Below are 134,747 nucleotides of genomic sequence, written 5' to 3' on the forward strand. Positions count from 1 at the left end.
TGATGAATCAAGCTTCACCATCTGGCAGTCTGACGGACAAATCTGGGTTTGGTGGAGGCCAATGGTCTGGGGCTGTTTTTCATGGTTTGGGCTAGGCCCCTTCGTTCCAGTGAAGGGAAATCCTAGCGCTACAGCATACAATGACATTCTAGACTATTCTGTGCTTCCAACTTTGTGGCAACAGTTTGGGGAAGGTCCTTTCCTGTTTCAGCATGACATTGCCACTGAGCACAAAGCGAGGTCCATACAGAAATAGTTTTTTCGAGATCGGTGTGGAAGAACATGACTGGCTTGCACAGAGCCCTGACGTCAATCCCATTGAACACCTTTGGGATGAATTGGAACGCCGACTGTGAGCCAGGCCTAATCGCCCAACATCAGTGCTCGACCTCACTAATGCTCTTCTGGCTGAATGGAAGCAAGTCCCCGCAGCAATGTTCCAAAATCTAGTGATTGAAGAATGGAGGCTGTTCAGCAGCAAAAGGGGGGACCAACTCCATATTAATGCCAATGATTTTGGAATGAGATGTTCAACGAGCAGATGTCCAAATACTTTTGGTCATTTTAGTATATGTGGTTATACCATATGAAATACATTTGTTTTACAGTACTTACAACGTATGGAACAATTGTAATTTAACCTATAAAGGGTTATGTATTTAAAACTGTAACTTCTACAGTGGGATACATAAAGTACCAAATGGATGCAGTCACAATAATTGAACCTATAAAGGGTTATGTATTTAAAACGGTTACTTCTACAGTGGGATACATAAAGTACCAAATGTTTGCAGTCACAGTCAACTGTATTGAATCCCTTAATTTGCCAAATTGGTATACCTTTTGGAATGAAGAATTTAGAATTATTATAAACCAATCTGTAAAGTCAAGTTTAGCAAGACATTAGTTTATATATTGTAACTGTAAATTAGTCCACTAGCAGTTCTGTAAGGAAAACCTGTAAATGTTAATGAAAATGTGATACTTAATAAATTAACACATTTGATTTGAAGTTCTACACGTTGCTGATGATTTAAATTGATAGCTTATGTACCAGGCCACTTCTCCTCTGCAACATAAGGGTGTGACACTGTAACGACGAAATGGCTTTGTTATGACAGTATGCCTAAATATGTCCAAAGCATTTGAGAAAGCTCCTCAAACAGACCAATGTTCCGGGTTTTGATTCGTTCAATGTCTGGTTACCATCATTAGTCTGAATAGGTAAGGTACAGTACATCAACAATGCATTTCTCTGAATCCATCACTCCACACCACTGAAGTCTCAGCCAACATCATGGCAGCATTAGGACTCCTCTGGCTTGTGATCGGTGAGTATTTTCTACTGTTCAAGTAATACAAACATTTTCAGAGAAATATTGATGTTCATTTCCTGAACAAAATATTTTCCCTAAGTCTATACATTTTTCCATGCAGCCACAGCATCCATCCTTGTCAAATATGAGGGCGCAAAATCTGAAGACAAAAGTAAAGTATTTATGTATCTTTTTTTGTAGTGATTATTGATGAGTGTTTCATCAATATTTAATTACATCAATGTATAAAATGCAGTATATACCTTTTAAACACAAATTACCTTCTTAATAATGAACACACATTTAGGGGAAATCCTAACTTCCACTTAAGTTCAACCCTTTTTGGCATTTGTTTTTATGCAGAGATCTACCCAGCAAAGATATTTGGACCATCTAATGTGACTGAAGGGGTAAATGTCAATTTTAAATGTAGCACTACTGGCATCAGAGTACCTGAGGACAAGTTAAATTTGTACCTTTGCAAGAATGGAGTTGGGATAAGAATTGCGGAGCTGGAGAAAGGTGAAGATGATGCTATTTTCACCATGAAGGATGTTACAAGAGAAGACTCAGGCAACTACAGCTGTGTGTACACCAGAGATAGACCTGTACACAGTCGCTTGAAGTCAACAGGGGAGAATTTAATAGTCTTTCATGTCGATGGAGAATGGAAAGGTAAGATTCTGTCAATATTTGTGTATAATGTATGTTTGTAATGATAAGATTGCTATCCATACTGATTATTTGTCAATTTGTTGCGGTGCAGTTTGAATATTTGTCATTCAGACACATTTTTAGCCAATATATTGCTTTGTAAAGAAAGGCTACATACTCTGACTCAGCAACAAGTTAAACACCAGCGTGTACTGTACACCAGAGTCTATTATATCAATGTTCTATACCTTTAAAACACAAATGACCTTCTTAATAATAAACACACTTACATTTAGGGGAAATCCTAACTTCCACTTAAGTTCACCCCTTATTTGCATTTGTTTTTATGCAGAGATCTACCCAGCAAAGATATTTGGACCATCTAATGTGACTGAAGGGGTAAATGTTCATTTTAAATGTAGCACTACTGGCATCAGAGGACCTGAGGACAAGTTAAATTTGTACCTTTGCAAGAATGGAGTTGGGATAAGAATTGCAGAGCTGGAGAAAGGTGAAAATGACGCTATTTTCACCATGAAGGATGTTACAAGAGAAGACTCAGGCAACTACAGCTGTGTGTACACCAGAGATAGACCTGTACACAGTCACTTGAAGTCAACAGGGGAGAATTTAATAGTCTTTCATGTCGATGGAGAATGGAAAGGTAAGATTCTGTCAATATTTGTGTATAATGTATGTTTGTAATGATAAGATTGCTATCCATACTGTATATTTGTCAATTTGTTGCAGTGCAGTTTGAATATTTGTCATTCAGACACATTTTCAGCCAATATATTGCTTTGTAAAGAAAGGCTACATACTCTGACTCAGCAACAAGTTAAACACCAGCGTGTACTGTACACCAGACTCTATTATATCAATGTTCTTCACAGAGGGACTAAAGAATGTGGGAGGACAAGGCGGAGCAGGACTGGCAGCAGCCTAGGTCCTCCTGTTTCTGACTCTGTCTTTACTGTTTTTCTGTGGAGGTGCTGGTGGATCCAAGGCTGCTGCCTTGGCCGGAAGGTTAAAATACCAGCCCTAAAAACCCGGCAAACTGCCAGGTCCTTTGATAATATTTATACTGTGCGAATCCTCATCCCTGTGTTTTGAGGGATATTACAGAGTTTAACAGGTGCTGTACCCAGTTTGGGTAAGAATATGGGAAAACATGTATGCTTAAAACAAAGTGCTATGCACATAGCCTACAGATTAATCATCTGTTTTGTCACATATAAACTTTCCTAGTGCCATACTTCTCTTTTAAAAGATGAAGTGGACGATATTGTGCCAATGAATTAATAAATGGCCAAATACACCAGTTAATTAAATATCTGCATAGGTTACAGTTCATGGTTCTTATTGATATGTATTATTATTTAGACTTTCTCTGAACTGAAAGACATTAGGCCAATATCAGGCTTTCCATAGACATTTAAAATATCTTCATGACTACAAGAGTCTCCAGGCTGCCATTATAACTGCGAATTTTGAATGAGCAAAAAATAATAATTACGTGGGCTGTTTGGTGAATTTAATCCCATCCAAATCTTCTATTGGAAAACAGAAACGCTGGGGTAATAATAGCCAACGTTCTATAGTAATACTAATCCCGTGCGAATAGGGCTACAGGCGGAGGCAGTGGATTGATACAGCCCGTGCAATAAAACAGTTATCTCTATCTCAAATTGACGGATGTTGCTGAGGATTTTGTTATTATGTTACTTAGATTGACGCACCAGTGTTTCAATAGACTCTAGGGCGGGCCTGGGCGACTCCAGTCCTCGGGGGCCTGATTGGTGTCACACAATAATCAACTAATCATGATCTTCAGTTAAAACTGCAGTTCGTTTAAATTAGGTGTGTTTGCTTGGGATGGAGGAAAAGTGTGAAACCGAACAGGCCCCTGAGGACTGGAATTGCCCAGGCCTGCTGCTCTAGGGGTTCCCTGGGAGTTATAGGAGGACGGGCTCATTGTAGTGGCTGGAATGGAATGCATGGAACGGTATCAAACACATCTAACATATGGAAACCACGTTTGACTCTGTTCCATCGACTCCATTCCACCCATTACAACGAGCCTCTCCTCCAATAGCTCCTCCTACCAGCCTCCTCTGGTAACATTGACTATTCCTCTGGCCGATTATATACTTTATACTTCCATCGAAGTAAGATTTGTCCTTATTGATGTTATAGGGGACGTTTTAGGGTGTGTTAGATGGTGGAGGGTTTATTCCATGTCATTGACCACATGGATACACTTAGAATAAGTTCTGTCTAATTGATAATGCATCCATCTACATTTGGTCTCTATTTCAGAGGCTGCACATGATGTGATACTGGTCAATGTAATCCGACTGATAAGTTCAGCTGTTGTAGTCATACTTCTGCTGACTGTAGTGGCTGTTAGTTCATGCTGTTCAAAAAGAGGTAATTATGATGATGTCTCTTTTCTGAATGACATACAGTAGTGATCTACTGACAGATAATAACTTTTGGTAACCCTTCCTATGAATACTCTCTTCATAATGCATTACAAGCACACGTACACTGAGTATAGAAAACATTAACACCTTAACCTGACATAGACTGACCAGGTGAATCCTGGTCAGGTGAAACACTCGTTTTTCTGTACTCTTAAAACATGGCACAATTGTAACAAGGGATTATGCTTTTATATGTTAGTGGGGTATAAATGATCAATAGGCTTTTATTTGTCTTTTGGAAAAAAGTTATTAACATGTTAAGATATTGTAGACAAAACAGCCAAGCGGCGAGTGCCCAAGGAACATACATGATTTAAGTATAATACTTCTATTATCGTCTCCATACTGTGGCACAACAAGAGATATTGAAACGTGTACTTTCTTTCATTTTCACAGGCACTGAAGCTAAAAAGGACCACTACAGTATGCACTGTAATCTGCCAACCTGGTCCAATGGTACAATATGACGGTGACCCCAAGGGACAAGTTAGCTCTACAGGGCCAGCCTTTTGTTGAGAAAATGTGGGAAATGAATGAGCAACCTACAATCAATAACCAATGTTACTTTTCTCAACGGTTATTTATAGTACTGTTTTTAGCTTTAGCTGCTATAAGTTTGTTGTAACATTACTTGATGCTATGGGGTAGTAACGTTCACTATGAAGGAATTAATTCTGAATATTTTGACACTTTGTTTATTGGTATAATGCATTTTAAGAATTAAGTGTATAATGCCTTGTTTGTATATTGAAGGAAAACTATATTGACCCAAAAGCTATCTTATGGTATTTGTTTTATTAGTCCATTGTTGATATAGTACCAAAATGTTTTGCATGTCATCAATCAAGTTTTCAACATATGTAACTTTCAAAATACAGAAATCTGACCCGCATGATGCATTTTGCATCATATAATGCCAAACACAGCATCACATGACACAAAATGCGTCATAAGCGTCAGATTTCTGTATTTTTAAAGTTACATATCTTGAAAACTTGATTGATGACATGCAAAACCTTGTGGGACTATATCAACAATGGACTAATAAAACAAATACCAAAATATAGTTTTTGGGTGAAGTTTTTCTTTAATAGCCATTTATTTCACACAGTTTTTGTCTATGCAAAGATACATGCGCAATTCTTCTCTTATTTGTCTTTTGTAATTTACAGTATAGCTACATGTGAAACTGTATCAGTTAGCCAAATGGTGCAGTGAATATAACAGAACCTCTTAATTTCTCTAATGACACGCCTACTCTTGAAACTGAATTTATAAGGGATTGAACGCTTTGTTCCAAAAGTAAGGCTGAATCCATCCTCAGTATATGAGGAACGTTCTTAGCTATAGTCCGTTTTTTTATTCGTACAATGTGAGGTTATTGTTATGAGCCTACATTTTGTGAGGCACATCAACATTGTATTTCTCTAAACCAAACCTCTAAACAAAGTCTCAGCCAATACATCATGGCAGCATTAGGACTCATATGGCTTGTGATCTGTGAGTATATTCTACTTTTCTAGTGACAGAAATAATCAAGGGCAACATTTATTTAAATGTTCTATGTTTCTAGTATCTTACAACGGTCATCTGCATTATAGAGAAACAGGACTTAATCAAGTATTCTTGTTCCAAGTAGTCACAGCATCCAAACCTGCCAAATCTGAATACACAGGAGAGAGAATAAAGTAGACGGCGTGCGTCAAACGTTTGATTTATGACCCTATGTCTGGATGACGTGTGCATGCCCAAATATGGGCATCTGGTCAGGACATCCTGGTGGGAAGGTGTCACGTGGTTATGCCCATATAAGGGCATCCTGTTCCTGTTGTCAGGTGTTAGAGTGTGTTAATTTATGTCTATATTGCATCTATTCCTTTGAAGTTGTCATGATGATTGATGTGTAGGGACCTCGTTGAACTGGGGGGGGGGTGTTTGAACATTTCAAAGAGGATGGCCCCACACACCTATTTTATTGCCCTTAGGGCTGTTGTCTATGAAGCAGAAATGTCTGGGGGGGATTGTATTGGTGGCAGACGCATTATAAATAAGACCCAGAACAACACATGTGGCCCCAGAACACTAAACAAGATTTAAAAAATAAACATGGATTTTGTGATCAGTGGCAAAGCAGTGATGACCGTAACAACGGAAGCAGGACCGCGGCTGAAACATAGAGAAAGGGCCAAGTATAAAGCAACAATATACCTCATAAACGTTCACAATCCTGGTAATAAGCTATGCTTTGCAATAGGCCTAGCACATTTACTCAACCCTGGGTGTACGGATCTAGTGGCGTTACAAAAGGCTCGAGATCTCCAAATTGCCGTTGGTCTAGGTATTGACGGGAGGATGGATGGGGCCATGTATCGCGAGATCTTGACCAACAACCTCCTTCCCTCAGTAAGAGCATTGAAGATGGGTCGTGGCTGGGTCTTCCAGCATGACAACGACCCGAAACACACAGCCAGGGCAACTAAGGAGTGGCTCCGTAAGAAGCATCTCAAGGTCCTGGAGTGGCCTAGCCAGTCTCCAGACCTGAACCCAATAGAAAATCTTTGGAGGGAGCCGAAAGTCCGTATTGCCCAGCGACAGCCCCGAAACCTGAAGGATCTGGAGATGGTCTGTATGGAGGAGTGGGCCAAAATCCCTGCTGCAGTGTGTGCAAACCTGGTCAAGAACTACAGGAAACGTATGATCTCTGTAATTGCAAACTAAGGTTTCTGTACCAAATATTCAGTTCTGCTTTTCTGATGTATCAAATACTTATGTCATGCAATAAAATGCAAATTAATTACTTAAAAATCATACAATGTGATTTTCTGGATTTTTGTTTTAGATTCCTTCTCTCACAGTTGAAGTGTACCTATGATAAAAATTACAGACCTCTACATGCTTTGTAAGTAGGAAAACCTGCAAAATTGTCAGTGTATCAAATACTTGTTCTCCCCACTGTATACAGGATGCGGTGGTATTCTCTGACATAGTCAAATTTTAAAACTTTCTGAACATCAAGATTGTGGTTTTGTACCACAGTAGAGCTAATGCAGCTCTCTTGAAATTCCAAAACAACCCACAACCTCATCCTCAGATTGTCACGAATCCTGCCGAAGATGGTGCCTCTTCCTGTTCGGGCGGCGCTCGGCGGTCGTCGTCGCCGGCCTACTAGCTGCCACCGATCCCCTTTTCTGTTTCATTTAGTGTTGTCTGATTAGTTGCACCTGTTTCTTGTTTAGGTTATGGTTTTCGGCTATTTAAACCCGGTAGGCCCGCCGGCTTTTGTGTGGCTTGTTTTTCTGTTATTTGGTGTGTGTGATTTCTGTGGATGTTATTTTTTCCCGAACCGTTTCCTCCTGTTGTTTTGGACTGGGTCTTTTAGCGCCCGTGTGTGTGGCGTTGACCGACACTGTTGCTTTGGGAATAAACTATCCACGTATCTACTACCCTGCTCTCTGTGCCTGACTCCTCCACCCACTACGTCTAGAAGTACATGACACAGATTCTGTACTTTTATGTGCAAAACGACCATTATTATGCTATTACCAACATCACAGCGTTTTTAGGCGCACCATATGTGTGTCCAGCCTGTCATAGAGGCTACACCCGAAAGGGGGGGCACTCGTGCCGTTAAAACTGTTCAGTATGTCTGGATGAAAATTGTCCGATGCAACCCATAAACCTGACAACCTGTGCGGATTGTCACCACACATGTCGTTTGACTTACTGTTACGAAAAACACAAAATTGAAACATGGCACCCCAAGGCCTGTAAATCTGTAAGCAGTTGTGACATTAACAAGAAATGTCCAAAATGCCAGTGCAATTACAACCTTAAAATAGACAGCCCTAAACCTCATGTGTGTGGAATCATACATTGCCCAATCTGTAAAGGGCCTTTGAAAAGCAGAGACGCTGAAGTGGTTCAAGAAGTGCCACACGAGTGTTATATTCAGCCCTTGGCTGAAGATGAACATTCAGAGAAATATGTGTTTTATGATTTTGAGACTAATCAGCAATCAGGGGTTCATTTGCCTATTTTTGTATCTACCATGACTTTCAAGGGTGATAAGTGGTCGGCAAAGGGGCCCAATTGTGCACTCCTCTTTCTAAAACACTTTAGAAAACCCCAGTACAGAAACTTCACGTTTATAGCGCACAATTCTAGAGCCTATGACTCCTACCTTCTTTTGAACCCCTTGATACAGCAGGGCGTTGCACCCAGTGTCATAGCTCAAGGTAGTAAAATCTTGTGTTTTGTAGACCCCGCCTTCAACCAGAGATACATTGACAGTTTAAGCTTCTTACCCATGAGATGGCTCAAATGCCAGAGGCCTTGGGTTTTGAAAACTCTGTGAAAGGCTGGTTACCCCATTTCTTCACATCTGAGGAGAATCTACATTATATTGGAGCTTATCCCAGCCCCGAAATGTACAGGTGTGATCAGATGTCTCCCAAAGAGCGAGAGAGATTCATGACATGGTACGAGACAGTATGTCACAGCACTTTTGATTTCCACAAAAAGATGGAGTCATACTGTGACAACGATGTAGTTATACTTCGTGAAGGATGCCTCAGATTCAGAGAAGAGGTAATCAAAGATGCAGGCATTGACCCCTGGAGCTGTACAACTATTGCATCGGCATGCATGAAAACCTATCGTACACGTCTACCTACAGCATCTATAGCTATCCCCTCGCCTGACAACTACCAACGCCAATTCAAGTCATACTCTAGTCGGTCCATTCAATGGTTGGAGTACTTGGCCCAGGATAAAGACATTTTTATTCAACATGCTTTGAATAGGGGTGAGAAGGCGTTTGGGCCTTATCATGTAGATGGATAAACACAGATTGACGGTGTTGAGACCGTGTTTGAGTACAACGGTTGTTTCTTCCACGGTTGTAAATCTTGCTTTGTGCCCCAGGCCATGTGTGTCCTAACCCAAAAGACTTTTGGGGAAATGTACCAAGAGTTTCAAGACAAATTGGAATCTTTACAGGCTACTTACGGGTTGAAAGTGAATGTGATGTGGGAGCATGAGTGGACCGCACTCAAAAAGTCTGATCCTCATGTTCGAGCCTTCCTTTCCAGCTTTGACACACCAGAACCCTTGGAACCACAGGCCTTGTATGGAGGCCGTACCAATGCTTTGACATTGCGGTATGTAGCGCAACCCGACGAGACAATAGGATATGTAGATTTTACATCCCTTTATTCTCATGTAATGAGTTCCTCATGCTATCCTATGGGGCATCCTGAAATTATTCACCGCGACTTTGACTTACCCCAAAATTATTTTGGTCTGATCAAAGCAACTGTCTACCCTCCTAGGGGTTTGTTTATACCAGTGTTTCCTTCCAAGGAACCTCAAGAAAAACTTTTCTTTCCCCTTTGTCGCACCTCCAGTGAAAACAACCAGGAAAAGCCTTGTGATCACTCAGATCAAGAAAGAGCCCTGACAGCTGTATGGGTCACAGTTGAATTCTCGAAGGCTCTAGAGATGGGGTATCGTGTGGTCAAAATCTTTGAAGTGTGGAACTTTTCCAGGAAATCAGACACTCTTTTTAAAGAGTACATCAAGACCTTCTTGAGATGCAAGCAAATGGCTTCAGGCTATCCTGCATCGGTCAGAGATCAAGAGAGCAAAGACAAGTACATTCAAGACTATCACGACAGAGAAGGCATACTTCTTGACCCTGACAGAATAGAGGTCAACAAAACCAAAAGAAATGTGTCGAAATTGTACTTAACCTTTCTAGGACACACGTTCCGCTAGCGGAACCCCTGACAACGTTCAGCTGAAAAGGCAGCGCGGGAAATTCATTTTTTTCTTTTTTAATATGTAACTTTCACACATTAACAAGTCCAATACAGCAAATGAAAGATAAACATCTTGTTAATCTACCCATCGTGTACGATTTAAAAAATGTTTTACAGTGAAAACACAACATATGATTATGTTAGATCACCACCAAGTCCAAAAATCACACAGCCATTTTCCCAGCCAAAGATAGGAGTCACAAAAAGCAGAAATAGAGATAAAATTAATCACTAACCTTTGATGATCTTCATCAGATGACACTCATAGGACATCATGTTACACAATACATGTATGTTTTGTTCGATAATGTGCATATTTATATAAAAAAATCTCTGTTTACATTGGCGCCATGTTCAGAAATGCCTCCAAAATATCCGGAGAAATTGCAGAGAGCCACATCAAATAACAGAAATACTCATCATAAACTTTGATGAAAGATACATGTTTTACATAGAATTAAAGATACACTTGTTCTTAATGCAACCGCTGTGTCAGATTTCAAAAAAACTTTACGGAAAAAGCACACCATGCAATAATCTGAGACGGCGCTCAGATATAAACAACATTTCTCTGCCATGTTGGAGTCAACACAAATACGAAATGACATCATAAATATTCCCTTACCTTTGATGATCTTCATCAGAATGCACTCCCAGGAATCCTAGTTCCACAATAAATTGTTGTTTTGTTCGATAATGTCCATTATTTATGTTCAAGTAGCTACTTTTGTTGGCACGTTTAGTACACATATCTAAACGCTCGCGCAGATCCAGGCGAACGTCGGACGAAAACTTCAAAAAGTTATATTACAGGTCGAATAAACTTGTCAAACTAAATAGAGAATCAATCTTTAGGATGTTGTTATCATAAATATTCAATAACGTTCCAACTGGAGAATTCCTTTGTGTCTATAGAAATAATGGAACGCAAGTCGATATCATGAGGAATGCGCATGACCAGGACCTGGCACTCTGCCAGACCACTGACTCAAACAGCTCCCATCCGGCCCCACATCACAGTAGAAGCTTCATTCAACGTTCTACAGACTGTTGACATCTAGTGGAAGACGTAGGAAGTGCAAACAGATCCATATCCCACTGGGATTTCAATAGGCGATGAGTTGAAAATCAACCAGCCTCAGAATTCTCACTTCCTGTTTGGATTTTTTCTCAGGTTTTTGCCTGCCATATGAGTTTTGTTATACTCACAGACATCATTAAACAGTTTTAGAAACTTCAGAGTGTTGTATATCCAATAGTAATAATAATATGCATATATTAGCATCTGGGACAGAGTAGGAGGCAGTTCACTCTGTGCACGCTATTCATCCAAAGTGAAAATGCTGCCCCCTATCCCTAAAATGTTAAACTCTCTTTGGGGGAAGCTTTCGCAGAGATGCAATATGCTAACAACGTCAATCATTAAAGACCCCAACGAATTTTTGGAATTTGCTTTTTCGGAACAATACGAAATATCACATTTTTCATTCTTGAGTCAAGACATTGCCCTGGTGCAATGGAGACATAACAAGAAGTGGGTTCTACCCCCGGGTAATGTAAATGTGTTTCTTGCAGCATTTACCACGGCCTATGGCCGACTTGAACTGTACACCCTCATGGAGCAGCTTCAGAGGCGGGTTCTTTACCATGACACAGACTCTGTGGTCTATGTAAGCAAACAGGGTGATTGGAACCCCCCACTTAGCAACTATCTGGGTGGTTTAACGAGTGAACTCGAAGATGGTGACCATATCACAGAATGGTCCTCCTGTGGTCCCAAAAGCTATGCTTTTAGGACTAAAGACAATCACGTGGTGTTGAAAGCCAAAGGCGTGACTCAAAACTATGAAAATGCCCCGCGTGTAAACTTGGAATCAATCACCCCTTTGGTCGAGGGGTTCATAAACGACCGGAATAGTGACTTGGAGATTTTGAGCTCCTACAAAAAAAATGTTGAGATAAAAAGGGCTTCCATCTAAGGAATGCCCCACTTACTAAAAGATTCAGGCTAGTCTATGACAAGAGACTGCTTTTACCTGACGGGACCACATTGCCCTTTGGCTACTGACTTATGTTACAAGCCCCAAGCTTAAGATATAATGGCTGCTGTAGAAGGTTTTGACCCCCGGTTGCAACTACCATTTTCGGCCTCAATCGCAGGCCCCTCCAATAGCGGTAAAACTTGTTTTGTAAAAGGTATTTTAGAGAATGTGTTATCTCAGAAGCCTGACAATATTGTGTGGTGTTATTCGTGTTATCAATCTTGGTATGATGAACTGTTGAAGAAAATAAAAATCAAGTTTGTTGAAGGAATACCTGAATCCCTGTCTGATGATGAACTTTACCTCCTCATAAAAACAATCTGCTGGTTTTGGACGATATGCTATTTGCAGGTAGCGAACATCCTGAAATTGCACGAGCTTTTAGCCAATATTCTCATCATAGAAACCTGTCCGTGCTTTACTTGGTGCAGAATGTGTTTCACCAAGGTAAAAATAGCCGTACCATTAGTTTGAATGCCAATTACATGGTTTTGTTCAAAAACCCTAGAGACAAACTACAAATTAACACTCTAGCTCAGCAGATGTACCCGGGAAGGAAATCCTACTGCATGGAGAGCTATGAGGAAGCTACCAAAGCTCCATTTTCTTATTTAATCGTGGATTTAAAAGCAAATACTCAAGAACACCTGAGGCTCCGAACCGGCCTGTTCCAGTGGGAGTGGCCGGCTGCTTACATTCCTAAAAAGTAACCGCTATGTCTCTGTGTTTAAAAAGAAACCTGCCCCTCTTGAGAAGCCTAGTTGGGGCTACCGCTAAAGAACGGAAGGCCATCTTGGGTCACTGTTATTCAGATCTCATATTATCCCTATGTGAGATTGCTTTGAATCTTCTCAAAGGACGCATTCCACTCACCCTGACCCAATTAAAAAAATTAAAGAGACAAAAGACCGCGATCAAACTCTTTGCCAAAGAGTACGCTCCTTCCTTTAACTTGTTTTATATTTCTAAAATTAACTAAATGTTGACATGCCTTTTGTTTGAGCAGTCTTCAAAAGAAAAGACATAGCATACAACAGTCTGGGGGTTTTCTTCTGCCTTTGCTAACTATAGCTGTGCCCTTCATCACCAGCCTTATTGCTGCTCGACGTGGGGGTTGAACATAGAGGGTGATGGCAAATAAAATGTACTTGGTGCCTCAATAAGAGTTGGATAGACTTAAAAAACAAATGCAGGTGTCCTGAAAATATCAGACATCAGCAGAAAATGATTTGGATATGGCCATGAAGGATATTTTGAACCGAAAAGGATTGAACTCCTACGATAAGGTCCAAAAATATACAAACCTCTTGCAAAGGTATTTGGCCTTGGTAAAACAAGGTGAGAGAGAGACCAACCATTTAACGCTTTCCCTACCGGACCCTTTAAAAGATGACGCACCTAGTGAGAGCCAAGCCCCTGTAATGCCTGTACCTGCGATCTTACCAGCTGAAGATCAAATGCCTGTTGAAGATAAAGTTATGCATGACATGTTGACACATGTTCCGGCACGTAACAGAAAAAATGTTAGATACATTATGAACAAGATAAAAGACTCAAAGGGGACCGCTACTTGGAACGACAAAGGAAAGTTTATCCTTCAGGGTGTTGTTGTCAAGGGTTCACATATGCTTGACTTGCTTAAAAGTACCACGGCAGGCCACAAGGTTGCTGCTGACAGAAGACCTCTTGGGTGGCGTTAGTTTCTTAAGGCCCTGGCAATCCTCGACATTCCCCTCTCGGGTGTACCCAACTATAAGCTTCGTCAACAGATTCAAGCTTTAAAAAAAAAACTTCAACGAGCTACAGCACCCCTAAAGATGTCCCAACAACCCCTCCCCCCTATGAAAGGGATGATGGTAACTCATTTACCCCTCCGGACCTTTTCCTAATCCCGATCTCTCAGGGTGGTTAGACTTTTGAATGACTTTTGAATGACTATGATTCAATTCAATACATTTTATTTGAAATATTAAGCAATTTAACATTTGTGGCATTCTTGAAACATTTGACGTGAGCATACGCCTTGATTACACGGTCTTAAAGGACACATATTTGAACACTTTTGATATTTTCTAACAAAACAAGCTACAACGTTATCATTACTTCTTAAATCATCATTATAAAGAGACATAACATCTTCAAAAGAAACTCCCCAGGCTCTTTGGCATAGGTAGAATACCGCATGTAGTGGAAAGGTTATCTTGCACTTGTTTGATGCTGTAGTATATCTTTGATCCGTTTTGGGTCAAAAACTCTTTAATAGATTTGGGGAAATGTGAAAAACCGGGGGGAAAGCCGTAGGAATCAAAAGAAGTTGAGATTTTTCTTCCTCCTTCGTCTTCTAATGTCACAGCTAGCCAATGTTCACCCGGCATGTGTTTAGGATGGGTATTGACAATAAACATGGCAGGCCGCTCCGGCCATTTCTCAATAGGTAATTCATCATAAGCCCACACTCCACAAAATTGTTTTCCAATCAATCGGCTCATGAGCCCTTCCAGCTCTTGGGTATTCATGTCTTTGCTCAACGATCCTTAATATAATCCACTAAGACGTGTCTTCGGGCATTCACTTCCAAGATTGAATCAGAGCATGCATAAACAACTAACTGCTAACTGTACAGGCTAAAGGTGTGCGGAAACACATTTCCAGCCTGAGGTTACCTTGGGACACCACAGACAGATTTCCTGAGGTGTCATCATCAGGTGATAAATTGAAAGCATACAATGTGTAACCCTCTGCAAAGTCATTTCTGTCAATAGGTAAAGAGAGATCTTTTAGATGCCTCCCGGTAGCCAGGAATAGATTGTAAAATTCTCGCACAGATATGTTGTTATTAAATTGCGGTTGGAAAGGCTTAGCAGGGACCTGACGTCCGTCCTGACAGAGAGCTACATACTCTGCATTGAAGTGTTGAAAATTAAATGAGTTTTTATGTAAACTGCCTGTATTAGAGGCGTGATCAACCATGTAGAGGGGTAAAGGGCCTAGAAAAAGGTTTTCTTGGCTGCAGATTCTACTGCCCACAGGTATGCTAAAGGTTTTCATGGTAATTCTTTGGAAAGGGTAAAGGGCATTTCCTTTCATCAAAGCCTGTGAGTGACCCAAACGAACTGCCGGAGATACAGACACTTTTTTAATAAAAAGCGTTGCCCCCAACACTTTTAAACTAAAGTCACCGTCTTGGGCAGACATCAGACAAAACTCATCCTTGGCCCTGGTTAATTTTAGTCTTAAATCAACCCAATTTAAGAGTAAACGTTCTTGAAAGAAAATGTCAGTGTATAGGCCCTAGCAGATGAAACTCTCGATATTCGGCACAGTAGCGTGCAAGTGCCTCCAGTCCTTTGTTTGCACTGGTGGAAGGGTCTATCGATTCCATAGAGACTCCTGCAGTATCCTTGCTAAACAGCCCGGCGCTGAATTGTGTCTTGAGAGTGTCTTCGGAGTAGTTGAGTAAACACTCCATGATGGCCCTATAAGGGTATGTGGCACTGCTTTGACTGATTAGGCGTTCACCAAAAGTCACATCCACTTGGGAGAAGATGGTGGCCAAGGGGTAATTAATGAGACTCACTTTGGCATCGTTTGCAATATTAGTACCATCTCTTTTGGTCACTTTTAGACGCAAATGCAACAAGGTGTTGTTGAGGTCCAGACAGTTGTCACCGTGGCCTGGTCTGTAAAATTCTATAGGACCGTTGTCTGTAATGGCAGAGGGTGGGGCTATCTCCATATAACTGGACTTATCTATTGAATGTTGGGTTAAGGGGGCCGTGAAAAGATCGAGCTCTGTCTTTAAAGCTTCAGAGGACATGTGGTGTTAAGAGCCATGTTGCTTGTTCTTTTAGAAAATACTTCAGAGTATTCTTTTTGTCGTCTTTGGTCCAGACCTCCTCACTTTACCACGTCTTTGACTTACTGAGTTTCTTTTAACGGTTAACCTCCGCTTTTTAGGGGCAGGCCTGCGTCTTATACCCGGAGGTCTCTTTTTTGGTCTTCGAGACAATATCATAAGCCCTGAGCCTTCTTGATGCTCGGCATCTGGTGACGCCCTTCTGGTCATAGCATTGGCTACAACCTCACTTACTGTATTTTTAGCCACCGATTGTAAATATGGTTTGGCTATGCTGAGGCCTCTCTTCATAAACGGTTAAACCATCCTAAAGAGGTTACGAAATATACTGCCTATCCCCGAACCGTACATGGTCGGGGATCCATAATAGCCGGGTAACCCATTACCCACTTGATCAACATAGTATGAGACATAGCGGTTAGGGTCGAGATGTTGGTTGTCTTCCATAACCATTTTAATTTATTTGTATTATGTTTATAAAAAAATTAAATATATAATACTAATAATATATTATATATGTAGAGAGGTTTTGGTGGGTCTAAAGTGGAGTTTTACAATCGTTTTACCATAAGTAAATTCAATGTTTTTGTTCTGATCCATTTTAAGCTCAACCAGAATGTTTTCAATATATTTCTTGCTTACAGGAACGTAGTGTGGCTTGTTGTAGTTAACAGTGACTATATCGCCATCCTTTCCCTCTATTTGAACTGTTCTCAGGAGGGGCACACAACTGTCTCCTACCCTTTGATAGGATATGATGTCGGTATACACAAATATGTTGTAAAACCCTGCATGTATATCTGCAGGGAATGGGAATAATTTATCTTTCACATACGTCCATTTATTGGGACCCATCCCCAACATGTAGGCTAAATTACCGCTGGTCTTTATTCCCCCATCAGCATCCCCTGAGAGTTGTACACGTTTATGTATAGGGTTGTAGATCAAGATTATTTCCATATTGTTCAGGGTTAGGAGTTCATTAACCTCTCTGGGATATGTGGGACGGTAGCGTCCCACCTGGCCAACATCCAGTGAAAATGCAGAGCGCCAAATTCAAATAAATTACTATAAAAATTAAACTTTCATGAAATCACACATTCAATATACCAAAATAAAGCTACACTTGTTGTGAATCCAGCCAACGTGTCAGATCTCAAAAATGCTTTACGGTGAAAGCAAACAATGCTATTATCTGAGGATAGCACCCCAGCTAACAATCACAGACCATCGTATTTCAACACTCCCGGCGCGACACAAAACGCAGAAATAAAGATATAATTCATGCCTTACCTTTGACGAGCTTCTTCTGTTGGCACTCCAATGTGTCCCATAAACATCACAAATTGTCCTTTTGTTCGATTAATTCCGTCGATATATATCCAAAATGTCAATTTATTTGGTGCGTTTGATCCAGAAAAACACTGGTTCCAAGTTGCACAACGTGACTACAAAATATCTCAAAAGTTACCTGTAAGCTTTGTCCAAACATTTCAAACTACTTTTGTAATACAACTTTAGGTATTTTTTAACGTAAATAATCGATAAAATTGAAGACGGGATGATCTGTGTTCAATACCGGAGGAAAACAATGTGTAGCATGCTTTCTGGTCACGCGCCTCTAACAAACAGTACACTTCACTGGAGCCTCATTCTGAACATGGCTACTTCTTCATTTCTCAAAGGAAAAACCTCAACCAATTTCTAAAGACTGTTGACATCCAGTGGAAGCGATAGGAACTCCAGGAAGGTCCCTTAGAAATCTGGAATCCCATTTGGAAAATCCCTATTGGAGAATCCCTATTGGAAAGAGAGTGACCTCAAAAGAAAATATTCTGAATGCTTTGTCCTCTGGGTTTTGCCTGCCAAATAAGTTATGCTATAGTCACAAACATGATTCAAACAGTTTTAGAAACTTCAGAGTGTTTTCTATCCAATACTAATAATAATATACATATATTAGCGTCTGGGACTGAGTAGGAGGCAGTTTACTCTGGGCACGCTTTTCATCCAAACGTGAAAATGCTGCCCCCTATCCTAGAGAAGTTAAAGTCTGAGACGATCCTGTCGACGGTTCTATAGAACCCTTTTTTAAGCTTAATAAGTTTCGGAGGTTCCGATATCCTTTTGCAATAAAAATCACGGTCCTTATCCTTGATATTATACCAACTACGGGGGTATGTAATCTCGCTGAGACCTACTTCCCAGGCCTCTGATAACTCTATAGGCTTTGGAAAATTGGTAATTATATCATTCGAACTTTGGTTATTACGATATATATGTGCAGATGCGTTACTGGGGAGGGTCAGGTAGAAGCCGCTGGGTTCCATGATGCACTCCTGTGTACACGCGAATTATGTTGTATTTATCATGCATGAGAGTTTAAGTTAACCCCCGATGCCTCCACCACATCGTGCTCTAATACCCAACTGTTGAACTTTTGGGGACAGTTTTTCCAGCGGACCAGCACCCATTTTTTACCCTTTTCTCTCTTTTGATCTAGAATCTCCTCCACATGAAAGACTTTGTCTTTACCCAACTGTACCTTCTGTAGTTCCTTCTCATAAAAAGATCCCTCTATAAGCTCCTCGTCATAATCTTTTAACTTGTAGACAGGGGGTATGCGCGGTAGACATTCGGTAACGGTGAACACCTCATCGCTGTAACCTTGCTCATATTTTTGGTCGAAAACACCCCTCAACTTGGATATACGTACCAAGTCCCCCACTATGAATTTAAAATCTATGTTTTTCTTACAGCGAAGGGGGAACAAACCATACAGATTTTTAAAGACTTGAAAAGAGTTTTCAGAAGAGACCTCGGAGGGCTTCATCCGTATACTCTTATGGTAGCTGTTGTTGTACCCCTTTACTAAATCTTGAACTATATCGATATATCTATGCGTGTTGTGAGCTGCAAAATATCTCCACATCCGCTCCTTCAAAGTTCTGTTAAAGCGTTCAACAACTGAAGCTTTCAAATCCGAGCATGTAGCAAAATGTACTATATTATGCTTCTTCATGAGAAGAACTTTACTTTCTGAAAAGTATTATTTAAAAAAATAATTCCGCCATCAGTCTGCACTTTCTTGGGGGCTCCTCCTTCCTTCAAGATAGTCAAAGGCCCGGGTCACCTCTGCCCCGCTCTTATTTTTTAAGACCCTTACAAATGCTATTTTAGAGAAAATATCTATAACCGTTAGCATGTAGCAATTTCCATCATTTTTATCTGCAAGGACCTGCATGTCACATAGATCCGCCTGAAACTGGGACAAGGGATGAGTAGAAAAAACTATATTTCTTGGAAATTGTTTTCGTACAGGGTTATGTAGAGTATAAGCATCCTGCTCTGCTAACCACTCATTCACTTGAGCAGCGCTTAACCGGCTACCTGTTTCTTGGGCTATAGCTCTCTGTAAACGCTCCTTACCCCCATAAGACCCAGGGTTAGAGGGGGTATAATAAATATTTTTCAACATCTGCTCCGCCATCCTTCTTGCCTCTCTGAGGTACAATAACGTTAATGAGCCCCTTTCAAATAACGACAACATTTCATTTTCATTATGAATTTGTATTTTTTGCAAACATCAAGTATTATGTATACAGACAATTCAGGATTCGTAGCAGGATACTTGTCCCCGTTTTCTCAACGATCCAAGCATGCAACACCTTGTGTATTTGGTTTAGATTTACAGGCTTGTGTCGCTGAATTTTTAAAACACACACATCCGTTATATAAGTATATAAACAACAAACATGATACATGTTACAATTAAACGGTGTTTCAAAACAAATAAGGTACAATCTTAGACAAGGTTGTTGCTAGTTCTTCAGAATCATCCACAAGACGGGATACCAGTTGTGTCCATTGTAGACTCTCGCCCGTATGTCGTACATGATTCATGATTTGCTCCATTTTTAGCACACGCTCTGCATTAGCCCAGGTATTGTGTGTTGTGTAGAACAATACATTGTTCACTTTATTTTCAATAATTTGTTGCATAACATTTGGAAGTTCTCTCAAAAGAAAAAATGTATTTATTCTCTCTAACATCGTATGCATATAGTTACCCATTGCTTTACATCTAAATAAAAATATGTATTGTTACTCGGTCTCTTGCGGTTTATTGAGCCAGAAAGTCATCACATCAGCCACCACAGCTTCCTTGTATTTGTTGTCCTCCACCAGGGTGTGTCGGATTTCTTTGAGTTTCTCGTGGATGTAGATCGCCTCATTCAGTTCATGTAGGAAAGCCTCGGTTACCCCGTAAACTCTGGGAATAGACGGCACAATACTCATAGACTCCAGGGCTCTGACCAGCGAAGGTATAAACCGGCTGGACCACAGTCTTTTCACCAGCTCCTCAAAATGGTTGAAGAAGTAGTATCTTGGGGGCTCGTATAGGCACGGATGACGTCGTTGGCTGGGGTGATTGATCTCACAACCGATGCCTTTTTCTCTTATATACTCTCCAATCACCACGTCTAAAAGTGTGGCTACAGAGGCCTTGATGGTGTCCACAAAAATAGTACTGACCACCCCATCAAACACATCCTCAGGCTGTGTACATGTAGGGTGTCGTGGGTCTTGCCTGGGGGGAGTAGAATGGTGGGCTGCGATGCATAGAGTCCTTAGGGTCTGGCACCCATGGCGTATCGGCGTCCTGGTATGTTGTATGAATATCCATGGTATATGATGAAATGAAGTACCGGAGTCTTTATGGGCACTCCTTTTATTGTTGAGCCAGTCCTTTGGTATCGGGGCGTGGTTAACGCAGCCGCATACTTCGTTTTCTTCGGGGGCTGACCCTTCTGAGGATGACCCTTCTTGGGGTTCCTTTGAATCATAATCCTCGTATATATATTCGTATATATTATGCACTTCCTTAGCCGAACAATGCTCTGCCGCTGTTGGCTCTGTACAAAAAGAGCGTCCAACAACTCTAACATTTTCAATTCCATTAGATCCTAACTTTTAAAAGGAATAAGCATGCGCAACCTAAAATCCCCAGTCAGGCCACCATCACAAATGTTTTGGTTGCGGGTTTCCTCGTTGCTGAGTTAGAACTTCACGCATCCACATGGAAGTCCATTAATTCTTTGTATTTTCACCCTGTGAAATACTCTTCCTGAGGAGTCAGGGGTACTTCCCCAACGGGTCTCGTAGCCCGTGAACATACTATACCCCTTTGTGATAACTCTCAGTTCGGGACACACAACCTTGCGAAAAACCGGCCAGTCTTCAAGCCCGTAGTCCACTCCTAAAGTCTGGTCTGTATTTTCTTCTCCTTCGGCTACGGTATAGTTTCACTCTACAGGCCTGGTAATCAAACTGATAGCCCCATTGCTGTCCATTAGACATCATCACTTGATCTTTCAGTGCAGTTGCAGGCGGTATTTGGGTTCTATACACACTTAGAAACCTCTTTTTTGGCGCATCGTATATTGTTGCTTTATACTTGGCCCTTTCTCTATGTTTCAGCCGCGGTCCTGCTTCCGTTGTTACGGTCATCACTGCTTTGCCACTGATCACAAAATACATGTTTACTTTTAAAATCTTGTTTAGTGTTCTGGGGCCGCATGTGTTGTTCTGGGTCTTATTTATAATGCGTCTGCCACCAACACAATCCCCCCGGACATTCCTGCTTCATAGACAACAGCCCAAAGGGCAATAAAATAGGGTGTGTGGGGCCATCCTCTTTGAAACGTTCAAACCCCCCCCCCCCCCCCAGTTCAACGAGGTCCCTACAAATCAATCATCATGACAACTTCAAAGGAATAGGTGCAATATAGACATAAATTAACACACACTCTAACACCTGACAACAGGATGGGCATTAAATGGGCATTACCACCTGACACCTTCCCGCCAGGATGTCCTGACCGGATGTCCATATTTGGGCATGCACACGTCATCCGGACATAGGGTCATAAAACAAACGTTTGACGCACGCCGTCTACTTTATTCTGTCTCACAGGTAAAGGATTTCTGTTTAAACATATAATATAAACAATATATACAATACTCAGAAAACAGAAATTACATTCTATTCAAACAATCAGCCGTTTATCATCCACTTATTGATGGAAGTTATTCACTTATTGAACGGGGAAAGGGTGATACCTAGTCAGTTGTAAAACTGAATGCCTTCAACTGAAATGTGTCTTCTGCATTTAACCTAACATACGCAGATACCTACACTGCAAGGCTGTTTGTACCAACATTCAAAGTGAGAAAAGGGGGTAATATAGATTTTAAATGTAGCACTGTTGGCCTGGAACAACACTGGGACAAGGTTCACCTTTGCAAGAATGGAGTTGTGGTAAGAATGACTCTTTTGGAGAAAGGTGAAAATTACACAATTTTCACCATGAAGGATGTTACAAGAGAAGACAGGCAACTATAGCTGTGTGTACACCAGAGACAAACTTCTCGTAGTCATCCACGTCTACGGGGAAGAAGCTAAGTGTAACGCTCTGGGTGTCGGGGGGTGTGAAGTCAGACGCAGGAACAACAGAGCTTCAATACGGTGCTTTTTTTTAATGCACAACCGGCAAACAAATGTCCATACGGACTTACTGGGTGTCATAAACAAACGTCCAAACACGGAAGACAAAAACCCAGTCCACAATACATACACCCACTCCCGAATCCAAAATTACAAATGAACAATCCCGCACAAGGAAGCGTACGGGCTGGCTGACTAATAAAGCCACACTAATTAACAATCACCTAAACACAGGTGTAACAAATAAACACATAAGGAGGGGGAGGAAAAAGAGTCAGTGGCAGCTAGTAGGCCGGTGACGACGACCGCCGAGCGCCACCCGAACGGGAAGGAGAGCCTGCCTCGGTTGAAGTCGTGACACTAAGCTTTTGTTAATGTTTGTAATGATCAGAAAGAACGGTGAATGGATTGCTGTGCACATTCAATATTTGTTGTGTGGTTGAATATTTTTTCTTCAGAAGCTAAATTACAGTATAAACTCTTAAAACACAAATTACATTCTTAATAATAAATAATCTTACACTTAGGGGGAAATTTTAGCTTCCACAAGTCGAATTTTCTGCTTTTTTAAATGTAAGTTAGGGTTCGCCCCTTATGAGTGTTTTGTTTTATGCAGAGATCTACTCCACAAAGCTCTATGGACCATCTAATGTGACTGAAGGGAGAATGTAGATTTGAAATGTAGCACTACTGGCATCCCTAGAAGCTAAACAAGGTTGGAGTTGAACATGTGCAAATGGGCAATGTAATCTGATTAGGATTGCAAAACTACCAGTAATTTACCAAGGTCACAGAAATCTTCAGTAATTTGGGTAATTAACAGAAAATCGTTGGCAATCTCAAATCAAATCAAAGTTTATTTGTCACGTGCGCCGAATACAACAGGTGTTTCACCTTACAGTGAAATGCTTAGTTACAGGCTCTAACCAATAGTGCAAAAAGGGTATTAGGTGAACAATAGGTAAGTAAAGAAATAAAACAGTAAAAGACAGGCTATATACAGTAGCGAGGCTATAAAAGTAGCAAGGCTACATAGACACCGGTTAGTCAGGCTGATTGAGGTAGCATGTACATGTAGGTCTACTGGTAAAATTAATTTAAAAAAAAAAGGTATTCATATATAGTATTATTTTTTTTATATACGTGTCCATATTGTCCATGAGTTTCTCGTAGATAGACCATATGGTTCAAGAGACAATAGCCTAATTAATGAAAAAAGCATTAATCTACAATGGCATTATTTTCAATGAACTCTGCAAAGCTTCCAACTATTCACAACAGTCAACAGTTTGATGCCAAAACATTGACAACAAATACATATTGACATAATCAAATAAACACATAAATATAAAAGGATATTTAATGCTGAAACCCTCATATTAAACACCAATGGTATTCACCAAGTTGATGGTTTATATTCAGGATATGTAACGGGTGTCGTCGGAAGGAAGAGACCAAGGCGCAGCGTTCTTTGCGTTCCACATAATTTAATAATGAAGTGAAACTTTGAAAGGACAAAACAATAAAGAATACAACGACCGAACAGCTTCGATGTGCAAACTACCTGCACACAAACAAGAACAAAATCCCACACAGAAGGAGGGAAAAGGGCTGCCTAAGTAAGACAACGATAGACAGCTGCCTCTGATTGGGAACCACACTCGGCCAGAAACACAAAACATAGAAATAAAGAAATAAAGAACATAGAATGCCCACCCCAAATCACACCCTGACCAAACCAAATAGAGACATAAAAAGGCTCTCTAAGGTCAGGGCGTGACAGGATAAGGTTTTACAGCTTTGTCATCTTATTAAATTACTTCACATATTTATATGTGATAAGGCCACACAGAGGTCCAGAGATTATTACAGGCACCTGTGATCATCTGAAATACAGAAAAGGGCCACTAGATGTCTTGTTATAGATTACATAAAATCCTTGAAAGATAATACAATTCTGGTAGTTTACTGGTAAAATTGTAACGTTTCCAGTAGTATACCCTCCCTTTGCAACCCTAAATCTGATTGATATGTTCAGTTGTTGTGGTCATGCTTCTACTGACTGTAGTGGCTGATGTCCATAAAAAGTAGGCTAGTCATGATGTCTCTTTCTGGAAGACAATCAGAACTAATGCACTGACAGATAAATCATTTTTCTTAAGAAATATGTGCTTATACCATATAAAATACATGTGTTTTACAGTACTTGCAACATATGGAACAATTGTAATTGAACTTACTTCTACAGTGGGATACATAAAGTACCAAATGGTTGCAGTCACAGTCAGTTGAACCTCTGGTAGGATGGGTGACAGATAGAATGTTCAATAAACTATACAAACTGAGAATTGAATCATATCAACTGTATTGAACTTATAATTATAACTAGTCAAGGACCATATCACCTCCACCCTACCTGACACCCTAGACCCACTCCAATTTGCTTACCGACCCAATAGGTCCACAGACGACGCAATCGCAACCACACTGCACACTGCCCTAACCCATCTGGACAAGAGGAATACCTATGTGAGAATGCTGTTCATCGACTACAGCTCAGCATTTAACACCATAGTACCCTCCAAACTCGTCATCAAGCTCGAGACCCTGGGTCTCGACCCCGCCCTGTGCAACTGGGTCCTGGACTTCCTGACGGGCCGCCCCCAGGTGGTGAGGGTAGGTAACAACATCTCCACCCCGCTGATCCTCAACACCGGGGCCCCACAAGGGTGCGTTCTGAGCCCTCTCCTGTACTCCCTGTTCACCCACGACTGCGTGGCCATGCACGCCTCCAACTCAATCATCAAGTTTGCGGACGACACTACAGTAGTAGGCTTGATTACCAACAACGACGAGACGGCCTACAGGGAGGAGGTGAGGGCCCTCGGAGTGTGGTGTCAGGAAAATAACCTCACACTCAACGTCAACAAAACAAAGGAGATGATTGTGGACTTCAGGAAACAGCAGAGGGAGCACCCCCCTATCCACATCGACGGGACAGTAGTGGAGAAGGTGGAAAGTTTTAAGTTCCTCGGTGTACACATCACGGACAAACTGAATTGGTCCACCCACACAGACAGCGTTGTGAAGAAGGCGCAGCAGCGCCTCTTCAACCTCAGGAGGCTGAAGAAATTCGGCTTGTCACCAAAAGCACTCACAAACTTCTACAGATGCACAATCGAGAGCATCCTGTCGGGCTGTATCACCGCCTGGTACGGCAACTGCTCCGCCCACAACCGTAAGGCTCTCCAGAGGGTAGTGAGGGCTGCACAACGCATCACCGGGGGCAAACTACCTGCCCTCCAGGACACCTACACCACCCGATGTCACAGGAAGGCCATAAAGATCATCAAGGACAACAACCACCCAAGCCACTGCCTGTTCACCCCGCTATCATCCAGAAGGCGAGGTCAGTACAGGTGCATCAAAGCAGGGACCGAGAGACTGAAAAACAGCTTCTATCTCAAGGCCATCAGACTGTTAAACAGCCACCACTAACATTTAGTGGCCGCTGCCAACATACTGACTCAACTCCAGCCACTTTAAAAATGGGAATTGATGGAAATTATGTAAAAATGTACCACTAGCCACTTTAAACAATGCCACTTAATATAATGTTTACATACCCTACATTACTCATCTCATATGTATATGTATATACTGTACTCTATATCATCTACTGCATCTTGCCATCCTTATGTAATACATGTATCACTAGCCACTTTAAACTATGCCACTTTATGTTTACATACCCTACATTACTCATCTCATATGTATATACTGTACTCTATACCATCTACTGCATCTTGCCTATGCCGTTCTGTACCATCACTCATTCATATATCTTTATGTACACATTCTTTATTCCTTTACACTTGTGTGTATAAGGTAGTAGTTGTGGAATTGTTAGGTTAGAGTACTTGTTGGTTATTACTGCATTGTCGGAACTAGAAGCACAAGCATTTCGCTACACTCGCATTAACATCTGCTAACCATGTGTATGTGACAAATAAAATTGGATTTGATTTGATTTGATTTGCCAAATACGTACTGTTTGGAATGTGAAGTTTGGATTTTTGATAAACCATTCTGTAAACAGTCAAAGTTTAGCAAGATACTTGTTTATATATTGTAACTGTAAATTAGTCCACTAGAAGTTCTGTAAGGAAAACCTGTAAATGTTAATGAAAATGTGATACTTAATAAATTAACACATTTGATATAAAGTTCTACACGTTGCTGATGATTTCAATTGATAGCTTATGTACCAGGCCACTTCTCCTCTGCAACATAAGGGTGTGACACTGTAACGACGAAATGGCTTTGTTATGACAGTATGCCTAAATATGTCCAAAGTATTTGAGAAAGCTCATCAAACAGACCAATGTTCCGGGTTTTGATTCGTTCAATGTGTGGTTACCATCATTAGTCTGAATAGGTAAGGTACAGTACGTCAACAATGCATTTCTCTGAATCCATCACTCCACACCACTGAAGTCTCAGCCAACATCATGGCAGCATTAGGACTCCTCTGGCTTGTGATCGGTGAGTATTTTCTACTGTTCAAGTAATACAAACATTTTCTGAGAAATATTGATGTTCATTTCCTGAACATAATATTTCCCCTAAGTGTATACATTTTTCCATGCAGCCACAGCATCCATCCTTGTCAAATATGAGGGCGCAAAATCTGAAGACAAAAGTAAAGTATTTATGTATCTTTTTTTGTAGTGATTATTGATGAGTGTTTCATCAATATTTAATTACATCAATGTATAAAGAGCAGTATATACCTTTTAAACACAAATGACCTTCTTAATAATGAACACACATTTAGGGGAAATCCTAACTTCCACTTAAGTTCACCCCTTATTGGCATTTGTTTTTATGCAGAGATCTACCCAGCAAAGATATTTGGACCATCTAATGTGACTGAAGGGGTAAATGTCCATTTTAAATGTAGCACTACTGGCATCAGAGTACCTGAGGACAAGTTTAATTTGTACCTCTGCAAGAATGGAGTTGGGTTGAAAATGAAGGTTCTGGAGAAAGGGGAAGATGACACCATTTTCACCATGAAGGATGTTACAAGAGAAGACTCAGGCAACTACAGCTGTGTGTACACCAGAGATAAACCTGTACACAGTCACTTGAAGTCAACAGGGGAGAATTTAATAGTCTTTCATGTTCATAGAGAATGGAAAGGTAAGATTCTGTCAATATTTGTGTATAATGTATGTTTGTAATGATACGATTGCTATCCATACTGATTATTTGTCAATTTGTTGCGTTGCAGTTTGAATATTTGTCATTCAGACACATTTTCAGCCAATATATTGCTTTGTAAAGAAAGGCTACATACTCTGACTAGACAACAAGTTAAACACCAGCGTGTACTGTACACCAAAGTCTATTATATCAATGTTCTTCACAGAGGGACTAAAGAATGTGGGAGGACAAGTGGGAGCAGGACTTGCAGTAGCCTTGGTCCTCCTGTTTCTGACGCTGTCTTTACTGTGGAGGTACTGGGGGATCCTGAAACAAAGTAAGTGAAGTTGACTGTTTCTGTTTGGTTTAGGACAGTAATCAATTCTTAACACCGAAAATTTTCACTGCCGTTTGCGGAGATCGTGTTCACAAAATGCTGCAGATGACGGCTCAATCGGAAATTCCCTTTAAATGTCAAACAAGCAATGTGGAATTTTGAATTTTTATAAACTAATCTGTAAACAGTCAAGTTTAGCAAGATATTTGTTTATATATTGTAACTGTAGATTAGTCCACAAGCAGTTCGTATTCATGAAACGCTGCAAATGACAGGTCAATCGGAAATCCCTTTTAAATGTCAATCAAGCTATTGTTAGGGGTGTGTACGGAGGCGAAGTCAGGTGCAGGAGATCAGAGTGTAGTAAACAGGCGCACTTCAAAAACATGGAGGGGAACAGAGGACTAAATACATGCAGTGTGATTATGGAATGAAAACCAGGTGTGTATGGAACAAGACAAAACAAATGGACATATGAGAAATGGAGCGGCGATGGCTAGAAAGCCGGTGACGTCGATCGCCGAACGCCGCCCGAACAAGGAGAGGAACCGACTTTGGCGGAAGTCGTGACAGCTATAACACAAATCTAACGTGGATATGATTGAATCCCGGCCTTACAATCACCATGTCTAGCTATGTGACATGGTGGGGAAAGGGAACAAATGCTTGATGTTAAACGAAGTGTCTATGTATTGTAACACAATGGCTTAAGTCATTCCTTACTGTTGCTTTCTGTTACAGTGATAAGCATTGACCATCAACCAAGGTATAGCAAACCTACCAAATGAAAACAAAATACTACTTGATTTATCAATGTCCACATTGTTGAGACAGGAAATACAAATATTTTGACTCTTCCCTTAGTGAGAATCAAGATACGGATCAAACATACAGTCTAATCGCAGCTGTGCCAGGTACAGTATATCAGTTCATATTTTTACATTGCATATTTTGCATCACATATTTTTCATTTTCTCAAGTTATTTAAGAACTAAGTTATACTGTATGTTTTCTGTCTTTGATTTTCATATGCTGGATGTTCTAGTCGCAGCTGGTGTAATGTAAGTTTCTCTTCGTTTGCAATCCTGCTCTTACATTTCCTTCAGTATCAGGGACATGGATGAGGCTTATTGTTGATATTTCTCTAACTACATATTTACATTTATGAGTTTGAAGTTCATTTTCTGTTTCTGTAGCTCTCCAACTGATCCTACAGGAGATGAGGCACTGTACAGTGTAATAACTAGAGGTGGGTACTAAAGAAGAAACAAGTAGAATAGAATATGTACATGTACTGTCTGATGGGTTACAAAGGTAGGTTCACATCATACCTATTTTTATCTGTTGTCTGTTATACTGACGTAGAGGCAGCCCTGAACATCACACGTAACCACATACTACACAGGTTGATGAATGTTTAGCCACATACACACAGAGACCAACAGGCCTGCAGACAGAGGAAGGCAACGTGAGCAAAGACTCATAACACAACTCAAGTCCCTCACAACTCAAACCACAGTGCACTGAGGTACCTATATTTATATAAAGATACATTTAACTGTAGCGATTTGGTTTCCACACAGACACTTAATTCTCAGAACACTCAGTTAACTTTCTCTACATACAGTATCCAGCATGTTTGACTAAATCTAGCAACCTCTCCCCTCAGTGAAAAGACCAGAACAGCAGGGTGAAACTGCCATCTCTGCCAAAGTGACCAAAACAAAGAAGGAGAAAGAAAAACAGGACCCTGTGTACAGTCTGCTGAACAGAGAGGACACCGTGATACTGTAGTAGTGCTATACTGTAGTGCTATATAGTAGTGCTATATAGTAGTGCTATATAGTAAGGCTATACAGTAGGACTATACAGTAGTGCTATATAGTAGTGCTATATAGTAGGGCTATATAGTAGGGCTATACAGTAGTGCTATATAGTAGGGCTATACTGTAGTGCTATATAGTAGGGCTATACTGTAGTGCTATATAGTAGGGCCATACAGTAGTGCTATATAGTAGGGCTATACTGTAGTGCTATATAGTAGGGCTATACAGTAGTGCTATATAGTAGTGCCTTACAGTAGTGCTATACAGTAATGCTGTACAGTAGTGCTATACTGTAGTGCTATACAGTAGTATATGACATGTGAATAGAGTCTGGGGATATTAATACTGTAAACCTAGGTGCCTGCCAAGATGTGTTTTTTAAATACTCATTTGGTTTTGAACTTCATTTGATGCAGTCTGCAGTCTGGGTGCTATCTTTGAGCCTAGCAAAGATGTAGATGACATTATTCAACCTTTTATTCAATAAAAACAAACCAAGCTTGAATAAAAGCAATATTAGTTCAAACAAAGTGTTAAGCCAATTTTTTCCACAGGTTTGTTATGCCAACATGAAAATATGAACTAAGACACACAAATGAATAATAAGACAAGACCGAGACATACATAGAGAAAGAGATGTGGACAAAGGAGAATATGTGGCAGGCTAATGTGGTTACAGTGTTTCTATAGAAAGCCCAGTCTAATGGGAGAGGGAGACAGAGCTTAGTAATAGACAAGCCGCCATCATCATGTCTCCCAGCAGAGGGGGACAGGGGAGGAGGAGGAGAGAGGAGGGAAAGAATGGGAGGCTGGCTGCACCATACAGTATTACCACTTCTCCACACACACCATGACCCATAGGGTAGGCAGAAGAGATTTTTTCCTTCCAGCATTTTCCATTTGCTGTCACTCTCACAAGGCGTCGTCATCATAGACCCGTGTCTCACACCAGATGGCGTCACTCCTACACAACGCTCGTCCCTCAACCCATCAGTGCAGACGGCTGTCCCGCTATCTGACGTGAGACAATGCATCATAGACATGATGGAGTTATGTAGTATCAGGGGTATGGATGCTGTTTATTAGAGAAGCTCTCAACACACACATACAGATACACACATGCTCCTCCACCCCTATTAACCCTGCCATTAAACCTGAAGCAACAGTCTGAAGATACCTTAGTTAGACGTACGGCTGAGGCAGACTCGCTGCTAGCCACTGTCTGTGGGGAGAGAACGAGAGAGAACAACATCAATGTGCTGGATCTACGTAGGTAGAGCTGCTAGGGCAGGGCTTGCAGTGTAGACACTTGGCTGTGGATAGGCTACAGGCTGCAGGCAGTGTGCTGCTGGGGAAGATACCTGGTAGTAATTAGTGATCAGACTCTTCTGGGAGAGTGAGGGGGGCTGGCATTCTGGAGGAGGTAGAGGAGGAGAGAAGAGGAGAGAGGGGGCTGGTTTTCTGGAGGAGGTTGAGGAGGAGGAAAAGGAGGAGAGAGAGGAGAGAGAGCGTGCTACCGTTCATTTAGAAGCAGCAGCAAGAGACTGAAGCATCGTCTGTCTGAGCTGAGGCAGGGCTGCATGGAATGGAGGAATACTAGAGAGCAGCGCTGCTTGTCTGTCTGTCGACACACTCTGTCTGGACTCTCACGCTACATTCAGGATAGATTGTGTGTTGAGTGGATGATAGGAATAGAGGATGCAGGTCTGATATGCACAGTTTGTCTGTTTGTGATCATATGTGTATAGGTTTGTGTGTGTTCACTACATCCAAGCAGGTGAGTGTAATGTGTTCGCATGTACACTGTTGTGCATGTGTGTATTTGTGAAATGTGTAAGATGAAATGTATGTGTTTGCAAATGTGCAAATGAGTTTCTATGTGTATGCATTGCGCCCCTGTATTCATGTTTGTGTGTACATGTAAGGTATCTAAACGGATGCATACATATCCCATAACTTCCTCTGTTTGTGCACTGTGACGTGATTCTCTTGCTGTGTTTTCCTAGACTCTAGTTGTGTTGTAGTCATGGCTGCCTGAGGGACTGCTCCCTAGCTGTGTGGATCTGGAGCCCCCTCTGATATCATGCTGAGAGCTGGGCCAGCGGCCACCACTCTAATCCTGCTGCTGTCATACTGCTGCTGCCACCTGTGTCACTCTCTGGGTAAGTTCTCCCTACAGTACCACTGCGGAGGACAGGGAAGACACTCTCAGAGTGATGGGCCATCAGAGATGTTATCAGACAGAGATACCCACTCTGCACAACTAGGATCATCTACTGGGTACAGGATGATAAGGAGATGAGCGGCAGGGCAGATGGAAAGTCTGAGGATAGGAGATAGTGAAGAGGCAACGCCAGCTGAAACTAATACTAAATTAAAAGAGGAACTGATGAGGGATGCTCATTAACAGATGGGCTGAGTAATGTCAATATGACCACTCAATATATCCAGACCTAATGTCCCTTTTAAGTAGATTTCTAATCAAAGTGTATGGTCTCGGAGACTTTGCCAACGTTTGTTATTAAAGTGAGTGATTTGGTTTCCTGCTCTTAGTTAATTCAGTATATACGATACGCAGCCCTGTCTGGTTTAGTGCAGTCATTTCCTGTGGTTGGTGACCTTCTGTTCAGCTGGGAGAGGTGATGAGCTGAATAAGGCAAGAAATATCTCTATTAACAACTTGGGGAAAGAACCTCAGAGTTCTAATAACTCTGTCCAGTCAATATCAGAAATATAAGCTGGCCAGCCCAGATAGCTCCACACGACTGCCTCCTCCATGCCAACCTGTGCAGAAACAGGATTGATTCTCGCACTGACTGACGCTGACTGTAATTTGTTTTGGATAAGAGCGTGAGCGTCTGCTAAATAACTAAAATGGAAAAATGTAATGGAGCTCCTCTTATGAAATTCTGTCCTTCGTTAGTGGACTGGGTTAAATAACATGGGCTGTGTGGACTGCAGAAGAGGGTTAGGATATGTGTAAGGTCACAGATTTTAATCTGTAATCTCTTGGGGTGTTTTTGTAAACCCCACATTTTTGAGATGACTGATAAAATATTCACATCTTTCATCAGTACAGTACACAGCCAGGGATCCTCTGGAGAGATAGACTGGCCTAATGCCTCACTGGCCACACAATCAGGTTACACTAATTGTAGATACACTACCGTTCAAAAGTTTGGGGTCACTTAGAAATGTCCTTGTTTTTGAAATAAAAGCATTTATTTTGTCCATTAATTAAAATAACATAAAATTGATCAGAAGTACAGTGTAGACATTGTTAATGTTGTAAATGACTATTTTAATGGAATATCTACATAGGCGTTGTCACGTTCCTGACCTGTTTTCTGTTGTTTTTGTATGTGTTAGTCGGTCAGGGCGTGAGTGTGGGTGGGCATTCTATGTTATGTGTTTCTATGTTGGTTAATGGGTGACCTGATATGGTTCTCAATTAGAGGCAGGTGGTTTTCATCTCCTCTGATTGAGAACCATATTAAGGTAGGTGGTTTCACATTGTTTGTTGTGGGTGGTTGTCTCCTGTGTCTGTGTCGTTATTGCACCATACGGGACTGTATCGTTCGTTCGTTCATTTATTTGTAGTCTGTTCTTGTTCGTGCGTTCTTCGTTGTATGTAAGTTCGTAAGTCAAGGTCTGTCTACTTCGTTTGTTGTTTTGTATCAATTCACGTGTTCTTCGTGTTTTCGGTTTTGTTAAATAAATTACTATGTCCTATCACAACGCTGCGCCTTGGTCCAATCTCTCACCACAAGACGACCGTTACAGGCGTACAGAGGCCCATTATCAGCAACCATCACTCCTGTGTTCCAATGGCACGTTGTGTTAGCTTATCCACGTTTATTATCTTAAAAGGGCAATTGATCATTAGAAAACCCTTTTGCAATTATGTTAGCACAACTGAAAACTGTTGTTCTGATTAAAGAAGCAATATAACTGGCCTTCTTTAGACTAGTTAAGTATCTGGAGCATCAGCATTTGTGGGTTCGATTACAGGCTCAAAATGTCTTCTTTAATCAGAACAACAGTTTTCAGTTGTGCTAACATAATTGCAAAAGTGTTTTCTAATGATCAATTACCCTTTTAAAATGATGAACTTGGATTAGCTAACACAACGTGCCATTGGAACACAGGAGTGATGGTTGCTGATAATGGGCCTGTGTACGCCCATGTAGATAGTCCTTTAAACGTTTTCATTTATTTTATTTCACCTTTATTTAACCAGGTAGGCTAGTTGAGAACAAATTCTCATTTACAACTGCGACCTGGCCAAGATAAAGCAAAGCAGTTCGACACATACAACAACACAGAGTTACACATGGAATGAACAAACATACAGTCAATAATACAGTAGAAAAAGTATATATACAGTGTGTGCATATGAGGTAAGATAAGGGAGGTAAGGCAATAAATAGGCCATGGTGGCGAAGTAATTACAATATGGCAATTAAACACTGGAATGGTATATGTGCAGAAGATGAAGGTGCAAGTAGAGATGCTGGGGTGCAAATGAGCAAGATAAATAAATAAATACAGTATGGGGATGATGTAGTTGGGTGGGCTATTTACAGATGGGCTATGTCAGGTGCAGTGATCTGTGAGCGGCTCTGACAGCTGGTGCTTAAAGCTAGTGAGGGAGATATGTGTCTCCAGCTGCAGTGATTTTTACAGTTCGTTCCAGTCATTGGCAGCAGAGAACTGGAAGGAAATGCGGCCAAAGGAGGAATTGGCTTTGGGGGTGACCAGTGAGATATACCTGCTGGAGCGCGTGCTACGGGTGGGTGCTGCTATGGTGACCAAAATCTTCCATTTCCAGCTACAATAGTAATTTACAACATTAGCAATGTCTACACTGTATTTCTGATCGATTTGATGTTATTTTAATGGACAAAAAATGTGCTTTTCTTTCAAAAACAAGGAAATGTCTAAGTGACCCCAAACTTTTGAACGTTAGTGTAAGACTGAGCATTTATAACACAATCTATACCCTGGATTAGAGATATTGTAAAGGGTTGGGAAGTGGTCTTTAGATTGTGTTTATCATTCAATCATGACAATGCATGCTGAATTGTTGCTCCACTACAAAAATCAAAGGAAGCACCTATAGTGTAGTCCATGTATGTAATGGCCTTGCTCTGTGAGGATGTCCCAGCTGTGCAGACTCTTCCCCTCTGATTTGATATAGATGTCTTTGCTCAGTTTAAATGAATAGTGTCCCGTGGTTCTCAGCCTACTTGCTGGTGTTAGTCTAATGAAGGACAACAGAGCCAGCTGCAGAAGAGATTTTGCACGAGTTGTCTTTACCCACTTAAATTATTTTTATTTCATATATACCTTATTTAAAAAGTATTACTTAGCTCATTGCTAAGTTACTACTTGTAATGACATACAATAGATGATGGTTGTACTATAGGTGTTATATGACACATTGCTGGATCATATTTATATTGGCTTTCACAAAGGGTAGTGTTCAGAATCTCCCAGAGAAGCCAGACATGGAGCAGGATTTTCTGCAGGAAGCTGTGCTGAGAGACAGAAAGTGTAAAGATGATGAATCTGCTAATCACAGTGATATTGACTGAGGTCTAAGAATGCTGCTATTGATCCTGAGCCTGAGGATGACACAGGGGTGTTAACTGTCGTCGGCCCCGCATAGGGCCTGTCATCCTCAGGTAAATTTACAGCCATATTGAACGCACATTAAAAAAAAGCCCATAAGCACGTGGGGAATGATTTAAGAGCATTGTGTCCCTCAAGAATTGAATCAATACTTCCTCATTTTCTCTGCGCTGGAGAGCTGTTTCCAGCAGTAATACAGCAACTTTACATCCTTCTTTGAACTAAAGTGCTGAATATAATAATTGAATCCAGAGATTTGCTTGTGCTTAATTCTGCATTTACAGAGGCTAACTCTAGATTTTCCTCCCAGTCAGCAGTTGTATGTGGACTAGAGTGACGGCTGATGTCTTTAATATGGAAGGTGCACCTTCGGTCTCTCTCTGTCTAAAAACCCAGCTAGCCCTTAGGGGGCACAAAGACCTCCCTGTGTCCTTCACACATAAACCGCTTCCTCTATCTAAAGCTCCATCCTCTAGACTTTCTCTCCATCATCAACCCCCCTAGGGCCTACACCACCAGGCAGTCATGGATACCAGCATGCCACAGAGGCCAGCTGATGCACTGATACAATGAGGTATCCATCAACCACAGTCACAACATCAGACCCATCTGTAATGAAGTTATGGAGAGTAAAACTCATTGGGGCTTCCTTCCTCATAATCCAGATAGAAAACACACTGAGACAAATGAAATTAGACCAGAGCGGGGGATGACTGACTGAGGATTTACAGAGAGAGAGACACTAAATAGAACAGAGCTGATAGGAAGAAACACATTAGTGTTGGATGATGGAAGGAGGCTGACTAGACTGGCAGCCCACACTATTGAACCCTTCCCACTTGACACTGGTGGTGGCATCACACACATGGAACAATGGAGTCATATTTAATCTCTCCATGTCTATGCAGCCGGCTGACAGTGAGTCGTCAATTACGGAGGAAATTAGTGCACAAATGCAACCCTGGCTGCTATCTATAGTTTATACTGTGCCAAACCTTCATCAGCTTTGAAAGGTTTGGACAGCCTTTTATTGCCTGAACCCCAGCCAAGTGACTCTTACCTTTAATCACTGTTAGATTGTTTATAGGCCTACTTCCATGGTGAAGAACTGGGGATGAAGCACCACTCTGTATTGGTAGCAGAGGAGTCTCGTCCAGGGAGGAAGAGGAGGATTAATTTGATGGAAAAAACAATAACATATTATTCAAAAATCCTCCCTGTAAATAAAATTACACCTCTGTTATACACACCAACATATCTGATCAAACATACTAGTTTGCAGAGAATTCTAACAGGAAGGACACACTTGACCTTTGTCTCCTTCCAATGAGGAGTGGAAAACACCAAATCATGAATAAAAGGTATTGACTATGTTGCCATGACAAAGTGACAGTTAGCTTTCTTCCTCTGTATATAGTGAATGTCTGGTCCTGGTCTGAGGGTAAACAGGGACCAGAGATGTGATTGCCATGATGCTGAGAGCCCTGGGGCGATTTCCTGCATGTTAAACTGGAGATTGATGGGGTTATTGACAAAGTGTCAGGTGCCAGGGACTATGAATCATTGTCAATGTGCTTTAGCTGGGCTGAACATGGGCCATGAGCTGTTACCAGGATAATGCCCCCTGTTAACACGTCGCTGACATGATACAGGCTAATGTGGTGTTTCTCTGTCTCTATAGGAATCCCTAAACTGTCCTCCTATGCCAAGACAGAGGACAAACTGTTCAAGAACCTCTTCAGAAACTACCAGAAATGGGTGAGGCCTGTGGAATACCTCAATGGCACAGTACGGGTCAGATTTGGACTGGCCATCTCCCAGCTAGTGGACGTGGTGAGAAAAATATGATTATTTTGGGATATTGTGGTTTAAGATACCTTAATAGAAAATGACTCAAGAGAAAGTGAAAGTAACCCAGTAAAATACTACTTGAGTAAAAGTCTAAAAGTATTTGGTTTAAAATATACTTAAGTATCAAAAGTAAAAGTAACAACCATTTTAAATTCCTTAAATTAAGCAAACCAGACGGCACCATTTTTTTGTTTTTGATTTATTTATCAGTAGCCAGGGGCACAATCCCAACACTCAGACATCCCTTACAAATGAAGAATGTGTGTTTAGTGAGGCCGCCAGATCAACGGCAGTAGGGATGACCAGCGATGTTTTCTTCTAAGTGTGTGCATTGGACCATTTTCCTGTCCTGCTAAGCATTCAAAATGTAATGATTACTTTTGGGTGTCAGGGAAAATGTATTGAGTAAAAAGTACATTATTTTCTTCAGGAATGTAGTGAAGTAAAAGTAAAAGCAATCAAAAATATAAACAGCAATGTACAGATACCCCCCAAAAATTACTTGAGTAGTTTAAAGTATTTTTTACTTAAGTACATTACATCACTGCAAAGAATATATCACTATAAATATATTTAGACTAATTTACATTCTGTTTTGTAACAAATTTACACACATACTGACAGTATAACAACACAAAGGTACAGATAAAACCTTTACAGTATGGTCTCTCCATTACAGGACGAGAAGAACCAGTTGATGACAACCAATGTGTGGATGAAACAGGCAAGATCTTAAACATATTTGTGGGGGCATAGTATATTTAAGTGATATTTCCCGAGAAGCCAGTGATTGGAGGATAAATTAGCACGGGTATTGTTATGCCCGAGACGAAGTCGAGTGCTGGCAAACCATGCCAATATATCCTCCAATCACCGTCTTCCAGGGCATTATCACCTTTATACAACGGGTTACCAACATATTTAAATAATGATTAGCATATTTTAATAAAAAAGTTATTTTGAGGAATTTATTCATACTATTTCATCGTGCCACAAGATATAGTCCTGACACAAATCTAGGTGTTGCTACCCAAGCCGGCTGGTCGTTCATTCTATCGGTTTGGTTCTCAGAGACGTGACCCAGTTGTTAAGTATTTTTGTTCTGTATCTATGGACGCGACCCAGTCGTTCGTTCTAAATATTCTATTGCCATACTGGCTGGCAACGTTCTTGCTTGCTAGTTAGCCAACTATCACTGTCAAACAGTGCAGACAGAATAACAACAGTAGCTGCATTTGTTTAAGCTGTTTTCTAGTGACATTTATTTGGATACATCCATAACAATGATGATGCGCGATTTCACCTGCCATAGAAAATGTGCTCTCTCATCAGAACACTGTTGTTTAGAGGAGTTAGCCAACAACACAGCTAACACAATCACTTGAAACTGAAGCTGGAAAGACAGCAAACTAGCTGCACTTCATTTATTCTACCTGTTTCTAATGACATTTCTTTGTATATATCCCCCCAAAAATTGACTGGCTGAGAAAAGCTGCCTGCTTGTCTGTCTTGTCCCGACTCCCGACCCCTACACGTTCATTACTATGGGACAGCTGGAGATCAAATTTCAAAATGAAACAATGGTACAAATGTCAGAGAGACAGACAGCAAGGTTTATACAAATCTCCACTATTGAAAACCAATTGCTAGTCTAAAAGAAATGGGAGATAATGTCTAGATGCTTTTTACATTTGAGGTCATGTTTATAAATTGTCTGCCTGGGGCTGATGAGACAGTGGATTGCGCAGTGAGATTGAACAGTGCAAATAGGCATTTCAACGTCACAGCTTTAGCCGGTGGTAACTTGTGGAATAGACACCGACTGGAATGCGGTTTTAACCAATCAGCGTCCAGGATTAGACCCACCCATTGTATAATTCACAACACTCTACAGCAGTGGTTCCCAAACAGGGGTACTAACATTTAACATTTAAGTCATTTAGCAGACGCTCTTATCCAGAGCGACTTACAAATTGGTGCATTCACCTTATGATATCCAGTGGAACAACCACTTTACAATAGTGCATCTAACTCTTTTAAGGGGGGGGGGGGGTTAGAAGGATTACTTTATCCTATCCTAGGTATTCCTTAAAGAGGTGGGGTTTCAGGTGTCTCCGGAAGGTGGTGATTGACTCCGCTGACCTGGCGTCGTGAGGGAGTTTGTTCCACCATTGGGGTGCCAGAGCAGCGAACAGTTTTGACTGGGCTGAGCGGGAACTGTACTTCCTCAGAGGTAGGGAGGCGAGCAGGCCAGAGGTGGATGAACGCAGTGCCCTTGTTTGGGTGTAGGGCCTGATCAGAGCCTGAAGGTACGGAGGTGCCGTTCCCCTCACAGCTCCGTAGGCAAGCACCATGGTCTTGTAGCGGATGCGAGCTTCAACTGGAAGCCAGTGGAGAGAGCGGAGGAGCGGGGTGACGTGAGAGAACTTGGGAAAGTTGAACACCAGACGGGCTGCGGCGTTCTGGATGAGTTGTAGGGGTTTAATGGCACAGGCAGGGAGCCCAGCCAACAGCGAGTTGCAGTAATCCAGACGGGAGATGACAAGTGCCTGGATTAGGACCTGCGCCGCTTCCTGCGTGAGGCAGGGTCGTACTCTGCGAATGTTGTAGAGCATGAACCTACAGGAACGGGTCACCGCCTTGATGTTAGTTGAGAACGACAGGGTGTTGTCCAGGATCACGCCAAGGTTCTTAGCACTCTGGGAGGAGGACACAATGGAGTTGTCAACCGTGATGGCGAGATCATGGAACGGGCAGTCCTTCCCCGGGAGGAAGAGCAGCTCCGTCTTGCCGAGGTTCAGCTTGAGGTGGTGATCCGTCATCCACACTGATATGTCTGCCAGACATGCAGAGATGCGATTCACCACCTGGTTATCAGAGGGGGGAAAGGAGAAGATTAATTGTGTGTCGTCTGCATAGCAATGATAGGAGAGACCATGTGAGGATATGACAGAGCCAAGTGACTTGGTGTATAGCGAGAATAGGAGAGGGCCTAGAACAGAGCCCTGGGGGACACCAGTGGTGAGAGCACGTGGTGCGGAGACAGATTCTCGCCACGCCACCTGGTAGGAGCGACCTGTCAGGTAGGACGCAATCCAAGCGTGGACCTTGCCGGAGATGCCCAGCTCGGAGAGGGTGGAGAGGAGGATCTGATGGTTCACAGTATCAAAGGCAGCCGATAGGTCTAGAAGGATGAGAGCAGAGGAGAGAGAGTTAGCTTTAGCAGTGCGGAGCGCCTCCGTGACACAGAGAAGAGCAGTCTCAGTTGAATGACTAGTCTTGAAACCTGACTGATTTGGATCAAGAAGGTCATTCTGAGAGAGATAGCAGGAGAGCTGGCCAAGGACGGCACGTTCAAGAGTTTTGGAGAGAAAAGAAAGAAGGGATACTGGTCTGTAGTTATTGACATCGGAGGGATCGAGTGTAGGTTTTTTCAGAAGGGGTGCAACTCTCGCTCTCTTGAAGACGGAAGGGACGTAGCCAGCGGTCAAGGATGAGTTGATGAGCGAGGTGAGGTAAGGGAGAAGGTCTCCGGAAATGGTCTGGAGAAGAGAGGAGGGGATAGGGTCAAGCGGGCAGGTTGTTGGGCGGCCGGCCGTCACAAGACGCGAGATTTCATCTGGAGAGAGAGGGGAGAAAGAGGTCAAAGCACAGGGTAGGGCAGTGTGAGCAGAACCAGCGGTGTCGTTTGACTTAGCAAACGAGGATCGGATGTCGTCGACCTTCTTTTCAAAATGGTTGACGAAGTCATCCGCAGAGAGGGAGGAGGGGGGAGGAGGGGGAGGAGGATTCAGGAGGGAGGAGAAGGTGGCAAAGAGCTTCCTAGGGTTAGAGGCAGATGCTTGGAATTTAGAGTGGTAGAAATTGGCTTTAGCAGCAGAGACAGAAGAGGAGAATGTAGAGAGGAGGGAGTGAAAGGATGCCAGGTCCGCAGGGAGGCGAGTTTTCCTCCATTTCCGCTCGGCTGCCCGGAGCCCTGTTCTGTGAGCTCGCAATGAGTCGTCGAGCCACGGAGCAGGAGGGGAGGACCGAGCCGGCCTGGAGGATAGGGGACATATAGAGTCAAAGGATGCAGAAAGGGAGGAGAGGAGGGTTGAGGAGGCAGAATCAGGAGATAGGTTGGAGAAGGTTTGAGCAGAGGGAAGAGATGATAGGATGGAAGAGGAGAGAGTAGCGGGGGAGAGAGAGCGAAGGTTGGGACGGCGCGATACCATCCGAGTAGGGGCAGTGTGGGAAGTGTTGGATGAGAGCGAGAGGGAAAAGGATACAAGGTAGTGGTCGGAGACTTGGAGGGGAGTTGCAATGAGATTAGTGGAAGAACAGCATCTAGTAAAGATGAGGTCAAGCGTATTGCCTGCCTTGTGAGTAGGGGGGGAAGGTGAGAGGGTGAGGTCAAAAGAGGAGAGGAGTGGAAAGAAGGAGGCAGAGAGGAATGAGTCAAAGGTAGACGTGGGGAGGTTAAAGTCACCCAGAACTGTGAGAGGTGAGCCATCCTCAGGAAAGGAACTTATCAGGGCGTCAAGCTCATTGATGAACTCTCCAAGGGAACCTGGAGGGCGATAAATGATAAGGATGTTAAGCTTGAAAGGGCTGGTAACTGTGACAGCATGGAATTCAAAGGAGGCGATAGACAGATGGGTCAGGGGAGAAAGAGAAAATGTCCACTTGGGAGAGATGAGGATCCCAGTGCCACCACCCCGCTGACCAGAAGCTCTCGGGGTGTGCGAGAACACGTGGGCAGACGAGGAGAGAGCAGTAGGAGTAGCAGTGTTATCATTGGTAATCCATGTTTCCGTCAGTGCCAAGAAGTCGAGGGACTGGAGGGAAGCATAGGCTGAGATGAACTCTGCCTTGTTGGCCGCAGATCGGCAGTTCCAGAGGCTGCCTGAGACCTGGAACTCCACGTGGGTCGTGCGCGCTGGTACCACCAGGTTAGAGTAGCAGCGGCCACGCGGTGTGAAGCGTTTGTATGGTCTGTGCAGAGAGGAGAGAACAGGGATAGACAGACACATAGTTGACAGGCTACAGAAGAGGCTACGCTAATGCAAAGGAGATTGGAATGACAAGTGGACTACACGTCTCGAATGTTCAGAAAGTTAAGCTTACGTTGCAAAAAATCTTATTGACTAAAATGATATAGTACTGCTGGCTGGTGAAATAGGCTAGCTAGCAGTGGCTGCGTTGTTGACTTTGACTAGGACCCCCGGGGGTACTTGGCCTATCCAGAGGGGGTAATTGAAAAGACTCATAAGTCCATAGGGTTACATGCACATAAGCGGGTACTTCAGGGGTACTCCAGGCAAAGCAAAATTCAGTTGGGAGTACAGTAACCAAAAAAGGTTGGGAACGACTGCTCTACAGCAGCGTCAGCTAGACATACAAAGGCGACATGGCATTTAGAGTAGCAATCAACCTCCCTTCCCGCTGCATGTCCCCTTGTTCTGGTGGCATTTCACGAAAAGCTCACATCTTCATTTCTCCCCACCCTCCTCCACCTTGTGCCCACACGAGCCCCCCACTTTGCAACTCCGGCCCCCCGGCAGCCTGCCTTGCCACCCAGCACTCTTGGCAGCTTAATTCATATCCTCTGACTGCATCGGCTCTCTGCAGCCAGGGAATCATCACTCCAGACCAGGGTCTACAGGTCAGCCTCTCCCTAGTCTGCCACAATGACAAACAACTCCATGCAAATCAGAGGACAGAGGGCAATAGCTAACATGGCCACAGTGGTGGAAAAAGTACTAAATACTCATACTTGAGTAAAAGTAAAGATACCTTAATAGAAAAAGACTCAAGTAAAAGTGAGTCACCCAATAAAATACTACTTCAGTAAAAGTCTAAAAGTATTTGGTTTTAAATATACTTAAGTATCAAAAGTAAATGTAGTTGCTAAAATATACTTAAGTATCGAAAGTAAAAGTATGAATAATTTAAAATTCCTTCTATTAAGCAAACCAGACGGCACCATTTATTTTACAGATAGCCAGGGGCACACTCCAACACTCAGACATTGTTTACAAACAAAGCATTTGTGTTTAGTGAGTCCACCAGATCAGAGGCAGTAGGGATGACCAGGGATGTTCTCTTGATAATTGTGCGAATTGGACCATTTTCTGCCCTGCTAAGCATATAATGAGTACTTTTGGGTGTCAGGGAAAATGTATGGAGTAAAAAGTACATACTTTTCTTTAGGAATGTAGTGAAGTAAAAGTAAAAGTTGTCAAAAATATAAATTAAAGTACAGATACCCCCAAAAAAGACTTAAGTAGTACTTTAAAGTATTTTTACTTAAGTACTTTACACTACTGCATGGCCACATCTATTCATCAGTGGTGAATGAGGACATAAGGTTGAAGATATGACTCTGTCCACGTCAGTGCTTCTCTCCCACTATCTACTTTATTTGGCCATACATTTTTATATCCACCATGTGACGATGCAAAAACTCTGAGAAATGACATCTGCTTATCACAGATATGCAGTTGCATTGTTACACATACACTGTCCTCAGAACAGCCTCAATTTGTCAGGGCATGGACTCTACAAGGCGTCGAAAGCATTCCACAGGGATGCTGGCCCATGTTGACTCCAATGCTTCTCACAGTGTTGTCAAGTTGGCTGGATGTCCTTTTGGTGGTGGACCATTCTTGATAGAAATGGGGTACTGTCGAACGTGAAAAACCCAGCAGCGTTGCAGCTGTTGACACAAACCGGTGCACCTTGCGCCTACTACCATACCCCGTTCAAAGGCACTTAAATACTTTGTCTTACCCATTCCCCTCTGAATGGCACACATACACAATCCATGTCTCAATTGTCTCAAGGCTTAAAAATCCTTCTTTAACCTGTTCCCTCCCCTTCATCTACACTGATTGAAGTGGATTTAACAAGTGACATCAACAAGGGATCATAGCGTTCACCTGGATTCACCTGGTCAGTCTATGTCATGGAAAGAGCAGGTGTTCTTAATGTTTTGTACACTCAGTATATAGTGTAGTGCAATCAAATTTCTCTCAGGAGCAGAAAAGTAATTGATGGTGAGCTCCTGCAGCAGTCTTGTCAAATGGATCCACTTGTAAAAAGAGATGACTCATCCCTCTCTCTCTCCTGTTTAGGAATGGTTGGACATGAAGCTACGCTGGAACCCTGATGACTACCTGGGCATCACTAACATCAGAGTCCCCTCGGACTCCATCTGGATCCCAGACATTGTGCTCTATGACAAGTAAGTACCATGCCCATGTCTGACAACAGTTTCGAACAAAAGATGGTACTGATATTGAACTAACACGTTCTGTGCAATATAATCTCCACATTAGGGTTTGTAAGGTCATGAAAAGTCATGGAAATCAGTTGAATAATTGTTTCTGATGTAATTCATAAAAGCACACTTTTAAATATGGTCAATCAATAAAAAATATATACTTATCAGCCATTATCGGAATGACCCTTTAGTGCGTGTCTGTGGTGTTGCGTGTGTGCCAGTGCGAGTGGGCGGTTGCCGGAGGAGAAAGAGCGCGAAAATTCCAGCAGCGGTTATTCAATAATGACAGACAGAATAACTAGATCACCAATTCAAAATATAACTTGTAGCAGTTATCTCGCTAGTTAACTAACCTATAGCTAACTAAGCATTCATTTCGTTGTTGCCTTTCCACCGGCACTGTAGAGCCTAACTGCAACGTTAAACTGGGATTCCCCTCTATTAAACAGTAGACATGTAATTGCGATAACGTTAAAATATTCTAAGAATAGCCTAATTGACAAATAAGTTGCTGTGCATAGGTCTCCCTCGAAACATGAATATCTGTGCCTTATATATAAACAGGTCTAGTTAGATACCTTGCTTTGAAGTAGCCTACCTTATCCATTTGATCCCTGATTCATTGAATTGAGAGAATCATTTTATAAAGACAAAAGTATTTGTTTGTAATGTTGAAAAAGCCAAGCCTGCACACCCTGGAGCTCTCCAGATTGGGTGTTGACCACATGTTGACAACATGTGACTAACAGTCCACCTCTATCTGGGGGGCTAAGTGCCTTGATCAAGGGTAGGACAGCAGGAGAAAGACGCGGTAGGTATACATGGAATCAGACACTGCAACTTTCCAGTGTCAATAATGGTTACTTTTCATGTAGGCTATAATAATAGTCATGAAAACAAATGGTTGAAGGTCATATAGAAGTCATGGAAAATGAGTTTAATCCATTAACAGTGAATAATCAGAGGTCTCTATAACATAATCTCTAATGGAGCGACTTGGAAAAATACAGCTCCTGCACTACTTCCATCCCAAGTCAAGCACTGTATAATACTGGAAACTTTCTAAGTTTACCAGTAAACTACCAGAATTTTGGTGTCTTTCATGGATTTTATGTAATCTATTACAAGACATCTAGTGGCCCTTTTGGGTACTTCAGATTATCACAGGTGTCTGTAACAATCTCTGGCCCTCTGTGGCTGCTTTTACACAGGAAGCCCAATTCTGATCTTTTTTCTACTAATTGGTCTTTTGACCAATCACATCAAATCTTTTCACATCAGATCTTTTTCAGAGTTGATCTGATTGTTCAAAAGACCAATGAATTAAAACAATCGGAATTGTGTAAATGCAGCCTTAGTGGCCTTATCACATAAAATATCTGAAATAATTCAATAAGATGATTTTTTTAAATTATAAAATAGAATGAAAAAGCTGTAGAACATTAACCTAAATATAAACCATCAACTTAGTGAATACCATTGGTGTTTAATATGAGGATTTCAACATGTTTTACTATGTCAGTATGTGTTTGTTGTTAGTGTTTTGGCGTCAAACTGGTGGCAGTTGAAAAATAAGTAAAAAGTTGGAAATGTTGCAGAGTTAATTGAAAATAATGCTTTTGTTGATTAAATGCTTTTTAAATTAATTAGGTTATTTTCTCTTGAACCGTATGGTCTATCTACTAGAAACTCATGGACAATATGGACACAGATATAATCAATTAATACTATATATTCATTATTTTTTTTAAATACGTTTTTCAAGTATAAATTACGAAAGTTACGATAGATTGCCATAGATTTTCTGTTAAATACCAAAATTACTGAAGATTCCAGTAACTTTGGGAAATTACCGGTAGCTTTGCAACCCTACCAGCATAGACTATATTTTGAACAGCACAAATTCAATTAATCCAACACATCAAGAAAAGCCTGATTCAATCCCGTAGAAGATAAACAGATCTTAACCCTTTCCTCTAACAGTGCCGATGGACGTTTTGAGGGCTCTGTCACCAAGGCTGTTGTCAAGTATGATGGCACCATCACCTGGACACAGCCCGCTAACTACAAGTCAGCCTGCATCATCGATGTCACCTTCTTCCCCTTTGACCTGCAGAACTGCTCAATGAAGTTTGGCTCCTGGACCTATGATGGCTCACAGGTTGTAGCCTACACAGCATTGTGAAACAGTCTACAGTATATTAATGACCATACAGTCTTTAATTGATGTCAGAAATGTGTTAATCTCTTGTTTATAGTTTGGGGAGTTAAAGGGAAGATATGTCTGTTGATGTTTCATCTTTTCTAACCTTGTATTCATTCAATAGGTTGATATCCTCCTGGAGGACTTCCATGTGGATAAGAGGGACTACTTTGACAATGGTGAATGGGAGATAGTGAAAGCGACAGGCAGCCGTGGTCTGAGGATGGACGGTTCCTGCCACTTCCCCTTCATCACCTACTCCTTTATCATCCGTAGACTGCCGCTCTTCTACACCCTCTTCCTCATTATCCCCTGTATCGGCCTTTCCTTCCTCACCATCCTGGTCTTCTACCTGCCCTCCAACGGTGGGGAGAAGATCTCCCTGTGCACCTCTGTGCTGGTGTCCCTCACCGTCTTCCTTCTCGTGATCGAGGAGATCATTCCGTCCTCCTCCAAGGTCATCCCTCTGATCGGGGAGTACCTGGTGTTCACCATGATCTTTGTCACGCTCTCAATCGTCATCACCGTCTTCGCCATCAACATCCACCACCGCTCCTCGTCCACGCACCAAGGCATGGCGCCCTGGGTGCGCCGTATCTTCCTGCACAGGCTGCCTAAGCTGCTGTGTATGCGCAGCCACGTGGACCGCTATGCTACCCCAGGCGGGGCCAGGGCAGGACTGGCAGGGAGAGAGGGAGTAGTAGGGGGCATTACGAAGGGTTCTTCACCAGAGTCCACCCCTCATCTCTCCTCTAGGAATAACCTGCAGGCTGCTTTGGACTCTATCCGCTACATCACCATGCATGTGGTCAAGGAGAACGAGGTCAGAGAGGTAAGATCCCATTGAGTTACAGAGAATCAGTCTGCCCCTGCAGTATCAATGACAAAGTTGGCATGAGAGAATATTGTGTTTGTTTGTTATGATTTGAACACCATTCAAAATCAATTCTATAGTACTGAATTTAGGTTTTTGAAGTCTTACTGTAATTCTCACGTTATATTCATCATCTCCATACTGTATATTTGTCTCCATCCTCTGATTATCACATGCAACTGCACCTCTGAGTGCAAAGCCCTCCCAGCCTGTGTCAACGAGGTCATGTGTTGGAGTCTGAAGGGCGTTTTGGTCTCTCTCTCCAGGTGGTGCAGGACTGGAAGTTTGTGGCTCAAGTTCTGGATCGTGTGTTCCTGTGGACCTTTCTCCTAGTCTCAGTACTGGGCTCTGCTCTGCTCTTCATCCCTGTCATCTACAAATGGGCAAACATCATCGTCCCCAACCATGCAGGCGGCAGCGGATAAGACTAAACTGAGACTAAGTGCACTGAGCACAATAAATGCAGATACACTACAGTCAGTGCAGAAGAAGAGACACTTACTCACATGTGTGTGTGGGACCAGTTATAATTGCAATGGATTCTAGTTCCATCATGATTCTTGATTTGTGTATATGAATGAGGGATTATTGTCTCTATGTTGCTGTATCTGTTTATAGATTAAATTAACATACAATTGTTTTATATTCTGGAAGGAGGATACCTCCCTATAGGCATATCTCACAAAGTAAAGTATAACAATGAATACAATTCTCCAGGTTACTGTCTTTCTTGCCTCCCACCCTTTATCATTACCCTTTTATATGACCCATTACCTTTTATGTTTAAGTCGACGTTAACCTTTTATACACATTACCCTTTTATATTACCTTTTTAAATACATTACCCTTTTATATACACTACCCTTTTATATTACCCTTACATTACACTTTTCTATTTTATTAACTCTAGGTTGGTAAAATACAAAATAAAATACAGTTTGTTTTTAACAGTGGCTACATTCTCAGAAAAGCAGTATTACATAACAACATCAAGAAAAAGTTTAATTATAATCCTCTTGAATAAGCTTTGCTGAAGAATTCAGCTGTGAATGCTCTTGAATGAGCAAAAACTACTGTTTGGCTTGTGGGATACAGGTAACTTAGTAGACAAATCATTGTTACAGTGAATTAATGTACCTACTTTCCAGCTTCTAAGTCCATCTCTTTGTATTACAGAGGTGTCTTGAGATTAGCTTTTAAGTCTGTTAGTTGGGGACTTAAGTCAGTCAGTCTACCTGATACAAAAACAAGAGTTGTTGTTTTGCATTCTGTTCCTTCCCGCCTTCTGATTTCACCTATCATTCAGATGAAAGATGGCAAGCCATAATGGAAGCATTAACTCATACCTTCTCATATCTTTACTGGTTGTTTCTTGGAGAATCTACGATGGTGGGAAAATTATAGTATTTCCCTTAGAAGGTAGTCACTGGTTGAACATGAACAATCTGATCAAGGCTCTTCACTCTCAGGGACACACCGTCACAGTGGTACAGACAACTAAAACTTGGTATATTAAAGAAGAGTCTCGACATTACAGTTTAATTACAATACCTGTCACTGATGATGTGGAATATGAGGAATTTGTAAAGCCAATCGTGAAGAAAGTAAATGATATAGAGAGAGGAAAGAGCTCTGTATCAAACTTTATACATTTGCAAATCGAGATGTTCTCTGCAATGTCTACGGTTCATGGACTGGAATGTGACACGGCAACTGCTGTATTGAAAGACAAGGATTTAATGAAGACCCTAAAGGAGAGCTAGTATGACCCAGTGTTTACTGACTCAGCATGGGGAGCAGGTATTTTGGTGGCTCACTATCTTCAGGTACCTCTAGTCTACGATGTACAGTGGGTAAACAGTGGAGAGGGACATTAAGCCATTGCACCATCCCCCATGTCTTATATTCCAATGACTGGATCAGGGCTCTCACACAAAATGATCATCACAGAGCGAGTAAAGAATATGCGTTTCTATTTGCTTTGGGAAGCTCAGGACATATTTTTATTCAGCCACATTACCAAGATGTTTGTAATGGGTTTTTCCAACCAGGTGTGGACTTCTATGAGTTATTACAGGGAGCTGGTCAATGGCTCATGAGAGTTGACTTTGTGTTCGAGTTCCCTCGTCCCAACATGCCTAATTTTATCTATAGAGGGTTCCAATTTATGGGAGGGTTCCAATTCTCCCTATCGTCTGGGTTAGAAAAAGCACGAGGTAGTTCTATATGATAATTCTGAGGGTTTCTTGACATGTTTGGACCAGAAAATATAGATGTTTGACATTGTGAAATGTGTCTGTTATGTTAAACAGTATTATAAAGAGTAATATTATACATCCATATTATAATCATGTTCACTCACTGAGTTTTGAGTAACCATCACTGTGACTTTAACAAATGGAAAGGTTCTCATAAAAGCAGTACTTTGACCTTTACTTAACCCTTATAAACCAACATGCCACACAAAAGTCAAAGTAAGCTACACATTTTACATGTGGCTTCCATATACATAATACGAAGATCAACTGGTAAGTAACATTGCACTGCATATTACCTACAAACTGAATAAGCTAATAATAATTACGTTAAGTTAATGTTCATAAACAAGGATGAAATGTATTTTGAGATATTGTTTACATACTGAATCAAATGTGAATCTAAATGAAGAATAAAGTTTAATCTTCATTGTCTCAAACTCTCAAAACCCTAAAGGGAATTAATTATGCACTATTGACAACAGCTTTCATGGTCTTCATGATTTGTATCAAATCAAATTATATTTATTGGTCGCATATGGATATTTAGCAGATATTATCGCAGGTGTAGCGAAATGCTTGTACATAAATGAGAATATATAATCAGCTAACTGACTATATGTCAAAATCCATTCAATGTGTCATACAAACTGAATATGATGTCCTATCTCTGTTTGTTTTATATTTCAGATAAATGATGACATACATTGGAAGCATGACTTCATGCCTTTTGTTATTTCTGTTGATTATGTGTGGTTCAGTTTGCCATGGTGGGAAGTTGCTGGTCTTTCCCGGGGAGGGAAGTCACTGGGTTAACATGGACATTCTGATCAAGGCTCTTCACTCTCAGGGACACACCATCACAGTGGTACGAACGACAAAAAGTTGGTACATCAAAGAAGAATCGCCCTACTACAGTTCCATTACAATACCTGTCACTTATGCTATGCATGAGGAATTTGTAAAGCCAATCATAAAGAAAGTAATTGATATAGAGATATATTGATATATACAACCTCTGTATTAAACTTTATACATTTGCAAATGGTGCATTCAATACGGTGCATTAAAACTAAAAGCAGATTTACCTAGCTTTGGAGACCCTAGGAACCTCAACAGTAAACCAATCCTGTGAACAGGTTAGGCAACTCAGGTGTGTGTACTTCAACAGCAAAGTTAGATAAGACGGAAGTTTATGAAGTAGGGCCTTGTAAACAGAGTAATGTAGAGATCTACGGGTCTTTAGTTATGTTCAGCCAACCTTTTGATACAGGATACTGGCACATTGCCCAAAAAGTTACATATTGCAGCTCGATTTTTCACGCTCAACAGTTTGTATCAAAAATACCCTTCCCCAGATCTGTGCCGCGACACAATCCTGTCTCTGCGCTTTACAGACAATTCCTTCGACCTCATGGCTTGGTTTTTGCTCTGACATGCACTGTCAACTGTGGGACCGTATACAGGCAGGTGTGTGCCTTTCCAAATCATGTACTATCAATTGAATTTACCACATGTGGACTCCAATTAACTTGTAGAAACAACTCACTCAAGGATGATGAATGGAAATAGGATGCACCTGAGCTCAATTTCGAGTCTCACAGCAAAGGGTATGAATACTTATGTGAATGAGGTATTTCTGTTTTTTATTGTTAATAAATTAGCAAACATTTCTAAAAACCTGTTTCACTTTGTCATTATGGGGTATTTTGTGTAGATCGCTGAGGACATGTTTTTATTTAATACATTTTAGAATAAGACTGTAATGTAACGTAGATGTAATGTGGAAAAAGTCAAGGGGTGTGAATACTTTCAGAAGGAGCTGTATACAGTGCCTTGTAAAAGTATTCATACCCCTTGGATTTCTTCACATTTTATTGTGTTACAAAGTGGGAATGAAATTGATTTAATTGTCATTTTTTTGGTCAACAATCTACACAAAATACTCTGTAATGTGAGTGGAAGAAAAAATCTTACATTTTTTCAAAATGAATAAAAATGTAATAACTAAAATATAGTTGTTGCATAAGTATTTAGCTCCCGGAGTTAATACATGTTAGAAACACCTTAGGTACTGATTACAGCTCTGAGTCTTCTTGGGTAAGTCTTTAAGAGCTTTGCACACCTGGATTGTGCAATATTTATTATTTTCAAAATTCTTCAAGCTCTTAAAAGATATTGGGCATTTTCAAAACTTGCCAAAGATTTTCAAGCAGATTTAAGCCAAAACTGTAACTTGGCCATTCAGGAACATTCACTGTCTTCTTGATAAGCAATTCCAGTGTAGATTTGGCCTTGTGTTGAGATTACTGTCCTGCTGAAAGGTGAATTCCTCTCCCACTCTCCGGTGTAAAGCAAACTGAAGCAGGTTTCCTCTGGGATTTTGCGTGTGCTTAGCTCCATCATGTTTCTTTTATACTGAAAAACTCCCCAGTATTTGCTGACTTCAAGTACAGTATACCCATACTATGGTGCAGCCACCACCATGTTTGAAAATAAGGAGGCAATTACTTTGTTGTGTTGGATTTGCCCCAAACACTATGCTATGCATTTAGGCCAAAAAGTGTATGCATTTGCTGTGTTTTTTTGCAGTATTACTTTAGTGCCTTGCTGTATACAAGATGCATGTTTTAGAACTTTTTTATATTCTGTATATTTGTATTCTTTCTTCCACTCTGTCATTTAGGTCATTATTGTGAGTCACTGCAGTGTTGTTGATCCATCCTCAGTTCTCCCATCACAGCCATTGAACTGTGTAGCTGTTTTAAAATCACCAATGGTAACACCATGGTAACATCCCTGAGCAGTTTCATTCCTGTCCTGCAGCTCAGTTCTGAAGGATGACTGTATCTTTGATGTGTCTGGATGTTTTAATACATCATCCACGGCATAATTATTAACTTGACCATGCTTCAAGAGATATTCTATCTCTGATTTGTTATTGTTACCCATCTACCAATCACTGTCGTTCTTTATGAGGCTTTCGAAAAGCTCCCTAGTCTTTGTAGTTGAATATGTGCTTGAAATGTAATACTTGACTGAGGGACCTTACAGGTGTTGTATGTATGGGGACAGAGGAAGGGTCATTCAAAAATCATGTCAACCCCTATGGTTCACACAGAGTGATTCCATGTAACTTATTATGTGATTTGTTAAGACACATTTTACTGAACTAATTTATGCAACGACTACATTTTAGTTATGCTTTTTTAAATAATTATTTATTTCTATTCCACTTTGACATTACATTGTATTTTGTGTAGATTGCTGACAAAAAAATTACATTTACATACATTTTATCCCACTTTAACACAGTAAAATGTGAAGAAATCCAAGGGGTCTAAATACTTATTCATGGTACTGTATATATATTTTTAGGCAGGGACGTTACTAGAGATTCATGGATAGGGGGGCTAAGCCTCTTTTAGGGGGGTCTGGGCATACTACCCAAGGATTTTTTTAAGACACTGATCTGATCTGATATGACATACTTAAATTCTATACAAATAAAGAAATTAAAGTCCATTCTGTCCCCATCCAACACCAACAAAAGGCACAAAAATTGCTGTACTATGTAGCCGAAATACTTTTGGAGATTTTATTTTGTGTGAGAGTGAGTGAGTGAGTGAGTGAGTGAGTGAGTGAGTGAGTGAGTGAGTGAGTGAGTGAGTGAGTGAGTGAGTGAGTGAGTGAGTGAGTGAGAGAGTGAGTAGAGAGAGAGAGAGAGAGAGAGAGAGAGAGAGAGAGAGAGAGAGAGAGAGAGAGAGAGAGAGAGAGAGAGAGAGAGAGAGAGAGAGAGAGAGAGAGAGAGAGGAGGAGACCTGCAGGTCATATTATACCATTAGAAAAACATCTTTATTTAAGTTTCACCCTTTTGTTAACTGTTGCTCCAAATTTACCCAATAATTCAGATACATGGAAGATCCCAAACAAATATTACAAACTATATTACAGAACTGCTCCTCCTCCTTCTCTCTTTTGATGCTTATTTTGTGCTTGGACGCATCAAAGTGTACCTCCTATTTTTAAAGGTTGCAAATCGGTCAATGACATTCTGACCCATTGTCTTACGCAACCAGGAGTGCAGCGGCGCAGTGCACTAAAGGACCTTTCACAGGAGCAGCTGCTCACAGGAATTGTGAGGGCAACCTGAATGATTTCCTTCAGAGAAGGAAACATATCCTCATACAAGAGGTTATGCACAGCAAGCATATCTTTGGGAGGACGTCCAGCCTCTCTTTTCCAGGCAAGAAAGTTTCTGGCCACCAACATCTCTTCTGTTTTAACATCAATACTGTGGTGCTTGGCAAACTCAGTTAAGCATGATGTTTCTAGGAAGTTTTTTGAGTTGGGGCTGCATGCCTGTATGCCTTTGAGCAGACCTGCATCTACAGTCGAGAATCACTGGTCAAGCTCACACACCATCATGTCTAAGCAGGGGAGTAACAACTCTGTTTTCATTGTTTGGGAACATGACAATTCTGTGCCTAAACCCAAGGAGGTCTCCACCACAAAATCTCCCATTTCCCTTTGTTTGCGCTTTCTTGCTGCCTCTGCCTCTGGAATACTGTGAATTTCACAGGTCTACAGTCTCTTTCTGGGGGAACTTGTGTAGTCCCTTAGTTATAGAAAGAGGGGACTGAAACATCAGTAGCAAATACACGGGGGAGAACTTATGAAGCTTTGCTCTCAGACCAACAGTCATGGGGGATCCAATGGCAGATAAGCAATCAAAAAAAGCAGTTAAAGTGTCCAGGACTGCATTTACGGACCGCAGCTTGCATGCCCAGCGAGTGTTTGAGAGCTGTACAAGTTCAGCTGATGCTATTTCAAGTTTAGACTGAGCTTCTTTGAACGTGTGGTGGTGAAACTAGGGATGTACTGAAAAATAAATTAACATTCTCCAAGAAACTGAAAAACTCAGCAGCCTCCGGAATAGCCCTGCAAGTATGACACAACACCAAATGAAGCTCATGAGCATAGCAATGTACATAAATAGCCTCCGGATGCAGCACTCTGAAATGTGCTGCACACCTCCTTTGGATCCACTCGTGACAGCTGCACCATCATAGGTCTGTGCAACACACTTCAGGCCTGCTACCTCTCTCATTTGGAGCTGCCGTTGCAACTCATTTGCTATCGATTGGACATCAAATAACTTGATTTCTGCGAGTGCTAGTAAAGGCTCCTTAACTGTCCCCTCTGTCACATACCTAACACACAGAGCCAACTGTTCAGACTGCCCATCCCTGGCCTCATCCGCCATAATGGCATACATTCTAGACTTTGTAATCTCTTGAGCACAGCATTCGATCATGTCATTCTGAGATTCTGGACAGAGATACATCGCATTTGATGGAGTATTGTACCTTTGCAGGAAAGGATCAAACTCCTTCAAAAGCTCCATTTATTCAAGAAATGTCCCTCTATTTGTGCTTTCACTATATTCATCATTGGCACGGAAAGAGAGTCCCTGTCTTCCTAACATTGAGTTGACCTCAATAATTCTCCTCAGATACTCCCTTCTCTCTGCAATATCACTAGCATGGGCAGATGTTAAAATCTGAGCAATTTTCCCATGATTGCTAGTTGCCTGGTAGCTTTGACATGCCCCAACACTGTCTCTGTGTGTTTGTGCCATCTCATGTTTTTTTCCCATTTTTGCATTCATTACTGACAAAATAATCAAATGTAATGTTTTTGCCAAAAACACTACATGGAAAGCAGAAAGCTGCGTTTTTGTAGACAGAGTACTCTACCTAATTCTATTTCTCAAACCAGCAGTGCTGAAATGTCCTTTTCTGTGTACCAAAACTTTCATGAGGGTAGCTATTCAGCTTCACTTGTCTGGGCCCAGTGTCTTTGTCACCTAAATCGCTCTCATTTCTGGAAGGAGTTACTGCAGCGGCTTGATTACTTTCTCTCTCTGGATCTGTTTGTTGTCCCTCCCTCTCTGGATCTGTTTGTTCTCCCTCCCTCTCTCTGGATCTGTTTGTTCTCCCTCCCTCTCTGGATCTGTTTGGTCTCCCTCCCTCTCTGGATCTGTTTGTTGTCCCTCCCTCTCTGGATCTGTTTGTTCTCCCTCCCTCTCTGGATCTGTTTGTTGTCCCTCCCTCTCTCTGGATCTGTTTGTTCTCCCTCCCTCTCTGGATCTGTTTGTTGTCCCTCCCTCTCTGGATCTGTTTGTTCTCCCTCCCTCTCTGGATCTGTTTGTTCTCCCTCCCTCTCTGGATCTGTTTGTTGTCCCTCCCTCTCTGGATCTGTTTGTTGTCTCTCCCTCTCTGGATCTGTTTGTTCTCCCTCCCTCTCTGGATCTGTTTGTTGTCCCTCCCTCTCTGGATCTGTTTGTTGTCCCTCCCTCTCTGGATCTGTTTGTTGTCCCTCTCTCTCTGGATATGTTTGTTGTCCCTCGCTCTCTGGATCTGTTTGTTGTCCCTCCCTCTCTGGATCTGTTTGTTGTCCCTCTCTCTCTGGATCTGTTTCTTGTCCCTCTGTCTCTGGGCATGCTTGCTCTCTCTCACTTATACAGCTCGCATGTTGATCTCTGCCTTGCATAGAAGCCTCTCTTTCTGCATGACCCTTTAAGATATCATGAACATCATTCATTTATGCCTAACAAAAGTAAGACATGCTGTCATGTATAAATTTAACTGAAAGCTTAAACATCTACTCGCTTATTTTATCACTAACCTTCATCAGACATGCTTCCTCAGCCCTGTCAGCCTCCAGATTATTTTCCTCATTCTTGTCGGCTGTGTTTTGACATGTATTGTTATGAAACTCATATTTACAATAACTCAAGGCTTAATATGTGATTAATCAGTTTAAGTTTTCATTTGTTTGAACTGGTAAAATCTTCATTTCTGCTGGCACTGCCTCTCTTGAAGAATTTCCATATATCCATCTAACGTTAGTCCTTAATTAACTAGCCTACAGCTGAGAAATTGAGGATAATACAATGACATTGTGATCAACACCATGTCACATTTTCTACACATGACCAACTGAATGAAAGCAATTGAGTATGAAAATATATGTACATGATGTTACGTAATCTGTCTCATTTATAGCATGGCACAGATAGCAAAACTACATTAAATACAACGTTAATTAGATATCATCGCCACATAACTTATGTCGAATTTAAAAGGCACGGTTAACGTTACCGTCCGTTACACTGTAATTTACAGGCAGCCTCGCATAAAAAGGTATTGGTTAACAAAGCTTTGATTATGACCAAAGTCTATAGTAGTCGCGCGACGTCCCTGTTTTGTATATACCCACTGTTTACATGAATCGCGCAAAGTTGCCTGTTTTAGTCATGTCTTTGGTCACGTTTCCGTGGGTCAGACAAAAACACTTCAATGAGTGGTTGATTATAGAGCCTCCCACAATGGAGGAGATGGCTGCAGGACGAGATTGGTGAAGAGCAACTGCAGAAACTTGCAGTCAAAACGTGTTATCCCTATAACGCAATAAGGCGGTGACCGACTTGACAAAAGTGATCCCCTCGAACGCGCCCATTCTGTGTTATGACAAGTGACCTGTCTTGAAAAACCGGAGCGTTTAAAAATTGCGGGTGGGGCAACACGGATGTCTAGAGACGATACTATACTGACTTCTCCTTTCCGAGATTATTACAAATACGGACGAATTTATTTACAGCCATAATAGGCTTTGAAATAGTCTTCATTAACAATTATTTGGATGACAACCAGAACGTAAGCCTACAGTTAAATTCGTTTCGAATGTATGGATTCTGTCGTAACTTTGGTTGTTTACACTGTCAAGACAGATCGTTTATTTCGGAGCTACTGTAAAATATAATACAATGTTAACGTATAACCTAACATTATGATGTAAGATAGGTTTCTCATCGGCAAAATCTACAGAATTTGACAATTTTCTATGGTTGAAGACAAATTTATATTGGAGAAAAAAGGATTTCTCGGAAATGAAAGATTATATTGTATTACGTAATCAACCTTTTGACAAAACTTGTCTAAACTTTAAAGTAGGCCAATCAAGCCTGTTTTAATTATTCTCATGTCAAAACATGATTTGATTTATTTTACCTTATTTTTCTATATTTCAGGTCAAATTGATGCATGTGTGAAGCAGCTAGTGAAGATGTGTCTCCCTGGTATCTTCATTGGTACTCTTTTGACCCTCTCAATTCCTGCTGTACATGGTGGGAAAGTCCTGGTGTATCCTCAAGACGGCAGCCACTGGATCAACATGAAGGTCATTATTGAAGCGCTGCATTCAAGAGGTCACAGTGTGTCAGTAGTACGGCCATCAGACAGCTGGTACATCAAGGAGACCTCCCCTCACTACAGTTCAATCACAATTGATATTCCAGGTGGAGCTGATGAGGAATTCTTTAGCTCATTTGTGTCGAGACAAATACAGATACAGAGAGAGGGAAAGTCTGCTTGGACTCGTTTTAGTTTGGACATGGAGTTGAAGGACAGATTTTCTGAAATGCACCGCAAAGTGTGTGAGATGGTAATCCAAATGTTAGAGAATAAACAGTTGATGCAGTCTATTAGAGAAACCAAGTATGACTTGGTTCTGACAGACCCAGCGAATGGGGGAGGTGTTGTGCTGGCGCACTATTTAAATGTGCCCCTTGTTTTCAATGTTAGATGGACTATACATGGTGAGGCTCATTTTGCTATTGCGCCCTCTCCCCTATCTTATGTTCCATTTCCAGTTGCAGAGTTAACAGACAATATGAGTTTTTTTCAGAGGGTCCGTAACTTCCTTGTTTATGTCATCAGGCAGCATCTGTACAGACAGACAGTGGGACCTCATTATTCAGCTTTGGTTAGTCGTTACTTTGGTCCTGAGGTCGACTACTTCTCATTGTTTCAAGCTGCTGATTTATGGCTCATGAGAGTTGACTTTGTTTTTGAGTTCCCTCGTCCCACCATGCCTAATGTTATCTATATGGGAGGGTTCCAATGTAAACCTGCCAAGCCTCTTCCCCAAGAACTGGAGGAGTTTGTTCAGAGTTCTGGAGAGCATGGAATCATTATCATGTCTTTGGGGACTTTAATTGGACAATTTCCACATGATGTAGCTGATGAGATAGCTGCTGCTTTTGCCCACCTGCCTCAGAAGGTAATCTGGAGGTACAAAGGAGACAGGCCAGCTACTCTGGGCAACAACACCTTACTAGTTGACTGGATGCCTCAGAATGATCTTTTAGGACACCCTAAGACAAGGCTGTTTGTAGCTCACGGAGGAACAAATGGGATTTTCGAGGCTATCTACCACGGTGTTCCAATAGTAGGCCTTCCTCTGGTGTTCGACCAACCTGACAATCTTTCTAGAATGAAAGTGAAGGGTGTAGCAAAGGTTGTGGATTTAGCAACACTAGATAGAAACATATTCTCCCAAGCCTTACAGGAAGTTCTGAATGAGCCATCCTACAGGATGAACATGCAGAGACTCTCCAGGCTACACAGGGACGTGCCAATGGAGCCCCTGGACACTGCCCTCTTCTGGATTGAGTTTGTCATGAGACACAAAGGTGCTGCTCACCTGCGTACAGAGTCCTACAGAATGCCATGGTACTCCTACCACTCTGTAGATGTAATGGTGTTTTTACTGGCTGTTGTGTTTTTTACTCTGTTGGCTTTCATTGGCATTATCAGATGTTTCTGTTGCAGGGCATGTTTGAAAATAAAAATGAAAGAGGAATGATTATGGATTTCATCTGTACAGAGTGTGGTACATACAATATCTGTACAGCGTGTGGTACATACAATATATGTACAGAGTGTGGTACATACAATATCTGTACAGAGTGTGGTACATACAATATCTGTACAGAGTGTGGTACATACAATATCTGTACAGAGTGTGGTACATACAATATCTGTACAGAGTGTGGTACATACAATATCTGTACAGAGTGTGGTACATACAATATCTGTACAGAGTGTGGTACATACTTGTTTTCTCACTCATTATACTTTTTGTTCACGTGACAAATACAGTTGAAGTCAGACGTTTACATACACCTTAGTCAAACAATTCCTGACATTTAATTATAGTAAAAGGTCCCTGTCTTAGGTCAGTTAGGATGACTACTTTATTTTAAGAATGTGAAATGTCAGAATAATAGTAGAGAGAATGATTCATTTCAGCTTTTACTTTCATCACATTCCCAGTGGGTCAGAAGTTTACATGCAATTTGACCATGAAGACCTGATTCACACAGTCTCCTCTGAACAGTTGATGTTGAGATGTGTCTGTTACTTGAACTCTGTAAAGCATTTATTTGGGCTGCAATTTCTGATGCTGGTAACTCTAATGAACTTATCATCTGCAGCTGAGGTAACTCTGGGTCTTCCTTTCCTGTGGCAGTCCTCATGAAAGCCAGTTTCATCATAGCGCTTGATGGTTTTTGCGACTGCACTTGAAGAAACTTTCAAAGTTCTTGACATTTTCCACATTGACTGACCTTCATGTCTTAAAGTAATGATGGACTGTCCTTTCTCTTTACTTATTGGAGCTGTTCTTGTCATAATATGGACATGGTCTTTTACCAAATAGGGCTATCTTCTGTATACCACCCCTACCTTGTCATAACACAACTGTTTGGCTCAAATGCAGTAAGGAAAGAAATTCCACAAATTAACTTTTAACAAGGCACACCTGTTAATTGAAATGCATTCCAGGTGACTGCCTCATGAAGCTGTTTGAGAGAATGCCAAGATTGTGTGAAGCTGTCATCAAGGCAAAGGGTGGCTACATTGAAGAATCTCAAATATAAAATATATTTTGATTTGTTTAACCCTTATTTGGTTACTACATGATTCCAAATGTGTTATTTCATAGTTTTGATGTCTTCACTATTATTCTACATAATAAATAAAGAAAAACCCTGGAATGAGTAGGTGTGTCCAAACGTTTGACTGGTGCTGTATTTCTTTTTTGTTAGCTAAACAGGTGGGGCTCAGAACAGGTAGGGGCTCCGCCCCACCTGCCCTGAATGACAGGTCGCCACTGAGTAATGCATAATTAAAATAATTAAAATCCTTCTCAGACATAGCATAACTTAGCTGATTAAGTTTCATTCAAGTTTACCATGTAATTTATATCCCAGCCTTTACCCTCTTTTGTATTTGTCATACATGGGTGTGTGCAGTTTACTGCCCAGCCAAAGTAACTTGACCAGGCACATTTTTTCTAATGGCTTTTGTGCTACTCCATTATCTTTACAAGATGAAGTATGCAATAAAGAAATTAGGTTTTAGTGTGTACAAGTGTGAAAGTCCAACCCATGAATATGTTAGAAACATGGACTGCCATAAAATGACTACAGTATGCTTTCATTTTCCCTGCCAGAGTAAACAGTACATCAGAGCATGGTATACATTTAAGGAAATATCAACTTGACAGATTGTATAAAAGCAATGAAAGGTAATATAGTTGAAGTCGGAAGTTTACATACACCTTAGCCTAATACATTTAAACTCAGTTTTTCACAATTCCTGACATTTAATCCTAGTAAAAATTCCCTGTCTTAGGTCAGTTAGGATCACCACTTTACTTTTAAGAATGTGAAATGTCAGAATAATAGTAGAGAGAATGATTTCTTTCAGCTTTTACTTCTTTCATCACATTCCCAGTGGGTCAGAAGTTTACATACACTCAATTAGTACACTGCTCAAAAAAATAAAGGGAACACTTAAACAACACAATGTAACTCCAAGTCAATCACACTTCTGTGAAATAGAACTGTCCACTTAGGAAGCAACACTGATTGACAATAAATTTCACATGCTGTTGTGCAAATGGAATAGACAAAAGGTGGAAATTATAGGCAATTAGCAAGACACCCCCAATAAAGGAGTGGTTCTGCAGGTGGTGACCACAGACCACTTCTCAGTTCCTATGCTTCCTGGCTGATGTTTTGGTCACTTTTGAATGCTGGCGGTGCTTTCACTCTAGTGGTAGCATGAGACGGAGTCTACAACCCACACAAGTGGCTCAGGTAGTGCAACTCATCCAGGATGGCACAGCAATGCGAGCTGTGGCAAGAAGGTTTGCTGTGTCTGTCAGCGTAGTGTCCAGAGCATGGAGGCGCTACCAGGAGACAGGCCAGTACATCAGGAGACGTGGAGGAAGCCGTAGGAGGGCAACAACCCAGCAGCAGGACCGCTACCTCTGCCTTTGTGCAAGGAGGAGCACTGCCAGAGCCCTGCAAAATGACCTCCAGCAGGCCACAAATGTGCATGTGTCTGCTCAAACGGTCAGAAACAGACTCCATGAGGGTGGTATGAGGGCCCGACGTCCACAGGTGGGGGTTGTGCTTACAGCCCAACACCGTGCAGGACGTTTGGCATTTGCCAGAGAACACCAAGATTGGCAAATTCGCCACTGGCGCCCTGTGCTCTTCACAGATGAAAGCAGGTTCACACTGAGCACATGTGACAGACGTGACCGAGTCTGGAGACGCCATGGAGAACGTTCTGCTGCCTGCAACATCCTCCAGCATGACCGGTTTGGCGGTGGGTCAGTCATGGTGTGGGGTGGCATTTCTTTGTGGGGCCGCACAGCCCTCCATGTGCTCGCCAGAGGTAGCCTGACTGCCATTAGGTACCGAGATGAGATCCTCAGACCCCTTGTGAGACCATATGCTGACACATGCACATTTGTGGCCTGCTGGAGGTCATTTCGCAGGGCTCTGGCTGTGCTCCTCCTTGCACAAAGGCGGAGGTAGCGGTCCTGCTGCTGGGTTGTTGCCCTCCTACGGCCTCCTCCACGTCTCCTGATGTACTGGCCTGTCTCCTGGTAGCGCCTCCATGCTCTGGACACTACGCTGACTGACACAGCAAACCTTCTTGCCACAGCTCGCATTGCTGTGCCATCCTGGATGAGTTGCACTACCTGAGCCACTTGTGTGGGTTGTAGACTCCGTCTCATGCTACCACTAGAGTGAAAGCACCGCCAGCATTCAAAAGTGACCAAAACATCAGCCAGGAAGCATAGGAACTGAGAAGTGGTCTGTGGTCACCACCTGCAGAACCACTCCTTTATTGGGGGTGTCTTGCTAATTGCCTATAATTTCCACCTTCTGTCTATTCCATTTGCACAACAGCATGTGAAATTTATTGTCAATCAGTGTTGCTTCCTAAGTGGAAAGTTTGATTTCACAGAAGTGTGATTGACTTGGAGTTACATTGTGTTGTTTAAGTGTTCCCTTTATTTTTTTGAGCAGTGTATTTGGTAGCATTGCCTTTAAATTGTTTAACTTGGGTCAAACATTTTGGGGAGCCTTCCACAAGCTTCCCACAATAAGTTGGGTGAACTTTGGCCCGTTCCTCCTGACAGAGCTGGTGTAACTGAGTCTGGTTTGTAGGCCTCCTTGCTCGCACACACTTTTTCAGTTCTGCCCACAAATGTTCTATAGGATTGAGGTCAGGGATTTGTGATGGCCACTCCAATACCTTGACTTTGTTGTCCTTAAGCCATTGTGTCACAACTTTGGAAGTATGCTTGGGGTCATTGTCCATTTGGAAGACCCATTTGCGACCAAGCTTTATCTTCCTGACTGATGTCTTGAGATGTTGCTTCAATATATCCACATAATTTTCCGCCATCTATTTTGTGAAGTGCACCAGTCCCTCCTGTGTAACCGATGTGAAATGGCTAGCTAGTTAGCAGTGGTGCACGCTAATAGCGTTTCAATCGGTGACGTCACTCGCTCTGAGACCTTGAAGTAGTTGTTCCCCTTGCTCTGCAAGGGCTGCGGCTTTTGTGGAGCGATGGGTAACGATGCTTCGAGGGTGATTGTTGTCTGTGTGCAGAGGGTCCCTGGTTCGAGCCCAGGTAGGGGCGAGGAGAGGGACGGAAGCAATATTGTTACACCTGCAGCAAGCACCCCCACAACATGATGCTGCCACCCCCGTGCTTCACGGTTGGGATGGTGTTCTTCAGCTTAGAAACCTCCCCCTTTTTCCTCCAAACATAACAATGGTCATTATGGCCAAACAGTTCTATTTTTGTTTCATCAGACCAGAGGACATGTCTCCAAAAAGTACGATCTTTATCCCCATGTGCAGTTGCAAACCGTAGTCTGGCTTTTTTATGGCGGTTTTGGAGCAGTGGCTTCTTCCTTGCTTAGCGGCCTTTCAGGTTATGTCGATATAGGACTCGTTTTACTGTGGATATAGATACTTTTGTACCTGTTTCCTCCAGCATCTTCACAAGGTCCTTTGCTGTTGTTCTGGGATTGATTTGCACTTTTCGCACCAAAGTAAGTTAATCTCTAGGAGACAGAACGCGTCTCCATCCTGAGCGGTATGACGGCTGTGTGGTCGGATGGTGTTTATACTTGCGTACTATTGTTTGTACAGATGAACGTGGTACCTTCAGGCATTTGGAAATTGCTCCCAAGGATGAACCAGACTTGTGGGGGTCTACAATTTTTTTCTGAGGTCTTGGCTGATTTCTTTTGATTTTCCCATGATGTCAAGCAAAGAGGCATTGAGTTTGAAGGTAGGCCTTGAAATACATCCACAGGTACACCTCCAATTCACTCAAATTATGTCAATTAGCCTATCAGAAGCTTCTAAAGCCATGAGATAATTTTCTGGAATTTTCCAAGCTGTTTAAAGGCACAGTCAACTTAATGTATGTAAACTTCTGACCCACTGGAATTGTGATACAGTGAATTATAAGTGAAATAATCTGTCTGTCAACAATTGTTGGAAAAATTACTTGTGTCATGCACAAAGTAGATGTCCTAACCGACTTGCCAAAACTATTGTTTGTTAACAAGAAATGTGTGGAGTGGTTCGAGTTTTAATGACTCCAACCTAAGTGTATGTAAACTTCTGACTTCAACTGTATGTACTGTATAAACCATCTGAGCCTTTACATTTGGATGTATGCCAAGCCACTTTAGGGTTGTGAATGAACTAAATTGATTATTATCAGTGTATTCATTGATTTATTCATTGATTGATCAAAATCTGTACCTTGGACTGCCCTGCATGAGGTTGTGACATTGTATAGTGAAGGTGTCATGTGGTGTAGTAAATAATATACACTCATAAATCCGGCTGTGGGCTATAAATCTAAGTCATACGGTTTCATCCTTGGTGTAGGAAGGGGAAGGCTTTATTCTGACTTCTGTGTTTCACTTTTGCAGATTGACATTGACTGTTCTACTTAGTGGACATTTGTGGAGACGATAACTATTCTGGATGTGGATTTATACATCTTTGCGACCAGGAAGTTGAAACAGTGGTTATCAAGGTAAATTTACAGTATTGATCAACTAGAAAGAGCAACAACAAGCTAATTACCTTGGTAAATGTGTTCACCTTTTAGGCTACTGTACTACTACTGTGGTCAAATTATTAAAACTGCCTTGAAATAGTTCCATTCTACTTACATATCAGTACCTACATATAATGCCTTCCCTTTTTCCACATTTTGTTGTGTTACAGCCTGAATTATTTAAATAGATTGTTTTTGTCACTGGCCTACACACAATACCTCATAATGTCAAAGTGGAATTATGTTTTTGAAAATTTTCCAAATTAATTACAAATTAAAACCTGAAATGCCTTGAGTCAATAAATATTCAACCCCTTTGTTATGGCAAGCCTAAATAAGTTCAGAAAATGTGGTTAACAAGTTACATAAGTTGCATGGACTCACTCTGTGTGCAATAATAGTGTTTGACAGGATTTTTTTTATGACTACCTCATCTCTGTACCTCACCCATACAATTATCTGTAAGGTCCCTCAGTCGAGCAGTACATTTCAAACACAGATTCAACGACAAAGACCAGGGAGGTTTTCCAATACCTCGCAAAGAAAGACACCTGTTGGTTGATGGGTACAAATAAAAAAAGCTGACATTGAATATCCCTTTGAGCCTGGTGAAGTTATTAATTACACTTTGGATGGTGTATCAATACACCCAGTCACTAGAAAGATACAGGCGTCCTTCCTACTCAGTTGCCGGAGCGGAAAGAAACCGCTCAGGGCTTAATGGCTGTGATAGGAGAAAACTGAGGATAGATCGACAACATTGTAGTTACTCCACAATACTAACCTAATTGACAGAGTAAAAATACAACACATTATTGAGTACCACTCTCTGTATTTTCAAGCGTAGTGGTGGTTGGTATCGTTAAGCACTGGGGAGTTTTTCAGGATAAAAAAATAAACAGAATGGAGTACTCATGTAAATGACATATTTCTGTATATAATTTTTTTTATTCATTTCTAAACATTTCTAAAAACATATCTTCACTTTGTCATTATGGGGTATTGTGTGTAGATCTGTGAGAGAAAAAATATATTTAATCAATTATGAATTCAGGCTGTAACAACAAAATGTGGAATAAGTCAAGAGGTATGAATACTTTCTGAAGTCACTATTAGTATTTTTTTAATTCTTCAAGCTCTGTCAAGTTGATTGTTGATCATTACTAGACAGCCATTTTCAAATCTTGCTATAGATTTTCAAGCCTATTTAAGTCAAAACTGTAACTAGGCCACTCAGGAATATTCAATGTCGTCTTGTCATTCTAATTAAAAAAAATATTACATCTTTCCCAGGTCTTCTGAAACGATACGAGATGCATCAGTTTATATTAGTCTTAATCACACTCCTGGTCTTCTGTCCACCTACTGTCCATGGTGGGAAAGTCCTGGTGTTTCCAGTGGACGGCAGCCATTGGATCAACATGAAGGTCATTATTGAAGCGCTGCATTCAAGAGGTCACAGTGTGTCAGTAGTACGGCCATCAGACAGCTGGTACATCAAGGAAACCTCCCCTCACTACAGTTCAATCAAAATTGATATTCCAGGTGGATTTGATGAGGACTTTGCCACAGTGTTTGTGGGTAGACTTCTGGAGATCCAGAGAGAGGGCTCGTTGGGCTCGTTTTAAACTGGAAATGGAGCTCACGGTAAAAGCCGGAGAGATGCATGAAAAGATTTGTGAAATGCTTACATACATATTTGAGAATAAAGAGCTGATGAAATCTCTCCAGGATGCAAAGTACGACTTGGTTCTGACTGATCCTGCTATGGCAGGGGGAGTTATACTGGCACACTACCTTAGTTTACCCGTTGTTCTTAATGTCAGATGGACCATTCACGGTGAGGGTCATTTTGCTATAGCTCCCTCTCCTCTTTCTTATGTTCCTATGGTAGGGGCAGAGTTAACGGACAAAATGACTTTTCTTGAGAAAGTAAAAAATGTACTGATTTATGTAATGAGCGCCGCTCAGATTGCACATGCTATTAGTCCACAATACACTGCCTTGGTTAATCAGTACTTTGGTCCTGAGGTCGACTACTTCTCATTGTTTCAAGCTGCTGATTTGTGGCTCATGAGAGTTGACTTTGTTTTTGAGTTCCCTCGTCCCACCATGCCTAATATTATCTATATGGGAGGGTTCCAGTGTAAACCTGCCAAGCCTCTTCCCCAAGAACTGGAGGAGTTTGTTCATAGTTCAGGGGAACATGGAGTCATTATCATGTCTTTGGGAACCTTAGTTGCACAGCTTCCTCGTGATTTAACTGATGAATTGGCTGCTGCTTTTGCCCAACTGCCTCAGAAGGTCATCTGGAGACACAAAGGAGACAGGCCAACTACTCTGGGCAACAACACCTTACTAGTTGACTGGATGCCTCAGAATGATCTGTTAGGACACCCTAAGACAAGGTTGTTTGTAGCTCACGGAGGAACAAATGGGGTTCAAGAGGCTATCTACCACGGTGTCCCAATGGTAGGCTTACCACTGATTTTTGATCAACCTGACAATCTTCACAAAATGAAAGCCAGAGGAGCAGCGAAGATCCTGGATATTTTTACAATAAGCAGGGATATCTTCCTCCAGGCCTTACAGGAAGTTCTGAATGAGCCGTCCTACAGGATGAACATGCAGAGACTCTCCAGGCTACACAGGGACGTGCCAATGGAGCCCCTGGACACTGCCCTCTTCTGGATTGAGTTTGTCATGAGACACAAAGGTGCTGCTCACCTGCGTACAGAGTCCTACAGAATGCCCTGGTACTCCTACCACTCTGTAGATGTAATGGTGTTTTTACTGGCTGTTCTGCTACTTATTATGCTGACTACTGTTGCAATCATCAGGTGTTTATGCTTCAGGATGTGTAGTAGACTAAAAATTAAACATGAATGAAATTATTTGAGAAGGCCATTGTGTATTGGCTTGAATAGCAAAACACCAATGACAAATACAGTACATGTTTCATTGAGAAAGCAAAAATGTAAATACATTATTTACTGGCAAGAGAGATTGATACCACTTATTAGCATAATGGATAGATGCCTACTTGACAGTGATGGATATTAGCATTGTTTTATTACATCTGCAGCCAAAAACATTTCATATGTATTATATTTGATCATATAAATGATGGCATAACTTCTGTTTTGATAGGCAAGCAAAGCAATAATATTGTATTCTGCACGTGTTACATCACTGTACAAAAGCCTGAGCTTTTTTTCATTAAATAAATCATTTATTTAATAAAACAATGCATTGCACAGAGAGACTGTGGGTATGAGCAGTTGTTACATTTTAATTTGTCCCTGGTTAAACCTAATATCCAGTGTTACACATGAGACGACACATAACATGACTCCTTTTCAACAGTGCTACATGTACATATTCTGCTTAGTATGAGAGATATCCCTTTTCTCTGAACAATGTCAACTACTGCATGTAGTTTAGCTGGGCCTGGGTTTAGGCCTGGAAGTCAGTGGTCTGAGAGTGATGGGATGGGCCTCACAACAGAATGAGAAGGCCAGTCAAGAGAGGTACTCCTCCCAGACAGGGTAAAGACCAGTCCTTTATTGCATACCTGCAGATGGCCACAATGGGCACCATAGGAAGTGAAGTGCAGCCTAGCCCAGCCCAGCTGCAATATGGCCATCAGATACAGTACCGGTCAAAAGTTTGGACACACCTACTCATTCAACTTTTTATTTATTGAATTTTTTAAAATAAGCAAAGCTGTTATCAAGGCAAAGGGTCGCTACTTTGAAGAATCTCAAATTTAAAATATACGTATATATATAAAAAATATGTTTAACACTTTCTGGTAACGACATGATTCCATATGTGTTACTTCATAGTTTTGATATCTTCACTATTATTTTACAATGTAGAAAATAGTAAAATTAAGAAAAACCCTGGAATGAGTAGGTGTGTCCAAACTTTTGACTGATACTATATGACCTAGAACTGTGTCTGAAATGAGTCAAAATATATGTCTTATGTAGGAAATATACATGAGGTACTGACATCATGAAGCAACAAATTAAAACTGGCTCAACCAGTTAGTATAAAATTGTCTACATGACTGTATAAACATATATTTAATTGAAGGCAGGTCCAGGTATGCACATCCAAAATTTTCCCACTGTTGCTGGGCCAAATGCGGTTGATGATAATGAAAGAAAAGCCTGCACATGGTATAGACGTATGTTCATGGTATAGACGTATATTGCTCTCATGTACATTCCATGGGTGCAGCATGCAACCATGTATGGGCTTTTCTTTCATTCATGAAATGCAATCACTCTCTGAATGATAGTGTCATTGAAAATGCAAAAGGTAAATCCCAAAAATGGTAAAAGAAATCCCCCCCCCAAATCCTTATTTACAAACAGAAAGAGTACTTTCAAACGGGGGGGGGCTGTCCTCTCACGTTGTCCTGGTTCTCAGAGAGCTCATCCTGAGCACGGTGAGCTCCGCTACGTCTGCATCCTGCACCTCAGACTCCTGCTGGCAGCTCTCTCTGATCACATACACTATGAGTCCCACACAGATGATTATGAGAAGAAATATACCTAGAACCTGATACATTGGGGGCAGAAATAAAGATTGAATAAGGTGAATAACATCCTAAATGTGACTGCAATGCATAGACTAGACATATATGTCATTGATAACACACAACTCCATCACCCCACATAAGTAGAGTGCTTTGTAACAGTTAAGAGCTGTGCAGTAACATGAGGAGCTAGGGGCCATATGTATCAAGTGTTTCCCGAGTAGGAGTGCTGACTTAGGATCAGTTTAGCCTTTTAGATCTTAATGAATAAGATTACATGGACGGGGGGACCCTGATTCTAGATCAGCACTCCCTCACTGAATCGCTAGCTCCTCATTCCACCTCATATAATGAAACATATGCATGTAACAATGTAGTGATATGCATGAAATGAAACTCACCTGAGACACAACAAATAGCTGCTGTGAGCGGAGCATTAGTTCTTGCGGTGTGACATCTCCTTCACTAGTTGGCTCACACCATTTCTGCGGTGCCGCTTTATCAACTATGACAAATCTGCCCTTCCAGTCTGTCATTGCACAAGCAAAGTACTGGCCATCGAGGAACAACAAGATCAGCCACACGATTGCAGGAACAAAACTGGAAAAAGACACAGTCTTCCGGCACCACGTATCGCACCTGCATCCTTGAATGATCAGCATCAACGTGAAGGCCATGACAGCAGGAATGATGAAGAAGGCAGATGAAAACACTCCGTTCCATTTAGGATTGCAAGGACACTCAAACTCCAGCTCCACCAGCTTCTCTAGTCCCATGAGGATAAATCCAAAAGCCACATTTGAGACCAGAGGACTGTTGCTAAGTTCATTTTTCAGTCTGGTAAGCCATTGTTGTCTACTATCCATACTAAATAGACCAAGGAATGAGAGTAGTAGAGGTAAAAAGCCCAACAGAGGGTGTACCGTTGTGAACACATTGGCAACAGTTAAGTGATGCGTGATTAACAGTTCTAGGGGTACGTTTTTCCCTCGGACAAAATGCCACACTTCTTCTCTCATTGGTTTTGAACAAAGGAGGGTGTGTCATCGTCACTGACCTTTCCCCAGCTGATTGGCTGGTGGGGGGTTTCAGGTGGGGTTAGATTTTAAACGTACTCTTCCACAGATAAACTAGAGGGAGGAGAGTAAAGTGGAGGGAAGTCCAGTTTGTTCTGCTATTGGGTGAGAAGACCAGCCATTTACAATACTTCCTCTAGCACACAAATACTCACAGTGCAATGGCCGGTGGATACTGTAGTGCGGCAGCAGTTGGTAGCAACTTTGGAATCAATTTCTCAGATACATTTAGCCACAGAATCAGTATTTGGACAGTACTACTTAAACAGTGTATGGATATTGCGTGTGTACTGTATACACACTGACTGAATGGGTTGCCATAGTCTGGCCTTTCATTTAGTATAGTGTGTTTTCCACTTGTTTCCAAAAAACATGAATATATACCCATTAAGTATATTGATTTCCCCACTGCTAATGTTCACACAACACAATTTACCCAGTATGATTCAGTTGAATTCTGGCTTCTATAATGAACCACCAGATGTCACCCATGTAACACCACTACACAGCTCTAGAATACAGGGATTTATGGGAGGCCATGTTAGTTAGGGTCTGTCTGATTGATACACAGTCCAGTCCAGTCCAGTAACCTGGATTCACTGTATCCTGGGTTATGTCTTCCGGTGAAATTAGCTGATATGTGTGGTTCATGGCAGGGTTGTTACCACCCAGTGACCTGTTTCCTATGTATTTACAGTATTATGATGGGGCATGGCATTTGCGAAGATTAAACCACAGCCTATAATTACATACCCTCAGGCAGGTGGCGCATTGATGATTTACCTGAATTCCTTGCGATTATAGCAATTATCAGTGTCTCTATAATTGTCATTGGTCAAGAGGTCTACTTTGAGATAAACCACCTGAAGTGGCCACTTTCTTTCTCTTTGTGTGCGTGTGTGTTTGCGCGCTCGCGTCTGTGGATGTGCATCTTGGATCAAGCTTTCCTGCGCCACATTTCGATGCTAAAAATCCATATGTCAATGGACTGTCCGTCAATAAAAACGATTGACTTAATAAATGTGCAATGGAAATCAAATTGATGTAGGCAATAATTCATGCATGTTCGGAATGATTGTTTGTAAAATGTACACCTTTATTTTGGGCACCAAAGGTCCTCGTTTCTATGAGCGCCAATGCGCATCGGTCTGCGCATCTCTGATCCTTCAGAACTACAACCCTGGACGCTCTCACTGACATCGAAAGACCTCTTCCGCAATCCGATGAAGGAGGCTCCGTTTATGGCCCTACTACATCGGCATCCCTGACGGAGCTATCGGCCTGTCCCGGACCATTCCTTGCTGCCTTCATTTCGTTATTTTCCGGAGGACTTTACTTTTATAGCCTTCGTAGATCATTCTAAAGAACTCCGCATCCACTCTGCTATGCACCTTTAGACCAGATCTCTAATTCCCGCGATCAATATCTCATCTCCCACAATCGCTTTATCTAGTCCCTGCCTGGTCCTCTCACCGAACCCCAAGAATGCAGGCCAATGCAGTGATGTTGGCTGTGTTCCTTTTTGGAAACTTGATGCTGCATTACGTCTCGGCTCAAAACGGTAAGAATGAAGATGTGACCATGCCCGGGATTGTACACAATCGCAATCAGACACAGTGTCTTCTAATTGTTCCAATGAGGAGGCTACTGTGACTCGAATATGTTTTTGATTAAGATTTGATGAAGGGGGCGTCTGTCATTTGACATAATGTCAAATATGAGGGCCATGGGCGCATTTACGCATCGCAATATAGTGTTTATTTGGAACAAATTCGTTTACATAACTCTGTTCACAGTATTTAGGGTGCTCCAATTTTTTACGACCATTTCCCTACGCACACGATTCTCAATTTCATAGTGTAAGGAAACGGATTGAAACTAGATACATATGCTATTGCAAACCAGAGCATAAATATGTTACAGCAAACCAGAGCATCGTTGTGTTTGCTTGGAATTTCCCAATATAAGCTGCATTAGATATTTCGTTCTGTTTGGAGTTAGTATTATATTATTATTATTTGATGGATACATTGGAATTCCTTAGTCTCCACGAATGATTTGTCTTCATTGATAAATAGATTACTGAATGCACAGATTGTTGACATGCATTGATTGTAGCATATTTTAGTATTCGGGATGTAAGTATTGTTATGCTGTGAAGAAGAGTAGCGTAATGCATTCCTAGCGTAATGGAGATGACTGTTGAAGAACCTGCCAAACAGTCTGCACGATTCAGGACTGTTAAGCCCATAGTCTCTCTCTGGCTAAAACACAACAAACAAATCATCGGGCTTTCATAAGTAAAGAGGTCAATGTTACACTTTATATGTGTGTGTGTGTGTGTGTGTGTGTGTGTGTGTGTGTGTGTGTGTGTGTCATTTCTACATCTCATGTGAATTAACAGGCAGACATTGTCATTGATATCATTCTTCGTGACAGTGTTGATATTTGGAAAGGTCATGACACGTTTTCTGCCCCCAAAATACAATCTGCATTATAGTAAACAGCATCTTTGGTTTCCTGGAAATATTAGGCACATTAGTTTCTCTCTGTGTGTTAGTGGAGTTGAGATTCTATTACATAATCCCTGTTGGCTCAAAGCAGAGTGTTGATAACCTCAAAACATATACACAACTTCCAACAAAACACATTTAGATTATCTGTCTGTAGCCTACATGTTTGAAGGTTATAATATCTTATTCCACAATATGATGAATAACCTTTCAAATGATTATCACCAATTACTTTCCACATTTGATTGATTTCAATTGTCTCTCCATGGGCCATCCAAGTTGATTTATTTCAGTCTTTGATGAACACACAGTCAGTCACAAGGGGTAGGATTGAGGGAGGCATAATTTGCTTGACATGAAGGATGTCTGAGCCTCCTCATCATTGCGTGTTAAGGGTTGCTTTCTCTGACATGCCCCTGATGGATGGCCAATCCCAGTAAATCACTTCTGTGACCCAGAGGGGGCACACCAATCAGAGGCAGCCTCTACACAAAACACAGGCTAATGCATGTTCTCAGAGCTGAGCTACTACCAGCTATTGTTATATTTTATGACAATAATTGTTTCAATTATGAAAGTTGCAATTTTGGATCGTGTTATAGGCCCATAGAAAACAAATAAAAATGCAGCAGTCTATTCCTGCTAGCACCGACTTTGCTGATAACTACTTTGTTGAGGGAAAATCTACTTGCAACGATTGTGATATGTTGTTGTTTCACCTAACTATTTTAAGTCGCTCTGGATAAGAGCATTTGCTGAAGGACTGTTAGCACTGTGAACACAGAAAGATTGTAATATGAACTTGTACAGCAATAGTCACTCAAAGCAGAATAGAGAAATCCATCATTGGCTCTACTATTCTCACTACCAGGGTTGATGTCAATTCCATTTAAAATCAGTCAATTTAGGAAGTAAACTGAAATTCCAAATCTAATTTCAATTCTACATTATGCTTCTCTATGAGAAAAACATTTGCGTTTCAGTTTGATTCTTGAATTGACTTTGTTGAAATGGAATTGCCACCAACCCTGCTTACTGCTAGTGTACAATGAGTGTACAAAACATTAGGAGTGCCTTCCTAATATGAAGTTGCACCACTTTTTGCCCTCAATTCGTCAGGGCATGGACTCTACAAGGTGTCAAAAGCAATCCACAGGGATGCTGGCCCATGTTGACACCAATGCTTCCCACAGTTGTGTCAAGTTGGCTGGATGCCCTTTGGGTGGTGGACCACTCTTGATACACACGGGAAATTATTGAGCATAAAACTCCTAGTAGCGTTGCAGTTATTGGACAGTCAAACCGGTGCACCTGGCACCTACTACCATACCCCGTTCAAAGGCACTTAAATATCCTCTGAATGGCACACATACACAATCCATGTCTCAAGGCTTAAAAATCCTTCTTTAACCTGTCTTCTTCCCTTCATCTACACTGATTGAAGTGGATAGATATAACAAGTGACATAAATAAGGGATTATAGCTTTCACCTGGTCAGTCTATGTCATGGAAAGAGCAGGTGTTCCTAATGTTTTGTACACTCAGTGTATATTCATTAATTGATCTGGTGGATGAATTATGTGTCTATGAGGACACACTTTGATGGTCCCCATCCACAAAGTCAGATCTACGCCCTCAATTGTTTGGTAAAGCCCAAGTGAAGGCATTCCAGTCTTTGCCCAGTGTTAGTGCCCATTCCCTGGGTCCCATAGCGACACACAGGGCTCCCTCCACCATGGGCTCTGCTGAGACTCCCGGGGGCTGTGGGAGACAGACTGGTGCTACCTTGTCACTCTGTGTCTGTCTGAGCCTCACTGTAACTGGTGAAGACTGATACAGCTCCTTTCTTTATTAGCCTACTGATTTATTACTGTTTATTAAAGTGATGTCGGGCTTTAGACACTAGTGAGATACATTTCTGTAGCTAGATACTGTAAAACACATTTATGAGGCTGTTATATAAATACAGTAATCATATTTTAATGGATGATATACTGATGCTATTTGGTCGCACAAATATGGGTATATCCTCCAAACAAATGATTTCATATTTCACAGTCTGGATTTAGTGTGAGTGATGTAACGTGGCAGGTATCACTATGTCACGTTTGATTTCCTCAGCAATATTTCAGATTCGGGGCAATGGCGTGTAAAGAAGTGTAATTATAACGGCAGGGGATTTAATCACAGTACAGTATGTGTGAAGCAGAGGGAGCTGAGCTGAGGCCATTATACCTCTATATGCTTGGGGAGCCTGAGCAACCATAGATGGCTGAGATTCAGCAACAGATATCTGGAGGACTGTAAATAGAATTGGTCCATTCTGCTGCCGGTCGCTATTTATAGAGCGGAGACACCCTGAGCACAGAGTACTGTGGCTTTAACGTCCTTTTGCGAAAGTGAGTCCATTAACCCTTAATGGATAGCAGCATCCCTGTGCACAGCTGCTTGGCTCTGTGAAGACTCACTAGATGCATGTGAACCATTTAAGCTCTTAAAGGGCCTCATTCTTTTATGCATGGGGAAGAGGGGTTCTCTCCTGTCTCTAACCTGAAGATGCTGCTTATGGCAATGCACCATGGATAATCTCCCCCTATGAACAATTGAACAGTCATAACAGGCGTAATCAAGTTCAGGACATTTGTGTGTAGAACATCCTCTTTTTGAGTTGACATCGAATACAGACCACAATGTAAATTCCTTTGATGTGAGTTACCAGTAGAAACATGAACCAACTCAAGCATCAACTCAATGCTGCTCTAAATGCGTCTGTTATCTTACTATAAGACAGAGAGCGACGACCTCTCATTATTTCTTCATGTAGTACAGTATTAGTAGGTTTGTGTGGCTCGGAGCCACAGACAGTTTATCGACACAGTCCCAGTTTGTATCACTAAACACATTTCATGATCAAGTTCCCTGAACCAGGGCCAGGCAACATTATAAAAAGAAACCTTAAATGGCATCTCTCTTACAATTAATAAGGGATTCAATTAACGTAACTGCAAGGTACAGAGTAGCTTGGTAATGGTAAGGTAATTGTAAGTCCATGCTGTATCACTGCCCATGTTCTGAGTAGCAGAGGACACATCTGTGAGACCGGAAAATGTGCTGTGGGACGTAAGCCAGTTCTTCCACTGAGTCACACTAGCCCACTGTGAAACATGATACATACTGCACCGATGGCAACAGCATCAGGCACCCCACACTCTCCAACACAGTACACACCAGACATACTGTAGCTACTGATGATGATACCCAAATGGAAGACGCTAGACGGAACTTTAAACAAAATGGAGACTTAATGTTGATATGTGGTTGTGTAGAACATTCGTTCTGGGAGATTTGTTTGTGGTTACAATATGTGTTGTCACTGTGTGTCCAGTAAAGAAAACCCCTAATTTGATAGTTGTTGTCACAAACTGTTATGGTGACATGGATGAGTGTCAGCTAGTCCTGTGGCATATGGTATCTTAACCATGCTAGCTTTGCACAGTGACAGAGGGCCCGGGTTGTCTGTCATCTTGACCTCTGAAAGGGTTAATCGGGGAGCAATGTTTGCTGGTTGATGGGGATTAGTCCATTTCAGCCGGGGATGGGGGGGATTTAACTCTCATGAAAGCGGTGGCTCCCCTCTATGGCCCGAATGGCTGTCCCTGAGTAGTTACAGTAAGATGGCAGAGGTCACCTCCTCCCTCTCATCTCAGCTGCTGTTGCTAACTGCCATTTATCCATAACACCACTCTAATTCATGCAGGCATCAAGGTTTATTGTTGATTTGTTCAAACGAATGAGGAAATCTATAGCCGCCCCCCCATCGATGTGTTAAGAGCAGCTCAGAAACAGATACATCATCCTTCAACCCACAGCAGTGACTCATTTACAACTGTCAGAGCAGGAGGCTTTGTGAAACCTTGGGCAATTGGCCAAGTGTAACACCTCTTAACCAGATGCTGGAAGCCAGCTAAGTTGGCTCTCCTACAAAAGTCAGATATACTGGCTAAGACAATGGAGCATCACACCACAGTACACTGATACTACAGCTAGATCTGTAATGCCTGTGATTTCAATATCAAATTCAACATTCATTATATACTCCATTTTGAGTTTGTTTGTATTTATCCAACTATAGATTTGCTCATATTTCCCTGCCCCCACAAAAATAAATGCCCTGCACGTAGCCAGTGCAGTGGCCCTTGGGGTTATCTAGCTGCGGTCTGTCTGTGTTGTGGGACTGGGTGGCAGGTTACAGGTGGTTGACTCAAAGCCACTGCCTGCCTGCCTGGTGATGTGTGCTCTGCAGTCATCAGGGGAGAGAGCGCCCCAACTCACTCACTAGGCCGGGCACATGTGTGATGGGCCACCACACATACTTAGAGGGGATCTGTTCACCACAGTATACTCTATGATGCTATATGACATTATAATGAAGTGCCTCGCAGAATAAACAGAGATTAATGGATGCTTGTGATTCAGTCTGTGCTGTATATGAATCCCTCCTCATTATGGTATCATTTCATTCACATCACCTATGTAATTGTGGTAGTATCCCTTTAATTACATTACAGGCTACTCTATTCTATGAAAACCTCCTGGTTCTCTTCACTTTCTGTTGCCCTCCAAAAGAGTGGAGGATGTGAGGCCGGTCCAGTTCTTGGATCTCAGCGGATGCTTTAGTTGGGAGGCAGCCTGGGCAGAGACGGTGGGCGTCCAGGCTGGGCTTTACCCTCTGTGATGATGGGGGCCCAGATGTTTCAGGTGAAAGACACAAACACTAATTACTCTGCATGTATCTGGGCGTCAGGCAAGATGGCACAAGGTCTGTGTAGGCTGTGGTCTGTGTAGGCTGTGGTCTGTGTAGGCTGTGGTCTGTGTAGGCTGTGGTCTGTGTAGGCTGTGGTCTGTGTAGGCTCTGGTCTGTGTAGGCTGTGGTCTGTGTAGGCTGTGGTCTGTGTAGGCTCTGGTCTGTGTAGGCTGTGGTCTGTGTAGGTTCTGGTATGTGTAGGCTCTGGTCTGTGTAAATCAGGCCGGGCTAGTCTGGATCATGTCCAAATCATTTACCCTTTTCCTGTTGCCTTATTATTTACAGCTGCCTGTCACTCACTTCTAACTGTTGCTGCCAGGGTATGGTATGGTATGATCCTCACCTCTGTATTGTTCAGTCTCTGGAACATCTTGCTCCGGGTTGACCAGACTGAAGAGTGTTTGGCTTCAGTTGTGTACAGAACATACTGTCTCTAGCTGTGGAAACACAGTGGCTGCATAGCTAGAAGTGTTTGACCTAAAATGGAAAATGATAGCCTACAGTATAAACGCAGTCTCTTGGTTACAAACTGATACAGAACAGTTCATTATTTGCCCAACCAAAACGCTAAGTATCTAGGTTATATTGCAATAATGACATTTTAACGCAGTACTGACAGCTATGCGTAGGCGTCTAGTAACCCCCCCCCCCCCCCCCCACTAGGCAGCTAGTAATCTCCCCCCACTAGTAACCTCCCCACACTAGGCAGATAGTAACCTCCCCCCACTAGGCAGCTAATAACCTCCCCCCACTAGGCAGCTAGTTACCTCCCCTCATTAGGCAGCTAGTAACCTCCCCTCATTAGGCAGCTAGTAACCTACCCTCATTAGGCAGCTAGTAACCTCCCCTCATTAGGCAGCTAGTAACCTCCCCTCATTAGGCAGCTAGTAACCTCCCCTCATTAGGCAGCTAGTAACCCCCCCTCATTAGGCAGCTAGTAACCTCCCCTCATTAGGCAGCTAGTAACCTCCCCTCATTAGGCAGCTAGTAACCTCCCCTCATTAGGCAGCTAGTAACCTCCCCTCATTAGGCAGCTAGTAACCTCCCCTCATTAGGCAGCTAGTAATCTCCCCTCATTAGGCAGCTAGTAACCTTCCCTCATTAGGCAGCTAGTAACCTCCCCCCACAAGTAACCTCCCCCCTAGGCAGCTAGTAACCTCCCCCCACAAGTAACCTCCCCCCACAAGTAACCTCCCCCCACAAGTAACCTCCCCACTAGGCAGCTAGTAACCTCCCCCGACTAGGCAGCTAGTAATCTCCCCCCCACTAGGCAGCTAGTAACCTCCCCCCACAAGTAACCTCCCCCCTAGGCAGCTAGTAACCTCCCCCCACAAGTAACCTCCCCCCACAAGTAACCTCCCCCCACAAGTAACCTCCCCACTAGGCAGCTAGTAACCTCCCCCCACTAGGCAGCTAGTAATCTCCCCCCACTAGGCAGCTAGTAACCTCCCCCCACTAGGCATCCAGTAACCTCCCCTCACTAGTAACCTCCCCCCACTAGGCAGCTAGTAACCTCCCCTCACTAGTAATCTCCCCCCACTAGGCAGCTAGTAACCTCCCCCCACCAGTAACCTCCTCCCACTAGTAACTTCCCTCCACTAGTAACCTCCCCCCACTAGGCATCTAGTAACCTCCCCCCACTAGGCAGCTAGTAACCTCCCCCCACCAGTAACCTCCCCACACTAGGCAGATAGTAACCTCCCCCCACTAGGCAGCTAATAACCTCCCCTCACTAGGCAGCTAGTAATCTCCCCCCACTAGTGACCTCCCCCACTAGTAACCTCCCCACTAGGCAGCTAGTAACCTCCCCCACTAGGCAGCTAGTAACCTCCCCACACTAGTAACTTCCCTCCACTAGTAACCTCCCCCCACTAGGCAGCTAGTAACCTCCCCTCACTAGTAATCTCCCCCACTAGGCAGCTAGTAACCTCCCCCCACTAGGCAGATAGTAACCTCCCCCCCACTAGTAATCTTCCCCCACTAGGCAGCTAGTAACCTCCCCCCACTAGGCAGCTAGTAACCCCCCCCCCCCCCCCCCACTAGTAACCTCCCCCCACTAGGCAGATAGTAACCTCCCCCCACTAGGCAGCTAGTAACCTCCCCCCACTAGTAACCTCCCCCACTAGGCAGCTAGTAACCTCCCCCCACTAGGCAGCTAGTAACCCCCCCCCCCCCCCCACTAGGCAGCTAGTAACCTCCCCCCACTAGGCAGCTAGTAACCTCCCCCCACTAGGCAGCTAGTAACCTCCCCCCACTAGGCAGCTAGTAACCCCCCCCCCCCCCCCCACTAGGCAGCTAGTAACCTCCGCCCACTAGTAACCCCCCACTAAGCAGCTAGTGACCTCCCCCCCACTAGGCAGCTAGTAACCCCCCCACTAAGCAGCTAGTAACCTCCCCCCACTAGGCAGCTAGTATCCTCCGCCCACTAGTAACCCCCCACTAAGCAGCTAGTAACCTCCCCCCCACTAAGCAGCTAGTAACCTCCGCCCACTAGTAACCCCCCACTAAGCAGCTAGTAATCTCCCTCCCACTAGGCAGCTAGTAACCTCCCCCCACAAGTAACCTCCCCCCTAGGCAGCTAGTAACCTCCCCCCACAAGTAACCTCCCCCCACAAGTAACCTCCCCCACAAGTAACCTCCCCACTAGGCAGCTAGTAACCTCCCCCCACTAGGCAGCTAGTAATCTCCCCCCACTAGGCAGCTAGTAACCTCCCCCCACTAGGCATCCAGTAACCTCCCCTCACTAGTAACCTCCCCTCACTAGGCAGCTAGTAACCTCCCCTCACTAGTAACCTCCCCCCACTAGGCAGCTAGTAATCTCCCCCGACTAGTAACCTCCTCCCACTAGTAACTTCCCTCCAATAGTAACCTCCCCCCACTAGGCAGCTAGTAACCTCCCCCCACTAGTAACCTCCCCACACTAGGCAGATAGTAACCTCCCCCCATTAGGCAGCTAATAACCTCCCCTCACTAGGCAGCTAGTAACCTCCCCCCACTAGTGACCTCCCCCACTAGTAACCTCCCCCACTAGGCAGCTAGTAACCTCCCCCCACTAGGCAGCTAGTAACCCCCCCCCCCCACTAGGCAGCTAGTAACCTCCCCCCACTAGGCAGCTAGTAACCTCCCCCCACTAGGCAGCTAGTAACCTCCCCCCACTAGGCAGCTAGTAACCCCCCCCCCCCCCCCACTAGGCAGCTAGTAACCTCCGCCCACTAGTAACCCCCCACTAAGCAGCTAGTAACCTCCCCCCCACTAGGCAGCTAGTAACCCCCCCACTAAGCAGCTAGTAACCTCCCCCCACTAGGCAGCTAGTAACCTCCCCCCACAAGTAACCTCCCCCCTAGGCAGCTAGTAACCTCCCCCCACAAGTAACCTCCCCCCACAAGTAACCTCCCCCCACAAGTAATCTCCCCACTAGGCAGCTAGTAATCTCCCCCCACTAGGCAGCTAGTAATCTCCCCCCCACTAGGCAGCTAGTAACCTCCCCCCACAAGTAACCTCCCCCCTAGGCAGCTAGTAACCTCCCCCCACAAGTAACCTCCCCCCACAAGTAACCTCCCCCCACAAGTAACCTCCCCCCACAAGTAACCTCCCCAATAGGCAGCTAGTAACCTCCCCCCCACTAGGCAGCTAGTAACCTCCCCCCACAAGTAACCTCCCCCCTAGGCAGCTAGTAACCTCCCCCCACAAGTATTCTCCCCCCACAAGTAACCTCCCCCCACAAGTAACCTCCCCACTAGGCAGCTAGTAACCTCCCCCCACTAGGCAGCTAGTAATCTCCCCCCACTAGGCAGCTAGTAACCTCCCCCCACTAGGCATCCAGTAACCTCCCCTCACTAGTAACCTCCCCTCACTAGTAACCTCCCCTCGCTAGGCAGCTAGTAACCTCCCCTCACTAGTAACCTCCCCCCACTAGGCAGCTAGTAACCTCCCCCCACTAGTAACCTCCCCACACTAGGCAGATAGTAACCTCCCCCCACTAGGCAGCTAATAACCTCCCCTCACTAGGCAGCTAGTAATCTCCCCCCACTAGTGACCTCCCCCACTAGTAACCTCCCCCACTAGGCAGCTAGTAACCTCCTCCACTAGGCAGCTAGTAACCTCCCCACACTAGTAACTTCCCTCCACTAGTAACCTCCCCCCACTAGGCAGCTAGTAACCTCCCCTCACTAGGCAGCTAGTAATCTCCTCCCACTAGTAACTTCCCTCCACTAGTAATCTCCCCCCACTAGGCAACTAGTAATCTCCCCCACTAGGCAGATAGTAACCTCCCCCCCACTAGTAATCTTCCCCCACTAGGCAGCTAGTAACCTCCCCCCACTAGGCAGCTAGTAACCCCCCCCCCCCACTAGTAACCTCCCCCCACTAGGCAGCTAGTAACCTCCCCCCACTAGGCAGCTAGTAACCTCCCCCCACTAGGCAGCTAGTAACCTCCCCCCACTAGTAACCTCCCCCACTAGGCAGCTAGTAACCTCCCCCCACTAGGCAGCTAGTAACCTCCCCCCACTAGGCAGCTAGTAACCTCTCCCCACTAGGCAGCTAGTAACCTCCCCCCACTAGGCAGCTAGTAATCTCCCCCCACTAGGCAGCTAGTAACCCCCCCCCCCCCCCACTAGGCAGCTAGTAACCTCCCCCCACTAGGCAGCTAGTAACCTCCCCCCACTAGGCAGCTAGTAACCCCCCCCCCCCCCCCACTAGGCAGCTAGTAACCTCCGCCCACTAAGCAGCTAGTAAACTCCCCCCCACTAGGCAGCTAGTAACCTCCGCCCACTAGTAACCCCCCACTAAGCAGCTAGTAACCTCCCCCCCACTAGGCAGCTAGTAACCCCCCCACTAAGCAGCTAGTAACCTCCCCCCACTAGGCAGCTAGTAACCTCCGCCCACTAGTAACCCCCCACTAAGCAGCTAGTAACCTCCCCCCCACTAGGCAGCTAGTAACCCCCCCCCCCCCCACTAGGCAGCTAGTAACCTCCGCCCACTAGTAACCCCCCACTAAGCAGCTAGTAACCTCGCCCCCACTAGGCAGCTAGTAACCTCCGCCCACTAGTAACCCCCCACTAAGCAGCTAGTAACCTCCCCCCCACTAGTAACCCCCCACTAAGCAGCTAGTAACCTCCCCCCCACTAGGCAGCTAGTAACCTCCCCCCACTAGGCAGCTAGTAACCTCCGCCCACTAGTAACCCCCCACTAAGCAGCTAGTAACCTCCCCCCCACTAGGCAGCTAGTAAACTCCCCCCCCACTAAGCAGCTAGTAACCCCCCCCCCCCCCCCCACTAAGCAGCTAGTAAACTCCCCCCCACTAGGCAGCTAGTAACCTCCGCCCACTAGTAACCCCCCACTAAGCAGCTAGTAACCTCCCCCCCACTAGGCAGCTAGTAACCTCCGCCCACTAGTAACCCCCACTAAGCAGCTAGTAACCTCCCCCCCACTAGGCAGCTAGTAACCTCCGCCCACTAGTAACCCCCCACTAAGCAGCTAGTAACCTCCCCCCCACTAGGCAGCTAGTAACCTCCCCCCCACTAGGCAGCTTATCTGCTCATGTGCTGATGATACAGTACATTACTGTTGAGCAGGTTGGGCTGTTCTGTGAGGGCCTGTAATCTGTTGTAGTAATACACACGACTATAGCGCCACAGAGAGACTGCCTGCTCTGCTGTCTCTTCCTGTCTCTCTCGTCTTCAGCATAGTCAGAGTTAAGGTTAGGGTGTGGCGGCCTTTTATGTGATTCATCCGAGGACACATGGCGTAGAACAGGCAGTCAACAGAGGCCTTGCAACAGGAACCCTGAGTCACAGCCCGGGTGATGAGTGCATTGGGTCTGTGCTAGAATGTCCTTGCAACAGGAACCCTAAGTCACAGCCCGGGTGATGAGTGCATTGGGTCTGTGCTAGAATGTCCTTGCAACAGGAACCCTAAGTCACAGCCCGGGTGATGAGTGCATTGGGTCTGTGCTAGAATGTCCTTGCAACAGGAACCCTAAGTCACAGCCCGGGTGATGAGTGCATTGGGTCTGTGCTAGAATGTCCTTGCAACAGGAACCCTAAGTCACAGCCCGGGTGATGAGTGCATTGGGTCTGTGCTAGAATGCTGGCATATGGTTGTAGGGGCTGACCTCTGCTGTGTAGCGGTAGTATGATTCATGTAATGAGAATGGTGTACACACACACACACACACACACACACACACACACACACACACACACACACACACACACACACACACACACACACACACACACACACACACACACACACACACACACACACAGTGATGATGATTCTGTGACATTTAAGTCCAGCTGATAGTGAATCACAGGATGGATGACCTCATTTCTAAAGTTGCCAACGCCATCATATACGCACAGACAATCAGATTGAAAACAAACAGAATGTATGTCTTGCTATAGAATAATAAATTACTACAGTACTAGTCATCAAAGCACATGCAATATCTGCTGTTTCAGCTTCAATGCATTTCACCTTTATGATTCCTGACTGAGTCAGTTATGTTCCGAACCAGATTGGCTGTTAGAGCAGTTTCCTATTTCAGTTCTCATTTGACCAGAATAAAGCATGGCCTGTACATAAGGTCCTCATCATGGTTCATAGGGCTTGATGGAAATTATACTCAGACAGTGTTACAAGTAGTCACATCACTTTCCATCGGCTTTGCCCTTTGACATAAATGTCACATCACACAACATGAGTTTCCTTAATGTGGCAAACGAACGAAACCCTTCTGTATACTGGAGAGCTTTATAGTCAGTTGTCATTTCAATCTAACATCAAAGAGATACAAGAAAGCAAAGGCTCTCCTATTATGCAATATCTGTTCAGAAACTCACAGGGGTATTTCTGTGTGTTTCAGTGACTGTCAGATATAACATTGAATCTATTTATGTGGTTTTATGAGGCAGGAATGTAATCTCTGCATGCCATGTAAAGGTTGACAGATAGGAGGAAAATATAACTTATTGATGAGATGAAGAAACATGTTTTGACTAAGTTGCCCATATGTGAAACATGATTTCCTTGTAGTTCTACTGCATGTCAGTTTGCTATGTTGTTCCACGTTAGTAGTGTCAAATCTTTATACATTTCACAATGGTGTGAGTAGGCAACATATTTTGCACAGTAAATCCATTTTATTTGTTTGTTTACACAGAAAATATACAACCCACTTTAAGCGTTGTAGCTTGCTTTTTTTCTTGATTTGCCTTTAATCATCCTCTTCTTTTGTTTCCAACTGATCCCTGTTTGATTTGCTCCTACCTCCATCCCCTGGTCTCTCCATCCCCTCCCTCTTCCACTCTAACCCCTCTTCCACCCCCCTCCCCTCCTCCCCAATACACTTTTCCTCTCCAGCTGGGTTTGTGAAGTCGCCAATGTCTGAGACTAAGCTCACGCTGGACACCTTTGAGCTGTACTGCGACGTGATCGGTAACCCCACCCCCGAGATCCAGTGGTGGTACGCAGAGATCAACCGTGCCGACTCCTTCAAGCAGCTATGGGACGGCGCCCGCAAGCGCCGCGTGTCCATCAACACGGCCTACGGCAACAACGGGGTGAGCGTGCTGGGCATCACGCGCCTCATGCTGGAGGACTCCGGGACCTACGAGTGCCGGGCCAGCAACAACCCACGGCGCAACGACCTGCGCCAGAACCCCGCCATCACCTGGATCCGAGCCCAGGCCACCATTTCGGTGCTGCAGAGTGAGTGGTCTATGTCCTGTAGTACCTAGCTGGTGAACAAACTAACAATCCCCTGCCTGTCCCACCACCACACCTCCACCACAGCTGTCCCTGGCAACGACAAATAAAACAAAACACCAACCACCACCTTGTTATTTGTTCATTTCAAAGACTTGTCTTTGTTTTATTTTTCTGTATAAGAAATGGGAAGGCATTGTGTTTTATTTCCTCCTAGAAGTACTGCCCTTTTGGGTTTTTGTTCTATTATGTTGATAGCTCCTATGTGTTCCCTCCTCGCCCTGCAGAATTTGAGGATTCTCAGAATTCCGTAGATTTCCTGCCTCTCCCAAAACCCTGAGCGTTTTGTTGTAGATCACCACAAACCCAGAAATCTCCCCTGTATCTGTCCACCTACCCCTCTTTCCTCCCACACCAACCTCTCCTTCCCCACATACAGCCCATCCTGGCCGTTCTGGCCCTCTCCTCTGTCTCATGTGTCCTTCGACAGTTGTCCCGTTTCTTTCCTTATTCTAAAAAAAAAAATCTAAATTTCATCCATTTATTTCTGGATTTCTTTTGTGATTTGTGTTTTTCTCTTGCGTTGAGTGGGTTGTTTTATTCACTTCAAAGCCCAGTGAAATTCTGCCCTGTCTGCACCATGTACTCTAGGCATCGCTGCGCTTTGAAGTTGTGCCACTTATTTTAGTCGGGAAGGGGTAGATGCGACGTAAGAAGACAAGGAGGGAGCTGTCCAGGTGTAAAGTGTGCCCTTGTTTTAAACACATGACTCACCCTAATCCAATAAAGGACAGAACCCAGTGTGGTTCTTAAATGTATTTTTTCCTTTCTAGATTTGAGAGAGCTGGTTTCATTGCTGCAGCAGACAGTCTCTCCCTGGACTCGCCTGTGTACTGTATGACCTTGTACCTTCTTAGCCATTATTAAGTGTTTGAGCATGAATCAGTAATGACATGATATCCTCTCCCCTCTCTGCTGTATTGCATACAAACATTCAAACACACTGAATCTCAACTGGACCCTTTAAATGTGTGCACGCTCCATTGAGTGCCCAGCCCATTGGAGCACAGAGAGATATGGAATGTTGTTCGTCACAGCCATGCAGCCAGAAACTCTCAGAGGTTTACTACAGGAGTCAGCTCCTTCATCTCCTGAGCATTACCTACTGATCTGTCTGTCCTACACAGCGTTTACCGTGCTGTTGGACTACTGTCTGACTGCATGTGTACACTCTCCTTATCTCACACCCATTACACTTCACTCCACCAGCTGGCTTGAGATGTGTACAGTCGGCCTACAGTAGATATCTTAGTTTACTGGTGGTAGAAATGTGTCCGTCATCAGGCTAACATGAAATTGGTCAATTCAATGTTTTCTTATTCAAAAGACACATTCATTCCTAAAAAGAGCAGATATTCGTTCCTTAAAAATCTGTACATGTTCTAATAATTGAGTCGGACCTTTTGTCATCCAATATATTCTGTCATTACTGAGTGTGAACGTTCTTGTTATAGACATGTAATAATATGTGTATATAACATGTATACAACAGGCTATACACACTGAACCAAAGGAGACGATAATGTATAGTTATTGGGGAATGTTTTCAAACATGTGCTTGTCTTGTTGTAACCGTTTCATTTGTGATTGTGGGTCGATCTGGAGATCCATTCCAAAGTCAAGGCCGTTTTTTTTATTAACTTAATATTGTTACTACATTTGTAATAAACTCCTTAGCTTAGGTAACAATTTAATCAACAGCGTACTTAATTGCACTAAATTAACTCATCTATACAGGCCTCAGTGTGATTTGGTTTAGATCCCTTCCCAACCTGTGTTGTGTTCTAGCTGCTCTGTTTAATGCAGGGGGGGGTTGGCTCAACATACCAATCAAGTGGGCAAACATCCTCCCTCTGTCAGCAAGAAATAGCCATTACTGGCACCATCCTCTAGGACTGTATGCAGGTCATAATGGAATAAAATGTACTACACTGTTATGAGTGGGTAACACTATCAATGTAATGATGCTTTTACAATCCTAGACAGAGGTGGCCACGTGGTCAGTGCCTGTGTGTTGTGCATGACATCACTGATTCATTCTCTTTTTGAGCAGGTGTCCTACAAATGACCTTCTTCTGAGCTGAGGAAACCTCCCATGGAAAACACTGTGCCTTTAATGCCTAATTGCAAATTTCTTGAATGAACTATTTCTGTGTAGTCTGTGTATATTCCCAGGATGCCACACTATGTGGGCTGAGAGGCCTGTATAGGGGTTCTGAAGCAGAGAGAGAGAAGGGGAGACAGAGAGAGACAGAGAGAGAGCAATAGAGGGAGAGATAGAGAGCGAGAGGGAGGGGGAGAGAGCCATAGAGTGAGAGAGAGAGAGGGAGGGGGAGAGAGCAATAGAGGGGAGAAAGAGAGTGAGAGAGAGGGGGGGGGAGAAAGAGAAGGAGAGCAATAGCGAGAGATTTCCCTCTAGCTATTGGGTATACAGAACTGCAAGAGTAGGTGCCATGAATGCTAATATAAGTCACTAGCCAGGACCCAGAGACTTTCCCCTCCCATCCTCTACTAGGAGGTTTGTAGTAGCAGCCAATAGTGAGATTATTATGCTCCTCTCCCTGGGGTTGTGTGGTTGCCATGGCTGGCCGCCGTGGGGGAGGGAGGGAGAGGAGCTTCCTCACTACCCAAGGCTGCCTGCCTACCTGCGCTCTCTGATGACACATCCTGCTTGAGCCTCCCTCTATGTCCTTGAGAAATGGACCCTTGGGTTGCTCTGTTAACAAATACACTAAATGATTATACTAGTAAAGAGCTAGTGGTTGTTATAGTGTAGTGCAGCAGTAGTCAAGCTGTTGTTCATCTCGTTTTTGTCTGCCACGATTATACAGTATACTTTGTCCTCTTCTGTTTAGCTATTGGTTCTACTTCCACCCAATAGGTTTGCTAAAGATTATACCTTATTCACTTCCTGGTTTTGGTTTGAATGACATGACAGCAGTTATGTGGAAGATAGTCATTGGATTGAAAACATGTATGTTGTTCAAATTTCCCTTATACATTCAACCTCATGTTTGTATAATATCATGATAATTTCAAGGTTACATCACTCTTTTCGTATCCAAGTGCCTTCCTAAATCAATTTAGACTGTTTAAAAGATATAGTACACCAAACCTTGTTGCTGTCAATATCAAATTGAGTGCTACTGAATGAATTAGGCATAATGATAATACAGTTAGGTTCAGGAAGTTATCAAGAGCCAGTGGTTCCAAACCAAAGATGCTTTGGTGCTGGTCATCACCTTAAAGATCATTACTTCCACGACTCCAGGTAGCCTAGCGGGTAAGCGTGTTGGGCCAGTAACCCAAAGGTTGCTGGTTAAAATCCCTAAAACAACAAGTTTAAAAATCTGCCGATGTGCGCTATTTGCACCTGTAAGTTGCTCTGGATAAGAGTGTCTGCTAAAATGTAAATGTAGTGTCAACATGATTATCATCTCAAAATGGGAGCGGGAACAACGGAGCTACTGTAGGTCTGTAAGGAGACTAATCATCATTTGACTTTTGCAGACTTCATTCTGTGAGGATATTTTAAGTTAGTTTTTTGAAGTCCATCTATTGTACGGTAACAACAGAACCGGAGACAGATACAGGGTTTTGTGTTGCATGTATTTTCCTGCCGCTCCATGTTGTGTTTCTTTATGTATGTGTGTTTTTGTTGTCTTATGTTCCGGCCCCAACTCCCACGCACGTCCGCCACTCAGTCTGTGTGTGGGGAATAGTTAGTATAGTTACACTTCTGCTATAGTGTTGAGCCCCAATAACAATGATAAGGGGTTGCTGTCTCTCTGTGTGTTTCAGAGCCCAAGATCAATGTGTCAGATCAGATCATCCTGCCCTCGGAGACCAAAGGGCCCCCTGTCACCCTGCAGTGTAACCTGACCAACGCCCACGAAGGCCAACAAGAGAGCTTCTGGATGAAGAACGGAGTGGAGATCGCAGACACACGGAACGAGCAGAAGAACACAGAGTACATGTGAGTCCTTACTTATTCTGTAGTTCTCTTACTAGAACATTCAACAAAGCCTTTCTAATTGTCACACAGACTATCAACACTAAGACCAATCACCCTGAGATGGAAATAAGAACCATGTTGCCAAGTCCTTTAGTGAAAACAGTTGTTGGGCAGCTCCATCCCTCGCAGGGCATAGCCATCAGAGCAGCCCCTGAGCTTAGAGCAGAGCAACCAGCCCCTGTACTGCACAACACCCCCATAGACATCTCCCAGACTCTCCCCAGCCAGGCGCAGACGGCTACATGAGGAGACCACTGGGCAGCTCCTTTCCTGTCACATTACATCTCAGTACTCTACTAATGGCTGACCCCAGAACAGACAACCCTGTGCTAATCTCTCCTCTCTCCTGGCTGCCTAGAACACAGCACAGTGCTAACAATGAACGCTAAGGACTTCCACACAACATGCATCATTGGGTGATGTATCATTGGGTGATGCATCATTGGGTGATGCATCATTGGATGATGTATCATTGGGTGATGTACAATGATAGACAACAAAATTAGAGAAAATTAGCATTGTCTTTGCATACATGTTATTTTTGACTGATCTAATGTTATGAAGTAACTGATATTTTGTGGTTTGTTGCAGAATCAAGAAACCAAGGTCAGACGACGCAGGGGAGTACATGTGTGTTTACACGTTTGAAACGGCTCCCAACGCCAACGCCACTATTGAGGTAAAAGGTAAGACTCTCCGACCACCAGATCTCACTCACGGTATAAACAAATGACAGATACACTGTTGATTTTTATAATTAACCTCCACTTTAATCAATACTGTCACTTGACCCTCTGCCATAACTAAGAGAGAGATAAAGTTCTCCTATGAGGGATCTGATGGATAACACAATCTAGAGCTACTTCCTGTGAACAGATCCCCTTCCAGTGACAGACGTTGAGATGTTGGTCCGGTGATGTTGTGGTGTTGACAGGCTGGCCTCTGGAGGCTGCTGTCACTCACTAAGAGGACAGGGCAGGACAGGCCAGCTGAAGGGAGGGACAGAGTCCTGTCTTCTCTGCTCTCTCTCTGTACACTCGATTCACACAGACACGCCTTCCTTCAGGCTAGTGTCTTCTCTGTACATACTGGTCTAACAGTGACTTACTTGATTTATTTTTATTAGCCAGATTCTTATTAAGATTATCAGTCATTTTGCACCAGTTACCACATATAATTGGCGCAGGACCAAGCTTATCGTATTTGTGTCGTATTTGTTCTATTTTTTGGGGGGATAACATTGTTTCACATTTGAAAGCACATTCAAATGTGCAAATGTGCGAGATAAACTCAGCAAAAAAAGAAACGTCCTCACTGTCAACAGCGTGTCTACTATTTTCAGCAAACTTAACATGTGTAAATATTTGTATGAACATAACAAGATTCAACAACTGAGACATAAACTGAACAAGTTCCACAGACATGTGACTAACAGAATTGGAATAATGTGTCCCTGAACAAAGGAGGGGGAGGGTGAAAATCAAAAGTAACAATCAGTATCTGGTGTGGCCACCAGCTGCATTAAGTACTGCAGTGCATCTCCTCCTCATGGACTGCACCAGATTTGCCAGTTCTTGCGGTGAGATGTTACCCCACTCTTCCACCAAGGCACCTGCAAGTTCCCGGACATTTCTGGGGGGAATGGCCCTAGCCATGATCAAACAGGTCCCAGACGTGCTCAATGGGATTGAGATCCGGGCTCTTCGCTGGCCATGGCAGAACACTGACATTCCTGTCTTGCAGGAAATCACGCACAGAACGAGCGGCATTGTGGCATTGGTGGCATTGTCATGCTGGAGGGTCATGTCAGGATGAGCCTGCAGGAAGGGTACCACATGAGGGAGGAGGATGTCTTCCCTGTAACGCACAGCGTTGAGATTGCCTGCAATGACAACAAGCTCAGTCCTATGATGCTGTGACACACCACCCCAGACCATGACGAACCCTCCACCTCCAAATCGATCCCGCTCCAGAGTACAGGCCTCGGTGTAACGCTCATTCCTTCGACGATAAACGCGAATCCGACCATCACCCCTGGTGAGACAAAATCGTGACTCGTCAGTGAAGCTCACTTTTTGCCAGTCCTGTCTGGTCCAGCCACGGTGGGTTTGTGCCCATAGGCGACGTTGTTTCCTGTGATGTCTGGTGAGGACCTGCCTTACAACAGGCCTACAAGCCCTCAGTCCAGCCTCTCTCAGCCTTTTGCGGACAGTCTGAGCACTGATGGAGGGATTGTGCGTTCCTGGTGTAACGCTGGCAGTTGTTGTTGCCATCCTGTACCTGTCCCGCAGGTGTGATGTTCAGATGTACCGATCCTGTGCAGGTGTTGTTACACGTGGTCTGCCACTGCGAGGACGATCAGCTGTCCGTCCTGTCTCCCTGTAGCACTGTCTTAGGCTTCTCACAGTACGAACATTGCAATTTATTTCCCTGGCCACATCTGCAGTCCTCATGCCTCCTTGCAGCATGCCTAAGGCACATTCACGCAGATGAGCAGGGACCCTGGGTATCTTTCTTTTGGTGTTTTTCAGAGTCAGTAGAAAGACCTCTTTAGTGTCCTAAGTTTTCATAACTGTGACCTTAATTTCCTACCGTCTGTAAGCTGTTAGTGTCTTAATGACCGTTCCACAGGTGCATGTTCATTAATTGTTTATGGTTCATTGAACAAGCATGGGAAATAGTGTTTAACCCCTTTACAATGAAGCTCTGTGAAGTTATTATTATTTTTACGAATTATCTTTGAAAGACAGGGTCATGAAAAAGGGTTTAAAGTTTAAAAGTTGACAGCTCACCCTTGAAGTGGAATAAGGGATTTTCCTCTGGGTGAGAAAGGACTTGCAAAACCCTGTTCTAGAGAAGCTTGCCTACACGTACAGTGCTTAAGCCAATTTGCTGTGACATTGCTTTGGTTATGCATACTGAGCTTGCCATTGATTGTTATGCCTGCTGTGGCTGTATTAAGCGCTAGCTTCCTGCGAGGTTGGTTGGTTGCGTAACGCGGGTGATGACCGTTTATGCTCTGCAGCTTCCTCCAGCCTGAGAGATGACAGGCCTCATCTCCAATCAAACCTCAGCGTCCTGACCCTAGGGCCATGTGAAGGGAGGGAGGCAGGCAGGGAGGCTTGCTGCTCGTGGCTGTTAGAGCCTGCACAACACACTGTTTCCTGGACATACAAACACCATGGCAGCACTGCCTTTCAACATTATTGTTTACTGTCTGGAAGTATTGACTGAATTGTTGACAGATGCTGTTAGTCATATTTGGGATGCTGATGTCTTGGTTTGGAGGAAGCATGGACATAACAATTGTTTTTTGAGATAGATGTAGATACTTTTGCAGGCTTTCCTGTTAATTGTTACAGTTAAGGACTGCATCCAATTAGTCTTGCCCTGCCTTATACAATGGCACTGAGTCCCATACCATTAAACCCATACTCGGTCGTACTACCAGGTCCCATACATTAAGCATGGTAGAGGGGCCGAGCCTGTGTGCTCTATGCTCCTGGCAGCTGAGCTCCCCCCAGCTCCCTCTGGCTGCAGTGTCCTTGGCGCTCCCATCTCTCCAGCTCTCAGCTCAGAGCAGGCAACAGATGGAGGCTTGTGTGATGGTGGTGTGGGATTAAGGTTCAGAATCCGCTCCCAGCCCAACTTTGTTATCCACGATGATACAATAAGCTGCTGTCCTGAGCATGCATATTTTGCGCATCCCAATTATCTTTTGTATTTTTATATATACGATCTTTTTGGTTCGCTATCCATGCATTTTGATGAATCAAATCAATGATACATTTTGCAGATCTAGATTTTTTTTGCAAATTCCTATTTTTTTATCAACCGCACGGTACAGGCCCACAGGATAATGTGTCATATAATTCTTTATACCATGGCATTGTTGAATACTTGTTTCTGATTGGCTTGAAGGGCATTCTAGAGCGTGCATTATTTCTCTATAAAGTACAGTATATCAGCAGAGTAGAATTCAATGGCTATAGTTCTTGCATGTTCTATGTTTGAGCTGCTTTTGAAAGCAAAAGTCGAATTGAAAACATTATTGGCATTGTTTAATTCGATTTTCATAATAGCAAGCTAGGACTGATGGTTTGGTTAGTAAACTTGCTAGCTGTTTCAGTGGATGTTGAACACATTTCTTCCTGAAAATGAACACATTTCTAACGGTAAATGTGTTAAATTATAACCATGGTATGCAAGGGATAATCAACTCGGGGCTCTATGCAACACATGGAAAATAATGCAACTCCGTGGAAGGTTAGTTCCACTCCACACGATCATCAACTTTGAGCTTAAATGCTCTTTAAATTCAGTGGAGAGATGGGAGGTATCAAAAACAGTAAATAGAAATCGGACCTAATCGCCTCTTCCAGATAGACCACCAGAAGTTGCCTCTTTTCGATATATTTCTGACACACAGGCAGACAGACACATCCACACAGCAGCACTGTAGCTCAGTAATCACACAAGCTGCTGGGGGTGTGAAATGGAAGATTTCTGCCTGTTTTGGCGCCACTCAGAGGGCAGTCAGTCTCCATGCTGTCAGTCAGTCACAGTGGAAGTGAGCTGGGGATAACGAAGACGGAGATAAACGTGGCCCCTCCCCCACTAGCCAGAGAGCACGTGTTCACCATAGTTACAGTAGGAAGGATGATGTCACTTTGAGCTCAAGCCACTGCTGCTCAATCACCCTCCACGACAACGGCCACCGCGTGCTGCAGAAAACGCTGCAGCACCAGGCCAGCTTCTCCACTGATCCTGCTAAATTGCATGGAAGGAATTACCGTAATTTCAAGGATTAGCAAAAGGCTGTGGCAGTTGTCTCCCGGCTCCAGAGCCGAGTTAAACAGAGGATTCTGTTTGAAAACCCAGGGTGTCGCTGGGTTGGAGAATTTCACCTTTGAGAAAGTTTCTCAGTCATTCATTGATTGGCATCTATGAACTGAAACTCTGCAAGATATGTAGGCCTACTCCTTCAAAGGGCAGACTTGGAAATAAGCCATAGCAAACCATGAGCTCTACCTTTTAAAGAAACTTGGCAATTGACTAAAACAGCTAAATGTGTCCCTGCCTCGATCACTGTGGTGATAAAGCATTGATTCCAGTGTTCGTCCATCTCCAGGGAAGTCAGTGCCTCACAGCTAAATCACGTAACAATTCCCCAAATCCTTTCTTAATTTACCATCAGTTTCATGTACATCTTAATGTTAGTTACCATAATCAAAATGGGTCCCGACAGACTTGACTATATTCTGACGTCTTGTTGTTTAGAGAAGCCGATGAGGAACACCTTTGACACAAACATGGAACGTCTTGCATAAAATTTAGAATTTTTATTCAAATGCATTTCACTCCCTTTTCCCCTTGTTTTAGCGGCACCTGAGATCACGGGCCACAAGCGCAGTGACAATAAGAACGAGGGGCAGAGTGCTCTGTTGTACTGTAAGTCTGTGGGCTACCCCTTTCCCATCTGGACATGGCGTAAACTGGATGGCTCAAACTACATGGTACGTGTCCTCTTCCTTGGCTCTATATAATGCTAGATCAGGGGTTCCCAAACTTTCTTAGCCCACGACCCCATTTTGATATGTGAACATTTTCAGATATCAAAGCCAATGTTTACTTTTTTATTTGGGGCTATGGCAGTCAATTGAAAATTATTCTGACATAAAGTATCTTATCTCACCACCACTAATGAGATGGGTGTGCTTGATGAATGTCGTGTCGGAGCTTCTCAAAGTCAGGGGGCGTGGTCGACAGTGCGCACCTCATCTCTGCTGTCACATCCAACCTGGATCAATATTTGGTTATAATGCAGACGAGAGCACTGGTGGTGATTTCAAATCAACTGGGAACTCAGGTTGGAAAGTCTGAGCTCACGAAAGAGGCCCGAGTTCCCGAGTTCGAATTCCCAGTTGTATGACCGTTCAAAATGATTTTTCCCAGTCGGAGCTCATTTTTGTCAGAGTTCAGTTTTCTCGAACGCACTGAAGTCGGAAGTCAGAGATTTCCAAGTTCCCAGTTGTTTTGAACGCGGCATTAATGCTCAGAGGGAGACGGCAGGGTATTATTCCCTTTGAGTCGGAAACCAAAACTCCTCCGTAGTGACCCGTGAATGCATTTGGTCACATGACAGTTCAATCAGCTGTTCGATATCACACCGGCATGTCAACTGAGCCAGGATCACAGTCAAACGGATTAGGAAGTAGGTCCCAAAGTGCTCTTCCAAGCGTTGGAGGTGAGCAGTCATCACTCGTGTGGTACACTTACTGATGCTGTTTCCTGTTAGAAACATGCACAGCGAAGGGAATGGGGCATGGTTTGCTTTTGAAAGACTCCAATAAGAATTCTTTCCTCTGAATCCACTGAGTCGGTCACTCATCTGTAGAAGGATTTTGTATTTCCCCTGCATGCTTGTGTTCAGTTTGGTCAGTTTCCAAAATACGTCTGTTACATAGGCAAGGAGACATATTTTTTTTTCATTACACATAAAGTCAACCATGTCATTTTTTTTGTGTGAATGACAACCTCTCAATGCGAAAAATCTTTCTAACCACCAAGCCTCAGTGTGAAATAGAACCCTGTCAGGCTCTGATCCCATATCTCCACATGGTGGATGTGGTTTGATGTATACTGAACAAAAATATAAACACAACATGTAAAGTGTTGGTCCAATGTTTATGAGCTGAAATAAAAGACCCCAGAAAATGTCCATATGCACAAAAAGCGTATTTCTCTCAAATGCCAAGATAATCCATCTACCTGACAGGTGAGGCATATCAATAAATTGATTAAACAACATGATCTTTACACAGGTGCACCTTGTGCTGGGGGACAATAAAAGGCCACTCTTAAATGTGCAGTTTTGCCATAGATGTCTCATGTTTTGAGAGAGCATACAATTGGCATGCTGACTGCAGGAATGTCCACCAGAGCTGCTGCCAGATAATTTAATGTTAATTTCTCTACCAAAAGCTGCCTCCAACATCATTTTAGAGAATTTGGTAGTACACTCAACCGGCCTCACAACTGCAGACCGCATGTAACCACGCCAGCCCAGGACCTCCACATCCAGCTTCTTCACCTGCGGGATCATCTGAGACCAGCCACCCAGACAGCTGATGAAACTGAGGAGTATTTCTATCTGTAATAAAGCCCTTTAGTGTGGAAAAACGTATTCTGATTGTCTGGGCCTGGCTCCCCAGTGGGTGGGCCTATGCCCTCCCAGGCCCACCCATGGCTGCACCACTGCCCAGTCATGTAAAATCCATGGATTCAATTGACTGATTTCCTTATATGAACTGTAACTCAGTAAAATCGTTGAAATTGTTGCATGTTGTGTTTATATTTTTGTTCAGTATAGTTTACAATCAGTTACCTGCTGCAGTATATCTCCGAGTTCTGCATTCAGCTCTTTTGCCATCAGTTGTTCTCGGTGTATAATACAATGCGTCCATATGGCAGAGGGAGACACATTCATAACTAGAGTGCAGAGGCCTGTCTGTTTTTCGTCAATATAGCTACGCAGCACACTGAACATTCCCTGTGCCGTTTCATGCTCGGGAATCGTGAGGCAGAACAATATGTCCTCGTGAATAGCATCCCCCGAAATGTATAGCCAACAAAACCCATGCATGGGCATCTCGGCCCTCACAGCTAGCGTCCATTTAGAGAACATTAGCTGGGGAGTTTTTGAGTTGTACAGTCAGTTTTCTATTGATTACTAGCAAAAGCATAAATTCTTTAGCAGTGTTATCTGACAAAGGTATTGATGTGAGTTTCTGTGCCTCAGCCTCCCCACACATTGTTTTCACCATATCAATTGTAGCCGGTAATATCAGAGTCTCTGCAATAGTGTGTGGTTTCATAGTGTAGCGGGCCTAGTCATTCACCATGGGAATGATTCAAGTGCAACAGTCAAGTGCAGCCTTTTCCCATGATCTAAGGGGGCTCTCTGGTTGAATTTTAGAATAGAATCCTTTTCATTTAGATTAAGGTTATCCACATTACAATGATTTTGAGATACAAAGATGATATTATAATATCCATAATTTGTTGGTACATAAAAAAAATTCTTCTGGATTTTTGAAATACTCCCACGACCCCATTTTCATATCAGGTGACCCCGCATGGACCCTAGTTTGCGAACCGGTGTGCTAAACTACTGTGATCACTGTCTGGAATGTGATCATACTATTGTCTGTAACATATAAATCATTGATGTGCTAATTTACCCTCCTCTAGGAAATCGATAACTCCTCTGGCCGCTTCTTCATCACCAACAAAGACAACTACACAGAGCTGAACATCGTCAACCTGAACCGCACCTCGGACCCTGGTGAATACCAGTGCAACGCTACCAACCACATCGGCACCAAGTCCATGTCGTCCATCCTGCGGGTGCGCAGCCACCTGGCACCCCTCTGGCCCTTCCTGGGGGTGCTAGCGGAGATCATCATCCTGGTGGTCATCATCGTAGTGTATGAAAAACGCAAGAGGCCAGACGATGTGTTGGACGGTAAGACAACGTTAAATATAGTATTATATTGTATCTCTTTGGGGAGACAGACAACCTCTCGCCATGTTGTCATCGTCAGGCCTGTTTGATTATTATACTGGTCAGCGTTACTGGATGCTGTCATTGAAATGACTGTACAGTACGTTACCTTAACAGGAAAAAGGGTTCTCGATCTCAACTTAAAGAGAGCAACATGCTAACAGCGGCAGGGAGTATATAATGATTCAAGCAGTGCTTGTGGCCATGGGGTAAAATCAGGGAGGAAGAGGGAATTATGACCCAGGAAATAGGCTGCTGCTCCTGGAACAATACAATACAATTCTCACTCCAGTTAAACAATGATTCAAATATTTGATTACGGGGCTGCGCTCGGCTAGAAGTTCAACAGCCATCAAGAACCAATTCAAACAGGGTTCCTCTACCATCAGCACACACATTTATTACAATGTTACCAAGTGAACATGTTGCGGAGGCTATAGACACGGTGCTGAATATTCATGACGCTGACTCTGCTGTGTTAGCAGTAGCAGCGGAGACCCACTGTGAATAATTGACCTCTGTCGGGGGACACGCTCCCTGGATGCTCCGTCAGTACTGAGAAGGGAGACAGAGACACCGCTGGCTGTCACACAGCGCAGCGCCACACATTAGCTGCATAATAATATGACCTTTAGAGATGCTCCACATTAGTAAACCAGGAGGGGGTCCACAGCTAACCTTTTAAATGAAAGAGTTGAAGTGCCGTTGCGGTCTCGCTAATGATGATAACCAGGGACCATTTTATCACCCATCTGGAGAACTGATCAATTCATTTCATTGACAATAATTTGAGACAGGGAATCAGGGGAAGTTTGATGTGTTATTTTGGATTTGTCCTACAAGTTCTGCCTATGGCTGAGGGCTTAAAGTAGAGAATCGAAAATCCCTGTTACCCTGCTCCAATCAAAGCCTGTCACACCCACAGGTAAGTTATTCTCAAAGTAGCCTACGCTGGTAACTACTAACTAGTTACTACTTTTACAGAGTAATATCTGTCCTAATAACAAAAACACTTGATAACATACAATAATATAAACTGTTAAAGCTAGATTCAAAAGTGTCAAAGTCAAAACAAAGGCTTAAGCATTTGAGTGTAGAGTCAAAGCCAAAAAGGCCGTTGAGGCTTCACCCGCCTATGGTTCTATCAACTTTATTCAGGATATCAGCAAGATATTAATTAATTGGCTACTATGACTTCTTTCCCCCTCTCTCCAAATGGCATCATTATCTAAACGGTTGGTAAGTGAGAGATCTTGCATGTTTTCAGAGACTTTTTTATTTATTTGATCCGTTTCTACTACAGTCCATCCAGACCACCATGTCAACACCCGTTTATCAGATTATTTGACTACAAGTTGTTTGGCGTCTTTGCATAGACAATATATATGTTGAAATTATGTATATATTCCATTCGTTTTCATTTCCATTTAGAGGGGCCAATGCAGTTTGACATGTTTTCTCCTGTATAGATGGTGGTCTCTGATGTTTAAAACATATATTTCTATCAGCCTACTGAAATGCACTGCTATGTCTTGTTTATAGCTGTATACATTTTATACAAGTCTTCTTCACTTGTCTTATATAGGAGTGGTAAATCACTCAAACCGCCCCACAAATGAGGAGAGATAGTATGCACTCTAGGTTCCCCAAGGCACTGATATACTGTAGATGCTATCAAAAAAAGAAAAAAAAGACAGGGTAGATTAAAAAGATAAATTATGCATACTTCTATTTCTGAAGTCTGAATTGTGTATGCACTGTATAATCCTTCCCATGATGGTTTCTGCGTTAAATATGTCAGTAAATTTGTTACACTGCAGTACACGATTAAACAGAAATGATGCAAATTCACCAATAAAGTAAGCATTGGCTTTGTGTACAGTGTGAAGACAGTGTAGTGCTTTGACAAAACCAACCAATCTCCTGCACCCGTAGGCAAGGCCTCTAGTTTGGCATGGGTTTATGTACAGGAGGGGGAGAGAGAGAGAAACTTGCTTTGGTGTAGAACAGAGGTTGGCAACAGCATGATATTGCTTTGGACCCCCAACGAGTAGATGAAGGTAGATTATCTGCCATGGTCATATCAACCGAATCAGAGATGCAGCACACTGCATCACTTGTGCTAATAGCCAGCTCTGAAATATCCTTTTAGTATCCTCTATCCTCAAGAGCTTTGTTATAAACTCAGTTATGAAAACTTAGGACATTTAAAGAGGCCTTTCTAATGACTCTGAAAAACACCAAAAGAAAGATGCCCAGGGTCCCTGCTCATCTGCGTGAACGTGCCTTAGGCATGCTGCAAGGAGGCATGAGGACTGCAGATGTGGCCAGGGAAATAAATTGCAATGTTCGTACTGTGAGACGCCTAAGACAGCGCTAAAGGGAGACAGGACGGACAGCTGATCGTCCTCGCAGTGGCAGACCACGTGCAACAACACCTGCACAGGATCGGTACATCTGAACATCACACCTGCGGGACAGGTACAGGATGGCAACAACAACTGCCCCAGTTACACCAGGAACGCACAATCCCTCCATCAGTGCTAAGACTGTCTGCAATAGGCTGAGAGAAGCTGGACTGAGGGCTTGTAGGCCTGTTGTAAGGCAGATCCTCACCAGACATCTCCGGCAACAACGTTGCCTATGGGCACAAACCCACCGTTGCTGGACCAGACAGGACTAGCAAAAAGTGCTCCTCACTGACGAGTCGCGGTTTTATCTCACCAGGGTTGATGGTCGGATTTGCGTTTATCGTCGAAGGAATGAGCGTTACACCGAGGCCTGTACTCTATAGCGGGATCAATTTGGAGGTGGAGGGTCCGTCATGGTCTGGGGCGGTGTGTCACATCATCAATGACAACTGAGCTAGTTGTCATTGCAGGCAATCTCAACGCTGTGCGTTACAGGGAAGACATCCTCCTCCCTCATGTGGTACCCTTCCGGCAGGCTCATCCTGACATGACCCTCTAGCATGACAATGCCACCAGCCATACTGCTCGTTCTGTGCGTGATTTCCTGCAAGACAGGAATGTCAGTGTTCTGGCCAGTGAAGAGCCTGGATCTCAATCCCATTGAGCACGTCTGGGACCTGTTGGATCGGAGGGTGAGGGCTAGGGCCATTCCCCCCAGAAATATCCGGGAACTTGCAGGTGCCTTGGTGGAAGAGGGAAGTAACATCTCACAGCAAGAACTGGCCAATCTGGTGCAGTCCATGAGGAGGAGATGCACTGCAGTACTTAATGCAGCTGGTGGTCACACCAGATACTGACTGTTACTTTTGATTTTGACCCCCCCCTCAGAATCCATGGATGAGGCAAGGTAGACCAACAAGACGTAACTGGTCTGGACCATATCTGATCTTGTGAAGGCTACTGGACATACACATGGATTAATCATACATAGACAACATCGGCCTGAACTTGTGAAGACCTTTGGACAGGAACATTAGCTAATCAGTTATAGGCACCAGTAGGAGTGTGCATGTCATGCCACCAATAGAATCTATGCTCCAATGTCTGAGCCAATAAGAGAATGGAAACTAAGCAAGACAATAAGATTCATGAGTGACAATTTTGTATGGGTAAGACTGTATAAAAGCCAAGTACTAAGAATGAAGAGTCAGTTCTTCCATGGAATTGCTCGGCTTTGTTACTATTTGTAATAAAGTCTATTTGAATTCACAAGCTCCGGTATCTGAGAAGTATTTGATTCAAAATTTCCACGACAGTATCAGCACTGATAATGCACTGCCAAGTGATCTAAAGCAAAGGTTGAGATTTTTTAAAGAGCAAAAACATTTTTAAATAACCTTGTGAGGGTTCCACTTTATTTTACTGTGTGGGATCATTAGGAAAAAAACAGGAAAAATTACGTTATGCAAAATGTAGGATGGCGAGTCGCCTAGCGGTTAAGAGCGTTGAGCTAGTAACCAAAAGGTCGCTGGTTCGAATCCCCGAGCCGACTAGGTGAAAAGTCACTCTGAATAAGCGCATCTTCTAAATGACTAAACTGTAAAAATGTCATGCAGAGCATATCAACCCATTGGCATAAAAGAATAACTTGCTGAATACATTGATTTTACCCTGGCTATACTCTTAATATTCTCCACTGTAAAAGTCAGTGTTTTTGTTTGTTTGCAATTTCTTGACTTGAATCACATATTCTAAACATTATCTTTGCCCGACTGGATAACTCTGCACCCAGGGGCTAGTTGTGAGTGAACTCAGATGGTAGTGTAAGGGTGGAAAAAGGTGGGGATTGGGAACGCACGAACAGATGTGCCCCCTCTGTCCCCAAGACTGTCTCACATGCAGCCATTCTGTCCCGTCTCACATTGTGACCACCATACCCCCATTTAACTGCCAATGGCATGCTGCTGCTCTCTGGGCCGTATTCATAAAGCGTCTCAATAGTTTAGTGCTGATCTAGGATCAAGTCCCCCCTCTCTATATAATCTTACGGATTATGATCTAAAAGGCAAACTGATCCTACATCCGCACTTCTACTCTGAAATGGTTTATGAATACGTGCCCCAGATCTCTGGTTGCATGCTACTGAACACACTTTCACTCTCCATGTTTACTATACTGACCTACTGACCCATTCTTTCTCGTGTGTATGGTCAAAAACATGTACTAACTAGCTAATCACTCTCATGTGCAATGTCCACTCAAAACATGTACACGTAAAGCTTGCTTACACAACTCAGAGCTTTTATTGTCAGACTCAGTCAAATTAAAAATGCAGACCTGGAGGCTTCAAATAGTCAACTTTATTCCTAGAGCTTCGGTATTCTGTAATGACAAATGGAACTTGGGAACAACCCATGCAAAATACCCATACCGCGGGATCCACAAGGGAACTCGAAGAATGTTAACATCAGTTGCAAATTTGCAATACTTCACACTGACGTGATGTGACTGCATTTTAAACTGCTACAGTCATGCAACAATCATGTAATTTAATCCATTTGATATTTAATTACAGTTAAGATGTCAACAACATTTGAAAGAAAATATGGGAGCAGTGTGCTGGACACTTCTGAGGGACGACCATGTTGTCTAATATTCCATTGTTTTTGTGCTCTTTCCCTTCTTCTCTCCCCTCGTGACGAAGATGATGAGCCAGCCGCACCAACGTAAGTATGATAAATATTCTGTTCTCTCTACAATAAAAAAATATAATATACAGTGCATTCGGAAAGTATTCAGACCCCTTGGCTTTTCCCACATTTTGTTACGTTACAGCCTTATTCTAAAATTGATTTAAAAAAAGAATAATCTATCTACACACAATACCCCATAATGACAAAGCAAAAACAGGTTTTTATACATTTTGCAAATGTATAAAAAGAAAACAACTGATATCACATTTACATAAGTATTCAGACCCTTTACTCAGTACATTGTAGAAGCATCCTTGGCAGCGATTATAGCCTCCAGTCTTCTTGGGTATGTCGCTACAGTGGTTGCTCCTTTAAAAGTTGCGTCATACTGCGGCACACCTTGCGGGCTACCGCAGCATTCTGTGGCACGTCATTTAATTGTCAGACATTTTTTCTGTTAATGCAAGTTAGTGCTAGTTTGACCACCAGAGGGCACCTTTGAGAAGCATTCGATAGTCTTCCATATTGCAGGCACGCGGGAGACCGGGGTTCAATTCCCCGACCGGGAGGAAGGAGTAGGCTGTTCTTGTAATTAAGAATTTGTTCTCAACTGATTCCATATGTGTTATTTCATAGTTGTGATGTCTTCACTATTATTCTACAATGTAGAAAATAGTAAAAATATAGAAAAACCCTGTAATGAGTAGGTGTGTCCAAACTTTTGACTGGTACTTGCTTAATTCATTTGATTAATATTATGGTGTTTCTATTCCATGAAAAACTAAAAACCCTCTGGGTAAATTCAGACCGTTTCTCTCTCAGCGCGCACGGGACGTTCGGGCCGAGGAGAAGGGTTGATTTGAGCGTTCTGGCCTTACAACGGCAGTCAAGCACCCAAGCTAACGTTGGCTAGCTTGCTAGCTACTTCCAGACACAAATGAGACCACTCTGACCATTTACCCGCCCTAGCAGAGCTGGTTAGGCAGTTTTCGTGTTAACCAGGGCGTTGGTGACTAACTGTGCTGCTGGAAACAATTTAAGTACGCTTTTTTACTGACGTTTACTGACACCGGCCATATTCAACGGGTGTTGAGCGCTCGTAAATTCATTATTCTGCGCTCTGGTACACTCAGATGAGAGTGTTCTGAAATCGGAGTAGATAGCCAGAGCGAATTTACGAAAGCACCCGAATGTCCATTGAGAACACACAACAACTATACCATTTTGCTAAGCTAAGAATGACAGGAATAATCAAGTCAATACAATTTGGATAGTTAGATAGCCTATAGTTAATATACTGTCAAGTTTGATGTATAAGTGAGTAAGACTTTTAAACAGGTCAACATACACAAGGCTGCGGGGCCAGACGGATTACCAGGACATGTGCTCCGGGCAATTACTGACCAACTGGCAGGTGTCTTCACTGACATTTTCAACATGTCCCTGATTGAGTCTGTAATACCAACATGTTTCAAGTAGACCACCATAGTCCCTGTGCCCAAGATCACAAAGGCAACCTGCCTAAATGACTACAGACCCGTAGCACTCACGTCCGTAGCCATGAAGTGCTTTGAAAGGTTGGTAATGGCTCACATCAACACCATTATCCCAGAAACCCTAGACCCACTCCAATTTGCATACCGCCCAAGCAGATCCACAGATGATGAAATCTCTATTGCACTTCACACTGCCCTTTCCCACCTGGACAAAAGGAACACTTATGTGAGAATGCTATTCATTGACTACAGCTCAGCATTCAACACCATAGTACCCTCAAAGCTCATCACTAAGCTAAGGATCCTGGGACTAAACACCTCCCTCTGCAACTGGATCCTGGACTTCCTGACGGGCCGCCCCCAGGTGGTGAGAATAGGTAGCAACACATCTGCCACGCTTATCCTCAACACTGGAGCTCCCCAGGGGTGCGTGCTCAGTCCCCTCCTGTACTCCCTATTCACCCACGACTGCATGGCCAGGCACGGCTCCAACACCATCATTAAGTTTGCAGACGACACAACAGTGGTAGGCCTGATCACCGACAACGACGAGACAGCCTATAGGGAGGAGGTCAGAGACCTGGCCGAGTGGTGCCAGAATAACAACCTATCCCTCAACGTAACCAAGATTAAGGAGATGATTGTGGACTACAGGAAAAGGAGGACCGAGCACGCCCCCATTCTCATCGACGGGGCTGTAGTGGAGCAGGTTGAGAGCTTCAAGTTCCTTGGTGTCCACATCAACAACAAACTAGAATGGTCCAAACACACCAAGACAGCCGTGAAGAGCGCACGACAAAGCCTATTCCCCATCAGGAAACAAAAAAGATTTGGCATGGGTCCTGAGATCCTCAAAAGGTTCTACAGCTGCAACATCGAGAGCATCCTGACTGGTTGCATCTGGTACGGCAATTGTTCGGCCTCAGCCTGCAAGGCACTACAGAGGGTAGTGCGTACGGCCCAGTACATCACTGGGGCTAAGCTGCCTGCCATCCAGGACCTCTACACCAGGCGGTGTCAGATGAAGGCCCTAAAAATTGTCAAAGACCCCTGCCACCCCAGTCATAGACTGTTCTCTCTACTACCGCATGGCAAGCGGTACCGGAGTGCCAAGTCTAGGACAAAAAGGCTTCTCAACAGTTTTTATCCCCAAGCCATAAGACTCCTGAACAGGTAACCAAATGGCTACCCGGTCTATTTGCATTGTGTGCCCCTCGAACCCCCCACCCAACCCCACTTTTTACGCTGCTGCTACTCTCTGTTTATCATATATGCATAGTCACTTTAACTATACAGTCGTGGCCAAAAGTTTTGAGAATTACAGAAATATTAATTTCCACAAAGTTTGCTGCTTCAGTGTCTTTAGATATTTTTGTCAGATGTTACTATGGAATACTGAAGTATAATTATAAGCATTTCATAAGTGTCAAAGGCTTTTATTGACAATTACATGAAATTGATGCAAAGAGTCAATATTTGCAGTGTTGACCCTTCTTTTTCAAGACCACTGCAATCCGCCCTGGCATGCTGTCAATTAACTTCTGGGCCACATCCTGTCTGATGGCTGCCCATTCTTACATAATCAATGCTTGGAGTTTGTCAGAATTTGTGGGGTTTTGTTTGTCCACCCGCCTCATGAGGATTGACCACAAGTTCTCAATGGGATTAAGGTCTGGGGAGTTTCCTGGCCATGGACCCAAAATATCGATGTTTTGTTCCCCGAGCCACTTCGTTATCACTTTTGCCTTATGGCAAGGTGCTCCATCATGCTGGAAAAGGCATTGTTCGTCACCAAACTGTTTCTGGATGGTTGGGAGAAGTTGCTCTCGGAGGATGTGTTGGTACCATTCTTTATTCATGGCTGTGTTCTTAGGCAAAATTGTGAGTGAGCCCACTCCCTTGGCTGAGAAGCAACCCCACACATGAATGGTCTCAGGATGCTTTACTGTTGGCATGACACAGGACTGATGGTAGCGCTCACCTTGTCTTCTCCGGACAAGCTTTTTTCCGGATGCCCCAAACAATCGGAAAGGGGATTCATCAGAGAAAATGACTTTACCCCAGTCCTCAGCAGTCCAATCCCTGTACCTTTTGCAGAATATCAGTCTGTCCCTGATGTTTTTCCGGAGAGACGTGGCTTCTTTGCTGCCCTTCTTGACACCAGGCCATCCTCCAAAAGTCTTCGCCTCTCTGTGCGTGCAGATGCACTCACTCCTGCCTGCTGCCATTCCTGAGCAAGCTCTGTACTGGTGGTGCCCCAATCCCGCAGCTGAATCAACTTTAGGAGACGGCCCTGGCGCTTGCTGGACTTTCTTGGGCGCCCTGAATCCTTCTTCACAACAATTGAACTGGCAATAATATCCTTGCCTGTGAAGCCCTTTTTGTGCAGGTACCCATGGTTGATAGAGGAAGAACAATGATTCCAAGCACCACCCTCCTTTTGAAGCTTCCAGTCTGTTATTCGAACTCAATCAGCATGACATAGTGATCTCCAGCCTTGTCCTCGTCAACACTCACACCTGTGTTAACGAGAGAATCACTGACATGATGTCAGCTGGTCCTTTTGTGGCAGGGATGAAATGCAGTGGAAATATTTTGGGGGGATTCCGTTAATTTGCATGGCAAAGAGGGACTTTGCAATTAATTGCAATTCATCTGATCACTTTTCATACCATTCTGGAGTATATGCAAATTGCTATCATACAAACTGAGGCAGCAGACTTTGTGAAAATTTAGATTTGTGTCATTCTACCTCAACTGGGCCGACCAACCAGTGCTCCCGCACATTGGCTAACCGGGCTATCTGCATTGTGTCCCGCCACCCACCACCTGCCAACCCCTCTTTTACGCTATTGCTACACTGTTCATCATATACGCATAGTCACTTTAACCATATCTACATGTACATACAACCTCAATCAGCCTGACTAACCGGTGTCTGTATGTAGCCGTCCTACTTTTATAGCCTCGCTACTGTATATAGCCTGTCTTTTTACTGTTGTTTTATTTCTTTACTTACCTAATACCTTTTTTGCACTATTGGTTAGAGCCTGTAAGTAAGCATTTCACTGTTGTATTCGGCGCACGTGACAAATAAACTTTGTTTTGATTTATAACTACTAAGGTTAGGTAGATAGCTAACATACCGGTACATACTGCTGTAATGATATGCTATGTGGTTTGTAAGGACAGCGTAGCTAACAAATTGGCAGCGAACATAACGTGTAAGGTAATTTATTTGAAAAGTATTTACTTTATTACATTGAGTAATAAGCTACCGTGAGGACGCGCTCTATCGACACTAAGGCTTGAGCATGCTTTTGGTGCAGTCGATAGCGCGCTGGACTTCGGGCAAGAAGATTTAGGGTTCGAAACCTGCTCCCTGCTTGTTTCATTTGATGTCGTGCACAATTATCAGTTTATTATTTGGTTTATATTGTCCATTCATTGTCAGTTAGACACAGTAGTGCATTGGGACCCAAAAGCATAATCAGTGCTCAAACTCCCCCATGGTCGTTAGGGCAAATCTGGTCTGTGATAGAACGGGGGTATTCGCACCTTGCTTGACTATTAGACTATTCTTTGGTAAAAGTTGAATAGTCTATTGTTCAGCTATTAGCCCCCCTCCCCAACTTGCAACAAATTGTTGTTAATCCCATCTCGTGCCTCGCCCTCTTCCACGCGTCATTCTCCGCCTGAGTGGCTCGCTTGTGGGCGTGCTGGCAGGATATGGCAGCATCTTCAGTTGTGCGTCAAGAATTCTGCATAGCAAGTTTGTATGAAGGTCTGGTTATTCACAAGCAAATTGTTATATGCTATGGAGGTACATTTGTGTATTTTTGTCTAGAGCAAAACATTATTTTCAATCAAAAATTATTATTCTGAAAGCAAAAAAACACCTTTTCAAATCAAATATTTTGTAATAGAGCGCAAAACTTATTCGAGAACAAAACATGTATTTGAAAACAATTTAATTTCGCTATCAACCACCCTCCATTTTGGCCATTTTTTGAGTGTCAGTTTGGCTACAACCAATACTGTTCAGCCTTTCTTTCCGACACAAAGGAAGTCATAGCGGACACCTACGAAGAAGGACTGTGTGATGATGGCATCTCAGGTAAGCAATACTGGGCATTCTTCTGTCCAACTTCTGTCCAACTTCAAAGTCTCCAAGTAATGGGCCATCATGTACAATAGCGAAGAGTTAGGGAGTCTTTGCAGCGTGTACGGTAGATGGTGCAGGTATCATTGCCAGAATGATCCAGCTTCGTTGCATTGCTCGGCAAAAATACTCTGTTCCTGCTCCCCTGTCTCTCGTCCACATTGATACAAATCATAAATTGATAAGGTACTAAGATGTATAATGTCTCCATCAAATCTAAGAAGTTATTTAAACTTTTTTATTCTTACTTATTCGTAGACAAATTTTCAATGATGTATGAAATTGGAGCTGTTCTTTATCAACTGGTAATACATGAATAATGAAGCAGGTTAATCAGTTAAACAACTCACTTTTAATTCCAATGCTTTTTTTCAAGATACAACATTGTCATCTTTGGCAGTATAGATGGATTTTCAAGGAAGGTAAGTATATTATTTTGTATGCATATTGCATATTTCCCATCACCTAATGAACAACCACAATACCAGTCTGGTGTTAAGCTTTCTGTGCTGTATTGACGTATCCTGAAAATGACACCTGTTGCTTTAGATTGAACAGTAATACCTCAGTTATTGTTTTCATATCTACAATAAATAAGCTATTTTCTTTACTTTCAGATTGCGAGCTGATCAAAGGGTCGAAAATGTAGATATTGCCAGATGTATGTTCACTGTCTGAGGAACAGGCAGTGGGAACTTTATTTCTGGCATAAGTGTCCATAACCAGAGGGAATTAAACCCCTCTGTGTTCTTTTTCTCTCTTCCTGTCTTGTTGTACATGGAACCTGTCTCACATGCATTAATTAAAAAACCCTTAAGATGTCAGCTGCTAATTTTCCGATTTACACCACATAAACACTCAGCCATTTTCACTGGACTATCAAGCCCGTTGCTGCTAAGTCATGATTTCCCTGGGGGTTAGCCTAGCAATAACCAAGTGGTAAGACACATAGCCCTCTATATTTAAATATAAAGGTACACTCAGACAGGTGTCTGCGTCTCAAAACAGTCAGTAACCACTCACAGAGGCTCACACAACTTGCATTTCTATAACCTCGGCCCCACCTCAGTGTTCACTATTCATGGGGGAAGACCACAGGACCACAGAGATGTTAGAGTGGAACGCTTATGGAGAGATGTTTGGAGTGCTGTGGCATGTCAGTACTACAACTTGCTGCACAGTTTGGAGGAAGAAGGATACCTTGACCTGTCGAATTCTATCCACCTCTTCTGTGTGGGATATGTGTTCCTACCTCGTTTGCGGGCAGATCTGCACCATTTCACAGAGAGTTGGAATAATCACCCTTTAAGTACAGAGGCGAACCTGACACCTCACCAGCTGTTGCCTTAGCACTACACAACGGATTCAAATGATCAAGTTATCATCAAGCTTCAAATGGTATTTATGTATTCATTTGTGATCTGGTAATGTAAAAGTCTAATAATGACATTATCTTCTATTTTTTGTCCTCACGTGTCTGTTTTTCAGCATAAAGAACTCTGTAGCCACTTAGTGTGGACACCAGGTGAGACTACACACACAAAAAATACAGTTATATCAGCTGTGTTGGTGAACCCCTCCCGCATCTGAACTGGCTGACATAGAGGGCACAGCATGATCATAGGTGAGAGGTCACTTGGTCGGGTCAACAGGAAGTATTATTAAAGAAATGCTTTACATTGAAATACAGATAGAGATGTAGTAGTCTCAGAGTTAATGATCCAAGGTCAGTTTTGCATTTCACCTGATGATTATGATGACTGACCGTGTTAGAATTAAAAAAACAAAGCTTAATCATGCTCTCTTTCTATCCATCTGTCTCTCGTCTGCAGGTATGTTTTGATGTGAGAGAGGAAGCCAGTCCCGTCATCACCACCTCACCCGCTCTTAAGATAACCTTCAGGCCGACTGGGAGCCCAAGGCTGGTTAGGAGACACCACTAGAGACACTATGTAATTGTGATGAACTGAGAGAATATTAGGGTAGCACTGTAATTCATTAATCATATGCTGTCTTCCCTGCTCCTCTGTTTTACCTCTTTCCCCACCTCCTCTTTGTTCCTCTTTTTTTATAATGCACACCATTTGTGCATTGAAGTACAGATTTAACTTGTATTTGTAATATATTACAATTATAATATTTATAATGCATGTATTATGTATTTATAACACCTGGATAATGAACTTTCAATAAAGCGTTTCACATTCTCCACTGGTTGAAATGAAGTATCTCATTGAAATACTACACCTATCCAGTACATGTTTATAGGATTTGCATCCTTGGCACAATAAAGTTATTATATTCTACTCAATCCATAGGCCTAATGCCATTCAGACTTGAAGGCGATACAACAACTATGATAGCTGAGGTTCATTGGTATGAATATTAGTTCAGAACCTAACGTTTTAAGGGTCCATACACAGATCGGCTACTTACTGTAGCTAGCTACACATTCATAGGAATACAGTTATTTTTATCTTCCATTACACAATAAGCAAATAAATAATTAGCTAGCTATGTTACTTCAGCTGCATTGCATGGCAAATATAAGCAAGGCAAGCTAACGCAATTGTACATTCAATTTGCAGTAAATGCTTTAGCTAGCTAGATTCTTTACACCCACTGTTTCACAAGACGACAGTCTGGCTTGCAGGTTCTCTCAGGAGTCCCTAAAACATTAAACACGAATTACATTTTCATACTCATGTCATAACACTAGCTAGCTGGCTCATGTTAGCTAGTCAGCTAACTTGCTAAATAGTGATTTTCGTACATTAACTTTATGACAAAAAAATATGCACAATCGTTTGTCTCTAAATTAACTAACATATTCCTCTCAATTGTAAATGTTTTGCTTGACTTGTTATGACGTTATAATTACTTACATTTGCTTCCACCGTAATGTTTTGTCTGCCATCTTTGCTGAAGACAGTCACCAGGGACGGGTGGCTCGCGTCAAATTCGTCATTGGAACCACTCGAAATGATTGGTCATATAAAAACCTTGGGACCCAAATGCATAATGAGTGCTCTAACTCCCCCTTGCGGTGGTCTGGAGCAATGAAGCTGTGACGCTGAGTACCTCTAGGTCCTGCGGTGTAAGCTCGCAACTTTTAAAGGAGGAACCACTGTACTAGCTTGGCACACCAGTATTTGGGGAGTTTCTCCCATTCTTCTCTGCAGATCCTCTCAAGCTCTGTCAGGTTGGATGGGGAGCGTTGCTGCACAGCTATTTTCAGGTCTCTCCAGAGATGTTTGATTGGGTTCAAGTCTGGGCTCTGGCTGGGCCACTCAAGGACATTCAGAGACTTGTCCCGAAGCCATTCCTGCATTGTCTTGGCTGTGTACTTAGGGTCGTTGTCCTGTTGGAAGGTGAACCTTCGCCCCCGTCTGAGGTCTTGAGCGCTCTGGAGCAGGTTTTCATCAAGGATCTCTCTGTACTTTGCTCTGTTCATCTTTCCCTCGATCCTGACTAGTCTCCCAGTCCCTGCCGCTGAAAAACATGCCCACAGCATGACGCTACCACCACAATGCTTCACCATAGGGATTGTGCCAGGTTTCCTCCAGACGGGACCCTTGGCATTCAGGCCAAAGAGTTTAATCTAACATCAGACCAGAGAATCTTGTTTCTCATGGTCAGAGTCCTTTAGTTGCCTCTTGGAAAACTCCAAGCGGGCTGTCGTGCATTTTACTGAGGAGTGGCTTCCGTCTGGCCACTCTACCACAAAGGCCTGATTGGTGGAGTGCTACAAAGATGGTTGTCCTTCTGGAAGGTTCTCCCATCTCCACAGAGGAACTCAGGAGCTCTGTAAGAGTGACCATCGGGTTCTTGGTTAACTCCCTGACCAAGGCCCTTCTCCCCTGCGGTCAGCTGTAGGAACAGTCTTGGTGATTCTAAACTTCTTCCATTTAAGAATGATGGAGGCCACTGTGTTGTTGGGGACCTTCAATGTTTTTTTGATACCCTTTTTTTTTTACCTTCCCCAAATCTGTGTCTGTGCTCTACGGACAATTCCTTCGACCTCATGGCTTGGTTTTTGCTCTGACATACACTGTCAACTGTGGGATTTTATATAGACAGGTGTGTGCAAATCCAAATCATGTCCAATCAATTTAATTTACTACAGGTGGACTCCAATCAAGTTGTGGAAACATCTCAAGGATGATCAATGGAAACAGGATTGTTTTTGCTTTGTCATTATAGGATATTGTGTGTAGATTGATGAGGGGGGGAAATGATTTAATCAATTTTACAATAAGGCTGTAAAGTAACAAAATGTGGAAAAAGTCAATGGGTCTGAATACTTTCCGAATGCACTGTATATATACATATCATAATTTCCCCCTGGAATTGACTAAACTCTTGGTATTTCTTCACTAGGAAAACAAATTCGACAAACAACCACAAAGACAAAAACATGCGCCAGAGGAATACAAAATGAGAAGCTACTCGTTGCAGTAAGTATTCCAGCCTTTATAAAATGAGAAGCTACTCGTTGTAGTGAGTATTCCGGCCTTTATAAAATGAGAAGCTACTCGTAGTGAGTATTCCGGCCTTTATAGAAATGAGAAGCTACTCGTTGTAGTGAGTATTCCGGCCTTTATAAAACGAGAAGCTACTCGTTGTATTGAGTATTCCGGCCTTTATAAAATGAGAAGCTACTCGTTGTAGTGAGTATTCCAGCCTTCATAAAATGAGAAGCTACTCGTTGCAGTGAGTATTCTGGCCTTTAGAAAAAGGAATCTGAGGCATATGGAAGTCAACAGGTAACTAAGTGATATACTGTAGGAATGTGATAATGTGCACAGGGTATACTAATTCCTTCCTCCCCCCGATTTTCATTAACAGATGACTAACTGCATATCTTGACCATATGAAGGTATCTGAGGAGGGAGCTCCAGGCAATTTTTAATGAAGCATATCTCATCTCTCTCTTATGAGAAAAAACAATAACAGCGTAACACTGGCAGAAAAGAACAAGATGGCTGTCTTAAGCATGCCTTATTCAGTCTTACATGAACAGTCCTGGACGGAGAGATGACTAATTCCATCACGAAAGGTGTGCACATCTTTTTTTGTGTGCTGTTTGATGTCTCTTTTATTCATTTTATCATGTCCTCCAACCAGAGGTGATCCTTTTTGTATTACATATCATGTAAAACGCATGCAAATTATTACGCAATAGGATGCCCAGAATAGACTTTGTTGTTTTCCCTCATGTCTGTGTGGCTATTTTGCGTCCAAAGCAATTATGTTTTTTTATGAAATTGTCCTGAACTGAAAAATACTGTTATATTCTTAAATAACTTTGTACAGCTGATTCATTGTCATTAAACTATGTTTGATTTAGTGAAAGGAAAGTCCACTCTTAACAGCCATTATAGTGAAAATGTGATGCAAGGGATTCGATGTCTGGCAGTATTTACTTGAAAATGATTATATGAAAATTACTACTATATCTATCTAGTTATAAATAAAATGTGTTTATTTTTATTTTTCAGAGTAACTTAGGATGTCTTGTATATGTTGAGGTACGAGTGTTCAAACAATAGCAAATACCGTATGTAAAGAAAAAAAAATACATTTTATATTTCCCAACTTAATTCATTCATTTTTATGAAATTGTACAGCATGGCTATTATCCTATGCAATATGTATTCATATATAGATATATTGGGGGCAGTTTGTTTTTCTCAGTGAAGCTTTAATATTGTGGGATCACTTGGAAGCTGGTATAGCAAAAATGCACTGCTGTAGCTGCATGACTCCTGTCCTATAAATACAGTGTATCCATGTGTATTGCAGTGCAAATGGACCTACATTAGGGTGGGAATGGAAGGAGCTACGGTATCTCTAGCCACGATAAAACATCAGACCAATAACATACGAGACCAATACATTTTTGAAAATAAAAGGCTCCAAAATACATTTAGTTTGTTTGCCTCGAAAATCCTTTCTAGAAATCACAACATTTGTCCTGCTATAAATATCCTCCTACAACACAATGGTCACTATGTTCCAGCACACATTTACACAATCAGCAGCATGAAGAACAACACATCCCCCAACTCTTCCACAACCCACATGTGTAGTGAGTTGACCTGTCTCCCTCTGGCTGTTCGTGTTGATGAGCTTCAGCTCCTCAGTCCTGGAGCACTCTCTTCAGCTCCCCTTCCATTTCCTCCACCAAGGCAGGGAAGCTGGGGTCCAAGAGACACAGGCGGAGGAAGGGCTCCAGCTCCCCACGGAACAGATCACTGTGGCGGTACACCAGGGGCAAGGACAGACCATGCTCGCCCAGGAAGTGCTGAGGAAAAATAAAGATAGACCAGGGATCTGATCATTTGTTTGTATAGACATAAAGCCATGATATCGGCTAACTATAATCTCCCAAGTCAATTAAGTGTTAATTATTCCATTGGCCTACTCTACACTTCAGTAGTGGCGGGGAATAACTACAACCCCATGAAGTGTATATTACATTCAAGCTCAGTGGGTGAGAGCAGTAACTACCACTTATTCAGCTTGCGCGATTGTCAAAATCCATCAAGTGATCATTACATGAATCATCACCCTCAGCATTCATCAGTCATCTATCTAATCATTGTGTTGTGTCAGTACCAACTTACCTGGGTAAGACGTTTGATGGATAAAGAGCCCTGGACGACCTCAGGTTCAGTAGCCATAGCCTCCCCAGCACTCGCCTGATGACAAGGTTAAAAGAGATGATATTAATGCCACAGGACTTTACAGGGCAACACACCAAGGGAGGTTAAGCTGCATCATAGCTGCATCCTTTATTGAATGATTTCCCTCAGTCATCATGGCTCATTCATCCTCACTGAGAGCTTTTTCAAATGTGTGTGATGGTGTTTATTGTTGGTTTAATTTCTCCCCCTTCTGTGTGGGGAGGTTAAGGATTAACATATCGCACATTGTCATTGATTCATACATAAAATCCATATTAACCTAGTTGGTTCCAGGGCCGTTCAGTATTAAACAAGCTATATTGTTTTCATGCTTGTAAATAGCACCATCTAGTGGGTGATTCTTACTGTAACAACAGCAACTTTAGTGCCTCAAATATAGCTTGCCTCATACATTGTGAGGAATAACATTCTTAAAATAAGAATAGCAACAAAGGTGAAAAAAATTGATGCAATGCACTCATTTCAATTAGTTAATGTATTGCAGGAGCTGTTACAATTCAGATGTTCCAAAATACGCTTTCATGATGCAATACGTAGCTACATGTTTTCAGTGTGTATGTGTTGTTGAGTACCTGTTGATCCTGTGCAGTGGTCTTGGTAGGGGGCTGATTGGATGTTGGGGGGCAGCTGAGTGGTGGTGGTGGCCCTCCCTGTGTGGTAACAGGCAGGTACTCCTTCAGTCTGAGTACTGCACTGCCACACTCCTCCAGGGCCTCAGCCCTGCTGCCACTGAACTGCATCCTGATCAAACGGCTTTCCCCCTGCACATACACAGCATTGTTTCGTGTGAGAGCTGGCCTATATCTGCTCCTCGCCGCTACTGAGTCAATTTTGACCAGCAGACTACAAGCTTGGCACAGCACTTACAATTCATCACAGTGGCACTTACCTACAACACTTATTTAGCCTACATATCACTCACAAGCCAGGCCCTTGGCAGAACATGGGCAGAAAAGCACTGCTCGCAGCCAGCTAGTTGTGCCAAGACTGTTAAAATGCATCGTGTCAGGCCTCAGATCCCCTTAATTCAGGCCATTTAATGACCAATTACACTATTGTCTCAGCACAGCCACCCCTGCCAAACATTATCTCTGCCACACTCATGTCAATGTGAAATCTGGCTATGGTAAATAAAGCTACCACTATACAAATTGCTGAGGAAATTACCTTCTGTAAAATTCCGGTGTTGCCTTGTAGGTAACATTAGCCTACATTTCATATAAAACCAGGTGCTAGAATAATAATACAAGTTGGTATGTATACTCTTGTATACTGTACGACTGACTGTAGCTTCTATTTAAAAATGGTGTTGTTTCTAAAAGCAAATAAAGGCTTTCGCAACCCACCTTAACAGTCAGACGGAACAGCAGGGTATCTGATTTCTGCTGAACTTTGAGGAAGCTTGGAGCATCAAGCAAGGAAAACCCATCCTGAAAGGCAGTAACACAACAATCAGACAGACTAACAATGGTAAACAAACAAGAGTCAAAAGTCATAGTAGTAAAACCAAAGTCATATTGGATAGGGCACACAGCTAATCCTCATGTCTTCAATGAGCCAGACAAGTCCATTTAATAGTATCAGACGGAGCATGCAGCAATCACAGCTCTACTTTTGGTTAGCAGGAGCAATCTCAAATGATCTGAAATGACATAAGCGCGCCTGCAGGGGGCTCTATTGACTCAGAAACCCATCCAGACCCTGTGACCAGCAGCATGCCATCAGTATGTATTTGGAAAGATTAACTTCCATTTCTTTCTCAAACAACCAGCTGTTGGAGGCTGAATGTTGTTGTACTAAATATCATCTTTGAGAGTCATAAGCTGTGTTCAAATTCTCATACTAACCACACTAACCATACTATTTGTGACGTGATTTGAGTACATAGTATGCTTATTGGTCATAGTATGGATATAGTTAGCATGCCAAAAGTTGTCGTACTAAATTTGGACAAAATACAAAGTATACATGCAGTGGACACTATTTCCGTGCTATTAGGGCCCATAATGCAATTCTTCCAAAAATGGGCTTAGCTTCACAACGTTTTCAGTTTGTAGAAAATTGCGGAAAATATGCAGCAGAAGTCTGACGAAAGTGGATACAAATTATTTATTGGTTTAACTAATTATGAAACATTTAAAGAAAATGTTGAGTAATGTAATAAAGTATTGACTTTTCAAATAAGTTTGTTGTGACAATTTGTTAGCTACGTTATCCTTATGAACAGCATAGCATTACAGCAGTAGGTATGTTAGCTAGCTAACGTTACCGAACGTTAGCTGGCTACTAATACATCGAACTTGCCAGGCAGAATTATTAACTATCTGCTATCTAACTAACTACCCAACGTTTATTGACTTGATTATTCACATAATTCTTAGCTAAGTGGTATGAACATTGTTCATTCTGACTATCTACTTCGATTTCAGAGCAGTCTCGCGCAGAATAACTGATGACTTTATATTCAACACCCGTTGAATATGGCCGGTGTCAGTAAACGTCGGCAAAAAATGCGTAAATAAATTGTTGCCAGCAGGACAGTTACAGCATAACCAGCTCTGCTAGGGCAAGCAAAATGGTCAGAGTGAGGTGTTCTCTCAGTCTCATTTGTGTCTGGAAGTAGCTAGCCAACGTTAGCTTGGGTGCTTGACTGCCGTTGAATGCTCAGATCAACCATACTTCTCGGCCAGAGCATCCCGTGTGCGCTCTGAACGCTCCGAATTTATGAATGGACAATCTGACAACGCTCTGGATTTACGAACGCCTACAGCGCACTCTGCCACTCCAGATTGAATTTACGAACAGAATCAAAATCATAAAATGTTTAGCTAGTTATTTGTTATGCCAGTGGTTCCCAAACTTTTTATAGTCCCGTATCCCTTCAAACATTCAACATCCAGCTGTGTACCCCCTCTAGCACCAGGGTCAGCACACTCTCAAATGTTGTTTTTTGCAATCATTGTAAACCTGCCACATACATACTATACGATACATTTATTAAACATAAGAATGAGTGTGAGTTTTTGTCACAACCTGGGTCGTGGGAAGTGACAAAGAGCTCTTATAGGACCAGGGCACAATAATATAATAATAATAATCAATAATTTTGCTCTTCATTTAACCATCTTACATATAAAACCTTATTTGTTCAACGAAAATTGTGAATAACTCACCACAGGTTAATGAGAAGGGTGTGCTTGAAAGGATACACATAACTCTGCAAAGTTGGCTTGTATTAGAGAGTCTCCTTCTTCAATCATTTTCCACACACAGCCTGTGCCTGTATTTAGTTTTCATGCTAGTGAGGGCCGAGAATCCACTCTCACATAGGTGCGCAGTTGCAAAGGACAGTGTCTTAACAGCGCAGTTGTGAAGTTGGAAGTTTACATACACCTTAGCCAAATACATTTAAATTCAGTTTTTCACAATTCCTGACATTTAATCCTAGTAAGAATTCCCTGTCTTAGGTCAGTTAGGATCACCACTTTACTTTAAGAATGTGAAATGTCAGAATAATAGTAGAGAGAATGATTTATTTCAGCTTTTATTTCTTTCATCATATTCCCAGTGGGTCAGAAGTTTACATACACTCAATTAGTATTTGGTAGCATCGTCTTTAAATTGTTTAACTTGGGTCAAACGTTCCAGGTAGCCTTCCACAAGCTTCCCACAATAAGTTTGCCTGAGTTAGAAGGCATACTTGTTAATAAAAAATAAGTGTACAAAACATTAACACCTTCCTAACATTGAGTTGCACCCCCTTTTGGCCTCAGAACAGCCTCAATTCTTCGGGTCATGGACTCTACAAGGTATTGAAAGCATTCCACAGGGATCCTGGCCCATGTTGACACCAATGCTTCCCACAGTTGTCAAATTGGCTGGTTGTCCTTTGGGTGGTGGATCAATCTTGATACACATGGGAAACTATTGAGTGTGAAAAACCCAACAGCGTTGCAGTTCTTGACACACTAAAAAACTGGTGCACCTGGCATCTACTACCATACCCTGTTCAAAGACACTGCAATCTTTTGTCGTGCCCATTCACCCTCTGAATGGCCCACATACACAATCAATGTTTAAGGTTTAAAAATCCTTCTTTAAATTGTCTCTTCCGCTTTATCTACACTGATTGAAGTGGATTTAACAAGTGGCATCAGTAAGTGTTAATAGCTTTCAACTGGATTCACCTGGTCAGTGTGTCATGGAAAGAGCAGGTGTTCCTAATGTTTTGTACAGTCAGTGTAATTTAGGCCAACAATGAGTGCAGGTTGGACAATAACAGTTATTATATGTCTATTGAGTGTACATTTGGCAGTAACTTGGTATATAATAATCAATTATTGAATATATTGGGGGATATTTTATTTTATCATATTTGGATACATTGTTACTTGGCCTAGAGATGTGCATGCATGCATGAAATGTGCGAGTCCAGATAAAAGACAGTAAAAACTAGATCCAGATCCATCCAGGAATGACTTGACTTTAGGACATCAAAGGGCATATAAAGTCTAGTAGCTAGACCTCAACTCACTTACCAGAAGATCGTGACCTTGGGACACCAACATATGACCGGATTCCACAATGGTGAGCACCAATTCACCCGCGCTTTCACTGTGCTCAAACATCTAGAGAAGTTTCAGGACACATTTTTCAACATCACATCTGAGGCAAGATCCATAATGTAAAGTGTAGACCTATAACTCTTTGATTTGCTAATGTAGTAAACTAGCCTATATTTGTAAACAATGTTTGGTTAGCCTAGCTAGCAAGTGGCATTATGTAGCTAACTTTGGCTAGCGTTATCTCCTATAAAAACAGACGTTGTAGGACAAAATTCACGACTAGACAACTCCATGTCACCTTCCATGGATTACCCCCGTCTTCTTTGGTCCCAGGCAAAAAACGTCCAAAACGTTTCAACCTCCATATAGATTTATGTACAGTTGTCATTTGTAAAAAATAAAATATTTAAGAAGTATAAGAAGAGCTAACGCTAGCTAGTTAGCCACGTTTGTTTTGCTTGATGAGCGCGGGAATATCAGAAATTCGCGAACTCATGAGTCACGCATGTAGATTGTGTTTCTGTGTGCGCGCATGCGCTGGGTTCTGTCTGGAGATGCTAGAAGTGCGCCTTTTTTTGTGTTAGCCCAGCACATTAGTTACACCTACTCAACTCTAACCTAATCCCCAAACTCAATTGCTAAATTTTTTGATTTACTTAGTGATGTGTTGGTGGTGCTGGATTAGAATAGTGACCACGTTTAAGTGCGCAAGGTATTCATAGCTCACATACAGCGTAAAGTCTTGGATAAAGTGTTTACATGCACCTTTGATATCCCGCTCACGAGTATCCCTATATTCACGAATAAACAGAATATTCCTCATTTAAATTTATATGGAATAGTAACTGAAATATGGACACTGACTGTAGGCAAATAACCCCTCGCAAATATAATATTAACTCATGCTGAATTATGCAGTTCTTGCAGATACAACAAATGTTAATTTTGTCTCAGGAACAGAAGTGGAGAAATATGATGTCAGCCTTTTCTTTCAGCCTTTCTTGAGAAAATATGAATGAGTATGTCATGTAATGTGTAATGTGTTATGCAAGCAGTATTTCACCAGTGGTGGTTGCTGATGTTTAAGATGAGGGAGGACGATACTTTTTTTAATGAGCATGGCCTTATTTCTATTACAGCATACTGGATGACTATAATTCATATTCCATTCACCCAGCTCAATGTAACATCGATAGGTTTAGGCTACTACATGATCCTCAAAATTTCCCAATACCCATCATGAGGTTGCTAAAACCTAGCCTATGAATAAAAGTTTGCAACGTAGGTGCACAGGTCGAGAGAAAAATGTGAGTAATCGAAGTGACAGTGACCGCCTTGCACACTCTTGCCTGCATCTAGCTGATATAGGGTGTAATCATTAGTCCACCAGTTGGAAACGAGAGATTCTATTGGACAAATTCAGGTATATTTATCCCTGTTTCGTTCTGTTTGCTTCTGTTTAAGTTTTTCAATAGAATCGGGAGAATGAATACCCCCTTGATCACGTACAAACACAGTTCACTTTCATAGCAGCCACATACAAACAGCATGAACATTTTGATCGTTGTATAATTCCTTCTCACATCTACATGCTCTCCTCCTCCCACCTGTTCAGTTCGCTTGTGGATGACAGTGCACAGCACATCAGCTGTCTGTGACCAGGTGAAAAATATTTCCAAACCTTCCTATCATAACTGCTGACTGCTACACACAGCCTACATTTTTGTCACCATATTAGCTAACAACGTTAGTAATGTCATAGTCAATGTAGCTACTAGAACTAACTCATTAATAAACCCGCTACAATTATGGAGTACAGTGAACAGTCAGCAAGTAGTTACACCCAGTAGAAATCATTTAATAAAACCAAAAGCTTACCTTTACTTGGAAGAGTTCCAGTGTTGGATAGCCATAGCCAGCTAGCTAACATAGCATCCCTCTGTTTGGTGCCTGGTGTTTTAGTAGGCTAAACTAGCTAGCTAAATGACAGTGAAAGTTTTTAAAAAAGACATCTAATTTTAGTTCTCTCTCTCTCGCTCTCTCTTGATTTTCCTTCATTGTTAAAGAAATGAATTTGTTCAAAACTGTTTAACTATTGTCTTTCTCTCTTTGAGTCAACTACTCACCACGCAATGCAGTGCTAGCTAGCTTATGCTTTTAGTACTAGATTCATTCTCTGATCCTTTGATGCTGCAAGAACTCTGATAGGTTGGAGGACGTCCTCCAGAAGTTGTCATAATTGCTGTGTAAGTCTATGGAAGGGGGTGAGAACCATGAGCCTCCTTGGTTTTGTATTGAAGTCAATGTACCTAGAGGAGGACGGAAACTGGTGGTGCTAACCTACAGAGTGCTGTTGAGGCTACTGTAGACCTTCATTGCAAAACAGTTTGTTTTAATAAATTATTTGGTGATGTGAATATATTTTGTATAGGCCTAGTTTTATCTAAAAAGGGTAACTTTTTAAATGTTTCACTATTTTTATTTTTATGAAATTCACTGAGGATGGTTCTCCCCTTCCTCTGAGGAGCCTCCGCTGATTTTCAATCACATAAAATATGCACCAAAGACGACCTGAAGTCTTATCAGAAACTTGTTTCATTGTTTTCTCAGCTTTTCATTTCCTTAAAACCAGTCGAACTGATGACATTTGGACATTTTGCACAGGACCAATCTTTCCACTTTGTTCGAGTTATTGCGTTTTCTTCCCTGTCCCTAAACAAATCAGACAACTTTACCATTGTTACCTAGATTACTAATGCATTCATTCTATCGATGTAAGACATTATTCTGCTGAGCACTACTTTATTTAGTTTTTTGGGGCAAAAAGTTATGACAGAAGAGAAGCTGCATGTATCTTAACTATAGTTGACATATAAATGGCCTACCAAATGTCCAACAAATGGTCTGAAATTATAATATGGCCTACCAAATGTTGGAAATGATGAGCAGAAACATGTCTAAATTAGGGGTGAAAGTAGCCAGTAGGCTATAAGGTCCAGTACAGAGTATCAGCAAAATAAATAAAGTAAATAAATACATTTTTCATAAGAGAAAATCAAGTCTGAAATTTCAAGGTGGAAATTACAAACTTCATAAGCCTTTTTAAACCTCAAATACACTACAAGTTGTACATTTCCTGCATTGCATCATTAGGCTATATCATTAGGCTATAGGCTAACAAACGGTAGAATAGGCCTGCACTGAAAAATATGTTTCATTTTTAGGTTTATCTATTATTTTTACTGCATCAGGGATAGCATACACAGATGATTCAGCTTGCGGTCTTCTTCAGTGTGTAGGTTAAAAAAAATACATTCAAAACAGCATTTGTAGGGAACAACCGATGAGCAGCAGATACTTCTAATCAGGGTTGCCACACATCTGCCAATCAGGGATGTGGCTTTTCTGATCTACCTGTATACCACAAAGAAATCCAGAATTATTGAGTATGGGAGCGGGCACAAAGGGCATTTGAGGGCATCTTGAGTTAACCATTCATGAATCAATTGGCTTAGGTGTCTGCTCACTTGGATACATTATATCAATTCATGAGATAGCTTACCACAGCCTAACTCCTTTTTGAACATTCATTTTGTTGATTTTATTTGCATAGTTAATTTGCATTATGTAGGCATTGTTAAGGTTGAGCAAAATAGACAAAAAATACATTTCTATAACCCTTTAACAATGTTTATTTCATATACATTTTGGTCTGTGAAAGTTATCTTGATAAATCACCAGTATGGCATTAAATTAGTGTAGCAGTTTCCCTTACCAGCTGATCAATCTACCACAGCTGCTGTCTGTATATCCTACAACCTGATGAACAAAAGCATGAAGAATGGCATAGTAGCCTAAGTATCACCTTTGGATACGCGTAGCCCAGGCTGCAAAAAAACTATCCCAAGGGGATATAACTTAAAAGGACCTGATAGCTATTTAAGAAATGGGGAGAGCTTTGCTTATTTGCAGTTCTCGCTTCTACAGACTGGTCTCATAGACTAGACATATTAGTATGATATGTTACATTTGGCATGGTTACATAAGATAGAAGGTTACTTAAGGCAAAAATGAAAGGAGTGGGGTTGATCGAGGTTGATGTATAACGCGAACGGCGTTTTCCAATCCCATTACGGAAACTTTAGCATTTTGGCTAATTAGCAACTTTGCAACTACTTACTACTTTTGAACTACTTTGCAACTGCTTAGCATGTTAGCTAACCAGTGCTTGACTTGGACTGATATAGATGTTGTGCTGGTGTTGTGCCGAAAAGCTCCCCCCCTGCCAGAATCCCTCCCCCTTCGCGTGAACGCGCACGCACTCAATTCTACATTGCTGCGACTTGCTTGCTAGTTGAGATTACTGATCACGTTAGACTGCGTTTCATTTGATGTTTTATGTCGGTTTGATCGCGGGGGATGCAGTAGTAATGTCTGTAGTTTTCAGTTTGGCTATTTGTTTCAAGTGTATTAGTCTATAAATAAATCGCTTTGCCAAAATTCATCATCTCTCCCATGTCTTTTTCGACTAGTAGTTGTTCTGAAATGTTTATTGCTTGCCTACATTTTACTACCCTCCTATATGTTTAATATAACACACATACATTAATTATTACCTTCGGTTGCCTATCCTGACGTGTAGTGTGTTCTATAGAAAGTATTTGACTGATGTGTGCCACAGAAAGTATTTGACTCTAGCCACAAAATTAAGGAAATTAGAAGGGGTGGGGGGGTAAGGCCATTTTCTTGCCTGCAGAAATTCTTCCCCCCTTCTATCTTGGGACTGCAAGGACTGACACACTTCAGAATCATTTTTTGGTGACCTATCATGCCCTCTGATGTGTGCCACAGGAAGTATTAGACTCTAGTCACAAAAGGAAGTGGTTATTTCAGCAATAATAGTTTTCAGAGCCCTCTAATGTTCTCTCTACCCAGCCCTCAACCCTCCATCCCATCGTGCTTTTCCCTCTTATGGCTTTTCCTATTTTTTTTTACCCTTTTTCTGTTTTAGTTTTTAAGAACGTAGGTACAGTAGTAATAATAATAACAATAATAAATAAAAAAATGTGTACTCTGGGCGAAAAAGGAAGTTATAAGTCAACATGAGTGCATATACATAATCACAGTAAACTGTTATAATAATAGAAAAAAAATGACAAAAATAAATACATAATATATATATATATATATATATATATATATATATATATATATATATATATATATATATATATATATATATAATAATAAACAAAACTGACTGAATGTGCCTCCATGAAGAATCCCCTCCCCAATAGGTCCCTTCGCCCTCAATAGGGCACCTCCAACATCCCCATCAACCTCCCCCTAACCCTCAACCACAAAACACAATAATGATAATAATAATAGAAAAAGTACATATACATATTCATAGGACACTCAACTGATCTCATCTCTTTTCCTACATCAGATATGCAGGTTACATTTCCACCTGGATGACAGCACATAATCAGCAAGACAGAGATGCTCTTCATCCGAGGGAATGCCTGCCCATTCTCAGATGTTAGATCATCCCAGATGATCTCGTCATTTACATTCCAGCCCTTGTCAGCTCCAGATTGGACTCCTTCAACTCACACCCTGCTAAAATCCCTGCATTCTCAGATTCCCCTCTGTTATGAATCTCCATATGGTAATCAATAAAGTGTTTTAAAATGCTGTACTTTTATTAACATATATGTTCAGATCATTCCCAAGATAGAAGGGGGGGAGAATTTCGGCTGGCAAGAAAATGGCCTTGCCGACCCCCCCCCCCCTCTAATTTCCTTCATTTTGTGGCTAGAGTCAAATACTTTCTGTGGCACACATCAGTCAAATACTTTCTATAGAACAAAGTTCACGTCAGGATAGGCAACCAAAATTAATAATTAATGTATGTGTGTTATATTAAACATAGAGGAGGGAGTAAAATGTAGGCAAGCAATAAACATTTCAGAACAACTACTTGTCGAATAAGACATGGGAGAGATGAATTTTGGCAAAGAGATTTCTTTTTTGACTAATACACTTGAAACAAATAGCCAAACTGAAAACTACAGACATTACTACTGCATCCCCCGCGATCAAACCGACATAAAACATCAAATGAAACGCAGCCTAAAACGTGATCAGAAATCTCAACTAGCAAGCAAGTCGCAGCAATGAAGAATTTAGTGCGTGCGCGTTCGTGCGAAGGGGGGAGCTTTTCGGCACAACACCTGTACTGTTTATATTAAGGTGCAAGAGCTCCACAATACTTTTGAGCTAATATTCTAGAAAATGAACATGAGCTCAAGCAGTAGAACATTTAAGGTGCCGGTCAGCTCCAGTGAGCTACTGCCCAAGTCAAGGACTGTAGCTAACCCTGCCCCTAACCTTAACCCTTCTCCTAACATTAACTCCTAACCTTATCCCCTAATGCTAGCTAGCGTTAGACACCTAGCTAACATTAGCCACAACAAATTGGAATTCGTAACATATCATACCTTTTGCAAATTTGTAACATATTATACGATATCGTAACATATCATAGTAATTTGTAACATATCATACAACATGGATGATCGACATCACAAATTAATACATACCATACGAAAGGTAACATATCATACTAAATGGAGTGTCTCTGATTTATGTCGACTACAGAGTAACAAGAAATGCTCTGAGACCACGTTGGCTCCTATGGCAACCCATCAGCTTCATGAATATTCATGTTACCAGAATGCTTGGGATAGATGTCAGCGGGTCCTTGGATGCTGCTGCTGATGTAGCCTATGGTGCGTGATTGCATTGCATTGTTTATTATTGAGAGGCAGCTGACACATCTGGAGGAAAAGAGCATCCCTCCTCGCGCTGTTCATGACCTCCTCTCTGTCAGTCGGTCATGCTAAAGTGGCTTCTTCCAGCCCCCCCCCAGCCTCACTTGGTCCGCACACGGTTGGAGCGTACGTGCCTACCAGGAGTGTTGTGGTGAAGCGGACTGTCAAAGCAGCGAGAGAAGGCATATCTAAACTGTCAGGTAATGATCGAGATAGCCTCTTCCTGTATTTGCACCAGAAGAGCCACAGCCGTCCGTGTCATGTGTATCAGTGTAATGCTTTCAGGGTTTGAGATTAGCTCCAGACTGGTCGCTCTCACTCACAGATAGGGAGCTGTGTGGTTCGTGGCAATACTTCTCAACAATAACCATCCTATTCTGGACATCTATTGCATTTGAAATTGTTCGTTCCGTTTCAATGTCATAATGGACAGGTTGCACTCCTCCATGCGTAAAAGGCTCTACAGTTTGCCACAGCATATTGGACAGAAAGCTTCTATTATGGGCGAAGGAGAAGACGGCGACAAGGACACCCGGAGGAAGAGTATTAGGTTGAAACCCTTGCCGTCACCAACCTCCAGAGGAAGCTTCAAAGGCATCGGGGAGACCAGAAGTGGGGACACAGTGATCATGGAGACGGACATTGGGAGACCAACGAAGACCAGTTTAAACGGAGATTGTCGGAGATTTCGTGGCAGTCTCTCCTCCATCACCAGTCGGCATGTGCACGACTCAGACTCGGCGGAGGAGAGGCACCTTATCACAGAGGGGGACGTCACCCCGAGCGAGGAGAGCCCTCCCGGAGCTATTGGCGGTGGGGCGGACCAAGGTGCGCAAGGCGCCAGCGGTGGTGGTGCTGGTGGTGCCCAACATGCTTCTCTTGACCAGGAATCAGGGTTCATAAAGTTGGATGGCATTGATCAAATTTCGCCGGACGACGAGAGATTGTACCAGGCAGGATTCATACACAGGCAGTTTGGGGCAATGCTGCAACCGGGGGTCAACAAGTTCTCCCTAAGGATGTTTGGGAGCGAAAAGGCAGTGGAACGGGAACAGGAGCGGGTTAAATCCGCCGGATTTTGGATAATTCATCCTTACAGTGATTTCAGGTAACTAACTCCATTGCGCTCTGGCCAGACGTCAGAGCGTCATGCGCTGATGAATTGTGGGCAGGATGCGTCCATACATACTCACCTATGGGTACTTTCTTTTCAACTAATAATCTCACCATCTCACTATCAGGCACAATGGTAAATGCATTAGCGATAGGGTATTTAGTGATGGCATCAGAAAATGCAGTCATCTCGGATATAAAAGGATACATTTGGTTTAGGCCTAATTCGGTGCGTAAATGTGTGTGGAATAATTTGTTTAATGAATTGAAAACGAATCAAAAATCATTTACACGTCGGAGGATTACATAATCCCATGATACTTACTCTTCATTTTAAATGTATTTATTAGACATCAGCTATAATATAGCTAGCTATAACTTATTCAACATTGGAAATATAACGATAAAGTCAAAAAAGTCAAATAAATGTAATATAGGCTAATATTACGTGGTGTCAGAATAATGTGTGCAGGAACAGGCCAAACATCACACACATAGATGGTTCTCAAAAGTGTCTGTTCAGTTTCTTCTAGGATAAATCACCTTTTAAAACAGAATTAATCGAAGTGCACCAATGTTCCATGTTCTCTCTTTTTCATTAAATCCAAATTATACTCAGGGAATTGATTTATCACTAATCAATGTACAGCAACTCTATTGGCTTGATGTGAGGTGATGTGCTAATGACTGAATAACCCCCCCCCCCCCCCCCCACACACACACACACACTACTTTTATTTAAGGTTTCAGGTTTCATGTGTTCAACATTATCATAACCAGTTCTACCTATAAATGACCAGTATCATTCTTCAAGTTTTCATATAAGAGGTATAAATGGAAGTGCAGCCTCATTCTCTTGTTATTCATTAAGTATTGCCCTTGACTGTGACATTGGCTATACAGTACAGTGCATGCATCTGATGCATGGCTTCAAAGGTAAAGCACAGGATTGCTCAGCATTATGGACATTGTCCATTATTGATGCTATACCTCAATGGCCTACTGGCCATATGTCCAAAAACATACAGTGAATTCTGAAGTATATCCAGAGAACGGGTGAAACATTATGGTGAAACATAGCTACAGAGAGTATGATATACAGCACAAACCAATATGAATGTAGTCTGCATTTATAAAGCATTTTCACACATTTTCAAAATAAGCAGTGATCTTTATAATCCCAATAATGTAAGTAAATTAATAACAACCTCTTACACAGGTTTAATTTATTCAGTGGATTGTAATCATTCAGCTCATGCATATAATATAGGATGGATTAGGAGTGAATATTGTATTAAGGAATAATGTTTTTACGCCAAAAGTTGATTACAGTGTCGCAACAACCAGATACAAAGTTTGATATTGCAATTGTAATATTTGTAATGCATCATTTAAATAGTAAATATATATTGTACAATATCATACCATACTATATTAAACTATACTACAATTGAACACAATTGTATCTGATCCCATGAAACAAATTATAGTAATATACATGAATGCTTATTGTTCTTTCATGTAGGAGTTCAACCAAATTATCTCAAATACATCAACATTTTTGAGAGGTGATCAACCAAGTCGTCATGCTTTCCAGTATTCTGATATATTCAAAAATATTTAGGTCATTGATACATTTAGTCTCTGGCTGCCATATTGGGGATCTGTATCAGCGTTTCAAGGACAGTGAAATGGCACATGAAAACCTTTTACACTGTTGGCCTCTGGCCTCGTGCTTACCTTATCTTTTTGAGGTGAAACTGAATTGTCAACTGGACATACACAATCTCTAATCATATAGTTAAAATAAAAGCCTCCAACTATTGACATTACATGCTGGCTAATGCCTTTATTGTTACCAGATGAAATGCTAACGCTAAGTGCAAAAATGTATCATAGTGTTGTGAAAGACAATAGCAGAAGCCTAATTGCCCGACAGATCTTTCCCTGTCCTTGACATTGGATCTGATCCAGCCAGTTTGTCTTTGGTTCATATACTGTACACTGATATAATGATATACAGTAATGCCACATCCAACCCCATCACCTGTCACACAAGCAGAAGGTGTGTCATAACAGTAGTGTTTCAAGAACAAGACCAGGTTTGTCTCGCTTGCGAGAGACAAGTGTCCGTGATGAGTGTGTACAGGCAGTCTAGGCTGGCGGCCAGAGGGGGAGAGAGGGAGCAGGCAGGCAGCAGTGTCAGGCAGGCAGACACAGCCCAGGGCTGTGGATAGAGAGAGAAGGGCTCAGGGACAGGAAGACACAGCCCAGGGCTGTGGATAGAGAGAGAAGGCTCAGGGACAGGAAGACACTCCATGGAAAACAGACTGATTTATCTGCTTGTTTCCCCATTGGTCTTGTGAATCTACACAGACATTCTGCTGCCTTTACATCACAGGATGGTGCACAATTCTCAGATGCCTGGATTACTCAGCTCAGGCTGCCAAGAAAAGAAATGGGATGCCATTTGCTTTGCCTTTGCAAGAAGTGTATGTGTGTGTGGGTGTGTGTGTGTATGCACTGTGCAAGTGACAGTATATAGTAGTAGACATGCATATCTGAGTAAGTTACCCAGACTATTTCCATTGCCCCCCCCCCCCCCCTTTTACACTGCTGCTACTCTCTGTTATTATCTATGCATAGTCACTTTAATAACTCTACCTACAGTACATGTACATATTACCTCAATTATCTCGACTAACCGGTGCCCCCGCACATTGACTCTGTACCAGTAACCCCTGTATGTAGCCTCGCTATTATGATTTTACTGCTGCTCTTAATTATTTGTTACTTTTATTTCTTATTCTTATTTTTTTGAAGGTATTTTTTATTTTTGTAATTTTTTAAAACTGCATTGTTGGTTAGGGCTTGGAAGTAAGCATTTCACTGTAAGGTATAAACCTGTTGTATTTGGCGCATGTGACAAATACAATTTGATTTGATTTGAAGTTGGGAGTAGAATCATATGATTTATTGTACCATCATATTTGTTTGTTTCATCCAGGGTTATATTCCAACAGTGTTGAGTAACCTTCATAGTACACAGTATTCAGTAACTGGAACACTGGATTCCTTTTGTCTTATTGGCAGTATTCTGATTATGTTTACGCATTTCATACCAAGGTTATAGGATGATTTCTTTCTCAGTGTGGAGTATTGGTATTCAGCGAGGGCTAGATCACAGATGCTGCAATCAATTACCTGACTGTTACCCCTCTCTCCCACCACAAGGGCCATCGTCTCCTTTCCCAATGTCACCCCTCCCACCCCTCCCACCTGTACCACTACAGTTAGCACCTCCTACACCAAAGTCACTCCTCTGTCTCCCACACCTGCAATTGTCTCCCATTCTTGCTATAATTACCTACACCCCCAACTCCCCTCTTTCCCCTTCTAAAGAAGTGAGACGAGAGTTACTCTATAGACAGGAGTCTGCCAGTTCTATTATACCCCCTCCCTCTGTAGTTACAGTCTCTGACTCCCCCTGCCATCCAACACATCCTAATGTCCAGTGGCCATGCCTGCCAAGTGGCATGAGAATCAGGTCAATCACTTGCCCTGCTCAGTGTGTGTGGGAGGGTATTACTGAATATCGGCATAATTATATTTGAAACATTTCGGCTAGCTGACAGCAGTTTACACGCTATAAAATCAGTTGACTGTGATTATATGGGACGTTCCTCTCACTTGTGCAGTTAAAAATCTCTTTCAGTCCTGGCTCGTTGTTAAATGGTCTGCTATCGTTATAATTGAGTCATCCAGTTCATGCCTTTACCCTTAACATAGGTCACGATGAACATTCTGTGCTTCAGCATGCTTAAGAGTCCCCATTGAAGTACAATACTCTGCTAATGAGTAGTCTTGAAAACCCGACCCTAGGCAACAGTGACTAGGGTCTGGTTTCAATGATGGAAACGTTTGGCATAGAGGAACTGTCAGTGCCTACGTTGCTACTTTATCAGCTTAAATAAACTACAAAATAGTTGCTAGCAAGATGGAGATCACAGAAGCTTTTGTTAATGAGTGCATTTCCCAAGTGGCTCGTTTGCACTGGTTTTAGTTAAGGTAGTTGATGCAAAGTATTTGACGTTCTGGCATGTATGCCTCGTAATTTGTTGGGAGTGTCCGCAGATTTTGTGTCTTCTCTTATCGACGTAGGCAGTGATGTAGTTCCTCTATGCCAAAAGAGTCCATCATTGAAGCCAGACCCTAGTCATTGTGTTGCCCAGGGTCAGGTTTTTGATACTAGCTAATGAGTGCAGCTGTCTAAATGTATATGAGATGAGCAAACTAACTTGTTTTTTGCAGTGTGTCATCCCACTAAGCATCCTTAGCTGTAGCCTGTAACCTTGCTCCCTCCACTAACGGGTTCTATTGTCACAGATAGACTTGTGTGAGAGATTGGATTAATTCTTGTTTGCACAGTACAGTAGGTTGTGTAAAATGTTTCCTGTTTCTTGTAGTTGTAATTATGAAGGAATGGAAACAGGTTGAATGCTTGAGGAGAAGCCAAATAAGGTTTTGTCAGACCTTGGGGGGGAGCTGAGTAAGAAAGAGCCCACCCCTCAGTCCATGCAGTCAACAGTAGATGTGTCTCTGTTGAGATTTTGTTTGAATTCACATTCAAATCTTTATATTATCTAGCCAGGCTTTTGGTCAGATGAGACTAAAGGTAGCCTTTTTATTTGTAGAGCCTTTCAAACCTACTTGGTAATGTGATGTTAAAGGTGCAATGTGCAGAAATCTTTCTGCTATTTCCTGGTTGCTAAAATTCTAATAGTTAGCCTGATTTCAGTTTATGTGACAAAACAAGCGGCCATTGTGTAGAGAATCATTGTACCGTCTAAACAGCTGTGAAATATATTTTCCATAACCAAAAATATTGTATTTTCAGCTGTTTGAAGCTGGTGTACAAAACCGAAAGTAAAACATGTAAAAGCAAAACTTCAGAACTGGAAGCATAGAAAATAGCGCACATAGAACAGATCTACTGTTTCTTAGACTTGCTTTCAATAAGAATTACATATCTATAACTCACATTTCTATGTGAAATTGGTCGGGTTGCCCAAAAAGTTGCATATTGCAGCTTTAAAGGAGGGGGATTATGATGTGTTTGTTTCTGTGTTGTTGCCATGGAATAAACACAAAATACTAATGCCCCTGACAGGCATATTGACTACAATCAGAGACAGAAATAACACATGGCTGGAATTAAAGTATAGAAGGAGATGAAGGAGGATCTTGTAATAGGCATGGTTGGAGAAGTCAAAACTCTGTGATTGAGTTTCAATTTCCCTGGCTGCACCAAAGCCTTTGCTATTTAATATTGTCATAATAAGCACAAATTAAAGTGACACTGGGAGTCACACACTGTCATGACTACAGAAATTCAGCAATATTTTCTCTTGTCAACTATTGTATAACATTGAAAGGGAGGGGAGGAGCACAGCACATCTTCTGAGGGGAAAAGACGGCTTAAAAATGGCATCGTAATCCAATCTAAAGGCTCATTTCCAGAGCCAAAGCTGTACAGTCTCATTTCTGCTCATTGCTGAATATGCATCTTCTTCCTTCCTGTGGGGAAGTGATGTAGCCAGCCAGCCAGCCAACCAGCCTGCAGCATAGGTGATTGATTAGTGATTTTGTATGGGGTGAATCAGTGAGAGATTTGGCAAGGTAAATGACGGATGATGTGGCAGCAAAACGTTGTTCTGTCACGACTTCCACCGAAGTCGGCTCCTCTCCTTGTTCGGGCGGCGTTCGGCGGTCGACGTCACGGCCTTCTAGCCACCGCCGCTCCATTTTTCATTGTTCCATTTGTTTTGTCTTGTTCCCCGCACACTGGTTTACATTCCCTAATCACATTGTATATATATATTCCTCTGTTCCCCCCCCATGTCCTTGTGTGGAATTGTTTTGTGTTACGTGTTTTATGTGACGCGCCAGGCTGGTTTTCCATGTTCCGTGTTTATATCACGAAGTATGTTTATTTGGTAAACTATAGCTTTTGTGACTGTTTTCACGCTTTG

The 134,747-nt window shown here is 42.5% G+C and overlaps 4 protein-coding genes, 2 long non-coding RNA genes and 2 pseudogenes across 7 annotated transcripts in view; 6 read left to right on the forward strand and 2 right to left on the reverse strand.

The window, feature by feature from the left end:
• Positions 1-1,685: 1,685 nt before the first annotated feature.
• LOC139575199 (uncharacterized) lies at positions 1,686-27,853 on the forward strand. Its single transcript, XR_011674906.1, has 3 exons — positions 1,686-1,991; positions 2,323-2,634; positions 27,575-27,853. It is a non-coding gene; the product is annotated as an uncharacterized lncRNA (long non-coding RNA).
• Positions 27,854-31,318: 3,465 nt separating this feature from the next.
• On the forward strand, positions 31,319-48,584 carry LOC139575994 (neuronal acetylcholine receptor subunit alpha-5-like). 2 transcript variants are annotated; one of them, XM_071401543.1, is made up of 8 exons: positions 31,319-31,756; positions 32,059-32,214; positions 37,368-37,519; positions 38,217-38,261; positions 44,653-44,762; positions 46,785-46,962; positions 47,129-47,836; positions 48,145-48,584. In XM_071401543.1, exons 2-8 carry the CDS (start codon positions 32,136-32,138, stop codon positions 48,301-48,303), a joined length of 1,431 nt encoding a protein of 476 aa, XP_071257644.1. In that variant the 5' UTR covers positions 31,319-31,756; positions 32,059-32,135; the 3' UTR covers positions 48,304-48,584. The 2 variants fall into 2 exon arrangements, with proteins under 2 accessions (XP_071257644.1, XP_071257643.1); XM_071401542.1 differs by having other exon boundaries at positions 31,320-31,829.
• Positions 48,585-58,243: 9,659 nt separating this feature from the next.
• On the forward strand, positions 58,244-69,060 carry LOC139575993 (UDP-glucuronosyltransferase 2C1 pseudogene; annotated as a pseudogene).
• Positions 58,264-61,058, forward strand: LOC139575992 (UDP-glucuronosyltransferase 2C1 pseudogene; annotated as a pseudogene).
• LOC139575995 (uncharacterized) lies at positions 68,492-71,340 on the reverse strand. The gene is made up of 2 exons (XR_011675042.1): positions 70,387-71,340; positions 68,492-70,008 (listed from the first exon to the last, which is right to left on the reverse strand). It is a non-coding gene; the product is annotated as an uncharacterized lncRNA (long non-coding RNA).
• A 708-nt stretch (positions 71,341-72,048) lies between these two features.
• LOC139575996 (neuroplastin-like) lies at positions 72,049-115,419 on the forward strand. The gene is made up of 9 exons (XM_071401544.1): positions 72,049-72,622; positions 85,744-86,091; positions 89,950-90,124; positions 90,755-90,849; positions 95,546-95,679; positions 98,417-98,690; positions 103,845-103,866; positions 113,872-113,948; positions 114,340-115,419. The coding sequence occupies exons 1-8, from the start codon at positions 72,547-72,549 to the stop codon at positions 113,930-113,932; spliced, it is 1,185 nt and encodes a 394-aa protein (XP_071257645.1). The 5' UTR covers positions 72,049-72,546; the 3' UTR covers positions 113,933-113,948; positions 114,340-115,419.
• Positions 115,075-121,336, reverse strand: LOC139575998 (meiotic recombination protein REC114-like). The gene is made up of 6 exons (XM_071401545.1): positions 121,065-121,336; positions 120,740-120,829; positions 117,548-117,631; positions 116,774-116,962; positions 116,121-116,195; positions 115,075-115,798 (listed from the first exon to the last, which is right to left on the reverse strand). The coding sequence occupies exons 1-6, from the start codon at positions 121,152-121,154 to the stop codon at positions 115,634-115,636; spliced, it is 693 nt and encodes a 230-aa protein (XP_071257646.1). The 5' UTR covers positions 121,155-121,336; the 3' UTR covers positions 115,075-115,633.
• A 6,398-nt stretch (positions 121,337-127,734) lies between these two features.
• Positions 127,735-134,747, forward strand: part of LOC139575999 (potassium/sodium hyperpolarization-activated cyclic nucleotide-gated channel 3-like) — a 92,510-nt gene continuing 85,497 nt past the window's right edge. Inside the window, exon 1 of the mRNA XM_071401546.1 lies at positions 127,735-128,710. Within this exon, the coding sequence (XP_071257647.1) occupies positions 128,028-128,710 (683 nt within the window). The 5' untranslated portion in view covers positions 127,735-128,027. The remainder of the gene's footprint in view (positions 128,711-134,747) is intronic.

This window comes from Salvelinus alpinus, chromosome 5 (genome assembly GCF_045679555.1).
Source record: "Salvelinus alpinus chromosome 5, SLU_Salpinus.1, whole genome shotgun sequence".
Taxonomy (NCBI): Eukaryota; Metazoa; Chordata; class Actinopteri; order Salmoniformes; family Salmonidae; genus Salvelinus; species Salvelinus alpinus.

Coding starts and splice junctions, on each gene's coding strand:
- LOC139575994 (XM_071401543.1), top strand. CDS start 32,136: ATGCTGAGAGCTGGGCCAGCGGCCACCACTCTAATCCTGCTGCTGTCA. Junction 32,215..37,367: donor CCACCTGTGTCACTCTCTGG/GTAAGTTCTCCC, acceptor CTGTCTCTATAG/GAATCCCTAAACTGTCCTCC. Junction 38,262..44,652: donor CCAATGTGTGGATGAAACAG/GCAAGATCTTAA, acceptor TCTCCTGTTTAG/GAATGGTTGGACATGAAGCT.
- LOC139575998 (XM_071401545.1), bottom strand. CDS start 121,154: ATGACAACTGTACATAAATCTATATGGAGGTTGAAACGTTTTGGACGT. Junction 116,196..116,773: donor CCACTGCACAGGATCAACAG/GTACTCAACAAC, acceptor CCTTGTCATCAG/GCGAGTGCTGGGGAGGCTAT. Junction 115,799..116,120: donor CCATCAAACGTCTTACCCAG/GTAAGTTGGTAC, acceptor ATTTTTCCTCAG/CACTTCCTGGGCGAGCATGG.
- LOC139575996 (XM_071401544.1), top strand. CDS start 72,547: ATGCAGGCCAATGCAGTGATGTTGGCTGTGTTCCTTTTTGGAAACTTG. Junction 72,623..85,743: donor TTACGTCTCGGCTCAAAACG/GTAAGAATGAAG, acceptor TTTCCTCTCCAG/CTGGGTTTGTGAAGTCGCCA. Junction 95,680..98,416: donor TGGATGGCTCAAACTACATG/GTACGTGTCCTC, acceptor ACCCTCCTCTAG/GAAATCGATAACTCCTCTGG.